General features: G+C 43.2%; 5 protein-coding genes and 2 long non-coding RNA genes across 9 annotated transcripts in view; 4 read left to right on the top strand and 3 right to left on the bottom strand.

Moving 5' to 3' along the window:
• Positions 1-3440, top strand: part of bmb (brambleberry) — a 5063-nt gene extending 1623 nt beyond the window's left edge. Inside the window, exons 5-12 of the mRNA XM_061034285.1 lie at positions 1-107; positions 208-387; positions 1171-1377; positions 1462-1612; positions 2500-2561; positions 2676-2803; positions 2890-3008; positions 3110-3440. The exon at positions 1-107 is cut by the window's left edge and continues 10 nt beyond it. Of these exons, the coding sequence (XP_060890268.1) occupies positions 1-107; positions 208-387; positions 1171-1377; positions 1462-1612; positions 2500-2561; positions 2676-2803; positions 2890-3008; positions 3110-3239 (1084 nt within the window). The 3' untranslated portion in view covers positions 3240-3440. The remainder of the gene's footprint in view (positions 108-207; positions 388-1170; positions 1378-1461; positions 1613-2499; positions 2562-2675; positions 2804-2889; positions 3009-3109) is intronic.
• A 1240-nt stretch (positions 3441-4680) lies between these two features.
• On the bottom strand, positions 4681-8700 carry LOC132968855 (GDP-L-fucose synthase-like). Its single transcript, XM_061034284.1, has 10 exons — positions 8355-8700; positions 7856-8013; positions 7574-7688; positions 7313-7441; positions 7149-7222; positions 6922-7055; positions 6044-6175; positions 5868-5947; positions 5414-5513; positions 4681-5317 (listed from the first exon to the last, which is right to left on the bottom strand). Exons 2-10 carry the CDS (start codon positions 8011-8013, stop codon positions 5262-5264), a joined length of 978 nt encoding a protein of 325 aa, XP_060890267.1. The 5' UTR covers positions 8355-8700; the 3' UTR covers positions 4681-5261.
• Positions 8701-11157: 2457 nt separating this feature from the next.
• On the bottom strand, positions 11158-17254 carry serpinb1 (serpin peptidase inhibitor, clade B (ovalbumin), member 1). Its single transcript, XM_061034282.1, has 7 exons — positions 17035-17254; positions 15774-15962; positions 14455-14592; positions 13995-14112; positions 13765-13907; positions 12383-12550; positions 11158-11632 (listed from the first exon to the last, which is right to left on the bottom strand). Exons 1-7 carry the CDS (start codon positions 17206-17208, stop codon positions 11222-11224), a joined length of 1341 nt encoding a protein of 446 aa, XP_060890265.1. The 5' UTR covers positions 17209-17254; the 3' UTR covers positions 11158-11221.
• A 10577-nt stretch (positions 17255-27831) lies between these two features.
• mylk4b (myosin light chain kinase family, member 4b) lies at positions 27832-66649 on the top strand. Of its 3 annotated transcripts, XM_061034280.1 has the most exons (14): positions 27832-28108; positions 34355-34607; positions 59981-60062; positions 60190-60589; positions 60732-60967; positions 62125-62230; positions 63196-63289; positions 63828-63937; positions 64033-64174; positions 64357-64427; positions 64541-64669; positions 64904-65135; positions 66056-66104; positions 66213-66649. In XM_061034280.1, the coding sequence occupies exons 1-14, from the start codon at positions 28044-28046 to the stop codon at positions 66221-66223; spliced, it is 1980 nt and encodes a 659-aa protein (XP_060890263.1). In that variant the 5' UTR covers positions 27832-28043; the 3' UTR covers positions 66224-66649. The 3 variants fall into 3 exon arrangements, with proteins under 3 accessions (XP_060890263.1, XP_060890264.1, XP_060890262.1); XM_061034281.1 differs by lacking the exons at positions 27832-28108; positions 34355-34607 and adding an exon at positions 39610-40062; XM_061034279.1 differs by lacking the exons at positions 27832-28108; positions 34355-34607 and adding an exon at positions 55740-56454.
• LOC132972128 (uncharacterized) lies at positions 48342-48713 on the bottom strand. Its single transcript, XR_009672876.1, has 2 exons — positions 48514-48713; positions 48342-48462 (listed from the first exon to the last, which is right to left on the bottom strand). It is a non-coding gene; the product is annotated as an uncharacterized LOC132972128 (long non-coding RNA).
• A 3072-nt stretch (positions 66650-69721) lies between the features above and the next one.
• Positions 69722-70172, top strand: LOC132972127 (uncharacterized). Its single transcript, XR_009672875.1, has 2 exons — positions 69722-69921; positions 70023-70172. It is a non-coding gene; the product is annotated as an uncharacterized LOC132972127 (long non-coding RNA).
• Positions 70173-72104: 1932 nt separating this feature from the next.
• gmds (GDP-mannose 4,6-dehydratase) lies at positions 72105-136177 on the top strand. The gene is made up of 7 exons (XM_061034276.1): positions 72105-72369; positions 82734-82778; positions 84746-84833; positions 85639-85748; positions 122169-122361; positions 123529-123633; positions 136014-136177. Exons 1-7 carry the CDS (start codon positions 72271-72273, stop codon positions 136160-136162), a joined length of 789 nt encoding a protein of 262 aa, XP_060890259.1. The 5' UTR covers positions 72105-72270; the 3' UTR covers positions 136163-136177.
• Positions 136178-143505: the final 7328 nt, after the last annotated feature.

Raw genomic sequence — 143505 nt, 5'->3', positions numbered from 1 at the left:
CGAGCATCTGCAGATCCAGGGCTCAGAGGTGCAGGACAACCACAACGCCATCGTCAAAGACCTCACAGACGTCAGACACCAAGCTCAGGACATCTACCAGAAGATTGGTAATCAAACTGAGCATCACTTTATCTAAATGAACCGCACAAACGAGTGCTGCTCTGTTTGTTTGTTTTTCTTCATTCCTGTGTATCCACGTCTGATCAGATCACAGCATGTCGGAGTTCCTGCAGTACCAGGACCAGACCTCCCAGTACTACACGGACCTGATGAACAAACTGGAGCGCATGAACAGCACACTGGGATTCCTGCTGCACTACCTGGATAACATGCAGAGCCGCATCGAGGAAAGGCTTCTCACGATCCAGGGCTACCTGGGCTGCGCAGGTGAGACACCAGACCCGTGGTGACCAGACCAAGAGATGTACAGTTATTCACAAAACACTGATCGTTTACACAAATGTTACATCACTCCATTTCCCCCTTATCATGTTCATGTAGGAACCAACCTTTCCTACAAAACAGTCCTTCAAAGTTAAATTTGAGGTAAAAAAAAAAAAAACAGGGCAAATCATTGTAATCCAAAGCAGATCTTAATTTTGATTTTATTGCAATCACCAACATTATAATTAATGGTCAGTGGACTACTGTTTTAAAGGGGACATATTATGAAAAATCCACTTTAACAGTGTACTTGAACATATATTTGGGTAACCTGAGTGTCCACCGACCCACAACATGTGAAATAAACCCATCCAGTCTTTTGTTTGTGGTCTGCATAAGTCTTACAACACTGAGAAAAATGCTCAGTTTCAAATTTGCTCTCTTTTGTGATGTCACAGTGGGATTCTCGTAAAAACAAAAATACCCTCCCCTACCTTTCTCTTCCAGGAAAACTCAGCGGGGGCTCATTGTATTTAAAGAGACACACACACCAAAACGGAGCGTTCTGAGAGAGCTGGTTTATACAGGGTCACAAACTTCCTCTGGTTCTTGATTCATGTTATATTTTGACTAAAGCACAGCACAGATGTTTCATTTAGACCACGGGACTGTTTGAAAAGCTGGAAAAGGGGGATAATATGTCCTCTTTAAATTGTATTAAGCGTTAAATACCTTCGTCCTGAAAACAGCTGATTAGAGCTTCTCTTGTTCTTCTTGATTTCACAGGTTTGAGTCTGACAGCCATGTGGACGTGTGTTGCACATACAGGATACTTTGTACTGTGCGCGGTCCTGCTTACGTTCCTGCGTTGTCCTGGTTTCTCCCGAGCCATGCTGCTGCTCACCGTTCCTTTGAACGCTGTGGCCGAGGTCAACCAGCAACCAGCGCTGGATCTGACTGGCCTCAGCCTGCTGATGCTCACGCTCTCTCTGGGTACAAACTCAAAATGCAAAAGACGATGTCTCAAATGTTTTCCTGGATTTGTCACAAAGACTTTATCCTTTTTCTTATGTTTAGGTTACTGGTTCGTGAATCGGTTGTGCGCCTGTTTCCAGTCCAAAGGGAAGCCGGCCGCTCCTCTTCCACTAGCCCCCTGTGACATCGTGAAACCAGAGAAGCAGCTTTTTTCATCCTGCCACTCATTTCCACCGTCCTCCACACCAGAGAAGTGAGCCTTACTTTTATTATTCTATAACCTGGGCATTTAAAGGTCACATATTCTCCTCCTCAGCCAGTTTAAAGAAGTCCCAGAGCTCCTCACAACATGTCTGTGAAGTTTCTTGTTCTAAATCCGCTCTGATCCTGTATGTGATCATTTCTATAAACCCCTCTTTTTCAGCCCTGCTCAGAACAGGCTGTTTCTTACCCTAGCTGTGGGAGTGTCACCCACCTGGGGGAGGGGTTACTGCCCTTTGTGATGTCATGAAGGGAAAATCTCCAAACGGCCTGTTTGAGCACACATTTATTTTATTTTACCGTTACAAAATAAAGAACCTGAAATGATTGAAATTTGGGGAAAATATTCCAAGAATTGTGACCCTTTTTTTTTCTGCTTCTTAAAATGGAAAAGTTGGCAAATAAGTGAGTGGTTGACAAAGTTTGGACGCCCCTTGGTTTACCAGACAAACAGCAAACCAACAGGTGTTGCAGCGATGGAAGTGGTTCAGGTAGAAGTGATTGTACCCGACCTAAAAAGCCTCTGCATGTTTCTAATAAGCTCCACGAGCAGAAACGTGCTCAAACTAGGATCAATATTGGAGATGCTTTTGAAAAATGGAGAGAGGTTAGAACACAGAAAGGTTTACAGACTGATGCAGAGCTGGCTAAACACTGAAGCTACAATGTCCACCATATGCCAACCTGCGTGAGCATCGACTCTGGAGAGGAGGGGGCGGAGGGAGACGGCGCTCTCTAAAGTTTTGAATTTGGACTGCAGTACCCATTTTAAACACTAGGTGTCAAGGTTACATAGTGCTCCTTTAATACAGAGAGTGACTTGTAATATCTGAGCAGTTGCCTAACTAGTTTTAACAATTGTCCTGCTGTCTCCTCTAGAGATGAGAAAGACGGCTTCATGGAACAAGACGACTTGCTGAATCAGGACAGCTTCATATCAGGTGTGAAGTCCATACTTTTAATTTTCTAACAATCAAATAATGCCCTCAGATAAAAGTGATACCATACTAGACTCAGTCTCTCATACTTGCTCTCCCTCATGTTTTTACATACAGGCGCCCTCGGCATATCAGCGGTGTCCCCTCCCCACAGGAGGCCAGTCCCAGGGTCCAGATTCACTCCGATTATTGGCACACCCAATCACTCAACTCCCCGGCTCGTCCAACAGCTGCTTATTTCAGGGGTGAGCAGAAAAATCAAACTGGGTACGAAGGATAACCTAGATAATCGTTCATATGAATTATTTAATTAGTGGGTTTATTTTTTTAGGCTCTGGTTGATAGTATCCCCCTGAGGAACCTTGACGGTTTTGATGCAGTGAACGACTCGCGTGATTTTGGGAACGACTCCCGGAGTGCGAGTCCTGCACCGTCGATGGTCAGCAACAGGTCAGGGTTTGACACTCTGAGGTCACACCTCTAACATGAAACATTTGAGTCAGTTGTTTGTAGTTAAAGTTGTGTTTTTCTCTCCGTCTTTCCTGGAGCAGCTCTCTGTCAGGCCGTCAGCTGTGCAATGGCATCACCAAAACAGGAAAAGCGTGTAAGAAGAGAGCCGTGCCGGGACTGGAGTACTGCAGAGTCCATGAAGGGGGGCTCACCTCATATGTTCAGTCCTGATATCCTCAGATATTTTTATTATTATTTTTATCTGCAAAATACGGTACCTGTACCTGTTATTGTGATTCTGCCTGTTCCCCTCTAACATTAAGTTGCTTGTAAGCACTACATTTGAAATGTTTGAATATACTTATATATTTTTATGTCATGTTTTTAACACTGTATTTTTTTTAAGTTAATAAATTATTTCTGTACCTATGATTTAAAAAAGAAAAAAGCTGTTGTTTTTTCATATACCATCCTCCTTATTATTATTATTATTATTATTATTATTATTAAAACAATCAGATTGGAGAAGGGTTGAGTTGAGAATTTTTTTTCTGTTCTGAATGAAGCATTAAACATGCTTCATTCAGAACAGAAAAAAAATTCTACATCAATTAAAAAAACAGGAAATCTTTTAATTGTTATGTAAAAGTGTCCACAGCATTCACACCTCTGTTCCAATGTTCAGGTGATGCAAACTCAAAGGCACAATCGCTGTCCTTTTAAGACTGCTGCGAGGAACAACCAGCAGACCCTGATTAAAGGACCTCAGGGTCATGCTGGTGTTATATGGCTTTAGCAGCTCAAATTTGTAAGCAGGAGGGTTAGAGTAATGACCATGCAAGGGTCTACCCAAAATAACAATCATTTTAAATTGGATTCTGAAATAGATTGAAAGCCAGTGCAGTGAGGAGCATAGTGGACTGTGTGTAGCTGGTTCAAGGATGTGATGCTCAGACATGTGAACAGGGAATCACAATAATCGAGCCTTGATGAAACAAAAGCATGGACAATCATTGTTTCATGATGGTAACAAGAGAAGAAGACCAAACTGTTTGGAGTATCCTTTACAGGATCCCTGAAATATCTGGATTCTATGATGCTATATGAAAAACTACTCTATGCTTTTTTTAAGTGCATAGGTCGCTGTGTGGTGACACGGCTTTAATTTGATGTGTGGAGGGAAATCTGTTCTCTGGAAACATGTTGGTACCTAGAAGAAAGCGGCATGTCTTCACAGATTTTTCGGTGGAGTTATTGAGGATCGGTCCACTTTTTTATGTTTTCAAAAGATGGGGGCTAATGGGAGGGCAAGGAAGAATATGATTCTGCGACCAGTTTGTAAGGGTTATATTTGATCTTCCATTGAAATACTGAAACCCAGAGGTGCCGGTGGCCGAATGGTTAGGACACACACCCTATGTATGTACGGAGGCTGTAGTCCTCCATGCAGGCGGCTAGAATCTGCCCTCTGGCTCCTTTACCCCACTTTCTCTCTCTGATTCTATCCACTGTCCTATCTCTACAATAAAGGCATAAAAAGCCCAAAAATAAATCTTGTAAAAAAAAAAAAATAAAAAAAAGTAATGTGGAAACCTACAAAATCCCCCAAAAACATATAGAATTCACCTCTTAACATGGTGGACACGTCATGGTGGAGTTAATTCATCACACATCACATGTATAAAATATTTATTAAGTTGGTGCTGTGGCAATATACTGAGTTAAAAAACAACATCCACCAGTTTAACAAAATATACCATAAATCTTTCTCTTCTTTAAATAAAGTCAATCAAGGTCATTCAAAACGTCCCAAACTTTTCCAAAATGAAAGGTTCTTCAGAAATGAAATATTGAACCGTACACTACACAGATACAGTTCTGAATGAGCAGATAGTGCCAGCACTTGATTTATAGGTTAGAGCATTCCATTCAAACTTCAAATGTGTCTCACTACTGAAAGTGGAAAGTTCTACACACAGGTAGAAAAATACAAAGCCTAGAATTACATAATTCTTCAAAATCCTTAAAAAGAAACAAGTCTTCTAAAACATCATAGTGAGTGTTGCAGATCTGACTTCAGATTGAGACGTTCAGACATGACTCCATTCAGTAACAGTCATCGCGCCTGTGCAGATGAACCTCCATGTTTTTCTTCTAACCATGTCCCACTCAGCAGCACCATCACCTTCTCTTCTTCTTTCCTCCACCAACAGAACTGCTCCCGGATCGACAGACTTTCAACCGTCAGCGGTTTCACTTCCGTGCTGAGCCATAGTTTGTGACAAACCAATCACAGGTCTCCTTTAAAGCTGCAATGAGATGTGATCAAAACACTCAATTATCATCAGGTGTTTTTAATACATGCACTGCTGACGTCAAAATAACGACCAGTGAGTCTGTCCCACCTTGCTTGAAGGGTGTGAAGGTGAAGTCTGGCCGGTAGCGGCACAGCTTTGCATTGCTCGCCGTCTTCTTGAACTGACCGTCTGCTTTACTCGTATCAAACTAGATGCTGACGGTCAAGGAAACTACATGGCACTCTCAAGATGATGAGAAATATTTGAATACCCTAACTCCCCCTTTCATAAACATTGTAAAGTGATAGCATGCAAAACGGGTGAAATCAGTGCAGCTCGAATTCTCTGCCTGGACTAACTAACAGGCGTCGCTCCATTTTATGGAAATACACTTGCAGAGAGAACGTGTTACTGACTGCAACTGTAGTCATAAATTTAAAGGACCAGTATGTAGGATTCTGTCAGTGTTCTGTCCCTGGACTTTTGTGAAAGTTCTGATTGAAGTTAAAACCCCTCTGAATATGTCAAATAAAAAAAAAAAGCACTTCATTTAAAAGGATACAACCACTTCTCCTCTGAAGTCCAGAGCTTCAACAACCGCTTCTGCCGCTTCTTTGATGGAGACTTCATCTTCCTCGCCAACTGCAAACCAGCAGACGTGACAGTGGCATCATTTTTTTTTATTTGATTCAGCTTCATTTTTTTGTTTTGTAAATTAAGCTGTGTATGAGGACTCACCTGAGAGAATGACTGGGTCCACTTCTGGATAATCTCTCAGGACCCACAGGAAGAGACGAGCCAGGTCCAAAGAGTAAATGAACTGTCTTCTGGGAGTGCCGGATCCCCAGACCACCAGGGGCTTCCCCTCCTCTAACAGTGAACAAAAATACACACAAACACAAACCATTGCTATAATCTTTAGCATCGTAAAGCACATTATAACGTGCGATTTTTAAAATTGAACCTAAGGTAGAAACATCGGCTGTTAAAGCTGAATAAATGTGGGAGAAAAATACAATTTTTCCCTCTGTGAACTATTGAAGGAGAAGACTAAAGAAGAAGAATATGAGGAAAGTAAAAGTGCCCTACATATATTCTTACGTTAATGTACAAATGCCCCTTTTTTGAGGAACTATGTGCATTTCGACCGCAGGAACCAGGCTCTAAACTATGTTCTGGGATAAAAGATTCACCCCTAAAAAACAGACCCTGCTAGTGGGGTAGTGCTTTCCAGGCCTGCACCGCCTGCAGTGCTGAACGTCTCTGATTGGTCAGGCACAGCAGAGCTTTAGATAACCCACCGTTTTTAAAGGCCTGCAGCTGTTTTTTTCCCCACCTTTATCTGGACTGTTACAATTATGAAAAGGTACAAAACACACCAGACTGAGCATGACTTAAAGAACAGAGGAGCAAATGTTACATTCCACCCCTGCATATCCATATAAAATACTGTTTCCCCTTTGATGTCCTTAAATGGTAACAACACAACACAATCATTTAAAAAAAAAACATACAGTAAATAAACCGATAAAAGAAAGTTTAAATATCTCCAGTTATATATACTTGCTTTGGCTATCCAGCGGGAAAAATTACATTTGTAAGACCATGTGACTTACTCTGGGCGATGTAAGCTTTGTGTATGAGGCCTGGCAGCACATGACCGTCCTCAATGCTGAAGTTGTCATGAGGACCAAACACATTTGTAGGAATCACAGCTGTATAGCAGCGTCCGTGCTGCTGGAAATAACCCCTGCAAAACAACATATAAAGTTTAACACACACAATCATTATTCATGGTATCGTGTCGATTCAACTAACATGTTATAACGGGTAGACTTCTCACCTGTTAGCCACATCAATCATTCTCTTTGCATAGGCATATCCAAAGTTCGAATCATGAGGTGGACCATCGTGAATCTTGAAAAAGAAGTTAAGTTAGCCACTGTTTACAAACTGCTACTTCCAAACCAACAGAAAATAAATGAGGGTCTCTCTTTTTTTTTTTACCATAGTCTCATCTATAGGGTAGGTGGTCTTATCAGGAAAGATGCAGGTGGAGAGACAAGAAACAACCTTGACAGCTCCAACTTCGTGTGCCGCCTGCAGCACGTTATCATTCATGTAGATATTGTTTCTCTGCAGGGGACAGACACATCCAAAGCAACAAAAACACAAGCGTAAAAAGTGAAGATAGAATTATAATAACATACTCAGATTAATCTTTTCAAACATATCAGCCGTGATAACAAAGGAGTAATGTCCTCCTACCCAAAAGTCAAGGTTGTATTTCATGTTCTTGAAAAGCCCCCCAACCATAGCAGCCAGGTGAATGACGTGGGTCGGCCGATGTTTTTCAAACACAGCTCGTGTTTCATCCATGTTCCTGCAGAGAGGTCACAGTAACAAAAATGAAGGCTGGAGGGCTTTTGCAGGAAAACAATCTTGACAGAACAAATTAATCATCGATAACAAAACTAAACTTTAGACATTTTGTACTTAATGTGGACAGATATAAGGGGAAAAGATGCATGCATGGGAGTATGTTCTCACATGAGGTTGGCATCTTTTGATGAGAGGAAGATCCATTCTTCGCCCTCCTTGGCTCCCCCCTCCTCTCTAACCACATGCTGTATGGCTCTGCCCACCAAGCCGGACCCTCCTGTAACCAGCACCCTCAGTGGAGCAGTGTGTTCACCCTGACCGTTCATCTGGAAGAAGCAAAACACAAAATATCCGGTGATGCATAGGCATTAAAACGATCAAAACATGATGTTAATGTTAACATATAAGACTTTAGCACATGAAGGTGTAGTTATTATGGAACTGGTTACCTAAGTGTGTCTACAGGTGGGGTGTATGCAGACGAACTTAGGTGTTTGCAGTGCTAAAGGCTCAGGTAAATGCCACGTCATACAACAGATCAGTATTACTATAAGGTGTTGAAGCTCCTGACATTTAAATACCAAGGGAAACAAATAGAGCAACTATATAGAGCCACAGTCTCATAACTATTCTATATAAATAAAAGTATCTTATTTTGCAAGCTTACCTTTATAATAGCAGTATCCCGATGCAAACCTTTTCGTTGTTACCTCCTTTCTGTCATCAGAGGTGTTAAGAAAGTTCTTGTAACCATAAAATACAGTCACGCCAGCTATCTTTATTAGCCAAAGTTGATGCTAGCTGGCCTGCACAAGCTGCAACATTCCTAATTTATGCAGCCTAATAAACTAAAACATAACTGTGTAACTAATGTCGAAAATGTGGAATATCAAAGTATTTTCTATTGCTATGACACGCTAGTGCCGTAATTCAACAGTAACTTTGTGCTACACCGATATGTAAAGTAGGTTTTTGTCGACCGTTCGTCTGCAGTTAAGCCGGGGTCAAGATAGAACGTAACATTCTTCTTCCGGTCATATACTTCAAAATAAATGTTTCTGAACAAATAGCTTGGTCGTTCATTGCTCAAAAGACACGCAATAAAGTTGAACAATTCCTAATAAAAATGCAAAAAACACGACTGTGTATTTAAATGTAAAGTTTCACAGAATAACGGTTCTGAACGAAATATTTAGATTCGATGTCGTGCTTTTATTTTTGCACATGACAGTTAGTTTGCGGTTTGGCTGTGAAGAAAATCTCAATTCATCTCTTTGACTTAACAAAAAAACACTGTTTATATCATCAGACTTTATTTCAAGTCATGTAATATTTATAGGCTTAAATGTGTAAATGACAGAAATGTAGAAAAACAACTTTGTCTTAACTTTGTTTTACATTTAAAACACAGTTTACTGCTCTGATTCTGCCACAGTAGTGCTCATAAGTATGACATCACTTCCTCTCCTCCTCCCTCTGCGATTTCGCTTTTGAACAACAGGCTATACAAATTACACAAGCAAATAGCTGTTTATTCGTTATAATTCCGTTCATCTTTTCAATTTAACAAGCTTTATTTATTGGCATGAATGTAATATACTGTATACAGTATTTTTCACACCACCAACTGAACTAATTCCAAAACTGGACAGATGCCAAGCCGGGAGAAGTCCGACTAGGGGAATACCGGAGGAGCAAAGTAAGTGAGTAGTATCAGGGCCCATATTCATCAAGTCATATTTATGGTTTAATAAATGTGGGTCCTAATCTGTGAAGGTAAATCAATCTCAAAACCCCCAGAATTAAGTTAATTTGGCCGCTTAATAATTTGTAGTCACTAAAGTTTTAATTTAAATTTATACACCAAAAACTAAAATGATTGATTCAAATTGATATAATATCATAATAAACTATAAAAATGATCCAAATCAAAAACATTGATTGACAACAGTAATAAACAATACCAGAAAATAAAAAACAACAATAAAGACATTGTTTGGAACTTGCTCTCTATTATTACTTTACAATTCTGCTTTTCATGCGTTCAATACATCCAATGAAAGTAGATCATAAATATTACTATCTAATCCAAAGCTTCTCAGGATAAAAAAAAATGAACATTTTTAAAAGTTGGAAGTGTGAAGAGGAAATGCTTCAGTCATTTAGGGTTCACTACAGCACTGAGATAGTACTGGGGGAAACACCAGCGATGTCCTCATGCTTTGGACAGAGAACTTCTATCTGTCAGATAATAGTGAAGCCTTTGAAACGATCGACCATCACATCCTGTTCCCGGGACTACAAGGATTCATCTGAACTGCTTTATCCAAAAGGCGTAAGTCTGCACAGTTTTATTACTCCTCTGGCTCTTAACTTTCACAGCAACAATAGAGAAGATTGAGTCATCTTCAGCACCAGCCCCAGTAGGGCCACAGGTCTGAGACATGACAATAGAAACACTTGGAGGGCTCACCCTCTGTTGTGATTGTTCGGAGGATGTGCCTTTATACCTGCCGCTCCATATGAAGGACTCCTGGATGCTTTTGGTGACACACGTCGCAATCCAAACGACTCCTGCAGTCTTTGCTTGTGTGGCCTACTTTCAGACAACCAAAACAAACTCCCTTTTCCAAAAAGTGGGTCTGAGGCAACTCTAACTTGCTTTTCAATGAAGCCGACTAGATCGCTCTGCGACCACTACAGTCTTGTAGATCACATGCAACATTTCTCCATCTATCCCTTAATTTGTAAGGCTGTTTTAAGATGATACTCCTCATGTTAGAAGGTAAGTCCAATTCATTCATTTGCATCATTTGCTCTGTAAGATTTCAGCATCCTTGAAGAAGCAGTGAGAATGATTGTAGTGCTTCAGTATGCTCACTTTTACCAGGTGGCTGGTTGTATAGGCAGCTGCAATTTTGTATTAATTTCCAAAATGCTCTGCTAAAAGAATTTTGGCTCTATGGTATCCCAGCTCTGAAGGCAGATGTTGACAGCTCTGAAGGCAGATGTTGACAGCTGTGCACCAAGGCTCTTGGTTGCCCCCTTAGTGTACTGTTTAAGAAAGTGCAAGCAGTCGCTCCAATAACCTGTGTGCTCCTCCACTCCATTCTCAAAAGCTCTTATGAAAGACCTGTATTAAAGAGGGTCTCCATCAAATACAGGGATGTTTCTTGATGGGAGAATAGAACTTGAGTAGTCAGAAAACTAGAAAAGAAATATACAAGCTCAAGTCCATTTACTCAAGACCATAATGATAACAGGAGTAGCCTAACACACTTGTGGGTCTTGGAAGATTTATCATCAAAACAGTAAAACCTACTTGACTTGTTGTTTACCGGTACTTGTGTTTTTCTTCATTTTTTGTAATCACAACTTTGACATATGATTTCAAACCCGACACAGTTTTTGGGTTTTCTTTACTTAGAAAACGTCAGCAAAAAAAAGAAAAGAAAAAAGAAAGCCTTCACTTCAGAGATTTTGAATATCTTTTTTATTTGAATCTGCCATAACATCTTCCTCTGCTGGGTTGGTCTACTGAGGAGACGAGAACTTGCCGAGGAAGAGGATGGACTTGGTCTTATTGTGCCTGATGAAGAAGAGGAACGGGTGGTCGGCTGTGAAGTGTTCCTGCGGCCTTAACATACAGAACGAGGCGATGCCTGCAGTGGCCGCGGCCGCCTCCGTCCCCTCCTCGTTCACCTCCACGAAGGCTTTGTGCGCCACTGTAGACAGGAAGAGTCCTCCATCGCCATTCATGCCGGACAGATCTGACTTTGCCGAGCAGAACACGTCTGCCATGCCCAGTTTGGCGAGCGGCTCGTTCAGCTCGTAGTCGTCCTCCAACATGAACTTGGGGAGGTGAACGACGACTTCAGCGTTGAGGTCCATGTTTTCCCTGTTGGTCCATTTGTCCAGCTGATTCTGTGTTAGCTTTTTCTCCAGCTGCAACAACAAACAATATGTTTGTTTTTTGATCATTTTACATCAAATTGCTCTTTCCTCTTTGTTTAACTGGGCTAATGTTTAGGCTATAATAATATTTATCAGTGGAGATTACAGAGATACATTTAGATATCTGGAGTTAGTCAGTGATGAATGTAAAGGTTTACAACTTCTAAAGCTGCTTGGATGAACATTGGTTTTGAATTGGAGAGAAATACTTGGGCATCTTGACACCTTTATAAATAAACAAAAGCTATATATTTGTCTCTTCTTATTGCTAGAGAGGGACAGACAACCCTTTCATACAGTGGGTACATTCTTTTGGTTATATTTATCCTGATTGAAATGGGATCAACTTTGCTAATTCAAAAATTTTGAATTTTTAAGTTATTCATCAGTATCCTTTATTGGATGCTTTTCCAAATTGTTCCTTAGTTTGCATTGCAGATCTCATCAGATTTATATATATTTTTTTATGAATAATTAAGAGTGCTGTGAAAACTGCGCCCAAAGCTGGCTGGATGATTTTTAACCGATTTAAAAAATGTAGGACAGCACAGACATAAGGACATTTCAAGCCGATTTTTAAACTTTTAATCGTCCGAACGCACACAGTATATGACTCGGCCAGGCATCAGGGCTGCACGGTGGTGCAGTGGGTAGCGCTGTTGGAAAAGACTCCACAAGGACCCTTCAGGAGAGGAAACAGATTGAATCGTAAAAACGGCATACTCTTTCTAGGTTGAGTACCTTCAGGAGAGGGTCGGGGCCGTCTGCAGACTCCTCAGGCAGCAGGATGAACATGCTGAGCTCCTCATCAGCGTACGGCAGCTCCAGGATCTGCAGACCGAGTTTGGGGATGTAGTTGAAGGGCAGCGTCTTCACCTGGTGCATCATCTGGACCGGCGTACTTTCATTCTGACGCACAATTAAAAAAGACATTAAGGTCAAAAGATCAAGTTAGAAAGTCTGCATTGGTAGGTTTGTACCGGTACCAGATTTTAAAAATGGATACGATTCTATTAAAAAACAAACAATTTGAATACCTGTTTCAATACCAAGGCAACAAAACATTCTTAAGCATCCAATATTGGGTAATTGGATATATTTTAAGTACCAAAAACTCCTGCAGGTCTGAATTGCACAAATATGGTAGTAACGTTTTGTGTAATTCAGACAGTGCCCCTTTTTTGCTTGCAACAGCTTTGGGAGAAAAAAATATACCTGTTTTTATTTTTTTCAGTACTATCGATTATTAAAGGTCACATATTATGCAAAATGCACTTCGCCATGTTTCTGTAACACTAATATGTGTCCCTAGTCAGTCTACAAACCCCCCAATGATAAGAATAGTCCATCCTCTCCATCTTCTGCCTGCTCCACTTTTCAGAAAATGTGTGCTCAAACAGGCCTTTTGGAGATTTTCCCTTCATGACATCACAAAGGGCAGTAACCCCTCCCCCAGGTGGGGGACACTCCCTCAGCTAGGTGTTTGTTCTGCTCTCTGAGTCTGCCTTCTCACGGTAAACAATAGGGCATGGAGCGAGAAAGCCAGAGTACACGCGAGCCCTTCCAGAGAGGGGGCGTGGTCAGACACAGCTCATTTACATATTTAAAAGGTACAGACACAGAAACAGCCTGTTCTGAGCAGGGCTGAAATAGAGGGGTTTGAAGGTATGATCAAAGACAGGATCAGAGTGGATTTAGAACAAGACACTGCACACACATGTTTTGGGGAGCTCTGAGACTTACTGAAACTGGTTGAAGTGGAGGAGAATATGTGACCTTTAAAACAACAGAGGTTCTTGTTTTGCAATATAATGGTAGACTATCAAAAAGTATCGAAGAATTTAAATATTTTGACAGCTTAAGTTTCTTGTATTATACAATTCTGCAATTCATTTAGTAGACGCTTTTATCCAAAACATCGTACATCAGAGAGTAAGACAAGCAAGCAAGGAAATAGAGAGGAGGAAACAACGTCAGTAAGTGCAAACAAAAAGGTTTAAGTCCGATCCGACACACAGGTGTTGAAAGGCAAAACACAACATTGGCAGCTGCTCTTGAGAGCTCTAATCAGCAACATTCAAGTTTACATGTCATAATCCGAAAACTTCAGCTGTAGTTTTCACCTGGTTGACTTTGAAGGGCATCTCCATGGTGTTTTCCACATTGAATGGGTTCTTCCAGCTCCCCTTGAAGTAAATGGCATTAACCAGAGCCAGTCGGGTCATTGGGTTGACTGTTCCTGGCTTCAGAAGATCTTTAATCTTATCTGAAAGGAAATAAAGAGAAATTAATCAAGGATTCGTCAAGGACACTTTGGAAAGATTGCAGCACAAATTGGTTTAAAACTCTTTACTTTCTGTCTGCTGCTCGACCCAGCTGTTGATCTCCGCCCTGCAGGCCTCTGTTGCTCCGATGAAATCCACAGATTTCAGGTCTGCCTGGTAAAACTTTTGCGTGGCTTCGAGGAATTTCTTTGTAAAGCAGAAGATAACAATCAGTGAATAACAACCTAGATCTCCTGTAGCAACTCCTCATTACCGTAATACTTTTTTTGGTCTATATTAATCACAACTTTGCAATAGACAACATCTCTTTCTGGATATTTATGCTTTGGTTACATTAAAAGTTGCTGTCTGTTATTCCCTGTGCTGTTTGTCCCTCCTACCCCTTCTGTTGTCTCCAGCTCTGCCCAGGTGAAGCTACAGAGGTGACCTAGCCTCAGAGCTTAAAAGCCCGGTGCTGGCTTCAGGAGGAGAAGGAGACTGCTGTGACGCTCAGTCAGGGATTGGCTGGTGTAAGTTGAGAAAACTCACCGGGAGGAAGTTGGCTGTGGTTTCTCCATAGAGTCGGTTAGCAAGTTTCAGGATGTAGGATGCAGACGGTGAGTTGATGTCAGCGTTCAGAGTCTGAAAGTCTGCATGCACGCCTTCACCAGCGCTGAATGAGAGCGCCTGTGTGACAGTCAGGAACAAAACATTTTATTATAGCATCAAAAAATTGTGGTACAGTTGTGTTACCCCAAACAACTTCTTTATCCTGAACTAAAACCCATAGTCTGTAAATAAACATGGACGAAGCCTCAGTGACGTCAATCATTGGTTAAAGGTTGAAGGGGGTGGTCACCATAGTGGAAATGCTTTCTCGACCGATCTTTCAGTCAACCTAAAAGCAGGCAAAGAGCTGGAGCCGAGTCAGGTATTAAGCCTCCTGACAAACAGCTTCACCACACCCGCCCATCAGTCACGTCAGCCACATGCCTTATTATCAATAACTCTTATCCTTCTTACAAATCAAAACAAATGAGTTATAAATAAAAAAAAGAACTCTGTACATGGTGTGCCAATAGAGTCATGAGTAATTCAGACAAACTTTGCTTTTTTAACCATGTTGTAAACATGTTCATTTCTGCTGTTAAAACAGGCTTTTTTGAATGGGGTGTGTATGTGACTTCCAGAGTGTCTGCACCCACCCTCAAGTGGACAATCGAAGAACTGCAGCTCTTTACACTTTGGCACTGGCTTCATTTTCAGTACAGGTGGTTGCTGCTTGACTGAAATGCAGACAGCAGCGAGCACCAACATCAGGAAAAAAAATCCCTGCAGCGAGGTTTCAAAATCAGGTGGAAAGCTTTCCCTAAAGAGTGGTGGCTCCAATAGCAGCAGATTGATACTATTTTGCACTGACATATTCAAATCATTTCATATATTGGCATAATGTTACCAAACTTTGGCCACAATTTGTATTTGTCCAGTGAGTCACTCGTTCATCCTCCTGCTGTTTTCAACACAGAAGTCATTAATCATGATAAAAGGAAGGAGACCAAAGAACAAAGCTCTGAAGATTAACTGCTCTTTAAAAAGCAAACATAGCAGAAACTGCAGCTCTGTGTGTAACAGCCAGTTTGTATAATGTCCTGTTTTATAGCGAACAATACATGACTTGTTAAAGAGGTATTTATTGAGGTCAAAGTACAGGCGTCGTTAGAGTTCACCTGCCTCAAGACACACCTTTTAGTCCGTGCTTGAATCTTTGCTAAAAGGCTGAACTCAGAATGTGAAATGGAAACAGACCAAGATGACTGCATTTTAAAACCTTCACTGCTAATTATAAAATGAGATATACAACTTCTTACCTGTGCCATCTGAGCCGCAGTGTTTCCTTTAGCTCCCAGGTAAACCATGGCCAGGGCCGAGCTGATGCTGAGCGGGGAGACGAAGATGTTCCCGGTGGGTTTCGCTTGGCTCAGCGTGCGGAGCAGGTCCAAGGCGAAAACGGTGTTCGAGCTGCTGATGGCGGCCATGACTGAAGATGTACACTTATCCTATAAATAGCAAACGGTGTTTTAAATGTGTTTATAACATGTAAGTAAGCAGAAGTGTGCTCATAGCTGAGTGTGTTCACATGAAGCAAACTCTAAGTTACAAAGAATGTAAATGCAGTGCTAGAGCTGAGGCATTTACTCATGTTTACTTCAAGCCATAGTTGTCATAGTAGAAACGATAAATATTTAAGTAGTGCTGTAATAATAAAACATTTTTCACAACTACAATCTGTGAAACCTTCATGTGGCCTACACACCTTTACAGAATAGGAACAAGGAAAACTATTCTTAACCCTTTGATTGGACCCTACGCTCATCCATAAGTGGGTCAAAAAGGAACCAACATTAGAATCGAAGAGTGTATATTTACATGCATTGTACTCAGTGGGTCAGAAAAAGTCTTAGTTTTCACTCTTTAAGTATCATTGGAAAGTAACTGTATAAAATACAAATAATGCAAGTAAACAACCGAATTTCATTTTTAACTTTTGACCCACTGATGTATCTAAGGGTTAAGATATATATAATTGATATTGGGATTTTCCCTCTTAGTTAATGAGCCAATAGAAGTAAATGTGAGATTGTGTTGTCATTTCACCCACAGCAGCTGATTGGAAAAACATTTCTGTGCACTGAAGTAATTTAATGAATGCACATGCAGCCTGAATTATCACTTCTGACATTCAGTCACAGACATCATCCAAGATGGTGTGTAACAGTATTAGACTATGGTTTAACCTCTAAGTTTAAGGTAGCCTAAGGGAAAACCTTTTAGATTGAAACGAAGCTAATTACTTTTTAATACTGTATAACCATAAGCCTTGTTATTAGGCTACTTGTTGTTTTTTTTACCACATGTCTAAGCGAAGTACGCATCAAGTGCGTTTTCTCACACTGACTGGTGCAGTTGCAGCTGTAACGATGCGTTCAAGTACCCGGAAATAAACCCCGTGCGTCCATCTTTAAACACAGAAAGCAGGTGTGAAAACGAACAGCACCATTGCGTGAGTTAAGCTACAGTGTGCGCGACTGAACTTCAGGCCTGTATACGCTGTGTAGTAGTTTATATTACCTGATGTTCGTCCCACAACGAGTGAAGCTCGCTCTTCTGTCCCGCACTGGTCGAGCGCAAAAGTGAAAGTAAAACGTAAAGTGAGGCGGTGGTCCTTAATATCCCGCCCGGAGAGAGAGAGGAAAGTCCCTGTGCAGTGGTTGTGGTTGAACCCAGCAGTTCACCTCTGCTCATTTATAAAGAGCACAGACTGCTGCTGTCACCGCAGCTCTGTGTGGGAGGGACGCGTGACTGCGCGATAAGTCACTGACTGGAGACAAAAACATCCACACCATTATACTCAGAGGACAAAAAAACGAACCGATAGAGGGATGTGAAATAAAGTTTGCACAAGCTAACACTCAATGTGAGCTTTGATTGTATATTGAAATGCATACTTATATTTATTTCTCACACATGACTGGTCAGACAGGGCAATACTCAGGACTAGAACCACACCCATCTCACAGATGGTTCTGTTAGGCCACAGACCTGACCTGCTACAATAGTTAGATCATTTAAAATATTTCAATCATGATCTGTTTATTTATGTGCTTTGAAAAATCCACTCAGCCTGGTATGTTTCTCTGGTGCGAATGCCAAGTCCCTTTATTTTATTTTCTGCCCACAACTTATTTGAACATCAGAATTAGTCTAAATTAAAATCAAAGAAGATCTTATGCGCACTATCTTTCAACATGAACTTGTCTGAAGTGAGTTAGTCACCTTTATGGCACGTGTAACCTGTGATCTCTTTCAAGTAGGCTACATGCTTTGAGGTACTTTACTGCATATTTCCAGTATAATCACTTGATACAAATACTTCAAAACCCAAATGATGAAGTTTACCCTGGTGTCGTCAGGTTTTGTTGTACATGTGTATGTCTGAGTTACAAATAAAATTACCTGGTATTTTCTCAAAATACTAAAATAACAGAAAGTGGATCCAAAGATGCTTTTATTTTTTCTAAATGAACAATGCAATACAAACACATAATCAGCAAATCATTCTCCTTTTTTTTTCTGTTTCTGTAGGTTCGTGTTTAGCAGGTGTTTCTCTCACTTTGTCCCATAAGATAAGAAAATCAGATTTAACAAACTGGATGAACTTATATTTTATTTACATGGACTAAATGTGCTAAAAATGGGGTAAATTTAACCGTCTTCGACTAAGAAAGAGCAGAGAGTCGCCCTTTTGAAACCTGTCATGTGTAGGAAGGTGTGTCACTTTGATTTACAGTGTGGAGATTATTTCTTGTCTCCACCCGTCACGGACGCTTACAGTGTAGCCATGGTAACCGCTGACGCATGATAAACATTTCTGATTCATGGCGACCTTTGGCCTCCGGACGTCTATGTTACATAACAGTCGTCATATAGACTGTCCCACTATGGAGGAACGTCATCGCTATGAGCTACTCAAAACCTCACAGTTCAAAACATTTATAATGAAGCCAAATCAAGCAGCAAAACTATACTTTAGCTTTTGTTATTTTTGCTTTAGGTTGGAGAATGACACCTTTTACCAATTACTAAAATGTTGCCAAAGCCTTTAACTTAGAACAGGAGATAAGAAATCAAAGATAAATCATTCTCAGCATGTCTTAAAACCTCAACGTAAGGCTTCAGAGCCAATGATTAGTGGTATTTAATGCAATAATAACACGGTTTTATAAATGTCTCTGTTATGATTTAACTAAAGGCTGGACCCCAGGTGCAACACAACAAACACAGGAGCTGAATTTAAGGGGGTTTACTGTCCAAAAAAAGAATCAGAATGATTGGTAATCCAGCAGGAGAGGTTGTGGCAGGCAGGTGAAAACTCTGATGGATGCAGGCTTGACTGTAGATGGGACACAGGTGTGCAACAAGGGAGGAGGAGGTGGCGAGGCTTGACCAGGTGAGGAGGAGGCAGGACTGGAGAGTGATGAGCCACACAGACAAACACAGACAGACAGTTGAGGAACAGACAGACACAAGGGAGATGGGGAAACACAAGAAACCACTGGGAAAGCTGAGGCCAATGCTGTAACAGTCCTGCCCGGCTGCACTCTTGAAAGTAACAAAACAAAGCACATTCTACATTCTACATTCTACACATTCTACATTCTACACATTCTACATTCTACACATTCTACATTCTACACATTCTACACATTCTACATTCTACATTCTACACATTCTACATGCATTTATGTGTCAACCTCGGCTGTAAGAAGAAAATAACAGAATTATTATCTTTGAAGGAAAACAAAAAATAAATAGTGTTTTATAGGCTACTTGTTTTATGCAAATTGGTCGCTCTAGAGGGCAAAAATCAGCAAGCAAAAAATAACAAACACATATTGCTCTTCATGATTTAACATCTGATCTCCACTAGAGGGAGCCAGAGGGATGGGCTGCTGAAGGCAAGCTGTATCTAGAAAATAAGCAGACCCCCAGCACCCACATGAAAAAAAGGTGATATGTTGCCGTCAAAATTTTTCATACTTTATTCATCCCTCAGGGAAAATTCTGGTTTTACACTCTGTTACTGAGAGACATACTTCTGCACATGGAGCATGCCAGAGCTGTTGGGGGTAAAGTGCCTTGCTCAAGGGCACCTCAGGAAGTGCCCTGGCATCTCTCCAGCTACCAGACCAACTTCCATATTTTGGTCCATACTGAGACATGAACCGACGACCCTCCCTTTCCCATCCCAAGTCCCTACAGGCTGAACTACTGTAATTGATAAAACTCACAAGAATAGGCCAACACATTTATTCTTACCAAAAGACTTTTGTAAAAACTGTCCAGTTAGTGTGGTATCCTGATTTTGCTTAATATGTTCAAATCTAACTTTGACAACCTCAGAGCAGACGGAAACTTGTGCCCGCCCCCTTAGATCTGAGCCCCCCCTATAAACATACAATATATTTATATAGGCTATCTTTTGGCTTAAGGCGCATTCAGTCATTTTAGTTGCAGTAATGTCATCAAAAGTCACTAGCATTTTCTTTAGCATCTTGTAATTTCTTTCTTATGTTCTGTTTAAATGTTTGAAATCGTAGTGTGTTAATGCTCGATTATTCATGACGTCATGTGATCTTATTTTCCCCTTTGCGTATATGAGCACCAAAGTTATACAATCTTATCACTTGTTGTTGTTCTTTAACAATGACATTGACAGTGAGTGGAAAACTCACATGCCAGCCTCTCTGTTCTGTTCTGTTCTGTTCCTGTGGTTGACGTTGGCATTTCCATTAGCAGCAGCAGCAGCAGCATCTTTTTGTCCTGTCATCATGCTCCGTCACCACAGGGCCACCGATCTGTTCACAGACTCATCAGACGTGTCATTCACGAGGGGGGAACAGAACATGCGGGTCGCTGGGTCAGCCTTGACAGCCAGACGGTCTCATGTGACACCTATACTTAAGTCTTTACAATGGCTCCCCGGTCAGTTTCAGAATCCTGTTTAAAGTTCTTATTTTTGTGTTTAGAGCCGTGCATGGTCAAGCTCCGTCTTAAGTCACTGAGCTGCTGAGGCCTTATAACACCAGCAGGTCCCTGAGGTCCTCTGACCAGGGTCAGCTGGCGGTTCCTGGCACGAGGCTAAAAACCAAAGGAGGCTGTGCCTTTGAGGTTGTGGCACCTATATTTTGGAACTGTCTTCCCCCAGAAGTGAGAGCCTTGACCTCTGAGGGCACTTTTAAGAAGCAGCTGAAGACCCATCTGTTCAGACGTGCCTGTGTTTGACCTGTGTGTCTTTGATTTTATGTGACTGTCTGTCTCATAAAATCTCTGTTCAATTCTTTATTGTGAAGCACTTTGTGACGTCAGCTCTTGAAAGGTGCTTTATAAATAAACTTTACTTACTTGAGGCAAAGTCAGACCTCATGTGAAAAAGTATGTGTGCTTAATAATGCAGCAGCAGAAGGAAAGCGACACAGCTAGAGTTATCTGTTGCACACCATCCTTCTGTATTTATAAATACAAACCGATACATTAATTATCTTTCTTAAATTGTCCAAATATCTGATATTTCTAATTTCAGATTTGGACTTTTACTTCTTGGTGTCTTCTATACAATCACTTGTTCTGTCTTGTGTTTTAAATTTTTACGGACTGTACCTTTAAATGAGGAGAATTATCTGGTGGCACACTTCTCTGTTCAAGATGTTGCACTTGATGTGTGCAAGAGGAGTACTTGAACTTTTAGAAAGCTCATTGTTATCTTTGTGATTTATGTACAAGTTTGAGATGAAACCAGCTCCCCACCAGCAGCAAGGGACAAAGGGTGAGGGGTGTGTGTGTGTGTGTGTGTGTGTGTGTGTGTGTGTGTGTGTGCATGAGGGGGTATTTCACATTGTTTACCTTACTGTACCTCTGTCCTTCAGCAGGCTCATGAAGGACACTCTAATGCCTGGACTCACAGATAAACAGTTATAAACTCTCAGGACCCCTGGCTCATATCGTCCCCTCCTGCAGCGTGAATTACTAAACAAATAAAGACCTGTATCCCTTAAAGCCGGCGTGCTGGGCTGCAGCAGCCGTGACACTGGAGACCTCAGCTGGGAAAACAGAAGAAGGTGGAGCTGTGGAAAAAACGAGGGTAAACACATGTTGATGTGAGGAGCCGTTTGTTCCACGACAATGTTTGTTGTTGGTGTAAAGCCAAGATCTAACGGCTTACCTGTCCTGAACCAGAATTTATGGAGCATCAAATATTACACAACCTCTCTTATCGGGCTCAGTTCTTGGAAGAAGAAGCCAGAGGCGACTGGTCACTTCCTGTTGCCTTTCTCTGACTTTAAAGCTGAACTAAAGGAGTAGTTTAACATTTTGAAAGGCCCACATTTCCTGTTGTTTTCAGAAAAATGAGATCCACAGTTTCAAAATGAAGGCAAAGGGCAAATATTTTTTAAACGTTTGCCTTTATTGATACGACAGCTGAGAAGAGACAAAACGTTTTGGGAGGAGAAGGATAGGTAGACATGGATCAAGTAGCCGAAGTCCAGAGTCTAGCAAGCAGCAAATGCATGGAGGACTCTGTGTGTGGGGCAACCATGATCGATCGACTGAGCTAAGACGGCAGCGAAAATGTGCAAACTCATTTTTCATTTGTTCTTTCAGATGCATCTGCATTTCCTTGCTTCTGATTGGTTGTAGCATCCAAACACATTTAGGTCTGTGCTCATTTAGACACCTCTTGGAATCAAAAGTGGACTGAGAAGCCGCAGAGTGTGTTGCACTGGAGAATGGCTTTGGCGGTGCCATCTTCATGCGTGGTGTGTTAGCGAGTGCACTCGTGTGTACTCTGTATCTGTATGTACAAAATGCGTGCTGGTGACTATATCTGACTGAAAACATACTGAACGCACATGGGGAATCGTTCATGACATATCGCCAGAGACCACCTTAATCTCATGTTCACAATACTGAGCTCAATTAATGCATGACTCCAGATTTAAACTCCTCTCACAGATGCAATTAAATAAGGTGTAACTTATTTGATACAGATTCTGAAGTGATGCCGCTGCCCAACTTGAACCAACCGAGCAAGAACGCTGCGTACCAACTCTTTTAGAATGTGTTCAGATTTCGTCTGCTATTTTTTTTTTAAAGCACTGACACAGCCTTTGTAATTAGATCTCCTTATATTTGGAGAATCACATCTGATGTTGCTGCTACAGAATATATACAGGGGAGCCGGTAGCCTATAGTGGTTAGTGCGTGCGCCCCATGTACAGAGGCTACAATCCTCCAAGCAGGCAACCCGGGTTCAAATCCGACCTTTGGCTCCTTTCCTGAATATCATTCCCCACTCTCTCTCTCTCTCTCTCCTGGTTTCTGACTCTATCCACTGTCCTATCTAAATAAGGCATAAAAAGCCTTAAATAAACTAATACATACCTGAGATGGCAGCTTGTTTCTTTATGGGCTGACATGCTAAAGATACAGCCCATGTAATATCTTCACACTGTACTTCTGACCCCAGCAGAGAATCTATGCAGTATTGTCAAGAGGAAGATGAGAGACACCAGACCCAACAATACAGACGAGATGAAGGCCGCTATCAAAGCAACCTGGGCGTCCATAACACTGCCTTTTCGCCTCCATGCCACGCCACATTGATGCAGTAATTCATTCAAAAGTAGCAGCGACCAAGTATTAAGTGCATATGAACATACTTTTCAGAAGGATAGACCTGACCTTTAAAATTTATTTTATGTAATATTTTAAGAGCTGAACGCCATAATCACCAGGATTAAGAAGAATAAAAACAGGCTTGAAATTTTTCACTGTATCTCTTATGTATCTAGGATATATGAATGTTTCACTTTTTCAATTAAACTTTATGAAAAAAATTAACTTTTCCACGATATTCTAATATTTTGAGCTGCACCTAAATGAATAAATAAAGGTTGATTCATTGACATCAACAGGAAAAACCAGCAACCTTTCTCTCTTTTTCTTGAGCGAGAAAGGTTGCTGGTTTACTTTCATTGACAAACTTTGGTTTTCACAGCAATACTGCACGCAATCTTAGCAAGGCAACGAGAGTGAGTGCTGTCAGACGGGACCCTCAGTGAAGTTTCTGAATCCCTCTCCTCCATTAGCTGTACAGCATATCATATTTGTCCCATGTAGGCACATACCTTATTAATATGAATATGAGTTGCATACAAATTAATTCACTGCAGCAACAGTTTTCTTTGTCCAATATAAGGGAACTATTGTCACTCCAAGTAACTCTGATCACCAACTTTAGTTTCATGGTTTATTTATTTCCCCCTCTGTCATCACTTGTCTGTAACCAGGCAGCATAACCCTAAATGAGCTGCAGACCTCTGGTCATGAGATCATGTCAGTGCACTGTAATGGTCACCGCATCCTCCATTAATGCACCTCAGATCAAGACAAACACGGGTGCCCTCGATTCAGTCTGCAGAGGAAAAGGAGCCTCTGACTACTGTGGTCAGATGGCATGCCAGCCTCATTGTGTGCCCACACAGCTGTGACCTTCTCAGGGATCATCAAGGAATCTGCCTTCCTGATTGAGATTCCAAGTAAGATTAAGTGCGGCCCCTGGAAATCTGTGTCAAGGGAAGCATACAGTGTGTCAGCCGTCGGCCCTCACACTGTCCAGATTTTGGTTTGCAGCTTGTGTGCAGTCAGCGCCACAGAGATTTACACTTCATGCGATGCCGGTTGCCTGCGCACAAAATTGGGATTTGATATCTTTAAAACTCTGCGGCAACCATACCAGACAGTCTATGCAGCATAATAGGCTGGAAATACCTCGTAGTTAACGCAGCTCTTAAAACTGACTTGACTGAATGCGACATGACATCCATTGTGTCGGCTTTATGAACTTCCTGTCTGGGAAATTGCAATTCATGAGTCTGACTAGTCATTTTGTATATTTAAATATATTTGAATGTTTTTATGAATTAAAGTTATGAAGAATTAGTAGTTGAAGTTATTAGTAAATGTACTCATTAAGTAAAAATGGATGTAAAAGGTAGATAGATCTGTTTGGTCCAGGAAGTATTTGAACACCTACATTTCTACATCAGCATCAATCACCAATCATATTCATTTCATTAGATGAAGCACTAGTTTTGTTTTTGGTATATCATGGTATTTGTATTTTGTCTAAATAGAGGCGCTGCTTGTCAACAGGTAAGGCAAGCAACTGCTTGGTGCCCCCCTGAGGCTCAACCAACTTTGACCACTGCAGTGGCTCAAAATGTGCAAATTCTGCAAAGGCAGTAGGAAACCTCCCTAAGGGGGCGTCATCTCACAGTACTCACTATTGTTGCCCAGCGTGTTGCATGTATTATCACTGAAAGTCACCAAAGAAAATGAAGAGGGATTCTTTGTCTTGGAGTGAAAATAGAAAGAGGTAGAAGAAGAGTAAACAGACATAATTGGATAGGCTGGTTGGAGGGGCCCTTTGACTTTCTGCCTGTAGGGCCCTATAACTTACAGACTCAAGAATCACCACTTTAAATAGAGCCATATGACCTGGTATTTTACAGTAGACAATATGTATAGCCTAAATAACAGATGTTTTGTTGCTGTGTGGTAAAAGCAGACTGACAAACTGGTTCTTGTAAGACCGAGTTATGATCGAAGAGAAGGCAGGTGCCAGGTCAGCCAGCTGCTTGTTAACCTATAGCCTAAGTTTCTTGCTATTGTTAATCTCATAAATAAAAGACAATGTGGTCCTTGTATCAGCATCAATATCATTAGGCTATTTCCCATTCATTATTGGAAAACCCGTTTGTAAAAATGTAGCTCAGGTAGCCTTCAATGAAGTTAATAGAAAAAACGACTGTTGATTTTTTTGCTTGTATGTAAACACTTGTTGGTAGTAGTAGGCTTTTTGTAACAAGTCTTATCGAGTCAATGAATTTCCAATAATGTGTCAGTTTAAGTGTGACACTGCAAATTAAGGCGATTGTTTGACATGCATAGTGGATGATGTCAGTGGATCAGAGACTGACTCCAGGGATGACATCGCAGAAGTTGCTAACGCGCAGGAGGACGAGAGGATGAGAAGGATACAGAAAATGTGGACTGTCTTTTAAAAGCGATATATTGGAAGCACGCATTTTAAGAAAAAAAAAAAAACACATGCAAGGTGTACAATCCTCTGAGTGGGTACGCTTCCTGTGTGTGCCAATCTCCACCATTGTCCCAAGATAATCTAATTGAGTGCGAGTTAAATATAGCTCAAGGGGCGAACAAACATTTGGCCAAGAGTGACACCATTGGCGTGATGTAAAGCGCTGTTAAACCCTGCAGCAACAGGCACCATTGTAACCAATTAACACACAGGGAGAAGGTACAGTGGAGTGGGACAGGAGGGCGACAGAGGGGTGAAGGAGGATTCAGTGCCAGGACAGAAGACTAAAGAGAGAGAGAGAGAGCTCACTAATGGGAAGGTCAGGACAACAACAGATGATAATGAGACAATCCTGTGAAAGGCAGGAGCAACTTGTGTTCCATTACCAAATGTTGTGTATTGTTTGGAAATGTTTCATAGTGATGCATTTGCAAATATAGGATCATATTTGCACAATTATAGGTTCTAAGTACGGTACTTTAGTGAGCAAATAATGACCAAAGTATAATTTTATTTTTTAGCAGAAATTGCACAAGACTTATGGATGAGTGTATTTGTGTCTGTGCACTACATTCCCTGACTCCTGTTTTCACCCTTCTCTTCCTGCAACACGTCTCCTCTCTGTAAGATTTCAAAGCAACACCTCCCCTCGAGTGAGAGCTGCTCCTCAGTCAAACACTAGAAATTCTTGTTGTGTTGTTGAAAGACATTTAGTATACAAGTCTGGGCTTTTAGAAAGGCTAAAGAGAAGGAGTTTATCTTTATACAGTTGTCTACTGTAGCAATTTAAAAACAGGCCTAAACAGCTCGCCTTTAAGGGAAGAATGTGCATCATTTTATACATAAATATAGCTGAAATCATGTTTATCGTATGTTAATGTTGCTCTGAGTCATGATGACAGTCAACAATGAGAAGTGCAAGTCCCGCTGGCAGTGTTGTTGTGAGAGCCGTGTTTACATAGACGGGACGGCCGGCTCCCTACCTTTGCTTTTAAAAGCTGTTTTAGTCGAGGACTAGAGAGAAGAAGAGTAACATACTCACTGCTTATTTGGATGTCATGTAAGCTTTTTTAGATCACGGACACAATGTGTGAATTTATGTGCAATGTGAAGCTACGAGCTGCAGGATGCAGGACACAGGTAATTGCAGCTCGAGCCAAAGACAATTTTGTTCGCCCCTTGCGCTAAACTCCTTGCATGAACCCAAGGTGTGCCGCCGGAGGAGAGCGGAGGCTTCAGTATGTGGGAGGTGTCACCAAATAGCAGTTTGATTTGGTTTCATGCTGGTGCTCAAGGGCGACATCTACTGGATCAAAAAGTCGTGCCGTCTTTCTTTGAATTGACGATTTTGATCTGTAAAAATGTACAAAAATAATAAGATTTGTAAACATTGTTTTCTGTCGTCCACTATAAAGAGTGATTAAGTTCACTATGAGTGCAAATCAGAGTAGATGCATGCTGAGACTTAGGAGACCGGGGTTAAAGTTGTTAGGAATCAAAATTTAGAGTTAACTTATTTTTTTTCAAGCATTTTATGTCTCCTAAACTAAACGTAGAAGTTTTGATACCTAAACCTAATCAAACTAGAACAATCTTCATACAAAGTTGCAATGTTGTAAAGTTCGGGTTTCACTTCTTAGTTTGGTTTTGGTGGTTTTTGGCCATTATTATAAATCAACTTTGAATTCTGATTGAACTGGGTAAAGTGCAGGGTCTTACAAATGAAGGGTTATCATCTATATTCAATATGTTTAGTGTTTAAATTAACTTTTTAACAACAAATCTGACATATGAACTTATTAGGTGATTTTGTTTTATTGTTTTACTTACAGCTTGTTTCTTCAGCTTTTAAACGTTACAACAAACAAACCAAATATTTCTCTGAAGGCCTTCTGTATTTTCTCCTTCCTTATTCCCCCTTCTGCCTCCCCCGCTCTGTATCTTCCCCGCTCTCAGTCTATCATCCGTCCCCTTGCAGAAACACATGGCACTCTGGCGTTCCTCTCATTCCACTATAACAAGCCACATTCCCTGGAACACTTCCTCCGCTCTGTCCCTGCTTGTGGTCCCTGAGTCCCAGAGCAGACCCCCCCCCCCCCCCACCTCTCCTCCCCTCCAACCTCCCACTTCTCCCACACACCCCCTCCATGTCCCTCACCCGCCCATATCTGGTGCTTATCCCCGGGCGTCTGTGGCTCCCCGTGTAGATAGCCACAAGCAGCCAGAGCTTCCCATTTAACCGTCTGTCCTGATCAGTCTGTCTTCTGTCTGTGAGTCACTGTGGATCAGATTGTTCCAGGCGCTCGGCCCATATAGAAGGAGGAAGAGAGCATCCAACACCAGGACCTTTTAAAAAACACACAAACCAGCAGAGGAAGAGGGGAGGAAACCTGGAGAGACGGTCTCCATCACACCCATGAGAGACATGGGAGGAAAGGAGAAGAAGGTGCTGGTCATTGCAAATTTGCCCAACTACAAAGGGTGAGTTTTTTTTGGACTTATTGGACATTGTCTTTCCTCTAATTGGCATGGTAAAAGAAGCATTTTGACCTGCATATACTTGAGACAGAGTGGTCTTCAACGTGCATAATGGCCGTGTTTTGCATTCTAACACCTCTTTTCCGGTGGTGTCGCTTACGCTCGGTGCAAGGTGCCACTTGTCAAGTTACACAGCACACTGATTTACTTCGCACACATTTACTCTGCGCGTCATTTGAATTAGACCTTTACTCTCAAATTTTCTAATAAAAAAAAAAAAAAAATGGATTAATTAAAGATTAAAGTTACAAACAAATCTGCAAAACTTTGTTGTTAAAATTTGACAATCTTAAAAAGTCCAGTGCTTGCCTTACCCGTTGACAATTCTCAGTGTTGTTGGAGTTGTGGGGATTCATTTGCAGACGCTCAACAAACTGGACAAACATTCATCTATTTGTCCTGTTTAAAAATAAAAGAAAGGGGGAATAATTGAATGCATTCTTTGCTTCTAACACCAAAGTTATTCATGCATAATTTAATCCCAAACAAGAATGCAACCCCATATCGCTGCGGACTAAAATAAGAGCTGTGCTTTGTTCTTAGCGAAATGGAAACGTACAGTGACTGGTGGAAGTTCTTCAGTTACACATTTATGCCGAGGTTGCGGAGCTGTTGTCAGTGTGAAGGATTGGATGTGCTTGTTTGTTAGCGTGTATATCCGTGTTTACCGTGCTGCATGTATCTGAGAAGCCGGTAGTGCGTTACTCTACCCATAAATACTCTGTGTATACTTTTATTTATGTCGGGGTTATATAGGGCACTAACAGCAGAATATCAGGGCCTCCTGAGTTCATCGAGACTTTTGGCCACGTCCTAAGAGATCATCCTTAGTTCACCTATTTGCAGTGGACCCTCCAGAGAGTGAAGGCGATGATACGTTGATCATGAGCTGGCATGGCTGGAGAGGGAATGCTGAGTTTAGTCTGAGAAAAATAAACCTGTTGATCACTTGATATTATCGTGTCAGGCAGTCAACATGCTTAATTTGATGCCTATTAATTTGAGAAGTCTCTGTGGTCGCTTGAGGATCCTCTCTAATGAAGGAATGCTTTTTTCCCCCCTCTTCTCTATGAGGTTGTGGTTTGAAATTTTAGCAAAGTCAGTTCGAGCGCCACACTTGAGACCTTTTGGAACTCTTTAACCGACCTTCGCTGCTGATATTTGAACTTTGACGTTCGCTTCCTTCGGTTAAGTGGAGGTCAAGTTTGATGTGATGGTAACGTCCTGCAGTCGTCTATTCGCTTTCATACACACGCACGCACACACTCGGAGACACATTCCTGTGGTTTATAGGCTTTGATGGATGTTTCCATGCAACTACTAAACCAGGACAACAGAGGCCCCCGAGAGAGATGGCACCCTCTGTGTCCATTTGAGACCGCCCCTCCTACTGAGGTCTCCTGGGACTAGATTCCTCTATCCTGGCCTGATACCTAAAAAAGGCCCCTAATCTGCCCTGTTGCTGTTTCTGTACCATGTCAAAAAACAAACATGCTGCATGCACACGTGTAAACGTGCATGCAGCACCCCCCCCGTGTGTCCTCCCTCACCACTTCACATTATCTCAGCCGAGAGCGTCTGCAGTAACTGTTTGCCTAGCAGCCGATACACAAATCAGACACTGAGATGATATCTTAAAGATCATTTCACAGCCAGCGACATGTCATGACGTTTGGCCGTGCTAAACTGGAGCACCCGGACGAATTGTGAAATATTCAGGCCTGGCTTGTTATTCTAAACCATGCAGCTCTGATCAAGAGCTGACATGCCCCCTTACTGTGCTATGGATAAGAATAAATCATTTACATTTTAAAGTTGGAGATTCACCATCCAGAATCCAATTCTGGAAGTACATCCTGTTGACTATATCGCTATATTTACTTGTGCTACAAGTTTCATCAAATAACTCCATGATTCCACGTTAGCTTTCGGTTCAGTTTGTCCTTCATCCTTTTTTTGGGGGGCTGTAGATGAACTAAAAGAACTGAAAGCAGAAAGGGCAAACCTGCATTGAAGTATAAGAAAAAAACTGGATCACAATTATAAAACTGGCTCAAGATGTTTACCTTTGAAGCTCGGGAGATAGTAACCAAAACAAACAAGGGGGAAATGTTTGAAGCTTGATCCAAAGGGAACTGGACTTGGATGAAGATCTTGAACCAAGTCCAGTTGCCTTTGGATCAAACTTTGAAGTCGCCGTGACCTGGATGACTGACAAGAACCAGACAAGGGTGAAAAAGTTTTTTTTGCAGAGAAAGGAAAGAGTTGCAATGAGGCGTGGTGCATGACGCTCAGAGGTTCCTCTTTCTTCTTCTTTTAGATAAACTGGCATTCACAGTTACATCAGCCACACAGTGAGCTCTGCTTTTAGCTTATCCGGAACTTTTCCACTTTATGATCCTGGTACCATTTTGGGTATGCGGGGGGGGTGGGGGGTGGGGGGGTGCAATGTCACCTGTTACCTTTGTCCTTCACAGTGTCTCTCTTTTCAACACTCTCCGTCGTTCCCAGTTTGTAGCTCGTACAATCATTTGGTATAAATGAACCCTCGGCTTTATGTGGACTTTAATACTGATTTAGGCTGTAGTCCTGAAAATGGACAAATTATTTTACCATAACAAAAGCATTCAGACGGCGTCCCCTCTGATTTGTATTATTTTATCACTTGTGCTCTGTTCTTCTCCGTCGTGCATTTAATAACCCTCATAAACCGGCAGTATATATAGATATGGGGGTATTTAATGCTTGTGGGTTGGTTTTAACAGTGATATTTCCTGTCATCACGTTGCTCCATGTGGTAGGCTACATTTGGCATTGAGGGGTGGTTGTGTGTGTGTGTGTGTGTGTGTTGTGGGGGGGGGTCCCCTCATTTTTTTGTCCTGCTCTTTACTCATCTAAACACAGACTGTTGGTCTCACTCGGTCCTCAGGGTCTCAGTGATTCATTACCACTGTGAGAGTTATGAGACACATGCAGTTCTTCCTATCAGTTACACGGAGGGATTAAGATGGAGAAGACAGATAGGAACCACCCCCCCCCCCCCTTCACGTTTTATAGAGGGGGATTACAAGAGGCCGCCAAGCAAAAGTAAACAGACACAAACTACAGTATTACTTGGACAGCGACCCGCTGGCTGGTAGCCTGCATGCACACATTAAACACAGCCACATACCGCAGAAACACCCTTATGTAACCAGTGTTTAAAACAACAATGAGTCAAAGTGACCACAACAGAAAGCTAGCTGTTCACATTTAATTCCCGTCTGCCTGGCAATGAGCATTGTGACAGCTCCTGCCTCCTAATGGTTTTTTCACTGATGGAGGTTTTCCATTTCTGGTGCCCCTTGACCCTCGCCCTGTACTACTGAACACCTTAAAATAAAGGCCCTTTAAAGTGAGTGACCCGGGGGCCAACAGGCCCCGCGGGGTGACGGCGCTCTCCGGGGCTCTCCAAGGCAGCAAGTCATGTCAGCTGCAGCCGACACCGTCAAAACAGGAGTTCTTGAAAGGCTGAGCGGCGCTCGGGTCAGACAGCTGTTGTGTTTCATAGGTATGGTAGAAGAAGAATGTAGTTCCTTTTTCTGAGGAGAAGTCTTAAAATATCAATTCATAATCATCATATTTAAGCAAATGCATTATGCTTTTCTCAGAAAACTTGACAGCCCTTAGGTACTTCAAGTAAAATCTACTTTAATACTAGTAATTGTGACTAAATGTCCCTTTAAAGAAACCTCAGAGGCTTTGGGCCATCTTCATGGCACTGGGTGGCGGGTGGGACTCCTTGTCCTCCTGACGCTGCTTGGTGCAGGTCTTCCCCCGCTCTCTCTCCCAGCATTTCCTGCGTCTCTCAAGCTGTTCTATCAAATAAAGGCAAAAAGCCCAAAACATAACCTTAAAGGTGCACTGTGGAGTTTTGATAGAGAAATGGGAAAGATGGAGAAGTGTACAGATTCTGAGGTATATGTTCATAACTCTACACACAAACTTTGAACCCTGTAACACTGTCTGAAGAGAACTTTGAAGAAGTCATGGTGGTGGGTCCGCAGCAGTGAAACAGTAACTCTCCTGGTAGCTTTTTAGCTCCAAACAGAGTTCCAGAGACCCATTTATTCCTTTGAATAACGTTTGTGTATTTAGTTCAGAAATTATAGCATAGAATTGTTTAACTTCTCCAACTTTCAAATTCCACTACCAAATCTACAAAGTGCACCTTTAAAGTCATTTTACAGGAATCCTACCAACCATAAGACAACCAAATGTCAACATGAACAATGACCTAAACGCCACGTTGGTTTGTCTAAGTGCAGCTGTATATGTATAAATTATAAAGTACGCTGATTATTAACTAATTTATTGTTTTATTACTGGAGAGGTTACACTCTGTGCATTAACTCCACTTTATTTATCAGTTGAGTACAGAGACTAGTCAATTCAGGACAAACACTTTAATCTCAACAATGAAGAAACCAATAATTAAAGGAGCTGTGTTACAATGTTTAAAGTTGTCTGCAGGCTGTTTTAAGCCTCAGTCTGTTACAACGACTTTAAACAAATATCAATGTTAGACGTCCTTTAACAATACGTATACAATCCGCCTTGACGGCTGCACCATTTTTGCAAATTGTCATAAAGATTCTGCGACTTTCCTCCCCAATTTCAAACTTTCCCCAGACATTGTTGTTGCCCTGTTTCATATTTCATTATCATTTTAATTTACTGTGATCGCAATGACAAAACTCAACCTCTACCTTCTCTTATGCATGTTGTTATCTCCAGTTTGAACCAGCCCCTTCTTAGAGAAAGAAAAGTAAATAAATGAAGATAAAAGTCAATGATATGTAAAGTTGTGATGAATCACTGTATGTAAATCCCAACTTAAGCAGCAGTGACAGGTGCATCCCCCTGTCCGCTCTTTCAGTTTTAGCACTGCAGTTGAAATCCAACCCTGAGAAAGCCCCTGATGCTGAAGAGCAGCCCAATTGCCGCTACATGCAGTCTTCATCGCATGCTCTGCGCTGAAACTACAGCCACTCTCTGACCTCAGTAATTGTCAAGCAAAGGCGCAGGACATTTACACTCTGGGGGTATAAATATCCCCCCAGTGATCTTCCATGACTCCCCCAGAGGCTCAACAGGTAGAGCGCAGCAGAAAGCCAGCTGTCACCAGCAGGCATCAGAGCAGATTCCCCCAACCCCCTCAACCCCAACCCCAACCCCATACCCACCTCCAACATCATCTGTCATCCAGTTTGGATCTGGACTCCAGGACGGCTCGATCAAAGCTCGTGGAGTGCACTCACCACACAGCTATTTGGACAGTGTACATTAAAGTTGTGTAACAGATTTCACAGGAGATTTTGCTGAACCTCTTCTATGAATACAGGGATCTCCCTTTAATTCACTGCTTTCATTAGGCAAGTGCAAAGCAATGTTGCAAAGCACCGACAAGGACTGCTGTATATCAGGGTGGATTAACAGGATTGTTGCATCAATGTGACGCAATACCTTGACATTTAAAGTAATTGATTCTCTGCGTTAGAACTTGTTAAGAGATTTATACTCACAGTTTATTTATATTCTCCTGATTCTGCCAAGAGAGCTATATATCATCAATAACACCGTTTAAAAAAATCACCCTCTGTACAGTGTGTGCCAGTGATTACAATAACTAATCAGACCTTTTTATTTTGTACCAGGCTTTAAACATGTTAATTTATGCTGTAAAAACAGCTTTTTTGAATGTGGTGTGTATGTGACTTCCTGTGTTCCTGGAGCCAGCCTCAAGTGGACACTCAAGGAACTGCAGGATTTTGCACTACCGCAACACCTTCATTTTTTAACACTGGAGGTTGCAGTTTGATACATATTAGTTTTTATAAAAGTCTCAAAACATCCTGTTACAGAACATTTTTGTAGGTCAATAGTTTTATCCAACAATATTTTACATTCACAAATTAGCAGCTATTCAAAATAATTTGGAAGATACTGAAAGCTGTGGCGGCTGTGGCTCAGTGGTAGAGTCGGTCATCTCTTGACTGAGAGGTGAGATCTGGAGCAAGAAGGTTGGGGGTTCGATCCCCAGCTCCTGCAGCTACATGTCCGATGTGTCCTTGGGCAAGACACTTAACCCCAAGTTGCTCCCGCTGCTTCTTTGCCTGTGTATGAATGTCTCTTTTGTTGTTATTTCAGGTCAGACAAGAGGACTCCGTGTAATGACTCTACTTCTGGCAAAAAGAATGGAAAACCTCCTTTGTCTGCCGTACCACCACCCATCCCCATGTCCCCCATCGTAGAAAAGATGGAGGGGCTGAAGGCGATCCGCAACCGCAGCAACAGCCTGCGTCTGGGCCGACTGGCCTTCTACCGGCACCTGGAGAAGGTGGAGACCATGCGATGCTTCTGGGAGCTCAAACACGTGGAGCTGGAGGGAGCGAACCAGCAGGTAGCATTGACACTGCGTGTATTCTTTTCACTGTCCTCACCACGCAGAGCCATGATCACACAGCAGTCATTATTCACATGTGGAGTTGTATAAAGGGAGGGAATCTGAGTTCTGTATCACATAGGGAAAGTGAATAGAAATCCTTTATTGTCATCAGACAGTTTCAAACAAATTTACATTAATGCATGAAATTTTTATGACCTGTGATTGGCTGGTGATCAGTCCAGGGTGTACCCCACCTCTCGCCCAATGACAGCTGGGATTGCTTCCCGCCCCGGACCCCGGTATAGATAATGGATGGATGACACACGATTTGATACCTTATACTTTATTGTCTCCTTGGGGAAATTTGCTTTGGACTCAAGTGCTGCAAACGTTCAGCTGCTTCCACAACGGATCAATAAATAAAAACAATCGACACAAACACAATCCACATCAACAGAAAAGCACATCGTTAGCCTCATAGCATAATTGCCTAAGTCATATTTTAAGGGTTTCAGAAAAGAAGGAAAAACACATTCCAAGTTATGTGACTGGAGTCCACACCTCTGCAGTTCATAATTCCTATGATTAACTGAAAGTACATTTACCCTATAGAAAGTTGAAGAAATACGAGCTAGCTCACCAGATCAATCAAAGAGAAGAGCTAATGCTTCACTTGTGGTCAGCTGAGCCCTGTTCTTCAAGGGGGTCGCCATCTTTGTATGTAGCGTCAAAAATGCCTCAGTCAAAGAGATGACTTAGGCGGATAGGGCTTTTAGAATAACAAGCATTCTGGTAGGCTGAGGACTTAGCCAATAATGCACGGCTGCACGGCAGTGTTAGGAGAGTAGAGTTAGGCAGATTTGGCCAAAATATGACTTTAATTATGCTATGAGGCTAACGACATACCAATGCAAAACAAAACACTGCATATACTGCACCTTACACATATTGTGCAAGATCTTCATAAAATCCACGACCACATTCACATCACAAACACATGCATTCAAGTGAATAAAAGTGTCTATTTCACAGCAGATAATATAAAGTGCGACAGATAGATTTGCTTTGTGAAAAAGTGACTCGCACTAGAAAAATGTTGCACAGGTAGAAAGTGAGTGATGGAGACCAGTGGCTGCCTGTAAGTAAAAAAACAAAAAAACAATCTCAAATGCTTTCGAAAAATAACCTTTTGCACAACAAGTATGTCAGGTATTTATTGTGCTTAAAATTGTCCCAGTCTTTGTAATGTGTGCCCCATGCTGGCATTACTGCCTGTAGTCTGTTCAGCCTGAGCCTCAGTCATCAGTCTGTGCACAGGGGATGAGGATGAAGGGGACGGAAATAACTCGCAGCAGACTCTGTCCCAGCTCTGTGCACCTGTTGGCAAACACAACATGTGCAGACAGGTGGAATACAAAAGGCTCACTAGATGGCGCTGCAGATCTGCATATGTTCATCCTTCATCTCCCCTCTATCCTTCTTTCCAAGCCCAACACGGTCACGGCTGTTCATCATGAGTCTGCTTCTGCGCGACGTTTCTAACTACATTTGTTATGAATTGTGGCTTTACAATTAAAGATTGATTGATGTTATATGCGGTCTAATTTGAGCCTTGTCAGCTATCAGAATGTCTCTCTCTCTCACACACACACACATGCATAACAAGCCATAGACTTAAATAAATGTGTTAAACAAAGTTACACAGGTGTAGTGGCCACAAGATGGAGGCACTGGGCCAGTTTGTTCCTGCAACAATCCTGCAGCTGGTGAAGTCTCCCCCCTCTTTAGAAACATTTTCTTTGATTCTTTTATCATCATTGTGATTGTGATGTTACATTTAATGCAGTTTTGTTAGGATCTAAAAGTAGCATTAACATTCAGCTTGTGTCTATTTCAGGAAGCTGAGATAACAGGAGAACATTGTACATGTACGAGTATCAGCTGTAGTTATAGTCTTAAAATGTTACACATATTACCGAATATTTAGGGCTTTCAAAACGACGTGTTCATTTTGATAAATTACAGAAAAAAAAGTTGCAATGAATGCTAATTATCTGCACTCTGACGTCACTGATCATCCAACAGTCTACAGGATAGTTAATGATCAGACTGAACATCCAAGTTTAAAAAGATGTTTTTTAAGATGAGATTTAAAGATGGAGAGACAGTCAGTATTACGGATGTCTGGTGGGAGGGAGTTCCAGAGAGAGAGGGGGAAAGGGGGGACGCCCTACTTCTGTTTTCTATTGTTTTCTACCACATGTTCATTCTCCTGTCTGATTATCACCCACCTGTAAATTACACTGTGGTGTCTGTAACATGATTCTCTAAGACATACAGTCCGATCAAATGTGTAAAACATGAATTAAAGAAAAAGACGTTTGAAGTCTGACTTCCAGAGGCGGAGGGGTAGAGCGGAGGGGTAGAGCGGCTGAAGGCTCTGGACCCCATGGTGGACAGATGGGTGTGATGATGTGAAGGAGGAGTTCAGAGAGGTACAGAGGAGTTAGGATCTCAGTGTATTTACTGTTGGCTGCAGGTGACAAACAGTTGCTGTATGTGTTTCTACATTATGTTTGATATTTGTTTTGTTTGTGTTTTGTCTCATCAAACTTATAAATCAGTGATTCTTTCCAAATTACCACCAGGCAGCGCTCAGGGAAATATTCCAGCTACATGGGGGGGGAGGGGGGAGGGTCTAGTGTGTGTAATTTAAGATCCTCAGTCTGTCACAGAGCCCGGTGCACAACTCTCTCACCTCCCGCTCTATCTCTGAACTCAGACCTCAGTTGTACCTTTACTCCCCCACCTGTCTGTCTGCCTGTCTGTCTAATCCATCTGCTTTACTTTCCCCTCTCCTCCTCACACCTCCAGTTTTACACTCCTCATAGTTAAACTTCTATAAACACGGAGGGAGGGCCTTCAGATGCTCCGGCTTCCTTAGCAAACGCCGTCGCTCAAGCCGCTCTGCTCTCTGCACAGGTTCTCCTCAGATTCCCTCTGAGGAATATTTTCCCTCCAGGGGGACCCGTGCTCTGTGGCCTCTTGAACCCTACCACCACCCAGCTGCTGCTGCTTGTAAAACCAGGCTTGCGTTGGACTCGCTGCGCTCCAAAAATTCTGCTTTGAACAATCTTGAAAATGTTAGATGCATAACACAGCAATGTTCTGACAAGCTGCAGTGGTCTATATAGATGTTAGTGTTGAAAATTTCAAAGGATGAGAATTGAACGTGATATAACCCATTTTCCCGTGGAGAGTAGTTTGAAGCCTTGTGACATTTTGGGTCTCTCCATTTTGTTTTAAGCCAGAAAAAAACATATCTGGATACTTTAACCTCTCTTATTTGATTGAAATGTTGCAGTAGAAGAAAACTTGTCACTCACATGCACACTTGTCTGTTTACTGTAAATGAGACCATAAGTTACCAAATGATCTTTCTGCTATGTGGAAGAAGGTTTGCAATGAGCGCTCAAGACCATACAAAAACTTATCAGGAAAATATTTACAGAGGTACGTCATCAGGAATTAAAAGTAGGGCTGTTTCATCCTCGATTTCTGTTATCATCCAGTGGAGTCGCCCTCTGCTGGCCATTAGAAAGAATGCAGGTTTAAGTCACTTCCTTGTAGGGCTGCACAGTTAATCACATTTTATTATTGCTATCTAAAGCGACATTAACACTCACAATAATGCAACGAATGAGAAAAGTTGTTTTGGGTATACAAGTAATGCTTTCAAACTCCGCATGTGCATTTTACCTGTTGGGTGGGGTTTAATGACCATGCTTTCACACCGTTTTGAGGCAGAGAGATGTAGCTTTGGGGTTTGGTTGCCACGGGAAAAAGGGAGCAGGGAGGGATTATGACAATTTGCAGTTATACATAAATATCATCCAGTGTTAACTGATGACAGAAATCCAGAATTTGTTTTGCCTATTAATGATATGATTGATGAATTCATAATGTTGACTCCTCAGACGTGATATATAAATGTATATCCTGCCAAAACATGAAAATCAATAAAAAAATGTATCACAAAACCAGGAACTAGAAGAGCATACCGAACAAACTCCGCTAACTACTATACACAAACAGCAATACAAATATTATCCCTCCTTTCAACCTGATAAACCCTGATGACCGTATTTCACAGAGGACTCGACACCTACTAGGAGCTAAAGATGTAAGAGTTCAGTTCACCTTATGGCTACACTGGACCTATCTCATGCTGTTCTAACACCACAAATCTCAGCAGTGTGTAAACTCACTGTCATCAGTTAGAACTAATTCTCAAATGAGGCTACGTTTGAAGTTGCTCAGAGCTGCGGCTACTCAGTGCAGAAAATAAATAATTTTGTCTACTGGTTGTGTGTTACTTACTCACATAAAAAAGGAGGAACATGAGAACTTTTGTGGTGTTTTTTTGTTTGTTTACTTTCTTACTTTTTTTTTTTTTTTTTTACTTTTGCTGTTTTTCTCTCCCCCCCTATTTGCCAGGGTCAGGGTGTAGTTAACTATTTTAACCGCTCAAATCTTTAGCTTTGTTTCTGCTTGAACTTTGTTGTTTTAGTATTCCTTTATGTCTCTCTCTCTCTCTCTCTCTCTCTCTCTCTGCTGCACATGGTGCTGCATGTGTCAAATCAAGCCAAGTGCTGAAGTAGCAACACGTGTCTAGGATCAAAGATAAACTTAGCAACATACATACACAGGTGTTTGTTTACATGCGAGCGTGTTCTTCAGCTGGATAGCAATTGTAGTCATCTGCAATGATTCACGCAGAGGACTGTCTCTGTGTCTCTGTGGGGAATAGAGACAAATCTCCTGCGGGACAGATAGGTGTGCGCATGCATGCATGAAGTGCTGTGTCTGAAGTTAAAGGATACCGCGGGGGTCTCACTAACATACCAGCAGCAGCACAAGGAATCTGATTCTGCGTACAGCATCGACACCCTGAACCCAACACCACCTGTCCCCTTTTCGTCTCAGAGACAGCATGTCCTCTCCTTTTAGGTCCCAGGGTGGGAGAGCAGGGAGGACGCCGGGTGGAGGGTGACTGGTTGGCTGGGTGGGCAGGCGGCTTCACAGCACAGATCCTGTTCTTGTCCGAGCCTGCAGTGAGCGAGAGATTAAACATTCAGTTCACAGCTTCGGAAGGCCGACTGTTTCACAATCAACACCCGCTGTCTCGCCCCATGTCAGCGACCTGTTGCCACCTGATAGTCCTTCGCTGCAGGTGGCAGAGAGGCTGAAGAGAGAGAGAGAGAGAGAGAGCGAGAGAGAGAGAGAGAGACAGCCAGCGCAGGTGGACAAGAGGGACAACAGAGACAGGAAAATGGAGAATTTCCTGAGGGATAAAGATATTTGGATAGTGGGGAGTGTGTGTCTGGTGGCCACTTTCCTATGGAGAAGGCTGTGGAAATTATTTCCCGTAAAGAAGAGAGGAAGGACCACATCCTCAGCAGACACACAGGTAACAAGCAGAGATCGGGGACAGGCGGAGTCAGTGACATGCAAGACGTTCATTCAGTCTGAAAGAACAGCAGGAATGAAGGAAATATTTGTTTATGGAACTCAGCTGCCGCGCTGTGAACTATGGCAGCAGCAGGCCCGCCTAAACCGGAAGTAATGCATGTTATCAGCTTATCACCTGCAGAATGATGTCTGAATGGCAGAGTGATGAAACAGAGGAATGACACAGGCCGCTGCCTTTGGTGTATTTTGCTCCCTTTTGACAAGTGGTTGGTGCGCGCGCCCCATGTATGGAGGCTGTTTCCTCCAAGCGGGCGGCCCAGGTTCAAATCCGACCTGTGGCTCTTGGAAGGAGAGAGATGAAGATTTGATCACGTTTTTATCAAATATAGAGATGTTGCCTTAAATAAATAGAAAAATAATGTGATATCTAAGACACAGTTAATCAGCACCCTGTTAAATCTTTGCTCTTAATGTTGTTTCCAAAGTGAAGATCAGCCTTGACATCGGATCGTCATCCTCTTATTTTGTCCTGCAATCATTTAAAAGAAGAAGATAATTCTTCTGTCAGACGGTTAAGTGTGACCTTCATGGACTTAATTAAAGGAGCCAGCTCAAAGGAGCACGTTTTGTTTAGCGGTTAGATAGTGCGCCCTAAGTGCGGGGGCTACAGTCCTCGCAGCCATCCTAAATACATGTCCGAACCTCGATGTTTTTCGTCGTTTTCCTTCGATACGCTCTCCTCCTAATATTTCTTGCATTTCTCTACTTTCCTTTCAATAACGACACAAAATGGCCCCAAAATAAATCCGCTCATGGTGTTGAGTCTTTTCAAGCTGACAGGTCACTTATACGTCTACAGATTTAAAGAAATTGTGCAGGATTCAAACTTGGGAGGTGAACAGGAAAAGGGGTATAGATAATGGGTGGATGGAAAAAGGCATCAATATTTATTTCAGTCTTTTTCATAACTAGGTAGGATATGTAGAATAAGTAGGGTATCTGAAGACAAATTAAGCTATATACAAGCACAGGAAGTTGAATATATGAACAATATTTACAAGTATACATGAGCGGTTGTTGAACTGTGTAGATATTGCACGGAGTACTGCACATAAGGTTTTATCTGTAAGGTGATGGAACTTGTCCACTGATATGTTTCAAATGTTTTTTATTCTGCACTTGGGAGGCACCTGAGCTTTTTTTTTTCAGTATTTACGGCCCTCAGCCTTCTTGATAAAGCTCTGCAGTAGATGGAGTGCAAGATGGCGTTTTGGTTTTTATACCTCCAGTTTTAGAATATCTAGCAATGCTGATGTGATCTTCAGGTGTTTCTGGTGATGTGGAAACAGGGCCTCAGCGCTGGTCTTGTCCTGGATAAAGTAGAGAATTATTGACCAATCATGTCTGTGTGTAGCTGTTTTGCAGGCCTACTCTGTACTGCCATGAGAACTTGTAATGTGAAGTATCACTTGGTGTCTGCAACATTTCTGCTGTGGGGCTGAACTGGACATGTTTCTTTGAGAAAAACAATGCATCAACAACAGTGTTTGGCAGTATGTCATTCATCTGAAGAGCGTATGTGAGCTCAGGACAGTCAGTGGAAAACATCACGTCATCTCTCTCTGCGTCACAAACTTGTCACCAGCAGTGACATCTAAATTCTGTCAGGTACCACTTGGTTCCCTCACTCCATGAAGCCCAGGCTACACATACTTCAACCAGTAAAAAACTGTTTATTATGCAAACATAATCCAGCATGAAGCCAATGTAATTGACTCCTCATAAAGCGAGAGAGAGAGCCGTGGCGCTTTCAGCAGTTACAGGCTGTCAGTGTCAGCTCAATGTTTTATTAGTCTCAGTCTTCTTGCCTCAGCTGACAGCGGGCTCATTACTGCTGAATTTATAACTCTATTTGTCATCTTCACTGCCCCGTGAACTGTTTGTTTGTCAGCGAGGGTTTGAAGGTGAATAAAATCATCAGACGGGTTTAATTCTGTTTGATTGCGATCTGTCTAAGGTGCTGAAACAGCCGTGTTCCTCAGCGGACATCCGATTAACAAACGTTACTTCACCTATCTGTTGCTCTGTCTCATTTATGTCAAAGCTAGGGGAGGCGGTGGTCAAGTGGTTAGTTTGCGTGCCCATTGTACAGAGGCTACAGTCCTTGAAGCGGTCGGCCCGGGCTTCTTTCCCCAATCTCTCTCTCTGATTTCCCACTCTATCCACTGTCCTGTCCCTCCAATAGAGGCCCAAAAAGCCCCAAAATAAATCTAAGAAAAAGTTAATGTCCCCATTTATGTGGAAGCATTTTAAGATGAACTAGAAGAATCGTCTTCTTCCACACCTGCAGCATCCTGGTAATAATGAATTTCTCTAAAAAGAGGAAAATCAGTTCATGAGCATATGACAAGATTGATCTCGCTTTTTCTCTGTCCATTAGGCAGTCACTTTAAAAGAAAAAAGCTGATCGAAGCTGACATTTAGAGAGACGTGGGGTAAAACCCCGGACAATCAAGGTGCTGACATGCAGAAACAAAAACAACCTGCACCGTCATGCAAATAACCATTTCATTAGATTTTACAGTATAAGTGAGATTGCAGGGTGTATATACTCAGAATAAAAGCTGACATTAAGCAGTCTACCCCTGCACTTCATGTCAGTGTAGAAATGAATGATTACATATCTCTGAAATAAAAGTGTCACTGCCGTCATGTAAGATATGTAAAGTGGGATTTTCCTTCACCAACTACCTGGGTGCATGAAGAGTGAAAGGCTAGAAGAGACTCTGATGAAGGCCACAAGCCGAAACGTGTCGGTCTAATTTGTTAATAAAGTTGAGCTTCATACTACAAGTGTTACTGGAACTGTTTGACCTCATGTAAGATTTATAAGTAAGCAAACACAACTTTCAATAAAAATCTGTGCTGAGTTTAGACTGAGGTGGCATTTAACTGCCTAACCACTTCATCTGATGACAACAAGATCCCAATCTGTATTTTCTCAAAGCCTTTAAAAAATGTTTTTACTGTTACGAGGGCTCCTGGTTTGTATTCCCATCGGACAGGACCTCTCTGTGTGGAGTGTTCATGTTCTCCCCGTGCAGGTGTGAATGTGAGTGTGGCTTGTTGTCTGTCTCTATATGTCAGCCCTGTGATTGACTGGTGACCAGTCCTGGGTGTCTTCCGCCTCTCGCCCAATGACAGCCTGGATTGGCACCAGCCGCCCACGACCCCAAACACGAAAAGAGGATTAGAAAATGGATGGATAGTTACTGTTAAGTTTTTTTACTTTCTTGCCCATCCAGGTCGATATAGCTGATTATCAGGAGAACAGTTTTTTTAGTCTAGATTGTCACTATTTTATTGTTGCACAGAAAGCTGAGTATTTGTAAATGTGTGTAATTTATTGGGTTAAAATTAAACATAATTAAAGTGGTGGTGCACAATAACAGAGCAGCTGCTCGGTCCGGGTAAATGTGAAATGTTCCTTTTCCTCTCAATCAAAGCATTTAACAGGACACAAATCAATCTTGTTTTTGTACCGGGCTTGCACAGAGTAAACTGTAACTCGTGCTAATGCGTGTGAGCATGACTAATGTGAGAAGGGCTTCTCCTGCCTCAGATTCTCACGCTCACATTGCTCAGACAAAATTAGCACACAGACAAAATAAATGCGGACGGGACGGAGGAGGTGAGGAGTCAGTCATGGTTTTATGTAACAGATTGAAGGACTCGTGATGACAAATATGAACTAGATGAAATGTTTGTGTGATATTCAAACTACAAGTCTTAATATGGACAAAACTACAGATTGAAGTTAGTAAGAAGAAATGATTTCACTTCACTCACACAGCCCTATTTCTAAAATCTTGCAAAAATCTTCTGGTTTGCCAAAAACGTTTCACAAGGTGTTTTCAGAGTGCCCGTTCAAAGCGTGATATTGACGCCCCTGTGACGCCTCTACTTCAATCTGAATGTCTGGGGGGCAAAATCGGGGAAGGAAGTGATCCCCCTAGTTGGTAGAGTCGGTCGTCTCTCAATCGGAAAGGTTGGGGGTTCGATCCCCAGCTCCTGCAGCAACATGTCCGATGTGTCCTTGGGCAAGACAATTAACCCCAAGTTGCTCCCGCTGCTTTGTTGGCGGTGTGTGAATGTGTATGAATGGGATTAGTGACTTCTGATGGTCACTGTACACACAGTATCAGCCTCTGCCATCAGTGTGTGAATGTGTAGGTGTGACCCGCGGTGTGAAAGTGCTTTGAGTAGTCAGAAGACTAGAAAAGCTCTAAACAAGCTCAAGTCCATTTAGGTAAGGGATAGGCTGAGACAGAGGGGAAAGAACTATAGTGTGTGTGTGTGTGTGTGTGTGTGTGTGTGTGTGTGTGTGTGTGCATTTGTGTGTGTGTGGAGCTCCAGCTGTTTGATGTAGAGACGGAGGTGCTTGGTTTCGACTAAAGACACTTTACAAAAAGCAGGTAAAAGACCTTACTCTTTGTTAAACAAAGACCCAGCTTTAATCCACCATTAGCACAGCAATTAGCAACATTTAGCAAAGTTACAGTGGCATGAAAAAACGTCCTTTTAAGAAGCTGAAACCTCAAGTAGAAGCAGACTTCTGATGAACAGCCATCTGCTGAAACCACACCAGATTGAGACCATTGATTAATCTGTTATCCTCTTTTAACACATAGCACACAGAGCTCCTGAAAATATCCAGACATTTTCCAGGTAAGCTGCAATGTGTGAAGACAAACGGACAAATTTGTCACCCCGACTTTTGTCCTGCCGGCCCCCCTGGTAAATGATCCACGTGAAGTTGGGCTGATCCAATTAGTAAATACTTATAAAAATTCATCAAGGGCGAGTGGGCGGGGGTGAAGCTGTTTATAACCTGCTTTTATTGTAAGCAGAAATTCTTTCAGTTTGGGGGATGAAACCCTTTATTTTAAAACGATACCAAATACAGTGGAACCACTAAATTAAATCCTCGAATCTTAAAGGATTCTCTTATCAGAAAAAGTACATATTTGTGTCTGGCTTTTACTCCAAAAATGTTTAACCCATCCTATGAATCTTCTTAAAATGTTGACCTGCGATTGTAGAAACCCCATTGACGGTACCTTACCCAGTTTTACACCAATCAGTTAAACTGAAAGAGAAGGAAATTCATTTCTCATAAAGACATCAAGTTTTCTTGTAAGCTGCTTTTCTCTCTTGAGTTTTAGCTCGGCGCTCTTATCTCCTGTCTCGTCCTCTGTCTGTCTCTGGTATGAGGGCACGAGGGGGAATGTGCTGTTTTCGCCTGGACTCCTCTGGCTGCTCTGTTGGTGTCCACTTTCAGCCGTTTGCATAACTCATTACTGGCGCATTGCGGATACATACTGGAGTCAGTCAGTACAGGCAGCTCGATCACCTTACCCTGTTTTACTTTGGGAGAGGAGTTCTTCAGGTGAAATGATTTTGATCATTTTTGCCACATATTTTTGGCCGAGGCATTTATTGAGCAGCAATAAAACCACGATAAACAATTAAAGAAATATATTAAAAACCTATAATGAGATGTTTCTGTTGAGCTGTAATGCACCTTTAAGAAAAGCAGTGAGCCAAGTTAAACCAAGCCAATCAATAATGTCAGCACAGGCAGAAATACTGAGTTCAGTATTTTTGTTTTTTACAGCGTTTCCCTAGACTTAAAAAACAATGGATTGGTGTTGTGCACCTCATGTATGGAGGCTGTAGTCCTCGTTGCAGCAGCTGTGAATTCAGATCCAGCCTCGGCCCTTTGCTGCATGTCATCCCTAACTCTCTCCCCCGAACACTTCCTGTCTCTCTTTGTCTTTCCCATCCAGTAGAGGCAAGACAGTCGTTCATTTACAAGCTATTTGACTTCTGTCTGATACCGCTACGTCTTTTGACCCCGTGCAGCCCTCGCTTCAACCTCTTTTCTAAAATTGAATTGATTTGAATGGAAGTTACTGGAAGTTTTTGCAAACTGTACACTGGACATTTGTTGCAGCGTGCACAGTATGGCCTGTGTGGATGTACAGTTGATACATTTAACAAATAAGACTCAGGAGGTATCATCAGAAACTAGTAATATAAGCAGAAAAGTGTGAGTTGTCATGTGTAATTTTGACCAGCTAAGGTTGTCTCATTTGCCAGGTTGTGTTCCTAAAATGGTATTAAAAGTAGTTTTAAAACAATAGAAGCCTGGCGTTTGGGTTCTTTAGAGCGCAGACGCAGTGAATGGCAGCAGGAAGAGATAAAGCTGAATAAAACTTTAGGCCAACATCAAGTGACAGCTGGCAGACGGGTTCAGATTTGGGTGCAGTTAGTGTTTATGATTTGACACCATGTACCGCAGATCAAAACACGACAATCGTTAACAAGAGGGGGGGTTTGTGTGAAAAAATGTGTGCATGTAAGTGGGGGGGGGGGGGGGGGGGGAGGGGGTTAGTGGGTCAGAGTTAAGGGAAACCAGAGAACAGCTGAGTCGGACCCTTTTCCAAATGCTCAGCTGGTCATCAGCAGGTCCAGTGGACAGAGGAAGAGTCAGGGGTCTGTGGTGCTCTCCTGCCATCTAGTGGTAATGAGACAGTAATGCAACCCCCCCCCCCTTACCATTACAGTTCCATTGCTGCTGACATTTTCCAAAAAATATATAGCACTTTTTCCGACCTCTTCTAAAATAGTCACTGGCTTAGAACAGGTCTTGCCTATAGAGAGACCTGAACGGCGTCTTCTTCTTCTTCTTCCAAGACTCTTACCATCCCGTTTCTGTGTGTGTCTATTTGTGTGAGTGTTTTTTTTTGGGGGGGGGGGGGGGTTGGTGGGATCGACGGTAATTTCAGGAGGTCAGAGATCAACATTTACCCAGAATCCTCTTTCAAACAGTGCCACGCCCAGTTGTCTCTATGTTACATAACACTGACAGCAAGCAGCAAACTCAAGATAACAGAGGGAAGCTGTTTTGTGTGCATGTATTTTTGAATCTGGGTACATACTTGTGTAGCTTATGTAACATATTTACAAGCTTGGCCTTATAGCCTGCTCCAGTGCAAACACAAACACACACACATACACACACTTTGTGTACGTCAAACAGCGCCTCTTTTCCATGAAAGGAATTTTTCGGTGTATGTCCGAGGTCATAACAGAGCGAGAGCCGAACGGACGTTATCACAGCAGCTGAACTGTGAAAGTACAGACTGTCATCAGCCGGCGGTGACACGATTAGGTTTGTCAGATAGAAAAGCAGCAGGTGGAGCTGCAGAGATAATGTGCCGCCTTGTTTCCATTTCCATGAACTCGCCAGACAGACGGGCAGAGAGAGGATGAGTGTTGACTGTATGTATGTATGACTGTTTAAGGAATGCCCACTAAGATTTAAAGGAGGAATATGTCATTCTGACACCTAGTGTTTATAACTGGGTACTTCAGTCCAAATTCAAAACATTAGATCTGCCTCCTCCCTGGAGTCAGCACTCGCCATGTCGCTTCACTGTTTCACATATCTACTCGTAGAGCTTGTGAGAAGACTTTTTAGATCGGATACAATCACTTCTATCTGAACCAATTGCATCGCTTCAACACCTGTTAGTTTGCAGTCCACCTGGCAAACAGAGGGGCGTCCAAAACGGCCGTGTGGGGGTGCCTTAAAACCGCCTACCTTCTCTGGTCCAAAAAAACAGACTGGAATCTAAAGTTAGAAGGAGGACATACTGGCTGCATCCGAATTGCCAAGTACCTACTCAATCTGTCAGTAGGTAGTAGTCAGTATCTACTATCTGTGCTGTATACTGTTAGTACCTACTATTCAGTATGCACACACAGTAGGCAAATATTTGTTCCTGCTTCGTCTAATTCATTCAATATGGAAGTGACGTCATTTACGTTACCCGAACCGGCTGCATCCACCCGTTGTTTTTTTTTTGTTTAGCTTTATTCAAGAAGAGTAATGCACATATACAGTCAGGTAAAAAAAACAATATCACAATGTAAATCAAGTAAAAGACAGATTAAATAACTAAATAACATACAGTACATAAAGGAAAGAACAAATGAAAGACAGTAATATACAGAATATAAAATAAACCAATAAAGACACATTTAAATAGTGGAATCATTATTTAAATAGAGGGGGAAAGGTTTTATAATAATGCAGATATTTGTTATATTTTCTGTTGTTAATTAAAAGTAGTGATTTCAGTCGGGACTTTAATTCAAGATTAAAAATTGGTTCAATTAATCTACGCTCGTTTGTTTTGATTTGGAGGCGGACGTGAAGTGACGATTTACGTTTAATGTCGCACAGCATTGTGGGTGGTAAAATACAATTCATTTCCTGAAAGGATGCATCCGATCCATACTGCATGAAACCCGGAAGTTAGTATCCATGCTGAAATGTTCAGTACACTGAGGTGGACCCAAAAAATGCATACTGAATGACCACGAAAGTTCAGTCTACTGAAACTCCCTACTGAAAAGTACGTACTGCCTACTGAACTGTGGCTATTCAGAAACGGCCTATGGCTGCTGCATTGTTGTCAGAGAAGCCAGCACTTCAACATAGCATGTTTCCTTAATGTCTGATCATATAGTAGTCACTTTATCATTTAACTCGGTAGATATCTTACATAATGCTCCTATAAAAACAGTACAAACAGATGTACAGGACAAGATCAGCAAAGAGGTGAAATGTAGCGCTTTGTCCACAGGGGGCGCCAAAATCAGCACAAAAAGAAAGTTCTTCACAGGAGCTTGAAAGGGAGACCGTGCGACTTTTTGATCCAGTAGATGTCACCTTTGAGCACCAGCATGAAACCAAACAACTCGAGCTGTATGTTGTGCCAGCAGGCTAATGCCAGCGCTCTTTAGTTTGCTCGTATCCTCACGCTGCATGTAAATTTACAAGAAATGACTGTGATCTTAAAACGCTTACATAACATTCAAATAAGCAGTGAGTACAGTATGTTGTTTTTCTTTTCTCTAGTTGAAAAGCTCTGCAGACTGTTATAGATGTTAAACATCATCCTAGTAATGATATAAACAAAGAAGTTTTTTTGGGGGGGGCGTGGGGAGTTGTTCACCTGTGATCTGCCAAATGGCTTGGCATTTAGAGTCTGATCTGAAAGTGATGCTAGGCACTTTGTTGGCCATTAAAATGAAAACTACCGGTGGTAAAAATGGACGGTGGGCTTTTCAAGTTGACAGGGACCCTTTGACTGCAGTAATTTCAATTATTTTGGTGTCAGTGAGGCCGACGGGGCGAGTCATGACGATGGTATGATAAGTTCTTTGTGGGCATGGAGGCTATTTAAGGGGGGAAACCCTGGATGATTCAGGGGCCCCAGAGCTGGACCAGGGCCCTGTAGCATGCCTGAGATCAGTGAGCTGTTACTGAGCTGCTATCAGTTGGCCCAAAATTGCCAGGCAACATCGTTCAGACTTCAAAGCTCCACATTAGGGCTCCAGTGGGTGACGCCCCTGAGACTACATCCATGTTTTATACAGTCTATGAGATTTACACAAATTAACTTCTTCAGACTGAATCCGGCCGACATTAATACCAGACAAAATAAGTAAAAACTGCATGTTAAAACAGAAACAACCAACTTAACAAATTAGGTTTTCAGTCCAGCACAAATCATGATGGGAAAGGCGGCATGATGAGCGGTTACTGAAATAATAATCATAACTCAATTTGTATTGCACCTTTGCGCAAAATATACAACCCAAGTGCTGGAAAACACACATAATCATATAAAATATATATTTTTTTAAAGCAATAGAAAACCAAGAGCTTACTTTAACTTAAAGGCAGGGTTGGTAATTTCCTCCAGATCCACTTTTTAAGATTTTGGTTGAAATTGTCTTTAGGTGCTGACAGAAATTAATAACTCATAACTCTGAAAAAGGAACGAAGAAAATCTGTCATCTGTAAGAGTTGTTAAGCCTGTAAAAACTTTGACCAATGTGTGCCACGAGGTACCAATCTGATGAACCAATCACACGGCTCCCTGTCTCCCTGCTCGTTCTCTACCTCTTGTGTGCACTCGCCCACACTCAAAGTGCGTCACAGATGACAGAGTTTATACTGTGAGTTTACTTACAGCTGAATGAGACATGAAACGACGTAGTTTCTACACAATGCAAGAGATGAGCAGAGGTCGGCTTCTGGAGCAACGGCGCTCGTGCATTTAAGTGAGGGCTTTTGAGGGAGCACAGAGGGGAGGGGGTCGGTCTAGACGGAGCACTGAGGGAATGCTACTTTCAAAATCATGCTAGTTTTCCAAAATGACTTAATTTACAGCACACCACAGCAGCAGGCAGCCTGACGCTCCGCTTGTTGCATGTCACACAGTCTATTATTGTTTCTGCGGGATAAAGCATTTTGCATTCATGTTGCACTGCAGTGATATAGGATTATGGGACAGTCTGCGGCACTAGAATAAACATTATGTATTGTCTGTGTCTTCCTGCTGAGTAACTCTATATGCAGTGAAAGCAGCGAGGCTGCGTCAGTGTCATTCCTAAAAAGCTCCCCTATACCACGCCGGCTCTCAGTTTACCGTGTAACCTTTTCTGAAGGGATTTCAGGGATAGTCCAGCAGGGTACAGTTAAACCACCACCAGAGCCCGGCTAATCAACCATCTCCCCGCTCCTCCCACCATCGCTCTGTGGAGCATCTGTTTGGCAGGATTGCTTTGATCAGTTTTTAACTTTATTAGACGTACATCATATGTTCAGGACACATCAGTAAGTGTTGCATGATGTTAAAAATAGTAAATGCATGATGAAATAAACTATTGGATGGTGTGGAACAGAAGAAATGTGCAGCGACATTTCCTTTCAGTCAATTGTTTTTTTATGGTGCACCTACTAGAGCACTACAACCCTCATACAGTATCCTCAAAGGGTGCACTCATGCCAGGGAAAGTTGCCCCGTACCGAGCTTAGGCACAATTCTAGATCCCCCCTCAGGATTGTTGATGGACGGCCTGCCTCAACAACCCCCCCACTGTTCCCTATCCCTCTTCCTGCATCTTATCCCATCTCCCCCTATCCCTATTTTCAAGCCCGGCGCAGCTTTGGTCGATGGCTGTTCCGTCATGAGCCTGGATTTGCAAGAGTTTCCAAGATTTCTGCATGAAGTTTTTTTCTTACCACTGTAACTTTTGCTAAATGTTGCTAAAGCGCTACGCTCATGATGGATTAAGCCGGGTCTTTGTAATATAGCAATACGTAAGGTCTTTTACCTGCTTTTTGTAATGTGTCTCGAGATAACACTTGTTATGAATTGACACTATACAAATAAAGATTGATTGATTGATTGATAGTTTTATGGTTTAAAGATTAAGTTTTCATCCGCCTGTTAAGTTTCTCTCAGTTTTATGGATTGTTTTAGACTCTTTGAGCTCATTGTTTTGGTTTTGAGTCCCACAACCTGACTGTATTGACTCAGTCAGGTTTACAGCAGTAGTAGCAGCCATTTGTCGATGGTGAACATTTGCAGCAATTAGCAGCTCAAGAGTGAAAATTTTACAGATCTATATGCACAGTGAATATTGGACCTACATACCTCCAAATGAATGCTAATGTGCATCATGTCGACTAGATGTCTAAACAAGCAACAGGATGTTTGTCATATCAGCTTCATAAGGTGATAACATGTAGTGTTTATAGCTTGTCCCAATACCTCCAAGCGGCTGGGATGTTATTAAGGCTGCTTAAGGTGTGCAGTCCTCTAACTCTTAACTTCAAAGACAAACTTAATCAGCAAGTGTTCAATTGTTATCTGCAGTTTATTCTACCTTGCTTGTCTTATTTATTTATTGTGTATTTTATTTAATGGGGACGGATACAGTTCAAAGCTTGATCCAAAGGCAACTGGACTCGTTCCTTTAGTTCCTGAAGAAGCTTTCAGAGAAGAGGTCTTCAAGATCTTCCACCAGTTCAGTTGTCTTTGGATCAAGCTTTGAATTTACCATGACCTGCATGACTGAGAACCTACACAGATGACAGATACAATGTACAAAGACAAACTTAAAACGGCAATCCAATGCAAGATTAATTTATAGCAGATGCTGATTTGCAACATTTGTACCTAGAAGGGCTTTTGTGTAGATAAAAGATTAAAACAGTTAAAATGGAAAAAGAAAGAGTAAACTGGGAATACTCAACAGATTTGCCTTCTTAAAGATCCCATATTATGCCCTTTTTGGGGTTCGCATATTTAATCTATGTACTACTTTTGTACGTTCACAATAGCTAAAGTCCAAAAAAAGTGTCTGTTTTCATGTACTGCTCCTCCTTGCTCCCTCTCCGCTCTGAGTCCGTCAGCTACACTCTGCTGAGCCCACACTGTTAGACCCCACGTGGGCCAAGTCTGCTCTGATTGGTCTGCCGATCCGCTCTGTCGTTATTGGTCAGTTGCTCAGCACGCGTCTCAGAAATTTCAACATGAGCTGCTGGGCTTGCCACAATGAGCCAATGGGCTTAGATCAGTGATCTCACACTGACAAATTTTTATCGAGGGGGCTAGAACCGAGCGTTACATGCAGCTAATGCTACAGCTAACAGGAGGACATAGGACAAGCCGCGTTTCCGCGGACTTTGAATTTTTGCACATAGATGTGCCTAAACATGCACAGGACACTTGGGAAACACACTAAAGAGCATATAAAACCAGAAAAAGCATAATATGGGACCTTTAAGTACCAATAAATACACCTTGAACCTCGACATTTCACTAAAGAAAGCCCAATAGCTTTTAAGCATGATTGAAGGATCATGCCACTGAGTTGTGCTCAGGTTGGGAGCTATCTACTGTTTTCCTTTTTTGTTTTGTTTTGTTTAGTTTCTTCCATAAAATTGAGAAGTTTTGTTGTTTTTAAGAAGAGAAAAACGTTGTTAAAAAGTTAAGTTGCAAGCTAACAAGTTCACTGTATGTACTATGTTCTTTGGTGGGAATGGTCTGTGTTGACAGTAACAGTGCTGTGAAAAAGAATTTCCCCGTGGGGACAATAAAGTCTAAAGTTTAAAAGTCAAGGTAGTTTTTAGATCCTGTTCAAAACAAGGTCCAAAAAATAAATGAGGTAACTGCAGTGTCTTGTTTGTAGAGAAATGTTAGTGCTGTTTTGTGTTCATTATGCAAGCTAATGTTGGGCGTACTGGCCCTTTAAATCCCTTTAAATAAGTTATATATTGACGTAACAGTTGCAGTATATTTCATTGTCACTTGCTTGGTATTCATAATTGATCAAAAAAATATAACCGCCAGTGAGTTGGTTTGCAGAGCTTATTAAGAAAAGCTTTTACTGCCATTTATACATCAGGATATTTTGATATTATATTCTCAGACGTCCTGAGCAGAAGCGCTGTATGTTACCATGCAAGGCAGGGCTGACAAATTTTAAACCACAGCAGTAGCTCAAAATGCGCAAATTTTGAAATGACAGTCGGAAACCCCCCAAATGGGGCCCCATCTGACAGCACTCACTCTCATGTAGCACTTAATTAGCATCTCATGTATTACTAAAAAAACAGTGAAAACAGTTTGTCAATGAAAATCTCTTGAAAAACACCAAGAAAAAAGAAAATGAAGACAAATTCTCTGTCTTGGAGTTAAAAAAAAAAGAAAGAGGAAGAGCGTCACAACACTGCTGGATATGAAAGTGATTGGAGGGGCCTCCAATTAATTTTTGCCAAGGGCCCAAACAGATTCTAGAAGCACCACTGGTCCTGAGATTTCTCCTGTTGAGAGGCTGTTTCTTTGTGTTTTGATCTACATGTTTTTATTCTGGAGAATGCTTTGATTATTTTTGCAGACGTATCCCTTCAGTGATCTCCCTCTTCCATTCAGTTCACAAACATGTATTTCCACTCAAGGTCCTGCACGCTGTCTGCACTTCCCCAGTGTCCTCTTTCATTTTCACCTTCCTGGGTAAGATGGCTCCGGGGCCACGAGTGTTAAACCTGACAGCTGACGAGCCGTTTGTACTGGGAACAGTGCGAGGGACAAACAGAGAACAGGTCAGGTTTTTCCGTTGTTGACAGATGGGTGCCAGAATATATAGTCGCCGGCGCTTTGTCACCCTGCCTACTCCAGATACCAGCGTATACCGAGACGTGGAAACGTTTCAGGTCAATGTGTACAGTCGGACACGTCTCAGTACGTGTCAACCGTTTGTGTCTGCACACGAATGTGGACGTATGTGTGGTGACCGTGTACTGTATCTGTGTCACTTTGTCCCCTTTAATTCTTTAATTCTAAGCAGCAGCACATGTGCGATAAATCCTCCTCTCCTGTGTATCAACAGTTCTAAAGGTGTCAGAGGCATCACCTGTTGGATGCTCTCTTCCGTTGTCTTGTGCCTCACGTTGCACGGACGGTGAGACTTAATTAGAAATGTTGTAACCTTTTTCCGATCACTGGATGCCAGATGTCCATATCTTCACCTTTTCTATTCTGCTTCAGATGCAGAACACTACCTCATTTTATTTTCACTAATCCTTCAAACTCCAGCCAGTTTTGGTAACAGGCCGAAAATGACTTGACAAAAAATGTAAAGACTTTGATTCTTTGTCGTTTGGTGTTGTCACACAATAAATAAAGAAACTTATATGGTAAATATTGTTGACAAGGAACAGATGTTAACAAATATGGAATCAAACAAGTGTATATTTTAATTTTACAGCAAATGTAGCAAAACTATAACTTATTTTGGGATATTTAGTTTTAGAGATAGGACAGTGAATAAAGTTGGAATTCAGGGGAGAGAGAGTGAGTGGGGAATGACATTTTTGGGGGGTCGGATTTGAGCCTTGGCCGCCCGCTTAAGGCCCTGACACACCAAGGAGATCGTCGGCCGTCGGTCTTAGTTGGACCGTTCCGTTTCACATTTTTGGGTGTGAAAATGGTCTTCGACAAATAATTGATAAGCAAAGTGGCCAAAAAGATGGTACACAAAAAAAAATCTATGAAAGACACATTTGGAGAATTCAATTTCCCAACGCTACAAACAAACCTTATGAAAACCTTAAATTAATCTCTTTTTTTCTTTTTTTGGAAAAGGCCGAATCCTGAGTATTTGTGCCATTATGCAACGTTCTGCTGACACATCCTCTCTTCAAAACAGCTCCGCAGTGAGAAACGTTAGGCATTTGTCAGGGTTCAAAAATACCCACAATGCTTGTGTCTTTAACGGGGTCTGAGTGGTTGATAAAGTTTTTTGCGGCCTTGCACACGCTTGCACCTGTCAGCCCACTTCCTGCTGTGGGACAACATAAAAAGAAAAACAAAAGAACCACTTCTGAAAATAAGAGCCCTGTTTTGCAGAATACACCATGTGTGTTCAATCCAGGATTTCTGATTAAGCTGTGTGGATTTTCTTCATGATGAGATTTGGTGTGCTTCTTTATTCGCTGCACATTTTATGTGTTTGTCTTAGTTTTTACGGCGTCATATTTCAGTCTCGGATTCTTGGGATTCTGACACCTGACTGAAGGGCTTTTGAAGTGTCTCGAATGTCACATAGCAATCCTCTCCAGCATCCCCCCCCCCACCCTAATTCGCATCAATCCCCAACTGCACACTCGAGCCCCCAGCTCTTATCACTGGCCACCCAGCCCTTGACGTCCACAGGGGGCTGCACTTTAATTTGGACCACAGCCATTTGCTATTCTTAAAACTTGACTGTGAGGAGCAGATCTCTATTCTCCCTCTGCTTCTTGTCTCCTGCCTGCAGCTCTGTCTGCTGAAATGTTTTTTGTTCTTTGTTGCATCAAGCCTTCATGTAAGTGAACAGACTACAGAGAGCGAGAAAATATTTTGCTTCTGGTGAGGAGGACTGCTGTGAATCAGTCATGAATTCCAGCCTCGTCAACTCTTTGGCCAAAGTCTACGATCCAAACCCTCTTCATGGTCAGAAGCCGGGCGGAAGGAAGCTCTCTTTTAATGGCTCGGACAAGTCCTCATCTCCTTCTTCTTCTCCATCGGCTTCCCCCTCTCATGACATCGCCCTGCGCTGCATGGAGAACCGAATGGACTCCCTGACCTCCCAGATGGAGCGCTTGCTCAACATGCAGCAGATCGTCCTGACCCGGCTGGACGGCTTGTCCCAGGACGTCAGGGGGATGGGTCGGGATCTGGCCTCCATGCGCGAAGAAGGGCGACGTGGTTCCGGGGTGGAGGCGGCGTGCAGGGAGCTGTTTGGGGCCGTGGAGAGGGTCGGCGAGCGGGTGGAGAGTCAGGGGCGCAGGCTGGATGGGGTGGAGAAGCTGGTGGAGGGCACCCAGCAGGTGATCAGCTTCATTGGGGGGGTGGTGAAGGGCTCCAGGCTGGTGGAGCTGCTGTTCAAACAGCCTGCTAACAAGGCTGGCAAGAAGGTGAGAGGCTTAACAACATTACAAGAAAGATCTTCCAACAATAACCCCAACATCCAATATTTAGCTTGATGATCTGTTCTGATCTTCAAACACTGTTTTGAAAGGCACAATATAATTAATGGCGTCTGGTTCTGTGATAGAGATTTATTATATATTGTAGGTCTTACTTCCCTTGAAATGACTAACTGTCCTGTAAAAACTTCTATAAACAGCTTCTTTTATTTACTTCAGTCTATGAAATGACCCTGCCTTTATTTGGGACGGGCGTTGATATGAGACCGGAACAGTAAAGATGGGAAAAGACATGGAAAGACATTAAAATAAATTCAGTAAATCACTGATTTGATCTTGCTCTGTAAAGCAAACCTGCTTCACTACCTGCTAGTGTTTTAGTCAAGACCTACACTAACCGAGACCAAGACATACCCGAGACCGGAGTTCTCCGAGAGGGAGACAAGACCGAGACCAAGGCAGGGCGAGACAGAGTCAAGATCAAGACCATAAATATCGATGAAAAATCATCATCTTGTGTGCAGTGGTGCGTCACTCACTTACAACGTAACACCGGGAAGATTGCGGCCGTAACCGGGGGATAAAAATCAAACTACAAATGAATTGAAGTTATCTGTTCTTTTAGAAAGAGGCGATTTCCTGAGAATAAAAGTATTGATGTGGGCAAATAGCCTGTTAGTGGTGGTCTTGATGAGTCTTGATTTAAAATCCGGAGTTCGCCCAGTCAAAAAATGCTTTTGCTTCTGAGACTTTCAAAAAGTGGTCCTGAGAACAAGACCGATTTCGCATACTACAACACTATGACCTGCATACGAGCGTTATTCCGTCTTTCTTGGACACATGTTATAGTACATCTTTATTTTTTGTGTCGTGCTGCTTTTTCACCTTATTTTGGTTCCATAAACTATTTCAAACCTAAATGCAGAGGGTCCTATAAGGCTAGATGAAGGGACACAGCCTTAATGGGCCTTTCATTTGTTTTACGGTTTGCTTGCCATTCAATGGCAAAAAAAAATGCTATTTTTATGCAATAGTTTTTGATGGAACAGGGGCGAGAAAATTGAGGTTTTGCAGCCATATTTTTCCTTAATCCCATTGAGAGACGGAGATTTGTTGAGACTTGTTTGGCTCATATCAAGACCTTCACATTTTTTGCACCATAACCTTGACTTTCAGTACATTTGTGTAGCTCTTATTTTCTCTTAGCTCATAGTTTTTTCTTCATGACTTAAATCTAATTATCAGTTGATGTTTCTGCAAAATGGTCTCTTATAATTTCATGCCGATAAAGCATCAATTCGCATTGAGAGATTGGATTGAAGTGGATTGAAGATTTGGTCATCCTCTACATAGAAAACAAACAATCAACTCCTTGTTCCGCTCTCCCTGAACAGTGGGTCTTTTAGTATATTTTGGCAACATAGCGAGAGGTCGAATTGCATTTTTAATGGATGTGGTAGAAGCATTAAAAGGTTGTGAGTATCATCATCCTGAAGGGAAGTGTGAGCAGTTTGCAGTGACACCGAGACTCCGCTCTAAAACCCAAAGATTCTGCAGATAAAATACATCCAGTTCATCTTTAACTGGCGCCGGTGCAGGTTAACAAGTCCCTCTCGGCATGTGAAGCAGCTCACATTCCTCTTGTGTCTGATACGGCTCCTCGTGAATCTTTTATTAGCTCTGCTGTGCTCCAACATGTCGCTCTCTCTCTGTTATGTTAAGTAGTTTTCCTCTTTGCTGTGATTGTCATTTTGCCTCTGAGGTGCGAATGATTCGAGTCAGGCTGGTTATCTTATCAGAACTATATCTTTATCAGCGCTGGGTTGGTCTGCAGCATGCACCGTGTCACTTTGGGGGCTCGTGTGGCCATATAGGTGACATCGCTGCATTGATGGATTAAATGGTCTGTGTGTAGAGCCTCACGTAGTCTGTGTCAGTGTGTCAGTGACATGTTTATCGTCCTGGATTCTTCAAGCAATAGGAAGAATGTACAGATGCCTGTCGTGTAACTTTTACTGCCCCGTCTTTGCAGAATATCTCTGCATGCTTGAGTGAGATTTAATGTCTCACAAAAATGAAAGGTGCCAAGTTTTTAAAAAAAATTGGTGTCCGGTTAAGAGAACAGAATTACTTCACCAGACAGCCGCTGTCAGACTTTTTTTTAAAGACAGAGAAACTAACAGGGATGCATAAACCTTTTCTCAGTGTGTCAGTGTCATAAAGCGGCCTTAAGCGGCGAGTGGAAAAATAAAAATCTGACTTATTTTCTTAACTCTTTTTTTCCTCTCCCTTGTGTTTATGACTTGAGAACAAAAAGGTCGAGAAACATTTTTTATCCATGTGTGAATATCCACAGTTGGTTGAAAAAGTGTGACTAAAGGATTATTAATCCCACAAGGGAAAACACACACATAAACTGAAACACACACACACACATACACAAACAGGATCCTGTTGACATGCGCTAATGGAGAGGTGTCAGAGGGAGTAGGCTGCACATGAAAGAGCGCCCGAGTAGTTGCAGGTTCAGTGCCTTGCCCAAGGGCCTCTAAAGGCAGTGCTCAGGAAGTGATCTGGCACCTCTCAAGCTACCAGTCCACTTTCCAGACTGGGTCCGTATCAGGACTCGATCCAGTTCGGGATACACTTCGGTGTCCAATCCTTCCAGACTGAGCTATTGCCTGTACAATCAGATAGAAATGATCTGCCTTGTTGATCAATTTAAATGCATTTAGTATCAAAGAAATACAATTTTCTTCATGTTGAAGACAAGAAAAATAAATGCAGTCCTATTAGGACCATGGAGAGCGGTGCATTCCTGCAGCTTGTGGAGGAGTCATACAGTAACTCATTATTTTTTAACCTATTTAGAGAGATTTAAAAATGTTGTGTTTTAGAAAATCAAAAGACCCAAGGGCATCTTTTTTAATGCCTGACAAAACGTTTTATCCTCACCTGTTTTACAGATTCAACAAATTGTAAACCTTTTTCTCCCCGCTTTAAAGTCGGAAAGAAAGCAATTCCATCAGAATATGTGATGCCCTGGAATTTTATTTCTCACTCGTCTTTCTTAGAGTCATGCATCAAATGTCCCTTCCATTATATTGCATGTGAAAATGTGTTCATAAAGTAGTTTTCTGTGTCTTGTGGCTTGTCGGGTGCTACTCATGAGATGTGAGATTTCTCCTGAAGGAGGCGCCGAGCCTGTAAAACATCAAACAGCACTTAAGGGTTAGGGTTAGGGGTTGCTAGGGGTTACAGAAGCAACCACAGAAACTGGAACACTTCGGCTCAATCTCTGACTATTGTGAAGATGAAAACACAAATATAATTAACTGTTCCCATCCTGAATCAGACTCCTCCATCCATAACTACGGATTACACTTGACCCCTGTGACAAAAATATTGATTTAAAGCTCATTCAGGAGTTCTGAATTTCAAACCTCATCAACGTTTGTCCTTTTCTGTCACTTTATGGATCCGATGACTTACTCTGTGTTCTTTTTTCAACAAGGCAAAGGATGAGAAGGATAAAGCCAAACTGACCCTGAAGGGCTCGAAGGCCCAGAAGAAGAGGAAACCTCTGGACACATCAGGTAGGCTCCAACATCAAAATAGTCTTTTAGTGCAGAGACGTGCATGGCGCCATGGAGCTAAACAAATGTTGGATTTTTTTTCGAGAGAGACAATCGGTTTGTACACTTTGTTTTTCCCCCACATCAGACGCGTCCTTGCTCAGTGAGCCCGAGCTGCAGGAGCAGGTGGAAAAGCTCAACAGGCAGAACACGGAGCATTCCCAATATGGAAAAACAGAGTCCGACATCCAGAGAGGAGAGGACAGAGGGAGTGGAGGGAGAGGACAGGAGCCGCTGGAGCTGATCCTGGATGGACCACAGACCTCCGCAGCCCAGGCAGAGAGGAAGACGTCCACTGAGGAGAAAGAGGGAGAGGAAGGTGATGCCTCAGAGGAAGAGGAGGGAAAGGCAAACGATTTAAGTCAGGAACAGGCTGGAAAAGTGGAAGATGGAGGAAAGGAAGGAGAAGCAGAGGGGTCGTCGAAATCAGAAACAGCCTCGAGTGTCATCTCAGATATCTGCACGACCTCTCTTCTACCACAGGACAGGTACGTCTAGCCCATCACTTTTCATCCATACTTTCTACTACTATAACTGTGTTTGTATTTTTTTTCAAGTTAATTCTTAGGAGGAAGGAGAAGAAGAACTAAATATTCAAGTTTCGTTGTCTTTTCTTGCAATAACGTGCAGCTCTGAGGAGCTCGGCGACGTGGCCACTTGCAGTAAACGTCGCGTCGCAGAGGAAGACCCGGTGAAAGACGACCTGAAGAAAAGCCGAGTGGATGACAGTGAGGTCGGAAAAGCTGACGGACAGGTGGTGGAAGGGGGCGAGCAACAGGCCTCCAAATCTGACGGAGTAACAACAGAGGAGGAGGAGGAGGAGGAGAGGAAGGAGGGAGAGTCGGAACCGAAGGAATTCACAATCGGTGAGTTACGTATTCTGACAGAACATTTACACGGGGGAAAAGTCAACGTTTTGGACGGGTTTTTGCTACTTTTTTTTATTAAAGGCACAGTATGTAAATCCTGCCACCAGGGGGCTCTCAGTCAAAACAATAACACAAGATGACGTCAGGGCTGGCGGAGAATCATGGGAGTGATTCTTTCTACTACTCCCCCCAACCCCTGATGAAAACGTTCTCGACTGTAGTCAAGACGACTGTAGTCAAGACGACCGGGTGAAACAGACCTGAGGAAAGCTGCCGTACTGTTGTTGTATGTGCTGCTGTGATAAAAACGTCAGAGCATTATGAGGAAGTAAATCAGAGGAATGCATAGAGTAGATGAAAAAGCAAATTTTGACTTCTAAATTCAAAGATATCTGAAAACAATGTTGCTTTGTCATGATGCTTTGTCATGTTGCTTTGTCAGCTCTGGCCAGCTTTATTCACTTAAATTCCCCAAGTATTTAGATATTCACCATTTTAATTACATCAGGGTTTTTTTCATTGTAGAAAATCTGTCACTAAAATCAGACATCACGGCAAAGAGAAGACAAACAGACATCTGCTGTTTCTCAACATTTTGTCCCCATTTCCTCATCTTCTTCTTCTTCTTCTTCTTCTTCTGTGACGTTGGAGCAGCAAAACAGCTGAGTTACATCGTGTACCACTTGCATTAAAACACAAGAGAAGACAAAGCGCTCAAGTCCAGAAGTGATCAAAAAGTTGATCTAAATGCCTTCAGATTATACAAAAGACATGTCCATAAAAGATGCTTGCAGGACTCAGGGTTTGTGTTTTTTCTGGTCCTGTTTTGTAAGAATCCAGTGTTGTGCCATGTTCATCTGCAGCAGGCCTTTGTAGACCCCCCTCGGTTGTTAGCTGGTGACATTTGACCTTTTCGTTCCTCAGACTTTGGATCAGATCCAGTGTCATAACACCATGCCTGTGGGAGCGTCACTAACATGTCAGCGGACACAGCTGGCAGAGGAGATACTGAGACGTTGGCATGCTGCTATTTTAAACCACTTTGTTTCTGGGGAGGGGGGGGGGGGTCTGCCTCTGTCTCTGTCTCCTTCTCTTTTTCATAAACAACAGAAAATTCTTCTGTTTATTAATTTCATCCTTGTGTTCTTCTTCAGACTCGAGCCCTCCTCCTTTAGCACCTTTCGACCACCGCATTGTGACTCCCAAACCTCATCAGATCGCCACCATTTACACCATCAACAGAGACGAGGTGCTGGGAGGGTGAGTGAAAAAAGAGACCCTGGTCCCAGGAGTTTATATTCCCCTTTCACTGTTTACTGCCACATCCCATCATCAGACCTCCATAATGAAATAACAGAGAATCTCACACCCTGCGTCGTTCTTTTTCCAAGCGCTTTTGATTGCCCCCTAAAGGGCAGGTGATTGTGAGCCTCAAGGGGGGGGGGGGGGGTGGCACTTGTGAAAGAGTAGGTCTCTCTGATGTAATAGGCGAGTGCTAAATCCTGCCGCCTAGAGTGGAGATTACCCCTCAACACGCGAGCACATTTCTCACATCTCTGACATAATAGCTCAATATATAACCCTAATTACTGTGTGACTGAGGGCGCTTATTGTTGATGTAAGATGTGCCTCCAATTAATGAACTGTTTTTATAATGAAAACATCAGTTTTAAGTTTGAAAAAGTTAAATGATGGTTTTTAAAGGAAGAAAACAGCTTTTATACACAAGGGGAGGAGCCGGCCGTCCCGTCCATGTAAACACGGCTCAGACAACAACACAGCCAGCGGGACTCGAGCTTCTCCCTCATTGTAGACAGTCATGACTCAGATCATCTAATCCCGGCCCTCCTTCCATTCCCACGCTCTAATTATAAAACTAAAGGGGATTGTGCTTTTCGCGGTCTTAGCCCCGACTCTCTGGAATCAACTCACACACTCCATCAGATCTGCAGAACATTTGGACAGTTTGCAAGAAGCATCTAAAAACTCACCTGTGCAGACGAGCCTTCGTCCAACTCTCAAACCTTTCTAGAGCTTAAGTTTGTGTTTTGTGTTTGCCTGATCTTAACTTTTCCCCGCTTGACACCGTGATTCATTTCTGTAAATATTTTCTCTCAGTATGAATTCTTTGATTGCGTTTATTTGTGAGTGTTTTAAAACGTGCTATATAAATAAAGTTGTACTTACTTTCTTATATCCTGTACTCTGCTCCTTATTTCTTTTAGGGGACGTTTTGGACAAGTCCACAAGTGCACAGAAAACTCGACTGGCATGATGTTGGCCGCCAAGATCATCAAAGCCAGGAGCCAGAAAGAGAAGGTGCGCTAACGTTGGAGCAATGGATGCTTTGAAAAACTAAACAGAATAAATAAGCAGCGACCTCACAGCGAGGCCTCTTCCTGCAGATAGGATGCTAATTGATGCTTTATTTTCTTATTGCTCAGCAGCACAATAGATGATATATTTTAAGAACAGATTCAGCTCAGCAGCCTGGAGATGGTGTGTCAGCTGCACCGCGTCTTACTCATCACATAGCGATGTTGCAGACGTCAGATGCTGGATCATTGCTCTGTGGTTACATTATCAGCTGAGGTATTCAGAAAGCTCCGAGCCAACGCCAAAGAGAAACAAACAGATTGTGTTTGACAAAGCCCGCCAGACGCACGGACAAATCCTCGCCTGGCACATGTAGCCGTCACCGATCAATGTCTGTATTTGTTGCCTGTCGAAAGCGCGAGCAGATGACAGATGATGATTGTAGAAGAACTTTGCTTTTTTGGCACCGCTGAGCTGTGTGTGTCTTTTAAACCCTTGTAGGTGTTTTAATTTGGCTTGTTTTGCTCCGTCTGTCTCTCAGGACGTTGTGAGGAATGAGATCCAGGTGATGAACCAGCTGAACCACGCCAACCTCATCCAGCTGTACGCCGCCTTTGAGTCACGCCATGACATCATCCTGGTCATGGAATAGTAAGTCCAGATACCAACATTTGAGTGGATACACTGTGTGTCTGTCTGCCAATACAGCAAAGTTAAAAAAAAAGCCCTCTGTGACTGTGTCGTAGTGTGGAGGGAGGGGAACTATTCGACCGCATCATCGATGAGAACTACAACCTGACGGAGCTGGACACGGTGCTGTTCATCCGCCAGATCTGTGAAGGGCTGCAGTACATGCACAAGATGTACATCCTCCATCTTGATCTCAAGGTAAAAAAACAACTTCCTGTCAGATCTCATACTTTAGCAGTCATAGAACCAAAAAAAAAAGATGTGAGTTCTCCTGCATGTGTTGAAGAAAAAGGGTGAAAGGGCGCCCCTTTGTGGGCAAAACCACAAAGTCTGAAAGAACCAATCCAGCTTCATGTACAGAGCACTTTATTCTCTTTCAGCCGGAGAACATTCTTTGTGTCAGCCGAGCCACAAACAAGATCAAAATCATCGACTTCGGCCTGGCCAGGAGGTAAAAACTTGATCCTCTATTTACACTTCAAAGCTTTATTGGCTCATCTTTAAAATCCGTTTTTCTTAAATCTCATTGTGTATTCTGCGTTCCTGCTCCGGTCTCTTTGACAGGTACAAACCCCGGGAAAAGCTCAGGGTCAACTTTGGAACTCCTGAATTTTTGGCCCCTGAAGTCATCAACTACGAGTTTGTGTCATTCCCCACGGACATGTGGAGCCTCGGCGTCATCACCTACATGCTGTGAGTAGTGCTAAAGTAGAGTACTCACAGGAAAACGCTGATGTACCTTTACTCTACTTGAGTATTCCTTCATTATGCTAGTATTAAGGCCTCAATAAGGGGGAAAAAATCTGAGATTACGAGATTAAAGTCGTAAATTTACTAGAATAAAGTTGTTATTTTGCGATGAACGTGGAGCATCTTGTGAAGTTATACTTCCAAAGAGGCCTGACTTTCCTGTTTCTGCCGGTCCAGGCTCAGCGGCCTCTCTCCGTTTCTTGGCGATGACGACAACGAGACGCTGAACAACATCCTGGCCTGTCAGTGGAACTTTGAGGAGGAGGAGTTCACGGACATCTCAGACGAGGCCAAAGACTTCATCACCCGGCTGCTGGTGAAGAGCAAGAGCTGGAGGATGAGTGCGGCAGAGTCCCTCAGACACCCCTGGCTGTCAGACCGGAGTCTGCACTATCGGCTAAATCAGAAGGTAAACAACACGCTTCATTAAAGGGACAAAGGGGTGATTTGGTCTGGAGATGATTTGACCAAGCCCCTCTCTAGAAGGGGCTCGGCTTTTAAAGCTACAGAAACAGAAACAGCCTGTTCTGAGCAGGGCTGAAAATGAGGGGTTGATAGGCATGATCAAATACAGGATCAGAGTTGATTTAGAACAAGAAACTTCACACATGTTTTGGGGCTCTTAGACTTATTTAAACTAATTGAAAAGGATATGTGACCTTTAAATGACAATTAAGGTTTCACTGATGTAATAATAGTGAGATATTGTGTCATTTTCTGGTAGACTTTTATACAATGTGACATCAACTGCCCCCTGCTGGTCATTAGAGGAAATGCACATTTATTGCACAAACACACATCGGCCTCACTTTTCAAAAATAGAGGCTACAACAACGTCTTCTATTTCAGTGGTTCTCAACTGGTCTAGCCTAAGGACCCACCACCAACTCCCTCATTTAAATCGCGACCTAAATTTCTGATATTTTTTTCAACCAATGACATTTATAGAATGAGAAAATGTGCAGTTTGGACCTCAGATGGTACGAAACATGTGATGGGATAAAGAGAAGGAACAAAACCAGAATGTTTAAAGAGCGCTTCATAGACTTTTGGACACTTTCTTTTTTCCAGTCACATGTTCGCGCCCCACTGAAAATGGCTCTGCGACCCCACTTTTGGGTCCCGACCCACCAGTTGAGAACCACTGTTCTATTTAATCCATGCAATAAACAGCCATAGTGTGTTGTATTAGGTTTACAGAAACGATTATATGTTATATATTATATTATATATATATAATATATATTATATTATCAACATTATGATGGACTAGTGTTCAGACTGTATCTGTCACAGTGCATTCATTCAGTGAATCTTCTCTCATTGCAGAAAAACAAGTGCCACTCCACACATGCTCCTCCTCCAGAGAGCTCAACAGGTAAGAGGAACATTTTCCCGTGAACACGTTTTAAAACCAGAAGAGATTGCTTCCTTTATTTACAAATTTCAAAACTGACATGTGCCTCTTTTCCTGCCTCCCTCCCAGAAACACTGTGAGGCCCTCAGCATGCCTTTAGACAATGTAGGGCCCTGGGGCCCGACACTGGACCAATGCTGCTGTACCCGTATGGCTACTGGAAATCAACTCTCTGCCTCGCATCCTGGTGTTAGCTTAGCTCCGCAGCTTCAGCTCTGACCGTCATCGTGTTAGGCCCGCAGAAGATAAACAGACTTAAAAAAACAAACAATCAGGCACAAGGAACCTTCCAGCGTTGTCACCGTCATGCAGAGTGAAAAAACTCCACTCTGAACCTGGAGGACTCTTCATAACTCTCAGATGGTGCCGTTAGTGAGGTCAAAGAACCCGTCGTTCTGTAATGTGGAAACCAAACTAGCAGAGACCGAAGGCCTGAACTGCTCCACAAAACTTCCACATGTATGCATAAGAAGTTAAAGTCCCCGTGAAATAAAAATAAAAAACATACTCCAGGTTAATTAATCCGCCATTATCTGCCAAATAAATTTCAATAAAGCATGATCTGATTTTTATCTAAATAACTGGATTTTCTCTTCCTGTAAAACATTTCTAATGTCTGATGACTCATCCTGCACTAAGGGGGCGTTTACTAACTTTTTCAACCAATTTAAATTTACCCCTGGCGTATTTTTCAGGGGCAGAAAAGCGCTGGCTGTGTGCTCTGGAGAACTTGCATGAAGCGTTTGTGCATTGAGAGGAAAAGCACTGAACGTCCGTCCTGTCTCTATGACAACAGCCTGTTGACAACAGCCGCTGTATGACCGACACTGCTCCGCTACTTTTTACTCTATGTTCTTTTATTTGAGATCGTTTATAAACCGATCAGACACGGAGCGAGGAGGATATTAGTACAAGACACGATCCTTTGAGGGAATATCAAACATTTGGAAAAAAAAGCCCGGTGATGTCATCAGCGCCTTTCTGAAAAGGTGAAAGATTATCGATTTGAGCGCTCGGAGCGGCCGCACTGAAAAGGTGGAGCGCTGTGGAAACAAGACCCTGGGGGCTGCGCTTGTTCTCCAAGGGGCCGCTTTCTGCCGCAAACGCTCTGATGGCGCTCAAGAGAAAGAATCGCAAAGTGGACACGGGGCCTACCAATCAAATCAAATTCATCCCAACGTTATGTCCCGCCTTCTACCTTGTGATTGGTTCTTTCTCCCTTACTTGAAAATACGTCAAACATCAGCAGTTGGACCCTGTCACCGTTCTGTTTCACGGGGACTTTAACCTTAAAATCATGTTTAGTGTCAAACAGATGGCGTTCTTCTTGTCGTCCTGGTGTTGTCCTGTTGCATGCTTTGCACTTTCTTTGGCCTATCTCTGCAAGATTTTGCAAAAACCTTCAAATATAAACTGAATGCTGTTATTTAAATAATCTATTTTTGTGAATACAGATTTTATTTCTTTTTCTTTTGATTTACAAGTCTTATAAAAAAATGCTTTTTTTCTTTCTTTCTTGAAGGTGAAATGAAATGTCCTTGTTTGGAGTCACACCACGTTAATTTATTTTGTATATAACACAGCTCCACATACTCTCATTCCCCTGAAAAGTGAGAACATCTCAGTGACTGAACGCTGTCGTGTTACAGCCCACACCTTTGGTACACTTTCACTGTTTCTATCTTCTGCATGCGTTTCATGCCACTCGCTCGCCTTGGCCTGGGGCGGTTTGAAGGAGCGCCCTCTCACCTTCCATGAAGGCACAACGAACAACAGAAAACTACCTACTAATGAGTCGTGTTTCGGACTGAAGTGCTTTCTTATGTTCTTTATTTACTGGTGGCCGTCAGACTGTACTTGAAGTGCAAAGCTTTTCTTCACCGTGGGGTGTTTCTTTCAGGGGAGGCGAACAGGATTTCTGTCAGGTGTGCACATCATGTTGTGTTGAAGCTCAGAATGATCACTCGGTTGTTGCCGGTTCCACTTGGAAAGAAAAAAGCTTTGTGACTTGGAATATTTGTTCATTTGAATGTATGATACTTTTTTCAAGTTTTCTTGTGTAATAAGTCAAATAAATGTAGAATATAAATAAAGCACACTAGAAAACTCTTGCTGTGTGTCTTTTGTATGAGTTCATATTATTACTGACAGGTTATATATACAGTAGACTTCGACTATTACAACTCTCTACTGGCAGGTCTTCCTACATGCACTATCAAACCCCTGCAAATGACACAAAGTGCAGCAGCACGTCTGGTCTTCAACCTAACCAAAAGAGCACATGTCACTCTGCTGTTCATCTTCCTCCACTGGCTCTCAGTTACTGCTCGTTCATAAAGAGCTGGGTCTTTAGCTTTTTCTTAAAGGTGCAAAGGGACTCTGCAGATCGAATGGAGTTTCAATGTTTGTTCCACCACCACTCTCTCCTAATTGTCTCTCAGCTTAACCTCCATACCTCTTCTTAAGTTGTTAGCCAGACTGTAAAGAACGTCAAGGCAATATCCAATGGGTTTCAAGTTGAAATTAGCCAAAAAGATTAACGCAATGCATGCATGAATGAATAATATTTGACCACAGAGCTGGTCTAACTTTGGTCTGCCTTATTTCTTGATAGAAGATGTCGAGTTGGTCAACCCAAGAAGTTTCTCAGGCTCTGCAAGCTGCTGTTCTGATGTGAAGGAGCCTACGTGTGTATTTTCCCAGGCGAAAGCTAAATTTTCTGATTATGCTTACACCACCTGAAGGCAGCGTTGTAAGGAAACGGTGTATAACCACGACTCAAGAGATGAACCATAAATCTTCTTCTCTCAGTTGGACTTGACCCTGCACTCTACACATGTGTGGAGGATGAAGGTTTGTTGCTCAGCGGTGGACACAGTGAGAGTCAAATACCTTGAAGCACACAGCGAGACACCTGCTGCAAAACAAGAGCAGAGACGAAGAGGAAGAAGAAGAAGAGCCTGGAGCTGAAACAGAGCCGTGTGTTGTTCTCTTTTGATCAGGCGGGGTGGATCAGCAGACCGCTGTGCTTCTCAGGACCCAAGGCCAGTTTTCCCCCTCTCTCTAATGTTGTTGACTTTAGAGCGTAATGAAATCACACCTCACCTCCCGCTGTGCACTCCGGGACGTCGAGTAGTGAGAGAGTGCTTTGACGAAGCTACTGACACACTCAGCTGGAGCAGATGTTGTCATACGTGCTCAAATGTGCAAGAATAATAAGAGATTAGGAGCTGCTCGGAGGGTTTGATCGCTCCTGTTAAGATCCAAGTGATGAGAAATAAAGTCCTCCGTCAGAGTCGATGTATCGAGTTCTGCTCCTGAAATTGTGTTTATTTTGTGATTCTGACACTGACGGGTCAATTCTGTAAGAAATGTGACCACAAAAAGCCTGATTCTCTTTAAAATGTCCCGTGGAAAAGAAAAGAAAAACATTTTCCCACACTTTAAGACAGTATCACATGTAGTATGATTAATTAATTGAGCTGAGAGACTTTTGCATGGCAGAAAATGTAAACACAACACTCTACTCATCATGTAATACACATTCTTCTGTGTAAAACGATGACATTTCTTGTGATGGTGTTAGTTTTTGATGCATTTGGAGTCACTTTGTGTTTGTTTCCCCTCCTTCTGTTTTCCCTCTTGCAGTGTGTGTGCAGTGGAGGGCGTGGCTGGCTGAGCTGGAACGAGGAGCACCTGAATCTCATCAGGTCATCACTCAGGCCTTAAAGACAGATCGGGACTCAACACCTGTGCCAGATTATTCCTTTTGCAGTCGGTGAACTGTGTCACACGTACTAGCCTTACCTTGGAGAACTTTGAACATGATTTTTTTGTTCTTGTGTCATGGACTGACCTGTTTTCTCTTTTTGTGTGCAGCCTGCCGGAGAGCCTCACCTCCTTGCTTTGGATTTCTGTTTGGCCTTGCTGCTTTTTGAGTTCTCCTGCGCCAGCCCGTCCTCTATTGCCACCAACTGCCTTAAAACTTTTATTTTGCTACAAGCTACATTAAAACGTCTTAAAGACTGACTTTTGTTTCCTTGTTCTGCATCCTGGGGTCCAAACCCTAAAACTCAAACGTAACCAATTAATGTATATTTTGCCTTTGTGACTTAGGACAATTTAAGAGAGGCTTGGAAATGTTGGGAGGAGAGAACGAGAGATGACATCCAGCAATGGCCGAGGTCGGATTCTAACACACACACCTGTATTTGGGTTCATGCGCAATATAGCTGCTAGGCTGTCCTGCACCTCGATATTATGTAGTAGGCTACTTTTCGAAACTTAACTTAAAGAATCAGCTCGTCCACTGATGATACGAACTCGCTGTTGTTAACATGGCTTGTTCCAACCAACATGTTCTGTTGTATTTTTTGTTTCTACAGTATAGCTTGGGCCTATAATTGTTCTAATCAGAACTTGTGTGTTTGTTCATTTGATGATGGGGGTTAATCCCAATAGTTGGAGTGGGGCCATAAAGACCCCATTATCCTGGCTGCAGATGTTTAGAGAGATTACTTCTCTTTGCACAGGAAAGGCCCAGCTGTGCATCCACAACATCCAGTTGAAAATAACAGTGAGAGTTGAGTCCTTAAATGCACCATAAGCTAACTAATTTAATATGTTTATCTTATTTAAAGCTGAGTGAAGTCAGCAAGGATGATACTCACATGTTTTCACATGAAAACCTCAATCGTGCCTGAGAGCTCAAACCCACATGCAAACAAAACACCTGTGGAACCTGTGACCCTCCTCACCAACAACATATTCAAAATCCTCCTCATATATTAACACACTCTCTAAAACCAACCGTTGTCCTGTGTGCAATAATAGATGTACAAACTTCTGAGAACAAGAACATTTTTTTATTAAAGGTTTATTTTGTTCCCTTATTTAAAGATAGGAGGAGAGAGAGGGGTAAGACATACTGGAAAGGAGCCACAGGTCAGATTTAAACCCGGGCCACTCCCCGCTTGGAGGACCAGTTATTTCTAACAGATCACAGTCTACCTGGACCTGAAGTGGACCTCTTACATACATAGACAGCGACAGGTAAAAAACCCACCAGAGGATATACTTCCTATGTCAGCTCAGGAAGTTCAACCTGCCTCAGGAGATGCTGATCATGTTCTACACCGCCATAATTAGTGGGAATTTACACTATTGTTATCCAAATCTTTATTATTATTATTATTATTAGTGGGAATGCTGTAATACATTGTTGTAATACTTTTTCTTCATCTTTTACTAATCCTTCAGCAGTTTCTGCTGATTCTTCTTCATTCAGCAGTGTTTTGCAAAACATTTCAGCATGTCAGCATTCCCACACATTTTCCGCAGGTAAATGCAAATTGTCTAGTTCAGTCTGTTCTCTGCACCGCCATCACTTGTCTGGTTTGGATCTGCACAACAAACAGGACAGACACGGACTGCAACAGACAATCGGGACTGCAGAGAAAACCATCAGTGCCCACCTTACCGGACTTATACCGGTCCAGAGTCGGGAAACAGGCAGGTAACATCACTGCAGACCCCTTCAGAACCCCGGACACAAACTGCTTTAAGTCCTCCCCTGAGGTACAGAGCGCTGTAGTCTTTGCTCAAGCTGTTACTGTGATGAAATGTGTTGAAATAATGATACTGTATATCCAAAGGCCTGTATATAGGGGTACAGTTGTTTTTTTTATTTTTCTTTAAGTTTTAGGACAATGTGTCTCTGCCAGCTTGTCTAACTTTTCCTTGTTTTTAAGTGCTTGGCCAATAAATCTGATCCTGGGTGGGAGGGTTTCCGAGAAAGGCAGCTGCAGCTCACCCTCCATCCTTTTGGTGGCGCTGTGATTAACGACCGGACTCTCTCTCTCTCTCTCTCTCCCTCTTTTTACTAACCTCTCCTCCGCTGCTGCTCCCACATGCTCTCTTCTGATTGGCTGATCTGTCTGCCGCTTCCTGCTGACGTATCGCACTGTTTTGCAGCAGCAGTGTTTGGTTTGGTTTATTGATGCTGAGGAGGCTCGTCTGCTGCTCAGACACACACACTCACACACACACACACACACACACACACACTTTTTTTTTTTTTTTGACTCGTCTTTTTGTTCGCTGAAACTAAACACCAAGCCGGTCAGAGATGGCACAGTGCTCCGAGTCTGCTGGCGTTTCCTCCGCGGTGAACGGAGAGCCGAAGAAGGAGAGGAAAGTGGCTGTGATCACCGGCATCACCGGACAGGTAACATTTAATCACTCACTCATGCCCTGGGTTTTGTTCACACTGTTTGAATGAATGCACGACACGGTGATATATCTCTACAGAGACACAAACACACTTTGACGTCTCTTTAGTTGTGATTTGTGTTGAAATGAGATGTGCAAGGTGGAAACACACCTGTCTGACCCTGTTAAATCTGCTGTATGCCCTCCCTGTGTTTACCCTGATGTTTGGTCAGTTCATCTCAAAGATAGTAAAGATTAGTTTACCTGGCTTGTTTCCCCCTTTAATCTAAATTATTCCCATGTCTCATCAGATAAATGTCTAATGTATTAAATGTATTGTTCACCTTTAGGTAGTGATGAAGAGGTGAGTTTTGAGGGATTTCTTGAAGGAGGTGAGTGTGGGGGAGTCTCTGATGGTTTTTTGGGGGAGTGAGTTCTAGAGGGTGGGAGCAGCAACAGAGAAAGCCCTGTCCCCCCAGGACAAACCTTCGGTCCTGCAGGGGGGGGGGGGGGGGGGAGTGTGTCAGTGTGGAGGAGGTGAGACAGGTAGGGGGGTGAGCCAGGTTGTGGAGGGCTTTGTAGGTGATGATGAGGAGCTTGAAGTTGATACGCTGGCGGGATGGGGAGCCAGTGGAGGTCATGAAGGACGGGGGGCGGTGATGTGGTCTCTGGTGCGGGAGTGTGTGAGGAGACGGGCTGTGGAGTTCTGAATGTATTGGAGTTGAGGGTGTCCCACACAAAAAAACACACAACAGTACAGTGTGATGAGATGAGATTCAGCTTTATTGTCATTACACATATAGAAGTTTAGAGGAACGAAATGAGGTTTGGCATCTCACCAGAAGTGCAAGAATCTGTGCTATGTACAAGTAATTACAGAATTTACAGATATAGACTAAAAATACAAGTATATTCAGATTATAATGTACAGATTAAGGTGCAGTGAGCATGTTATACTAGATTACAGATAATATACAGACATATTGTACAGGTCGATAACTTATTGAGGTGATATGAATGAACTATAATACAGGTGGATGAGAGATGTGTGTGTATGACCAGGAGGAGTGGTGGGGGGGATGTGATGGGTGTGAGGTGATGTGCAGGGGAAGGGGGGGTCAGCAGCGGGGGGCGGAGTTCAGTAGAGAGACAGCTCTGGGGAAAAAGCTGTTCCTCAGTCTGCTGGTTCTGGTCCGGAGGCTTCTGAAGCGCCTACCGGAGGGCAGGAGGGCAAACAGTCTGTGGGCAGGGTGGGAGGAGTCTTGACGTCCTCAATGGCAGGAAGTGGACACCTTGTGGTGCGCTGGGCGTCTTCTAACCACCCGCTGTAGCGCCTCACGGCCTGTGGCGGAGCAGTTCCCGTACCAGACTGTGACACTGCCGGTCAGGATGCTCTCGATCGCACAGCGGTAGAAGTTCATCAGTACAGCTGAAGACAGGTGGTGTCTCTTCAGTGTCCTCAGGAAAAAGAGGCGTTGATGAGCCTTCTTAACCAGACTGGAGGTGTTGGTGGACCAGGAGAGGTCCTCTGTGATGCGGGTCCCCAGGAACTTGAAGCTGGAGACACGTTCAACAGCCGTCCCGTTGACGTGAATGGGGTTGTGCGTGCTTCCGCTTTCTCTCCTGAAGTCCACGATGAGCTCCTTGGTCTTGCTGGTGTTGAGGAGCAGGTTGTTGTCAGCACACTCAGGCGGCCAGACGCTGTACCCCCTCCCTGTAGGCTGTGTCATCGCTGTTGCTGATGAGGCCAATCACCGCCGCATCGTCCGCAAACTTGATGATGGTGTCGGATCCAGGTGCAGGTCTGCAGTCGTGGGTGAAGAGGGAGTAGAGGAATGGGCTCAGCACACAGCCCTGTGGTACGCCTGTGTTGAGTGTGATGGTGGTGGAGCAGGCGTGTCCTGACCTAACACACTGGGGTCTGTTGGGCAGAAAGACGATTATCCAGTGACGGAGGGAGGTGTTGAAGCCCAGGTCTCCGAGTGTAGTGTTTAACTTGGAGGGGATGACAGTGTTGAATGCTGAGCTAAAGTCAACAAAGAGCATTCGTGCGTATGTGTTGTTATTGTCCAGATGTGTGAGCACAGAGTGCAGCGCAGTGGAAACTACATCCTCTGTACTCCTATTTTTTTTTTTCCTATTAGTTTTTCAGGTGATACAGACACATTCACACACAACACACATAAAGGCTCTCACACACCCGTCCGCTAAGCCACAGCACCCACACCACCCACACAAAACCATTAGAAGTAAATACACATAAGGCATAAATACACAAAAACGATATTAAATGGGCAAGAGGAGATCATCATCAGAACAGTTTTTCTACAGTGTTTACATTTGACTTCTTTTTGTTCGATGTCGTCTTCCCTAAAGTGAAAATGTGTGAGAAGTAGAATCATTTACTCGTAGACTTCTGTACAATCACACAAGTGAATTGAATTCTGCATGGGCGAGAGGAAACGACCACGTCTCTCGTGGATCACTTTGGATGCTTGCCCGCTGTTTGTTAGGGAACAGACGCACTTCATATTCATGTCTTTTTTTTTTTTTTTTGTACAAGGTTGCATCTTTAATCGCCTATGTCTGAATGGCATCGCTTATGATAACTGAGTAACACTCGGCTTTGACACACCAGAAAAGAAAGCAGGTCCAACAAGTTCGCAGTATCAATAATAATATGTCCACAATAAGTAGAAGGGAGCGGGGGCTGGACATACTGGAAATTCTGCTTCAGGTGAAAAGCTTGGACGAGTCTGAGGTAAAACGACACTGCTTGAGCAAAGACGGTGTCAAAGATGTTTTCTTTTCTGTCACTCTTTTGTATTTTTCTTTGTGGGGATTTTTTTGTCTGCAAGTCAAAGAGCTGTGACATCATCATAAAAATACAAAAGGACCCATACATCTCTGTCATGAAAGAACCAGGCCATGTTTATTTATGGGGGTTAAAAAAAAAGACAAACACATCCATTACAGGGTTCAATGTTTGCAGATTTGCAAAACGTTTGGTTCATTATAGTTGGGTTATTTTGCATGTTCCAGCCTTTTTGATGAATGCATTATTATAAGAAAACTTCCTGAATTTGGGGTTTCATCTTTGAACTCAAACAGACAACTTTTTCCACCCAGACTTAACCAGGATTTTTTTTTCCTGCCAGCTCCCTGATAAAGAACTGTGTGTGATGTTGGGGTTAGCGGATGTGTGAGCGCAGCAGGACAATTCACAGAGCGAGCGAGCGAGTGAGTGGTGCTGATGTCGTTGACCTGCTAGCGACTGGTGCGATCATCCTGCATGTAACGAAGCTGCTTCATCCTGGTTTCTGCTCCCCAGTGTGTAACTGTGAACACAACTGTCCAATTACAAGTAGATTTAATAACTTATAATTACTTACTTATAACTAATTATAGGGTGTCTGACTCTGTTGCTCCAACCCCCTAGTTCCCTGTTGTGCTTTTTTACATCATGCCCTGCATCCTGAGACCCCCCCCCCCCCTCCCCCTCCCTCCTGTCCGACAGGGAACCTCCTCCAGGAAGATTTCAGGTTCAGCCCGCCTCAAATGTTCTGTACATTTTTTTTTTAGGAGGGCACGAGTGAAAAGGCTCGAGTTAGATTCTTACATCAAGTGGCAGCAACATCTGAGACATTTGGGTCAGTGATTCTGTGTTTGCATGGGAATATATAGAGGCATTGTTTCTTTGGGGGGGGGGGGGTGCCATCTCCACAAAGGGTTAATATCCACAGGCGAAGGTGGATGTTGAGGAACATTTCACGGTATGAGGGGAAAGTTATCAGTTGTCCGTTCCCTGACTGCCACACCGGAAAGACCACTATCAGGTCTTGGAAAGTCATTTTCATCCTCTCGCATTCCCCGTGTCGAGCGGCACGTTCTCCCCTCGTCCTCTTTAACAGGAAACGAAGAATAACAGCGTTAATTCATTTTTATTCTGCTGTCATGGCGATCCTGTCGAGCACTGTTAGACGGCCCGTGCAGGAGGCAGACAGGCAGACAGGCATCTGGATAGGCCATCTCAGAAGTCCCTCACAGGTCTGCAGGGTCACAGGGACGCCGTAAATCGCCTGGATAACTACTGTTCATAAATTAACGGGCAGCGTGCTGCTCCGTCTGAATATCTTTGACCGCTGTCTCAGTGTGAAGTATCAGAGTGAGAAGGTGTGAGTTATGGGAGACCACCTGAGTGCCAAGGCAGCGCTGCAGAGGCCGATGGTTGCTGTTTTTACGATCCGGGGTTATGAAGAGGACAGGTTCGGCTTCAGTGTTTCCACAGTAAAACTTTATTTTGGCTTTGAGGTTCGATCGTCATGTTGGGAAAACAACGCTGCGCTGCGAAATGTTCCCTGGAGCTGTTTGACGCTCATCCTGCTAACCTTTTTCTTTCCCTTTTTCTTTGTTGGCGTTTGGTTCACTTCTTGCCTCGTCTCGTTTCACGCCTCCAGCGTCAGACGTACAGGATGAAATCTGAGCGAGTGCCAGTAATAATAATAATCCTAAAGCTTAGAATCCGCTCACACGTCTCCTCTCTCGCTCTCCTGACTTGTAGTTAGGCAGAAACACATGTGAGCTTACCAAAGTGTGGTCGAAAACTAGATTCATTTATTGCTCCGCTTGCCAAGGGTGCAAACTTTTCAGCACTGGACACAGGCATAAACACAAACTCTGTTTTAGTTTCACATTTGGAGCAAACAAACAAATGAACGTGTCAAACAAGAAAGCCGTGCCGGTGCCACATACCGTCAACTCATCTTTACTTCTCGGCCATTGTTTTAGCTCTTAGTGGTGGTAATATGAGAGAGCCTCATTTGAGTCCCCCTTTCACCTTTAGTTAAAGGGATACTTCACCCATTGAAACATGAATCTGTATTGACATTGGGTCATATATGTAGTAGAAATGTGAAATACATTTTGAAGTTGGTGCCTTCTTGGCCGTGAAAAGGCAGAAAGTGTCTTTTTGGCTCATGTGGATGAGAGACAACAAATCCCAGAATGCACAGCACCGCAGGCCACTCCCACTAAGGTCCTCTATTTCAGAATCAGAATCAGAAATACATTGTTAATCCCAGAGGGAAATTCGATCGATACAGTTTCTCCAAAATATACAGCATAGCAGTAGAAATATAGTAATAAAAACATTACTGCGGCCGCAGCAGCCAAAACACAAGCCCGGCCTGTCGGCAGCAGCCGTCTCGCCACTATATTTACATTTATTCGCCATTATCAGCTTTCTCCATAGAGCCTGTTAGCATAGCTTCCAAGCAATATGGCGGACGTTAAGTTTCGATTCTGGGAGTGAGTTCCCACCTACTGATCTGTGATTGGTCTGTAGCTTCAGTGGTCGAAAATATGAGGAACTAGCGTTGTAGTTTCACCCCGCTAACCGCAACAGCTTCCAGTGGCGCGAAAATCGTCATTTTGCGTCACTGGAAGCTCCTTTTCAGACTTCCAAATACAAAGATTTCCCATCTCAGGGGAAAATGAGGGCGGGATGCACGACCATTCAAAAATACTACCAGGTTTCTAGTGATACAAAGCTTAATGCAAATGGGTGAAGTATCCCTTTAACTCTTCTCTAAGTACACTAAAAGTCCCGTAATACTTTCTGTGTGTGTGTTTATGTGAGTACATGTTTGTGTGTGTTTGCACTTTCTTGTGGTCTGTGATTACGGCTTCATTAAACGATATCAGGCCTGAACGCAGACCCGTGGTGTGCTTGGCAGCTTCTCCATGCGGTCTAAAGTAAGCACATTAAAGTGATTCATCTGCAGCTCATACAGGATGACAAATAAACACATGCATGGCCCTGATCTCTGAGCACAAACACAATCTGGATTTATGCAAACTCAGAGACGGAGCTTCATTTTCATTTGATACGTTTCAGGTGATCTTCCCCCCCGTAATGAGGCATCAGAGTCTCCTGTTATTCTCTGTGCCGCCAGCAGAGGGCGCCAAACTCACAGTGCTTTGATTGTTGTTGTTTTTTTGAAAGACATCAGATACTCTTCTGTTCTTTAACTTCGTTCTCTTCGGCTCACAAGAACAGAAGAGCAGTGACTGTGTAGATAAATCTTACTCATTCAAATTAAATATCTTTTGTATTTTTATCATCATATCTTCACATCTTGTCTGAATATCTTACAGACTATTTATAGCCTTGAAATCTTCAGTTCTGAGAAGACTGCATGAGAGGTTTTTACTTTTATTTGACAAACTGCTGAGGTCAAAAAATAACCTGCATAAAAAATAAAAATCATAATTGTGTTCAGCCCTAAACGCACATGCTCAAACATGACCTGTGGAGAGATGTCAGAGTGAGGGGGTGCACATGAAGGAGCGCCTGAGCAGTTGGGGGTTCGGTGCCTTGCTCAAGGGCACCTCGGCAGTACTCGAGACGTGACCTGGCACCTCTCCAGCTACCAGACCAACTTCATGACTTTGGTCAAACCGGCGACCGTCCAATTCCCAACCCAAGTCCCTACAGACTGAGCTACTGTCGCTAATATTAAAAACTATTATTACAATAATAATGATACATTTTTTATTTCTGTGCTGACAAAGTTCTCGTACACCTGGTCTAATTTTATCATATTGGAAACAGGTTTTGTTGGTAGACATGTTCACATATCATAGAAGTTGTCAGATTGTTTTTAGAAGCGCACTGAAGCTTTGGTGTTGAAATCATAAAAATATCAAATCACAGATTGAGAAGATCAAGATGCAGCACATCAGTGGGAAAAATGTTGTGAACTGTATGTTTGCATGAGAAACAGGCGTACATGAAATACCACCTTCTGATTGTGATTCATATCCATCCTCGTCATGAAACCAGCCCGTGATGATGTGATAATGATGATAATGATGATGATGATGATGATGGGAATGTTGATTGGAGCTAATGTTCACACTCCCGGGTGGAGGGGCGGCTCTCAAGGACTAACATTGTTGACATTTTTCTGACACATGGACTGGTTTAGTCCAACATCAGCATCAGAGTTAGTTTTCCCCTCTTACTCTTTGTTTTCTGATCGTTTTCTCTGTGAAACTTGTTTTTTTTATCTGACTTTCTAAAATCTGTAATAGTTTTTCCTCCTGAGCTCTTTGTCATGTTGGTTAGATGGTTTAGGGTTAGTTTTTTTAGAGAGGTCAAAATGCTCCAGCAACACTTGTAGTGTTTTTTATTAACAATTTAGACCGACGCGTTTCGGCTTCTGACCTTCATCAGGGTGACCATTAAGAAACGGATTGCAAACATAGTTTAAACAGGGTAGGTACAAAATAGAGAAAACGTAAAAAAATGTGTGTTTTTTAATTTTTTTTGAAGAAAACCAATCAAATTCATCCACATATGTATCTCAGCCAATAAGGCACATGCAAAGGTGGCAGGTTAGTTTTGTTGGCCTGACCAGTGAGCACAGACATGGAGGTGAGGGGCGTGGCCAACAAAGGTAAGGGTGACACCACAGATGTGATTAAAGCAAAATAAGAAAATCAGGATTTTAAGCATTTTATTTTCTCTTGTACGTTTCTTCCAGTCCTTAAAATGTCTTAGGATATTGTCTTAAAAATAAATAACTACACTGTCTCCTGACATATCTTTTATTTTTTAAGCATGACCGCATAGTGCGTCCATTGTTTTCATTATAAAGGTAAAGTTTGTTGAACATGAAACTCTTTTTAGCACTGGTGAAAGGTTTGTCACCTTTACCTGTTTGGTTTAGGCTCTTGTGCTGATCTTTGCTTCTGCAGACATCGTCTACATTAAGAGGTTAACTCTATTGTAACACCAACAAGAGTGGGCGTGTCTTACCCCCTGCCCCCCCCCCCTCCAAGCCATTTTCAATAAATAAGAAGAATAAATTAACATATATTGGGTACTTAGGACTTTAAGTTTTGTTCCTGTGTTGCTGAAATTGAAAGATGTTTTAATTAAATCATATAAAAGTTTATAATTCTGGTTTGGTAACAACCCTGGAGATCACATAGTCACCAAAAACTCAAACGAGTCTTTGAGGTGTAAGTGGTGCTTCATTGATCTGGCAGGTGAGCGCGTAGTTGTGTGCGTGTTTGCGCGTGTGTCCACCCCCCTGTCCCCCCCCCCCCTGTCCCCGCTAAGCGCCTGACTCCCCATAACAGGAAACGGCGAGGTGAGGCCAGGGTTTACGGGCTAATACGGCCTCAAAGGAGCCTCTTGTTTTCACACAGAGCTGCAGCTCTTCAGGCTTCTTTTCCATATTGGTCTGGCGTGGAACACTTTGACCCTGGCACAGGGGCAGGAAAACATGACACCGGCCGGCCCAGAGCTTTGAACGCTGTGGGGACAGACCAGGCGAGGGGGCTGCCAGTGTACCCTGTGCCCACCTCCCACCTCCCACCTCCCACCTCCCACCCCCTTGTGGGTGAGGAAGAAACAGGTTGGGCATCAGTGCCTACTATCTGCACAGCTCAACCTGGGAGAGTATTTCAGATTGCACCTTCTTCAGAACTAAGAAGTTTAAATCTGTAGTTAATTAATCAAACAATGAATTGATTGGACCTCATTCCTTAGACAGTCTGTCATTATGCCATTCAAAAGCATGCATTTGACTCTTAAAGTAGTTTGGCAAAATATCCCCTCTCCTATTGATTTCTGCTTCTACATGTCAACAAATACATCAGGGCAGGTGTATGTCAGCCTGTTTTCTTCTGCCCTCTAGTGGCAGCAAATGGGCTGACACTGCTTTAAAGTCAGCTTACCCGTTTGCTAAATTGTCTCTGGTGTCTTCCTAGAAGTGTAAAGGTTTTGCTCCACCTGCGCGTCGGCCGCTTCAGAAGAAGGCCCTGATGTAGCCTCAAACGTGACCTCCCTCTCCTCTCCAGCAATGAGTGTCGCTGCACTTCTAAAGCCGCCTCCACCCTCCACCTTCCCTCCTCTGGTCTCTGCCCTCCACCTCCACTGTTACCCCCAGACCTGGAGAGGAAGCATAGGGGTTGGCACACCGGCTGTGTGTGTGTGTGTGCGCACATGTGTGAGGGGGATATTGAGGGATGAATGCCATGACTAGTTCGGAATGTTCCAGAGTTCCAGAATGTGCGGTCGGAAAGTCTGAGCAGGGAAAAAAAGACGAGGAGTAACATGGGTGAGGGGAACAAGACCTTATTGACAGGGCACGCACACACACTCTCTCTCTCACACACACACTCTCTCTCTCTCACACACACACACACACACACACACACACACACACACACACACACACACACACACACACACACACACACACACACACACATTGGCCCTGTGTCTACCCAAAAGCTCATGATTCATGTGGATATTACACCTAATGATCCCAGGATTCAGGGAGTTTGCTTTTTTCCCGCTCATGACGATTTTAACGTGTCACAGAGTTAACAATATGCAGGTTTACGTTCCAACAATGTGCTCCACTCTTTACCAACAGGATGTTTTTTTTTTTTTTTTTTACGATGTTCAATGACGATGACGATCAGTGACCAACTCGTGGCCCTGCGATGGTGTTCATCTGACAACATGCCATGCACTGACATTTAATGTGTCCCCTGAATATAAAAAATCTGAAAAAAAGTTATTAAAACTACTTATAGGATTGAAGTGTGTCAGCGTAAAACATTTTAACATCCCAACTGAAAGCTTATCATTTAAATATCTTTAATTACAGACCGAAAAAATGACTAATACGATGGCTTTAGACCAAAATGCGTCCTACATAATCCAGTCATACTACTAATAATACACACATTTCTCTCTAAGTTTGGGTTTAAAGGTCGTGTTGTGGATCTTCTACTTTTTAAAACCAGTTTCCCCATTGTTCTTATATTATTCACTGTAATAATTTCATTAAAACAGTGCTAGACAGCATACAATACTCCTCTCCAAATGGTCAGAGATGTAGAACCTGTGATGGGGACTTATGCTCTTGAATTGTCTTTTTCACAAAGAATTTTGGATTTACAAAAACAATGATCCAAATCTGACCCGACTTTTGGGAGATATACAAGGTCTCAATATGAGTCTCACTAAAAGTGTATTCTACAGAATTGGAAATCAGAGCTTCCTCTATCGCAGATGCAGTGGCTAAATGAGTTAACATCCTATAGCACACCTGAAAAAAAAAAAATCTTATTTAGTGTGTTGAGGAATCCAAAATGCCAAAAAAAAAAACAAAGCTTGTTTCTAAAAGAGTGTGTGAGATTAACGTTGTTCAAAAATACGGAGTGAATGTTTGGTCGTGTTTTGGTTGTGTTGCTGTGATTCAGTCAGCACAAGAGACTCTGACTGATGTTCAAACAACAGAGAGTCATGTATTTCCTGTGCAGGTTTTAAGAAGTCTTTCCTTTTTGTCTTTTCAGGATGGTTCCTACCTGGCCGAGTTCCTGCTCGCTAAAGGCTACAAGGTGAGAAAAAAAAAAAGCTCAATCTGTAAACTGTTTTGGTACCAAGAATCTGTTAAAGCTCATAGAACTCCTCACACACACTGAAGTGAAAGCAGACCGTCTTGAGTGCCAGCAAACACAGACACACACAGGGAGCGACATTCCCCTCGATAAGCTGAATCCAGCCTCAGCAGTGCGCCGTGGCTCCTGAGGGATCATGATGTAATGTGACGGTGAACATTGTGCACGTACTGACTCCCACGTCACCCCGATAAGACCCTTAGTGTCACTTTGAGTCTGTTCACCCCTCACCTTCTACCCCTCCCCCCGGGTCAGACCGTTAACAGGGAAGCGGTTGTTGTTATACAGCTGTACGAGTGAGGTCACACACTTTCACCTGCGGCACGACGTGTTTTCAGGAGCGCACAAAGTCAACAGCCTGTGGATGGACGCATGCAGAGGTTAATGAGCTGTTTCTGACTCACTGGCGCTACGGAGGGGGTTCAGCGCTGGTTTCACAGTCGTAAAAAAAAGGGACTTTAAGGCGGATACCACGCGTTTAAAAACCATGCAATCTCCCAATGATCGTTATCTACACTGTCTAGTTAGCAGCTTTTTACGGCTCCCTATTACGATCACATTCACACACTGCCAACAAGAGAGAGGAGAGAGGATGGAGGAAATGGAGGGTCGAGGAAATTTGGCTTCAAGGTCAAAAACACACTGATCGTTGGCTGGGGAAAACAGTTATGAGGCATACCTGCAAGACAATGAAAATATGCAAAATGACTTTGAACTAAGGAGAACGGGAGGCAAAGCTGTTGAGCTCCATGTGAAATCAGAAATGCACCTACCTCGGGCAAAAATGTATTCATTTTTTATTGTTTGGGTCTTAAAAAGTCTTAAATATTTGATTTGAGCAGAAACCCGTTTCTAGATGACCTCAAGATCTTTGGTCATATTTGAACCCAAATCTGCCTCAAGTGAAAAAGTGAGGGAAGGCAGTGGCTGTCCATTAAAGTGTACAGATCAGCGAATTCTGATGTTTCTGAGGTCCCTTTGGCAACTCACAAAGATTCAAAAGTTTTGTCTCTTGCAAACGGAGACCAGAGGAGGGGACAGTGTCTGTTCTGCACAACAAGACTGGCAACTTCTCAGTACGTTTTTTGTGCGACATGGACAGTGTGCTTGCAATTTTTCGATTAAGGATTTTTTGTTGCCGTGGTATCAACACAGGTATCGATAATGTTGAGTTTTACTTGCATCGTGTAGAAGTTAAATAATTTGGTCTCGTTTCAGCCCCGCTACACACACAACATTCATTTTGCAGCCGAGCTTATTGTGTTTCCTCTGCAGTAGCTGCATGACTTCATTTCCCCTCATATGTGGAGCAGCAGCAACACACAAAAACACACACCTCCATCCGAGCCTGCCTGGCCAGCTTCACTCCTCTCGCCTGCCGCTTGCATCCGAGGCAGCGGAGAGGAAGTGGACTGGTATGTGTGTGTGTGTGGGGGTCTGGATTAGGGCTGGGGAGGGTGGTCGGCATTAAAGAGGAGAGCTAAGGCAGGCAGGAAGCGCACAGTGAATAAAGGAAGTGAGGTCAGGGCACAGCGTCGTCCCACTAATGGACTCCCCTCGGAGCAGGTTGTGTTATCTTTCCCGAGCAGAGCTTCCTCACACGTCCCCCCCAGAACACGGAGTACAGATCACAGATCACAGGCAGCATTAAAAACACACAATCACTTTGCATCATCAACCTTTTGCACATAAAAAAGTTCTGAGTACGAGATTTCACCATCAAACGGACGATACAGAGTCAAACATTCAAACTGAACTGCACTAATAACAGTTTGTGCCGACCTCGTCTTTCAGCGTGCGCAAAATGTTCAAAACATCAAAACATTATGTGAAAAACAACAACTTCTATAAAATCTGACCTGATTAAATCATTGTCTGTCCTTATCTGGTGTCTTCTTTTCTCTCAGGTTCATGGGATTCTGCGTCGCTCCAGCTCCTTCAACACGGGTCGCATCGAGCATCTTTACCAGAATCCACAGACGCACACTGAAGGCAGTGAGTGTCCGGTCCTCTCCGACAATGTCAAGTGTTGTTGCTCTGATTGGTTGTGTTGTGTAGCATTAATCTGTGGCGATTAATAACGCAACGTAGAAATTAAAAATGAACTAATAGGTACCAGACGTATGTGTTTTTGCAAAGTGGTCCGGTGCTGCAAGGCCAGTGAGGTCCTATTTCATGAACATGCACAGACTAGAAATAAAAAGTTAAAATATTTCACATTCAAAATAACAGCATGCTAACTAGGGGAACTATACTGCTTCAAGGAAAGGACAGTTACACCAGAGCTTGTGTCGTTAACTTATCACCAGAATCCGCTGGCTGTAAGCCTACTTTTTAATGGGACACCGTCTTAAAGGTCACATGTTTCTGTAACACTAATATGTGTCTCTAGTCTGTCTACAAACCCCCCAATGATGAGAAAAGTCCACCCTCTCCGTCTTTTGCCTGCTCCACTTTTCAGAAAATGTGTGCTCAAACAGGCCGTTTGGAGAGTTTCCCTTCATGACATCACAAAGGGCAGTAGCCCCTCCCCCAGGTGGGTGACACTCCCACAGCTAGGTGTTTGTTCTGCCCTGTGAGTCTGCCTCCTCACCGTAAACAATAGGACATGGAGTGAGAAAGCCAGAGACACCCAAACCCTTCCAGAGAGGGGGCGTGGTCAGACACAGCTCATTTACATTTAAAGGTACAGACACAGAAACAGCCTGTTCTGAGCAGGGCTGAAATAGAGGGGTTTATAGGCCTGTGAGTCTTGTTTTGCATGTAATTGTAACGGTATACTCGTCTTCCTCTCTGTCAGACATGAAGCTGCACTATGGAGATCTGACGGACAGCACTTGTCTGGTGAAGATCATCAACGAGGTGAAGCCCACAGAGATCTACAACCTGGGCGCTCAGAGCCACGTCAAGGTACGGTCATAAACACATCCTAGTCCAAGCAATGCAACGTTTTCACCCCAATGAATGACCATGACATTTTAAAGTCGCCGCCCTTTCTTTGGAATCGATGCAAACTGTTTTGGAGAAAAGGAAACGAGCTGTTATCAGTGTGAAAACACCGGCATGCCTTCAAATAACAGACTGTTACTATAGTGAATAAGACTCCATGAGGTTGGACTAGATGAGTAATTCTGCGTAACTTTCGAGGTATTACTGGTTTCCGTTTTGGGCCGTGAAGCACTTTCAGTTTTGTTGTACTATATTAGTTTTTTTTGTCCAAATCCAACATGACGACTCGCAGGATTTGAGTCATCAGCTCGTCGGTACAAAGCACCACACCTCTGTTTGTCCACCTTCACTACACAGAGCAGAGAATGAAATATTGGACGCATGCGGTGTGGACAGTTAGCATGTTATCGTGTGCGCGATATCCAACGCTCGCATGCTGTTAGGACACGGTGATACTGCCTTTGTTTTTGCATTGTTGAGTGTGTAATCAGATTTTTGAACATGCCATTTTCATTAAATCAGGTTTTCCCATCGTTTTCTAGGTTTGTTATTCCAATTTTACGCTGTAAATGAGAAACTCACTCCTGCCTGACTCCACAGCCAAAGACTTTTGCCTATTTTTAGTCTTTCATGTGTTAACGTAAACGTCTCTCTAAGCAGGATGAGTTTGTATGTCAAGTAGTTTGCTGTCTAGTTGAAGCTGAAAACTTAAAGGAAAGCAAACTTTTCCAGAACTTAGATCGATGGTTTGTAAGATTTGTAACTAAAGGCTTGAAATCTTGAAATAGCACTTTCAACACCATCTCACCGACACCTACTTTGAAACGACCGAATGGTTCTTTTAAATTGAAGCTGATGGTAAAGTGAAAAGGTGAAGTGTGTTTGAGTCAAAATGGTCCGAGACTGCTGCTGTTAACGTTTAAAAAAAAAAAAAAAAAGAAGAAAGAAGAAGGGGATTTTACTTCTGAGAAGTGAGCAGTTCACATTGTTGGAGGATGCTGGAGCTGATGGGACAGGAAGTCATGTTTTCTTGGATGGGTCGGTCTGTGCCACAATGTCCCTTTTGTCTCGGAGCTCTGTGGTGATCCCAGGAGATCCCTCGGCGCCGCCGCCTCCTCCTCCTCCACCTCCTGCTCCTCCACGCTGGGATCTGACACACAGTCTCCAGGCAGCGCTGATCCTCCGTCACCGAGGGTGGTTTTTGGGTCGGATATGGAGCCAAGAGCTTAGTCAGATCATAGTCAATAAGGCCATGTGTAATGTGAACATGACATGCTGATTTTTAATAGTTTCTTCATCGCACGGAGCCACATTTATTGTTCATTTAAGCTCCGTTTGTTTCAGGTCTTTGAATCCTGGAAGTACCAGGTCATTGCTGCATCTCTTGAGTGTAGGATGAACTTTGTTGTTTTGGTAAATAAATTAATGAACTGATAAGAAAATCAACAGAAAATGTTTAAAAATCCAGAATATTTCAGCAGGAAGGCGATTAAAAATGCTTCACGGAAGACATTAAAGAATCATGACACAGAGTAAGAGAGCGTTTAGAGGTGATAGAAACAAGCTGTGTTTCAGAAGCTGAAAGTAACATGTGGACTACAGGAGCTGGGGATTAAACGGTCAATCTTTTTTTTTTGTGTGTGTGGCATGTTTGCCTTTATTGGATAGGACGGCTGTAGAGAGACAGGAAATGCTTTGAGGAGACAGTGGGGGGACGACATGCAGCAAAGGGAACCCACGGCCGATGTGATGAGGACTGTAGCCTCTGTACGTGGGGTGTGAGACATAACCGCTAGGCTGTCAGCTCCCCCAGAACGGTCAACCTTTTGATTAAGAGATGAACCCTTCAACTTTTGAGCCACAGTCGTCCATATCTAGAGGATTTATGGTTTGTGCCACTACAGCAAGTGTGGGAGCCTTATTGCTCATCATGTTATATGTATGGATGCATGTAATCATTTTTGTTCATTGGATCTGGAAGGGGGAGGGGCTTGTGAACGTAGTTGGGTTTAGTTGAGACTAGTAGAGAGTGGAGCCACACAGTCTTTTGAAGTGTGTTTAGTTTACAAGACAGGTTAAAAAAAAATTCAATTTGCTGCTTTGGGTAGAAATGGACGGATTCATTTTCTACGTTTTCAAGCACAAATGTGAAGAAATCTCTCTAACTTCTCCAATCGAGGGATTGCTGCTTTTCCACTTTATTGCATAATGAACTATAAGCATTCCTTGGTTGGTTGGACAAAGACTACGTCACCACTGACTCAGGAATTTTGGGGTCTAAGAATGAAAAAGTGACAAAAAAGGAAATGAAGGAAGTCAGACAGACAGACGGAGAAAGGAAAAGAGTGGGAGGCTTGGTCAGATAGGAGACCGATGATTTCTCTCTCCACATCCTTTGTGTTCAGAGGCCATGACTCTGCTCCCACCTCCCACACGGATGATCATTCTTAGGCCACACACACACTGAGTGACAGAAAGTCCCTGTACCTGAACATGAATGTTTATTTGTTTCCACACCTATAAACCTCGCTCTGGTTGCTCCACACCACATGCCGCCCGCTCTGAGCAGCTGAGCTCGCTGGATTACTGGCAGCAGCGGCGTGGAGACATTTCCAGTCTGTCCCACCTCAGAGGAAAAGATCAGTCACACCGGCTACTCAGCATCTCTCTCTTCCTCCCCTTCAGCCCTCTCACTTTTACAGGGAATCCCTTCTGAGGCCAGCTCGTTCATCAGACTCTCCCAGGGAGATGGAGTAGTAGGATCAGTTAGAGATGGGGTGACTGTGTGTGTGTGTGTGTGTGTGTGTGTGGGTGCTAGTTTCCGCTGCTCCGAGAACACAGTGAATGTTATTTTCTGATGCTGCAGGGGCGGAGGTGGACGGGGAATAGTCGACGCGGGACTCTGAAAAAGGCCTGAAAGGCAGCCAGCTGCGTTATCAAAAGAGCACCAAACAGAAGGGATATTATGTCTTTTTCATTTGACCGTAAAACAGCAGAAGATTTGATCAGTTTGATCTCCGTGCTCAGGCGTCTTTCCCTGGAGCCATTTTCCAAAAAAAAAACGTTTAATAACCCACAGGAAAGGTGTCCAAAAGGCCGAGATAAAAACAGCAATTTCCTCCTGAGTTTCTGCTGGAAGGTTTAGTTAGTGCTCTAACTCATCTAGTGTAAGCTTTGGGGATGGATAGGAGGCGATTATCGTCATCTGAAAAAAAGATTGTGTCTGAATTTAGAATCGTAAAAACAGGTCAGCTGGCTGCACAGTATTTAAGAGGGTAAATCCCACATTAGGAGTTTCAGGAGAAGAGTTTGATTCATGACCTTACAATTAGTAAAAGTAGCATGCATGGTTTCTGCAATCATTTCAGCACAAAACAATCCACTTCACCTTTATGAGTGAATGAATTTAATTCAAACCAAAAATTTAAACAAGGTAATAAAAAACAAACAAAACAAACAAAAGTGTCCGAAAAGAAGTATATCCCTACCTCTTTCTTACTTTTCCTCTATTAGTTAATTTATTATTCCAACAAATGTTCACATGTATTTACAGCTTATATACAAAAAATAGCCCCGGTTTATTTGCCACTTAAAAGTTTGCAACTTCTGTTTAAAATATGACAGACGATGGGAAGTGTTTTTTTAAAGCTGGGGTTAAATTTCGATACGATCCATCCCTTGGGGCGGCTGTGGCTCAGTGGTAGAGTCTGCTGTCTCTCTCAACCGGAAGTCGAGGGTTTGATCCCCAGTTCCTGCAGCCACATGTTCAATGTGTTCTTGAGCAAGACACTTAACCCCAAGTTGTTCCTGCTGCTTTGAGCGGCTTGTGAATGTGTATGAATGGATGAGTTAGTAGTGATGGACACTTTAGCAACCTCTACCATCAGTGTGCGAAAGTGCTTTGAGTAGTCAGAAGACTAGAAAAGAACTTTACAAGCTCAAGTCCATTTACCATTAACTCAAATAAAAGAGATTGCATCATTTTTTAAACCGTCCTATTTAAAAAGTATCAAGGTATCAAAAATGTTGACGACCTCACTCTAGTCTATTCTGCTTTTTTTTTTTACGATCACCCCATACAGTATAGCTTTTTCTTTAAGGAGTGGAACAAGCTCCCTGCAGAATTTAAAATCTGCACAAAAGTTGAAATATTTTCCCTTGAAGTGAGTGTGTGTGTGTGTGTGTGTGTGTGTGTGTGTGAATATGCTAAATGTGGGTGTGGAGGGAGGTTTGGGAAGGTCATAGGTTTTTAGTTTGGGGAAAGTGGCCATGATTGAATCAGGTTTTATTAGCTCATCATCATACTTTGTAATAATTCATTGTGTTTTGTCTTGTCTGTATGTTTACCTGCTCAGGGACTGCATTTGGAGCTAATCAGCTTAACATGGGGCAATTCATCTCCTCTCATTAACTGAGATGACTGTATAGAAAGTGCATGGTCCCCCGACAATCTAATTATAAACTAATCTAATCATTGCTAAGATTTCAGGTTACATAAGAGAAACAGCAAAGTTTGTCATCCTCAGTTTGTTCTGATCTTCATCCACAACTTCAGTTCAGTTTCATGAATTATTAAACTCTCTGACGATATTAAGAGCACATTTTTTGAAACTGCACTAGTGAAATATTATGCCTGAACGACGGAGCAGAACGGGGGAGTCCTTGCAGGGTGCTCACAGTGATCTGTTCTACATCTGAGGGTTCAACACCACCCGTATTGTGTTTTCCCACTGAAGCGCTTCACAGGAAAGCCGTGAACAAAAAACCCTTGACGTCCCCTCTTCTCTCTGTGCGAGTTCTCCCACCTGCAGCCGTCACACACACACACACACACACACACACACACACACACACACACACACACACACACACACACACACACACACACTGACGGGCTGCGTTATTAACACACCTCGCTCATGACGGAGTGAAGAGAAGCAGGGATGATGAGGCAGCACTTTTCCCACTTCATTGTTTCTGACAGATTTTCAGATGTACTTCTGTCTTCCTCCTCAGAAACACTTCTTATCATTCTTTTATCTCTTACTTCTCTCTCTCTCTCTCTCTCTCTCTTTCTACTACTCTTTGGTCTCTCCCTCATCCGGGCTCCCACTCCAGAGACACACACAGGATTTAACACGCCTGTTTCCCCACAAAGCTCTGCACTGTTTGCTCGTTGTGTTGATGCATTTATAGGCCTTGAGTGGCTATTGTGCAGCCTGCCAGCAGTTTACTTTCACACACACACACACACACACACACACACACACACACACACACGGGCTGTACCGCTGTATGTTATGCAATCCTTTTCGCTTGTTGAGTGTGTGATGTGTGTGTGGAGAGGATATATTGTTGGGTGTTTGGAGCCACAGTTTCCTGCCTTATTTGCTCTGAAAACAGCACAACTCTGCTTTCCAGGAAAATAAAAAAACAAGCCTTCTCCAAATTTGGTGATTTATGCAGTCAGATAAGTGTAGGCCTGAAATGCTACTTAATGACTTGAAATGATCCATGCGAGCCTCATAAAAACTTTATCTGCAAGTCGTTTGGATTATGTCCTGAAAACATGCTATAAGGAGGCTGAAAATAATAAGAATTTACAACCTATATACGGTTGGTATTTCAAAATAAACACGATGTTCACTGAACAGATATTACAGATCCAGGAGTTTTGTTCTTTCAGTCCATTATAACTCATGAAAACTATCTTTATTATGATGAATGCTGTAGCAGAAAGCCATTTCTTCAACTACATGAACACTTGACTTCATTTTTAAGTTGTTCAAACTCCTGCTTAGAAGTAGGGTCGACCGATATGGGATTTTTGAGGCCGATGTCAATATTTGGGAAATAATAATTCAGATACCGATATGTCAGCGGATGTCTTTCTGAGATTGAACTTTGAGAGATATTCACATTTATTTTGTTGATCCCTCAAATTAAGTTCTCAAACACTGGTGGACAGTATTTATAAAGAAGACAAGATGGTCACTCAACTGGAAAGTTACTGCACATCACCGCCTGACACTCGCTTCATGCTTGTTGTAATCCATATAGCGCCCTCTGCTGGTGACAGAAAACTGCTAGTGTGATACATTAAAACTCAATTTAAATGCTATGTGACTGGTGAATAAATCGAATAATATCGGCACATATCTGAGATAAAAGGAGCCGATACCTATAGTCTCTGAGTAAGCTAATATCGGCTGATGTTATCGGTGGATTAATAAATCGGTCTGGCTCTACAAAACGGTTGTAGATCAGAGAGAACAGTGAGTGTAATGTGTGTGTGAACAAGGAGGGAAAGGCTTAAAGGTGCAGTGAGGTACACAAGTAAGACCTAAACGACCTCTAATGTTGTCCAAAACGACCTGCTGCTTCAAAAAAAGACTTTGTTAAGGGACAGAAATGCTGTGATCACAAACTTTGGAAACTCGAATCAGCACTTCTTTCAGATTAGCGTCGAAAGCTGAAGTTTTTGACGGTTCATCAAACATCGAGTTTTACAGTCTTCCCTTAAATGTTCTTCAGGTTTGCTTCAGATACGAAATAGATGTTTCCTTGTTTTATATCGAGGGTTTTTGAGAGCATAAAAAACATTTCATAATACCCCTCTTTAGGTGAATGATGAGCGGTGAGGTCTCGGTAACAGCCCATTGGCTGGGTTTACTCACCCTCTGATTGGTGTTTACATTAACCCAGTTCAATCAGTGCTCAGTGGCACGCTTGTAGCTTAGCTTAGCTGAGTGTGTGTGTGTGTGTGTGTGTGTGTGTGTGTGTATAAATTAGCACATTCCCTCCTGAAGCATGTGCGGTGTGTCTTTTGACTCATTAGCTGCATGTGTGCGGTTTGTGTGTTTTTAAGGTGCCATGCTTTCCATTGTTTGAAAAATTCCCCTTCGGAATCAGAATCTGGCGGTTTCAGCCTAAAATGGAGATACGGCGGTAATCTCGGTGCCCACATTTTATCAAGCGTGCCGTCTGTTGAATGAGCAGAAACAGGACCGTTGGTGGCCTGGTGAGAATAGCTCCCTGAGCCTGCAGATCCCATGTTTGGAAAGGTTAGAGGCAGCCAGCCTAGCAGCCCGGGTCCAAAGTGAACTTTAGCTTAAGAATAGACGCTCCGGTGCCAAGAGAAACAAGTCTGCACTTTCCTCGAACACAGTCAGGGAATGTTCTGTGGTCGTGCTTTGTGGGTCAGATTAGTTACTCCGCTCATGAGTCAGTCCTTTTTTTTTCTGTTTTCCAGCAAGGTTGTAACACATGGAAACATGCAGTTTGCTGAAAAAGAGGGGGAAGTAAGGGGGGTAAGGGGGGGCGGCTTTTTGAGGTTTGTTAAGTAAACACACTGAGTCAATAAATAGTATCAGAAAGCTAAATATGATTAGTATCTAAGCTGTATCTTAAATCAAACCCTAAATGCTCCACATCAACTTGTCTTTTTAAACAGTGCAGGTGTAGTTCCACATGTGACTCATAGATGGCAGCAGTGAGCCGCTGTGGACGCCTCCCTTGATCCTTTACAGGCAGGAGGGACAGAGAGCAGGTCCCAGTCAGGAATCACATGCACCCAGAGTCATCAAAATACATGAATTCACACGCAGTAACCCTCGTTTGTTTTAAATTGAGTAATTTTAACACGAGAAATATGAGTTTGAGACGCGTGTGAAACATGAAGATGTCGCTTTTATTTCTGGCCTGTACTCCGTTTCTTAAAAGTGTATTATCTGTCTTGTAATCAATACAAAAAAAATCGATAAAAGGAGTCAAACACTGTACAATAAAATAAAAAAATATGTAAAATACATGATAATATTTACAGAATTCAGTTATTTTTAAAGGGTTATGCTGTTTGAAAAGAAACGTTATGTTGTCTTTTAACGTGCCTGTGATTGTGATTGGATGCTTTAAATGTTAATGAGACTTCCTGGATGAATAAAGGTTAAATATATAGAAATGCAAAAAGCAATAAATGTGAGCACGAGTTACTAGGATGTAGTTTCATGCTTTTGATTTGACCTGATAATCAATTAAAAAGCTTCTTTTCTGTGGTCTGGGGGCTCGTGAGGAACGTTAAATAGTTTTTTGACAATTTATATTTCATTCATTTAATTTATCAGGGGACAGCGTGCAGTGAAAAATGAAAAGGTGGCTGCTCCAGATGTAGCAAGTCGCTAATGATCATCCGTAGTCGTCACATAAAAACGTCGTTAGAGAGGAAATGCCTCGTTGATGAATCCAGAGCGAGAGAACATGAATCTACAAACATCCTTCAGGTGGAGGTTATTTGTCTTTATTGATTCATATTCAGACAGTAAAGCTCAAGTTCTCTGTTTTTGTCTCTTTGTATTCTTGTGTTTTTGAGTGATTGATCTTTATTTAGAACATGTAGAAAATGAAGAAGAAGCATTTCAAAAGCAAACAGTACATGTTTGAAAAGGAGAAGTATGAAGTTACAGGTATGTTGTCCTACCCCTTTATCTACTTTTTAACAGCTATGACACAAATATTTACAAAGTGTCAATACAAGAGAAAAATCAGTGCATCTAAGCGGTCATCACAGTCGCTCCTCTTCATATGAGTGTGTGAAGGTAAACTGGATATTTTTAGTTTTTTTATGATTTTGAAGTCGCTGCTTGGTTCTGGAAAATGTAATTGAGCACTTTTCCATCATTCTTGGGCAATAGTTTCCCTTTCTTCTTCATCAAAATAATCAAAAGATAATGGCAGTGATAATATCAGTCTAATCGTCTTAAAGTTGCAAATCAAGCCCAAACTAATGTGAAGTTTTTAACTCTATCATTTAGTTTTCTGCAGTGGTTTCGCTCGGTGTTTCTGAAGTTCCATCTTTGAATTTAAGACAGAACCTTTTTTTTTTTTTTAAAGATCCCAGGGAAGCGGCAACCTCCGGGGTTGAAAAATGAAGCCTGTGTGGAAGTGCAAAATCCTGCAGGTCGTCGAGTGTCCACTTGAGGCTGGCTGCAGGAACGCAGGAAGTCACATACACATCACAGGCAGAAAAGTCGTTTTTACAGCAAAAAATATCATGTTTACAGCCTGGTACAAAAAAACAAATAGGTCTGAATAGTTATTGTCATCACTGGCACAAACTGTACGGGGAAGGTGATTTTTTTTTAAACGGCTCCGTTTTGATGTTTGATGTTATGTTATCCATAGTTAGGCGCGTAGCTGACATGATTGACAGGTGGGCGTGATGTAACGGTTCATCAGATGGCTTAAAACCCGCCTCAGCTTCGGCTCTCAGCCTGTCGTTAGGTTGACTGAAAGTTACGCTGAGACAGGATTTCCAACATGGCGGCGTCTGCCGATTAGCCGCCTCCAGAGCCCCCTGCAGGAACAGATGGCTGACATCACTCAGGCTTTGCCCATTAATATTTACAGTCCAAGATCCCAGGTCATGACGAGGCCCCCCTGCAGGTGTTTCTACAACGATACAGCTCCTCTACGGGGATGAGAATGAGCTCTTTGGTCAGCGTTTACTTCAGAATAAAAGGAAACACAAGGAGGTAAAGATTTCAAATACAGACAAGAAATAGATCAAAACCATCACGTGTCCTCTTAATCGTCTTCCTCTCTCCAACTCTGTCATTTATTCCTTTTCCCCCCTCAGCGCTGAGTGATTGACTGTAGCCCGTAGCCTGTTTGTGGGTGCAATGAGTACCACAATAAACACACAAAGCTTGGCTCATGTGCTCTTAATTAGTTTGGTGTGATTAGTGAGAGAGAGAGAGACGAGAGCTGAGGTGAGAGAACGGTAACCAGGGATTACGTTAAATATTTATCAAAGTCATCAATCTTCCTGTTGCTATGTCCTCCAGGGAGATATTAGGCAATCACAATCAGCCTCGCAAGTGATTTGATGTAATGATTTATCCGCAGCTCGTGGCTGAAGAGATGACTCCAAACTTAAAGTGCTGCGTGAAAAGATTTGTTTTTCTTAATAATTAGACCTCATTTTAAGATGTATTTTTATAGTAATTATAAACTATAAATATCTCAAACTTTGTCTAAATAAATACACATGGAGATTGCCCACGTGTGAGGGTTTGAATCTGCAAATCGAAGCAGCGTCTTAATATGTAATAACGGCAGGACTTGCACTGTAAAACCCGTGCAGTTAAGTCAACGTTTGATCGGGTAAAAAAAACAAATGTGTGCGGACTTTACATTTCTATTGTATTCAATATTAAAACGAGCACTTCTGTCATAATACCAGATTGTTTACGGTCATATTTGAGTTTCTTTCTACAGTCGAGTCGAGCTGACATTTTTCTGCACGGTCTAAAAGAGTCGCTCACTGTGAGGTTTGGTTTTGGTCTATTGACATTGTGGCTTCTCGTACACTACAGCTGCAGCTTTAATGTTGAGGCAACTGCACCCAAAAGCAACATATCTCCACTTTTCTATTTCATACAAGCTTTGCATGCCGTTTGAAAAAATAGCATCGGTTATCCATTAGCATCACATGTGGTGCTTCCAGTAAAGGGAGGGTGTATTAGAGTTGTGTGAGTTCAGTTTACACAGTGGACATAGAGACACGGCAAGGTTGACAGAGATTTGTTAGTGTTGCTATTGTGTCTAAGAAGTGGTATTTAAATAGATGTAATGTGTTCAAAGAGATCTCTGTGAACAGCATAGCGGACTAAATGAAATACCTACACGCGAAGTGATGGTGCATGAAAAGATTGGTGCTCTTATTTGAGCTGTTTTGACTTGTTTGGCCGTCAAATTCCACCAAGATTTTTATGTGTAATGGAACAAAATTATGTAAGATGAAGAACAGCCATCGTCCCTCTTCGTCTTCTCTCTAGTTCAGCTGCTTAAAAACAACACACACTCTCTGTGTCACACAGTGAAAAGGTGACATTTCCGGCCTCTGCCCTTTGCTGCATGTCATCTCCCTACTCTCTCCTCCCAACATTTCCTGTCCTTCTTCAGCTGTCCTATCTCATAAAGGCATAAAGTTCTTACAATATTACACACACAGCAACAATCCCCCTGCTGCTAAGTCGTGTTTGTGTAATTCAGCAGTTCTGTTCGAGTCTGCCCGCAGTGGTTTGGGGTCGCACATTGCGCCCAAATCAAAATAGGTGATTTTAATCTCCTGTTAGGGATGAAAGGCTCTGAAAAGGAAAAAAAGGTTATTGCTATTTCACAATCTGTAAATTCCCTTTTAAGAGCGCCACAGTCTTTAATTGTTCCAGAGACACAGTTCCCTTTGTTGTTTTTGTTTTTTTCTGGTTAAGTGTGTGTGTGTGTGTGTGTGTGTGTGTGTGTGATGTGTCTTCATGTTTGAGGATTGCAGCGTGCTGTAATGAGGGATGACCTCACTTGTTTGGATCCCAGCGTGGAATGATGATCGTGGGGAACAAAAAGAGGAGAGTCAGAAGAAGTCTGCGATGTGGATGAGTTACGACATTAGATGCCTATCTTGATCGGTGTAATAGTTTTAGGGCTTCGTTGGCTTAATGAAGGTGTCATTGCACGCCGTGGTTTTATCTGAAGTTGCTTTGTGTGTGTGTGTGTGTGTGTGTGTGTGTGCAGGCTGCTGCCCTTGCCTGTGTGTTTTTTAATTGAAGCCTTAAATCAGGCTGTCATATCTGTATGGAGGGTTGGGCTCTCTCACCTTGCCTCCTGTCAGCCGAACAAACAGGCCTTTATTCTCACAGGGAGCTGCAGTGTCAGAGGCGATAAACAGCGAGGGCAGCTGCTCCGTGAGCAATCCCGTAACAGCGAGACATTTAAGATATGTTCTCTATTTGCGCTGCTTTTGTGATATATTTGAAGATAGTTATCTCTTTTTTGAATCTCCGCCAGAGTCCCACAGTAGACTTCAGCCAAGAATATCGCACAGCTGAATGTCAACTTGCACAGAATATTCAGGTTCTGGCCCGAGTTAACCTTCTTTGTTTTGCTATTTTTTGCAACCTCACAAATGATATCCATAGCAGCAGGCTGTCCCCACCAACGATCCCGAGGAACCTACAACACCTAGGAGCTCCTGAGCTCTCAGGTCTTGTAGGTTCCTCGGTTAAAGATTTGCAGATAGTGACATGCAGCAATATGATGTGAATTCACAGAGAGAGATAGGAGCTCAAGGTGCCAGATCCCCCTGTAGTCTAGGCCTTTGGCAGCATAGGAGCTGGAAAAAAACGGCCTGTACTGTCATTACCGAGGGAAGTGGAGGTTAACTTTCGTAACCTAGCAACAATGAGTGCTAGTTAGAAGCGCTCTGAAATGGTGGTCGCGGGGGCTGTCGGAGCAAAAAAAAAAAAAAGGCACTAGTGGACGCAGGCCCTGATTCTGCAAAGTGGAGGATGGGGTCGATTGCAGCTTTTACGTTCAGGTCATTCAAGTTTTTCTAAAAACATTTCTTCATGTATATTTCTTTGAGCACTGTGGTGTTTGAATGTTTGAAAAAAGGAAGGCAAGGTTGGACGCAAAGCATTTTCTCAACCAACAGGTTTCAGACTGTAAAAAAAAAAGGCTGCAAAGCAAAGATACACAAGATACATCCTGTTTGTCATTTGGTGCCTAAATGTCACAGGTAGAAAAATTGAATGAAACATTGTATTAAACATGTAAAATGAGACACTGTGTTCATCTTTTATAGGAGTGTTTTTGACCCTATAGTGTCACACACATGGCCAGCTTCTCCTGTCCAGCTATTTGGTGCTTCCAGATGTTTGAGTGACAAACAGAAAAATGATCATTAATCAAACTATCAGCACTTGTTCTTTGTTTCTCTCTCTGTCTTCTTGCCTGAGCCGTTTCTTTCCCCTCTCACTTTTTTCCATCTTCGCTGCAGTGGAAAAGTTTGATGGGAAAGTTCCTGTTTCCCTGTGTCTCTCTCAGGATCCTGCAAAAAGGTCTAAAAAAGCATCTCTGAGAGTGTCACTCCTCCTCGCCCTCAGGCTTACAGGATTGTAGTTAAGATGATGATTACTCTTCTTGAGTATCATCATTAGCACAGGTATCAACGGCGGTGAGGAGAAACGTCTCCACCTGTGTGAGAAACTGGTAGCAAAGTGTGATAAATGGTCCCCGGCGCATGTTATTCTGAACGTTGATTCTGTCACAGAGAAGAATGGTTTCCAGTTTTCCACTGCACCATCAATCAGCACGACGGCGTTTGGTCGGGCAGGTTAGGCAGACGGACAGACAGACAGACAGACAGACAGACGGGGAGAGGCTGACGAACTCGCGAGGAAGACGAGCTCTAAACTGTCGAGAGGGCGCCAACTTCCAAGTGTTGACTTAAAGCTTGTTACCTCTCGGCCTCCCTGAGCTCATCCTGCAGACAGATTCCTCGTTTTGTTTGTGTTTGAATACGACCGGGTTCCATTATCATTATCACATAAATCAGCCAACGGTGGTGTAATCGTTAAACGTAAAGAGAAACTAACCCAAGTTCATGTGCAGGGCTGCAGCTAACGATTATTCATCTCATTCGTCATCAAACTATATCTACAAGGGTGGGATAGGTGCACGACCGAAACTGGACTTGTTTGAGACACAAACCAGTGTTAATGAAATCAGGAAAAAAATTAAACAAAGGACTTTTTTCAAGACATTTTTTGGGCTGTTTTTGCCTTTTTTCGAGAGGATAGCTTGACGAGAGAGACGGGAGGTGTCGGTAGGAGAGAGAGGGGGATGACGTGCAGCAGAGGTCAGATTTGAACCAACGGCCACTGCGTCGTGGAGTATAGCCTCCTGTATGGGGCGTGTGTCATAGCTGCTAGGCTATCCGGCGCCCTAAGACAAACTTTTTTTTCTTCATTATTTGAGTACTTAAGTGTCTAAATGACTAAATTACAAAAAAAAATAAAATAGGAATTGGCCCAGAAGATGATTCTTGATCCAGCAGAAACATTAAGAGCTTGCACTAAATCTTGCCTGATCAGGGCGCTGCATTAAAGAAAACCAAGAAGAAGAAGAAGAAGAAGTAGAGTATATCCTTTACTGATCCCTTGGGAGGGGAAATGCACTTTCCCTTGAAGGCACCTTTGCATTGCTCAGGAAGTGAACTGACCTCTCAGGCTAAAAGACCAATTTCCAGACTTGGTCAGTACCGGGACTTGAACTGACGATCCTCCATCATAGTTTAGCCGATTTATGTTTTTAGAGGCTGTAGTCCTGGTCGCAGCAGTTGTGGGTTCGAAACCCGGCCTCTGCCCTTTTACTCCCACTAAAAGTACTTATTTTGTTACTGACTAGCAAAGAATTTCAGATCAGATACAATTGCTGATTGGAACCCTTTAGAGACCGACCTTTTTATCAATGTTTGATGTTTTTTTTAAATCAGAAACTGCGTAATATTTCTCTCTTCAAAGCGGCCAGACTCCACTGACAAAATAATTATTTTTACTCTGCGAACCAGAGAGGACATGTTCTACTGCTGCTTTAAAATTGAGTCTGATTGTTTTTGTTATTTTGTGTCCAATGATTCCACCTGGAAAAAAAAAAATCCATCTTCCTCTTTTATTACTAATCTCTTAAAATGTAAGTGACTCCGTGAAATGAAAAGATCCTCTGGAAACCCTGATGTCTGAGAGGCTGCAAACAAGTATTGGCATTTTCACTCGAATGTCTCTTTCTTGATGTATAATTGAATACATTTTTGTCCGTGAATTTTCTCTTTCTTGTCTGTCTCGATCAATCCAATCCAACCAGCCATGTATCTCACTTCAGTTTTGTAGTATGAACTGTGATGCAGCGTCAGGGATGAGCAGTCCAAATCCTCTCTGTGTTGTTTTCTTAACGATGAAGCCGTGACAGCCCCCCCCCCCCTCAGGCACCCTGTAAATCACTTTTCAAAATGTCCTCTTAGCACATTGTACCTTTCAGACACGCTTAAGCTGCAGCCAGTGACCCCGAGATATGAGTGATATTTGTGCCTGAGTGTGTGTTTTGTGCGCGACCTGAGCTTGTCTTTGCATCCATACGGACATCCATGAGTGGTGGAGGTGATGATGAAGACGTCAGGGAGGACGAGGAAGAGGAGGAGGATGGTGTGGTTGATTCGGGGGGGGGGGGGGGGGGGGGGGATTTTACAGAGAACAGAACACGATTAGTCAGGAGATAATCTCTTCTCTCCTCCGTCTGTGTGTTCACTGCGGGCAACCTCCAAAGAAAACACTCAGCTGTTTTCTTTTCTCTGCTTTCCACACACACACACACACACACACACACACACACACACACACACACACACACCGTTCTAACACACATGCACAAAATGATTAGGGAGAATTTAGCAAGAAATGACACAGGATAGAGTGGGTGTTGCATGCACCACGTGTGTGTGTGTGTGCTTTTCTGTACCCTGGTTGGTGTCTTTTTCTCTGCTGTAGGTGAAGTCATCACGAGCGGGGGTGTCGGGGGTGTAGCGGCAGACTTAGAGGGTCCCCTGGTGCCCTTAACGGTTCCCCCAAGCATTCCTTCCCCCAATTATAGACATAATGACGGGAAAAGAATGACAGGAAAAAAAGCGATAGACACATAAACACTGGCCGGAGCAGCTTTCACACTTTCCTCTGAGTGGCCAGTCAGTTTGACAGTGACGACCATTAACACACACACACACACACACACACACACACACAGACAGAAATCCACCTGGGATTTTGATCTTCCCGTGCTCAATCTTTCCTCGCTCTCGGTGCCACTGCTACATGTGAATATGTGCCCTGGCTGTGTAATCTAAGCTCTGTGTGTTTACACATGTGTGGCCGGCGCAGGCCACCGCCGCAGCTAAACGTTTACAATAATAGTCTCCAAGTGATGCCCGTTGTAATAAAAGTCAAGCGTCCCGCCCGGCGCGGTGAAACCAATCTGTCGTGCTGATCTTATTATAGTCAAATTAAACTGTCGTGCCTCGGGCGGCGAGGCTGTAAACTGTGGAACTTCAACAGAAACACACTCGCAGCGCGCCAGAACCTCCGCCGCCATGATACACAGGTGTGATTCTGTCTGTGCGCGTGGAAAACACTGCCAGTTCAGCATGTGGAGACACAGTGGTGGGAATACACCGGAGTAGATGCAAACTCCTCATAACTCCTCTTGTGTGAAGCGGCTGTGCGGCTTCTTTATCGTAATGAGCCTGAACTGAACTTGAAACTTCTCTTTTGATTCTTCAAACTCGAGGAGCGCCCTCCAGAAAACTAGGATTTACATTTCTAGCCATGCATAATTTTGTTAGAGTTTTCTATTGTTTGATTAAGTGTGTGTGTTATTGTTTTTCAATGATCTTATAATCTCTGAGGAAACCTAAAGTAATTTCTAGAATAAGTAAAGGTTAGGAACTAATGAATAGTTTGGAGCTGGTTCTGATGTTTTATTCTGATGCAGATAAAAAACACAAACACTGGTGATGACGTCGTCCAAAAACAGGTATGTGTATTATAGATGTGCTTAAATTTTAATTCTGGGACTAAGAATTCAAACAATTCATTCATTCATTTATTTCAAAATAAAATATACATGCAAACTACAAAGATGGCAGACTTTGTGTTGTGGGTCAATTTTCATTCTTTGAACTCGAAGTTTAAAAAAACCTATCCAGTCCTTCCCCTTTTATAAAACCCCACACTGGAAATAGATGATTAATTAATTTGGACACTTTATGGCTTTGAAGTAAAACGTCTGAAGAGTCAAAAAGCTCCAGGAGAGCTTTTGTCTTTTGTTTCATTTTTCTTTTTTCATTTTTTAACCTTTTTTCTTTGATTTAAATTCCTAATTTTTTTATTTCTCTTTGTTTCTTAAATGTTTCCTTTGTCTTTTATTTATTTTATTTGTATTTATTTACGTAAGAGCTTTTTCTCAGTTTTTACTGATTTTATCTCTTTTTCTTTTTATTCTACTTGTTTGACTGCTTTTATGTTTTAAAAGTTTTTAATGCTTTTTATTAATGTTTCTCATTCATTTAATGCTGTAGCTGTTTTCATCATTTATCTCCTCTCTTAGCTTCTACTGTTTTTATTTCCTCTTTTTTCTAACTCTTTTATTCTTCGTCCCACTTGAATTATTTTGATTTCTTCTGATTGTTTTTGTCTCTTTTTAGTTTCTTATTTATCTTCCTACATCTTTGGTCCCCTTGCTCTCAGTTTATATTATATATTCCTGATGTTGATGACATATCCTGAACGCTAACTTGAGCAGTTAAACTTACATATAAAAGGGATGAAAAGAGCTTCAGAATATCCTCAAATGAAAAACTTCACAGCTCTTGTAGTTTCATTAAATTATACAGATGTTTTTTTGTTTTTTTTTGATGGCTTTACATCGTTGCAAACGGCAATTTAATAAAGTTTAAACATTTTTTTTTAATTGTAAGAAGCAAGACATCTTGTTAGATTCTGATTTCTAAAAAGCAAGTTAGGAAATGTAAATGCACACCTGAGAACGTGTTTAGGCTGTGCACCGGGTTACCCTGTTGGCCTTTAGATTCATAAATGTTTGTTTGGCTAATTGTGAGCGTCTGCAGCTGCTGCAGAAGTGCTTAGCAGCGGCTTTTGTTGCTCTGGATTGTGTCTTAACTTGCATCACTGTGGTCGGCCAAGAACTCGGAGTGAACGTCTCCGAGCCAGGCGTTGCTCCCTTTCTTCTCTTGGTAATATATATGTGTGTGTGTGTGTGTGTGTGTGTGTGTGTGTGTGTGTGTGTGTGTGCGCGCACTCAGGTTTAAGACGCACAGAGGTTTTACCCGAGTGTCAGTCAGCACCTCTCTGCCCTGAGCAGGATGACACAGACAGAGAGAGAGAGAGAGTTAGACATGAGTAACTGTATTGTTGCACGCCTTGCAAGCCGTCTGCTTACTTTTCTTCTTCTATCATTTATTGACTTGGACTTGTGGTTCGGGAAATACAATCTAGTCCATCATAACCACACGTGAAGCCTCGATGCTACTGTTCCTCGTTTCTGCATATTTACTGATCACGCCATTTCAGTATGGATTTAACGCGTGCTCTGTGTTAACGCCTTGTTACTCTCAAATCAATTAGCATCACACTAACTCTGTGATCAGGCTTTGTTTGGACACATTAAGAAACCTCTCTGATGAGAACAAGAAGTCAGGGGAACTCTTGAAACTGCAGGCGATGTGAATAAACCTCAGCTGACCGCTCACCCACAGGACATCAGTGAAACTCAAAACAATGGGTTTGGAAGGAAGCTGTGTTTTTGTGTGTGTAAATGTTACCAGAGGCTGAGCTTTCTGGGAAGGGTATTAGTGTTATTATTACTTTCAGTCTCACCATGGAACGATAACCATGTTAAAAGTGACCAAATATTCACAGAGTTTGACTTTAACTATGACAGGATGAATCTGAAAACGTAGTGACGGTCAGTTACATCTTAACTTAAAGGTTTTAAATCAGAAATCCATACATTATCTATAACACTTTTCCCGTTCGGGGTTGCAAGGGGCTGGAGCCGATCCCACCTGTCGTTGGGCGAGAGGCGGGGTTACACCCTGGACTGTAAACCAGTCAATCACAGGGCTGACATACAGAGACAGACAAGCAACGACACCTCACATTCACACCTGCGGACAATTTTAGAGTCACCAGTTAACCTAACCAGCGTGAGTTTGGACTGTGGGAGGAAGCCGGAGTACCCGGAGAGAACACACACATGCACGGGGGAGAACATGCAAACTCCACACACAGAGGATCCTGTCAGACGGGGATTTGAATCAGGAACCTCCTGAGGCGACAGCACCAACCAAAGCACCACCATGCAGCCATTAAAATAGAAAATATGACTTTATAATGTTTCTAGAAATGAAGACTTCCTGTCTATTTTTTATGTAAAGGGCAGGTTTTCTTTCCTAAAAAAAAAATTGTGCACAATTTATTGAAGTTGAAGGAAAGAATATATCTTGTGCACTCATTGAAGCGATAACCTGTGGTATCGTTTCGGGCGAGGTTCACATCATCTGTGGGGTAGCATCAGCAGTACTTGCACCGCCAGCCTTCAGTTCTCCCTGCAGGCCGACGTACATGTCTGTGCTGCATGTAGTTACACAATGATTCAGTCAATATGCCGGTTTTACCTGACACGACATACATTCAACCTTATCTTCATTTTCGAGATGAAAAACTGTCAATCCGCTCTGCTCCTACGAGATATCATCCGTCCACTGTGCTGGTTTACATCCAGGCAGTAGAGTAGAGCGAGCAGAGGCCCTTTAGCCTGAGCTACATCCCCGGCTGGTGGCTGCACAGCTTAGACAAAACATTTCACCAGCATGGTGGGCCTACATATACAAATATTCAGTGTTTGATTTAACCGACTACTTCTGGTGCAGACTTGCAAGGGTGCTGATGTTAAACTGTTCAGTCGACTGATGACGCACATCACGAGTTAAAATGGTTTGAAAAGGAACTTTCCAGTCCTTTGCTTTTCTTAACTAGTCCACTGCTCTTCTGTCAATGTAGGGAAGCAGAGTGACTTTGCATTTTGCATCCCATGAGAAACATCGTTCACCTGTGCGACACTTCCTTCCTAAGTAGTCATTAATAAATCTGCTTAGACATTCAAAGAATCCAGAGCGCTGTCATACCTCTTGACAGTGAACCCCATGGGAAAGATCAGAACTCAAAGAGTTGACGGTCCATGTCAGCCGCTCTGCTCGCCGGAATGCTGCGAATTAAAGCATCGATCTGTATTCCAACTATTGGAGACATTTTTCCACACACAGCTGCGGAAAAACTCTACACAAAAAAAAAAAAAAAAAAAAGGAGACTCATCGACTTCAATGAGACGATGATTAGCAGAGAGCAGCAGCTGCCAGGGCTGACTTGGCGGAGCACCAGGAGTGTCATTGTGGTATGTTGTTGTTTGCTTACAAGTGTAACCGCACTGGGAGATTGTCACACAATGGCAGCTCTCATTTTTCTGCGTGTTGCATCTGTTGACACTTGCTGTCGGATCGGGAGATGATCCGTGACAGCTACGTGATGGGCAGGTCTCTGCAGAATTCCTCACAACGGCAGTTATGGATCATTTCTTCTTCATGCCTACCACAACTAATGCTCACCTGGGACGAAGAGACATGTATTATCTGGCTTGATACCTTGCTTAGAATTGTCATCCTAATTAGTTTGATTAGAGGTCCTGTCATAATTATCCAAAATATTTTGACATCTTCCGAGATATTAAAGTCTTATCCCTGATGCCTGCCTAGTCAGAGGAGGTTTTTTTTGTAAACGGAGTCTTGGTTGGTTTCCAAAATCTGCTGACAAAAACCCTTCAGAAAAGGAATAAAAACACGACTATCCTGTCTGTGCCCAGTTTCCCCTCTATCTCGCACAGACAGGATGTGAACACGGGGTTCTGAATATGTGAATATGCAGATGAAGTGTAAGGTATCACTGCAGAGGAAGAGATTTCCTATGCGAGGCTTTGAATGGGTCTCTGTGAGTCCGCGTCGGTATCCGCTCCCACGCCGTAAACGGGTAAAGCGACCCAGGCTGGACGGGTTGTGGTCGGGCCTCACTGGGAGCGGCGGAGGTCTGATGGGGAGACGGGGGAGACGGGGGGGGGGGGGGGGGGGAGCTCTGTTACTCCGGCTGCTGTGGTCGCGATGTGAGGACGGAGACGTCTGGGAAAACATAGAGAAGGGTGGCATCAGATATGAGTGCGGCCTCATTTCTGCACGACTTGAAAGTAACCATTAAGGAGGTTACCACACATGAATCTGTGACATTTGTTTTTCATGCATTATGGAGACTCCTCTGATGATGATGATGATGTTGGCTCTAGTGGAAGATCTTCATCCTGCCAACAGAGTGGGAGAATTAGCTTTTTTACTTAATGCTCCTGAAAAACTCCTGATGTTTTTGGGGTGATCTGCATGTGTGAACTTAAACAGCAAACAGAATTCTTCACTCTGACTTCATCTGGAGTTTCTTCTGCCAGCCTTTTTTTGCAGAACGTCTGAGCGGGCTAACAGGGAACGGAGCAGGATACAATCAGGAGAATTCAGCCAGAGTGAAGGGAAAGGGGGTGGTGACATTTATTCCCTGCGATCAGTGCACGACCAAAGACTGTCTGCAAGCGACCAGAAGGATCTCTGTGCACGTTCTTACTGCTGCAAAAAAGTTTTCTGATCACCAGCTTGTTCTTCTCTTTTGTTGATTCAGTGGAACTACGCGTAGCATGTGTTCCCAAATATTCTCATGACGTTCATGTAGAGGGTTTTGTTGCTTGTTCATTCGTCGTTCTTTTTACATCATGTCTCGCCTCAGGAGACCCCCCCCTCCCATCCTTCCCCGTCCCGTTTGATGGGGACAGTCTCCCGCTGTGAGGTGCATGTGTCAAGAACCAGATCAGGAGGATTTCAGCAGCAGTCCACCTGAAATTCTCTGGACAATGTTCAGGAGTGCATTCGTGCAAACGGCTTTATTGATGGATGTTGCTTTGCATTTTTATCAGGAAATGTTGACTACACACGCAGCTTGTAATACCAGAGAATATGCATATGCAAGGCTTTCTTTGGTAGTTTAATGAAATCAGCTGCACATATTTCCTAAACAGACATTTACTCAACTGAAATTCAAATTTCTCAGACCCACATGCGTGCACAAAAAACAACTGAGCTACTGCTGACCTTAAAAGTCAAACAGCCGAATAAAGCGTCACCTTGACTGACAGTCCAACCTGAGCTGTTTACGTTGGCCCTATTTTTATTATCCTATAAATCAGCTGATGTCCTCGTGCAGTCGAAATAATGAATCAGTCACATTATTATTTATACCTACCACTATCCTGTAGGTGGCATAAATTCCCAGCCTCTCTGCTGTGGTGACGTGTGGTGGACTGAATGCATCATGATACGTTCAGGTTCTTGAAAACAGCTTCACAGTGTTGACAGATCTTTGCACGTCTGCCATTGTTTTTAAAGTGTGCATGGAATTGTTGCCTGATTTGACTTCAGTTTAAAAAGTTTGATGCACCAACTCGGAAGCACAAAAGCTGAAAACACTCATTATGCACAAAACATGACCTGCATGCCAAATTCAGCTTTATTTACAACCTATATTTTCAACTCTTTTTAAAAAGGCCTGTTTCAAGAATGGTGGCTCTTAAATGTTCTGTATGTATCTCTATCTTGAGAGTAAGTTTCAAACTCTGCTAGCGTGTGTGTGTGTGTGTGTGTGTGTGTGTGTGTGTTTGTGAGGATGTGTCTCAGTGAGTGTGTGTGAATGTAATGATATTTTCGGGAGCAAACAGCTGGATAGCCCGAGGTTGAGCTTGTGGTTTAGCCAGGTTGCTGTTGGATCGTGGGATAGTCGAGGTCAGCAGATTTTCTTCTTGCATGCTCTCCTGTGGTCCGATCGCCCTCTCTGCACCAGCCGCTGACTTAACGTAGATACACACATTTCAGTTACATCACGTCTTAGTTTATATCACATTCAGCAAGTGTCCTCTCTTGGGTAGCGGTATTTCTGTCTCTTCCTGGAAACATTCCCGCTCTATGTTTCTCTTTTCGTTGTCTTTCCGCTTGAGAAGCAGCAGCAGCAGATAAAGGGAAGTCTTTCCATTAGCATCCAGCAGAGACACTTCCCCTTCCCGAAAAAACCCTTCCCTGACACAGACCCTCCTTTAAAGACCGGCCACTCTGCAACAGTTCGACCCGGCATGCCGACCCCTTCTCCGCCCTGTTGAGAGAGGCGGGCGGGTGGAGCCGGTCTGACTCTGGACTTGAACTCAAGCGATTGTTTTCTGCTAACCTTTCTGTGTGTGTGTGTGTGTGTGTGTGTGTGTGTGTGTGTGTGTGTGTGCGCTGTGTTTGTGTTTGTGTGTATCCATGTGGGTTATTGAACTCGTGACTCATGAGTATCTGATGTCTCTGGTGTTAAAGGTCAGTGATGATCTAAACACGACGCTACCGGAGGGACGAGTGAAGATGAGGATCATTTCAGGCCGAGGCTCAGCTGAGTGTTTGGCTAAGAAAAAGGGCAAAATGGCTTCCACTGTTTCGCATTATTTTGGTCATACTTCATGTTATTTGTCATCGTTGGATTACATTGGAAGCTGTTGCTGAAAGCTGATCTCTTAAAAATTCCTGTAGGAACTTTCTTAGTATTCAAACTCAATGCAACAGTTCACCCACCGTTCATTTGGGGGTGACGGGCCGCCACACTGCCGCCACCTCCTGCAACTCCAAAGGAAAGGCACGAAATAGTTTATTTTTGTAATTTATGGTTTCATTTCAGCAGACCATGAATGTATTTCAAGCATTTCACTGTCCTGTTCAGCCGATTAAGAAATGCATTTCCAGAATGCTGGTATGGTTTTCCAACTCGTGATTGGGTTGGCGGCCTGCATCCAGCACGCGCCCCATTGGTTGACGTTGTTTTTCAGACGCAGACCCACTATAGTGTTTTCTGTGTTTTGTTTGGTTGATAGGAATTGCCAATACTAATGGTTTAGAAATGTTGTCCAATAAGCTCTGCGGCGTTTGGAATTCGCTGCGGCTTATCTTCGGCCGACCGCTGTCAAAGCTATCGGCTGTGTGGAGTCATTTTAATGGAGATGGATGACGGAGATTGAATTCCCATCACAGCCCAGGCTCTGCCACACATGCCCCCATTAAGCACGCTGTGATATCGCTTCCCAATAAGGACAGCTTTTACATGCCGGCATAACCAGATTGATGACTTGTATTACTGGTGATTACCGGCTGTATGTGTGTTTGTTTGTGTGTGTAAGGTTAATTTTAGCGCCTGTTCGAGCGCTCCTGTAATATCTGTAAGCCTGTTGCTCATTCCACTGGAGACGCACACAAACACGGCTTGATTTAGGTATTACAGTGGGGGTCCGTTGTGATTATAATGCTCATTGTGTGCATGTGTACTGTACGTGCAAACATCGTGTCATGTTTGTGATTTATGAAGTCATCTTCCCTTCTCTAAGCTGCACACTGTGTGTGTTTAAAAAGAGCTGAGTGGGATATGAAAGCCTGAGCGTGTGTGTTCGTTTATGTACTTGAATTAACAACTATGTGGTCCTCATTCAACAGTACAGATATAGATATAGATCACATTTGATCAAGGTTGTCAACCCCTTTACACACTTCAAATACACGTCTTCCCATGCATCTTTTGGGGTTTTTGAGAATGCATGGATACTGAGATTGGGAAATAAAGGTGTGGGGGGGGGGTTCTGTGGGGGTGTCAGAGACAGGAAAAGCGGGGGAGATGTTGAAAGACGTGGAGGAAGGTGTAGAGATAAGAAAGTGCTAATGTCTCTAATCCGCTCCAGATGAAAGCTTTTTGGTGTGACGGGGATGGAGAATGATGGGAAGGGTTTGCAACTCGTCTACAATCACACCATATTTAATGACTCGGCCTCCTCGTGCTGACAGACCCACTAGCACTGTAGTAATGGATGCTGCAAAACACACACACACACACACACACACACACACACACACACACACACACACACACACACACACACACACACACGCACACACACGTGGTCACAAACATTTCACCCTTCATATAAGGGCCGCCCAATTTATGACGATAATGTACTGATACCTCTTACTCACTCTTTGTTTCAAACCCTCCTGTAGTCGTTCTCCAGCTCTGCCATGTCATGTTGTTCATTTTCAGATCAGGGTTGTTTTTCTCTTTTTTTTTCTCTCTGAGCCATAAGAAGCCAAGTCGCTCGCTTGCCACCAAGACAACACGGCCCATAAACATCTCTAAAGAGACACTTTCAGTGACTCTGCAGAGCCAGCGAGGAGGTATTTATAACTAAACGGGCACCCTGTAACTGACGGACCGTAACCTGGATCCTGCTCGTTCTCTTGTTTTTCTAAGGCTCTCACACTCTCACACACATAAATTCACACACACACACACACTATTGCAGCTGTTGTGCTGCTGCGCCTGCACAGGGGGTCCTGGGTGGGCCTGGGAGGACTGACTGGGGTTTGTGGTGGGGTGGGACTGCAGAGAGAGAGAGAGAGGAGGTTGTGTAAACTGTGCATAAGGTTGGATCAGAATCTGAGCTCCGTTTTGGTCCCGTGGCTCTGTGACAGCTAGCAGGGCAGCCGAGTGTGTGATGGTATGCGTTATTGTGGCCGACTGTGGTCTGCGTGTGTATTTATGGGAGTGTGTTCTTGTGGGAGTGAGTGTGCAAGCTAGTCCATATGCATGCGTGTGTGTGTAACCAAAGAGAGGTAGCACCTGCAGGGGCGGTGGTCTCTAAACTTCACTTCTATTTAGGGATCATTGAAATGTGTGTGTGAGTGTGTGTGGTGTGTTGGTGGCTTCCTCTGCTCACAAGGACAGCATTCATCTTTGAGTGGTGCAGGCTGGGTGGGGCGGGTGGAGGGGGGGGGGGGGGTCCACAGGGGTGCAGCCAGATTTAAGTGGGGGTCTGTGAGAGGGCAGAGGAGCAGTGAAGAGAGGGTGGATGGGTGGAGAGGAATGTGCCAATTTGTCAAGTCTTTACCTCCCCCCCCCCTCCCCCCCTTCCTTTCTCTAATCAGAGATGATGCAGGGTCGGTGCTGATTACAGCCAAATGGAGCAGGAGCAGCAGCTGGAGTTGGGGGGATGATGATGGAGGTGTAAAGGGGGTGGGGCTTGGTCCTGGCAGGGGGGCTCAGATGTGGGAGGTCCGTCCTCACCTTCTCCTCTCAGCGCTCCCTTTGAAGTCATCTGATCCTGTTCTGGTCAGTTGATAAAACCCGTAAGGAGACGCTTTATCTCCGCTTTAGGATGCCGTTTACACGTCTTCCTGTGTGCTGTGGAGATGGCAGTGTGATGTTCAGTTTTAATGATGGGAACAAGGTCCAGGTCCTTTCTATAAGGACAACAGATCCATGGTACATGTGTAAAAATGCAACTTCCACATCCGTTCTTTTTAAAGATTTATTTTTGGGCTTTCGTTGCCTTTATTGTAGAGATAGGACAGTGGATAGAGTCTGAAATCAGGGAGAGAGAGAGAGGGGAAAGGAGCCACGAGTTGGATTTGAACCTTGGTCGCCCGCTTGAAGGACTAAAGCCTCTGGACGTGGGGTGGACGCATAACCACTACGCTACCGGCGCCCCTACAGTACATCCGTTCTTAAACAGCAAACAAACTTATGTCAGATTTCTTACAATCTGTTCAATTTTATCATGAAAAAAATACAGTGGTTATTTAATAAAACAATTGCCTGCCTGATGACATACTAACAAACAAAGTGTCAAGTGTTTTATTTGTATTTTTGGTTTTTCAGACCAAATCAAACCAATGAAATTTAAACGGTACAAACATGTAAAAATCAACATTTGAATCCATTCCTTTTGCTATATTGATTTTTTTTAATACACATATCTCAATTTTTTTTGTAACTAAAATCATTCTAAATTGTCTCTGTGACATTTATTCACATTCATTCATGGATGTTGATGTCTTTGGCCATGTCATACAAAAAAAAAAAACCCACAAGCTTACAGCCATTCAACATGCTCAGTTGTTTGAGTCACATGGTTGCTGACAGCACATCTGGCTGATGTTAGATCGCTGCTTTGATTTATTGGGGTGCTTGTAGTCGGGGGAACATCTTTACACTTCCTGTTGTTGGTTATACTCCTGGAAAGAAACTCACTGCTGATGAAACTCTCTGTCTGTGTCTTCGTTCGAGCACCGACCAATAAATCATTCAGTCGATAATATCGGCCGATATTAGCATATCCAGTGTCTATCAGTATCGGCTAATTTTATCACAGATATACGTCGATATTACTAGAATTATTCACAGGTCAAATATAGTTTAATTTCACTGTATTACACTAGCAGTTCACCAGCAGAGGGCGCTATATGGATTACAACAAACATCATCATTCTCCAGAGTGTCAGCAGTGATGCACGTACATGCGTAGTTACGTTCCCGTTGAGTGACCGTCTTGTCTTCATTATATACCTTTTCCACCAGTGTTTGATAAATGCATTTGAGTGATCAAAGTCCTAAATGTGTATATCTATATCTCTCTAAATCTACAGATCTTACATAGATCCAAGAAAGATATCGGCCGATACATCGGCATTGGATTATTTTCCTTCCAAATATCGATATCGGCCCCTAAAATCCACACCAGTGGGGCCGTAGTCTTCATGCATGTCAGTGTTGAAACGTGTGATTCCTCCTCACCGCCCCCGGCGGCCCCCACCACAGCCCTCTGCAACAGAGAGCTGTTGCTATGTTTACAAGCGTGTGTGTATATTTGTGGGTTAGGAGTGATTGAGTGGTGGTAAATGTCTGCAGGGTAGATCAGTCGATCAGGGGAAGGCAGGAACGAAGGCCTTCGTCTTCGTCTCTCCATTGACTTTTCCAGGGAGTTCCCATCCCAGGTGTTGTTACCTGCAGCTCCTCTGTCTGCTCTCCTCCTAATAAATACTTTTAAAAAAAAGTATCTCTTTGAGCATCACCTCTGAAAATTCAACATTGTTTTATAATGTCATGCATTGTTTTGAGAGATATCTGCTGTTACTTCTTTAAGACATTTAAACAGAAAGTATGTAAACTCCGCCTCCAGGGGGCTCTCAATCAAGTAGCAGCTCAGGCTACCTTATGGAGCAGGATCTGATGTAACATCTGGTGTTTCCACGGCAACAATAAACATGTCATTTTGTCATGGTGACCAGACGCATCCCATTCCAACTGTAGAATTAAGGATCTATTTTAAGGAAACTGAAAACAACTGATTTTGGGACAAAAATAGACATTTAAAAAAAAAAATTCAGATTGCAATGAAGCTTTGAAGTACTTTTGCTTGTTTAGTATTTTGCTAATGGCTTACAGTCAGGTTAGTATGCAGTATATGTATTTTGATTATGTAGTAGGCAGTATGTATGTGGTGAAGACACAGCTACGCTTTATATTTGGGTCCATCAAACAGATTGTGTTGACTCATGCAGCCTTCAGATTTTTCTGCACTTTTGCGCCCTGAGTGATGGAGCAGGAGACGGCAGAGAGACACTGGCCATCACCTGTTCATCTGAACTCCATGAATAGATGCCCAGGAAAAAAAAAAAAAAGAGAGAGAGTGAGAGAGAGGTATAGTGGAGCGCCTGGAGGCTCACAGGGACTTTCCAGACTCGTCTGCATAAATCCAGAGTTTGACAGCTCCTCTGCAGCTCTCGGTCCTACCTGTCCTGACACACGCTCTCACAGCACGTACTTCTCCACGCTCGCACCGAGCTCCCTCCCTCTCCCTCCATCTGTCTCCCTCACATCCACCTGATCTGTTTGACTTGTATTTGTGCATTGCCATAGCTGCACACTCACACCGAGCAGAACACGCCTCTTAATTAGACACAAAAACGCAGAGAGATTGTGATGATGAGTGAGCATCGGCGGAGGGGGATTAGTGGCTGTTTGCATGTCATGCCATGTACAGAAACCAGATTTGGAAAATAAACGTTGTTGACCTTGACTATGCCTTTTATATTTCGATGTGCTTAGGTTTATTTTCATAATCCTATATTTGAAGCTCTCTTTAACTAGATCAACATGTCAGTGCTCAGCCTCTCGGTCTCTGTTCTCGTCAACAGACACAATCAAAGAAACAGCTGAGTGAATGAGGGAGAACGTCTGTTTTGAAAAGCATTCTGGGTCATTTCATCCTTTTTTATGAAAGTCGGCTGTCAAAGCCAAAGAGGACAGAAGCACTTAGGTGATAATTCTCCTTTTGTTGTGAAGTGTAGATTTAACAGGACTGAGTTGAGTGCGCAAAAGATTTTTTTTTTTTTGAGCAGAAGAGGAGAATGACTTTTGTGGCAAGTCTTTAAGTTTGTTTTCTCTGCAGGAACTTTTCCAGCAGCATTTAAGAATTTGGGAACTTAACCTGAGCTTTTCAAAACCAGGGACGGATTTCCATGTTCCGGCTCTAAAACACATCTCTTTAAATCTCCAATGACTCCCATACACCAACAAGGCAGAGTAGTCTAGTGCTTGATTTCATTCACTGGTCACTCAAAGCTTTTGACTGCTCCAACTTGTGTTGTTTCAATCCTTTTAAATGTGGTCTTTCCTCACGAGTTGTCTCGGGCACCTGAGGTTCAGTTTTTGAGCTGCTGAGTCAAAAAGTTCAAACGTTTCTCCCTTACTTCTGTGTATACTGTATTTTAACATTAAAACTAAATGAAAGTAAACTAACAAACCAGCATTCAAAATGTATTCAAACTAAACTGGAATTGAAAACAAAAAGTCAAAATGAAACAACAATAGAACGAATGAAAAATCCTAAATATTTATAGTGTTGCTTGTTTTAATGGATGAGGAACAAAACTTCAGAAATGTTTGAAAAAAGACACTCAGAAAAAAAACGCTAGGTGGACACGGGGGCGTAAGTCTGATTTTATCACAATATATATATCTATATATATATATATATACTTGTTTTCTCACTCAGCATGTGCACCTCATACCTGTCGGATGGATGCCTGGGCCGTTTTTTCACAACATTTGGATGCAGTCGAGAGAACCTAAGCGAGCTATCAGCTACTCTTTATTGAAATTATGCACATTTCATTTTAGAAAAAAAAACCAACAGTTTTTTGGGTTCATGTAGGATTGAGAAGGGACATGTTGTAAAAAAAACAGCTGTTCTGTAAAACATAAAGAACAGCAAACAGTTGGAGCCCCCTGTACGGAGGTTATAGTCCTCAAAGTGGGCAACCTGGGTTCAAATCTGACCTGTGGCTCCTTTTCCTGCATGTCATTCCCCACTCTCTCTCTCTCTCTCTCTCTCTCTCTCTCTCTCTCTCTCCCTGATCTCTGACTCTACTGTCCTATCTCTACAATAAAGTCACAAAAAGCCCCAAAAATCAATAAAAAAACCCCGAAAAGAACAGCAAACTGACAGAAACTGTGAGTTATATCTAATATGCACTCTCTATTTTTGTTTATTTATCGCACTTCATCTGGTTATTGCAATATTAAATAAATGTTACCGCACATTTTTCCTCATATCCTCTAGGCCTGTTGAACAATGAGAACCATGTCAACCTGTCGTGCTCTACAGGCAGCTCATGCTAAACACTCTATTAATAAACTCACTATTTAAGTTTCTTTGAGGTGCGTTCCATAATTCAAGCTCTTTAGAGGCTTGTGTATCGTTTCCTCTTGTCACTAACAGAACCTATAATTTAACCTTCAGCATTCAGATGTCATTCAGTGTGTGTGTGTGCATTGTTGGAGAATTTCAGACATGCTGGCAATGTTTTGAATCCCTTCTTTCACAAATGGAAGCTTCTCATGTGAGGCGGTCATCATTCCAGTAACGTGATCTGGTGTTGCGTCGGCCCGGGGAGTGTTCTTGTTTACGGAAAACCAATTTTAGGAACACTTGGTTCCCATCGAAAAAGACACTAAAACACTTATCATAAAGAGCCAACACACGTTCCAGCCGGATGATGTAATGTCCCTCATCCACGCCTCCGTCTCGCTCTCCCCGTCACTCACTGTTTAAACACTCCCTCTCCTCATTGTACTGTGTTGTGTCTGCGTCTGAGGGAAAGGCTAACTGGCACACAGTGAGGAAAAAAAAAAAAAAAGTCCTTGTTTTTCTAACAGGTGTGTGCGTTTATGCATTGAAGAGCTTGAGTGACACAATATTAACAAGACAGAACTGGAGGCCGAGAGATGCTCGCCCTCAAGTTTCATCACGACATGATAAAGATGATGATGGAGGTGTGCAGCTATGTTTGGAGAGTGAGCTGTTAGCGTGGGCCTGCATACAGCAACTGTAACTTAGGTTACAGCAGAGAGCTTTTTGAAAACATGCAAAGCTGTGGAATAATTCAATATCGAGCTGAGACAATGACGCAGCATGAATCATAAATTACAAATCAAGTATTGATCCCTCAAACACTGCTGACTTTGAACCATCATAAGGTTCATTTCTCTTTCTCTCTGAGGCCGTCTAATGTTTTCAACAACTGACTTTACCCTCTCTGGATAAAAAAAAGACGAGTTAATGACTTTGTGACAAATTCTTTATTTTTCTCCCTTACTTCTGTGTATACTGTATTTTAACATTAAAATATAACAGGGAGTTATATAATAAGCGTAAAAGTTTCAGTGCAGAGTTAAAGTTTAAAATCTTATTAAAGCTGTTTAATGAAAGGCAGCTGTAAACAGGTGAGTCTTCAACCTCCATTTAAAGGAGCTGAGAGTTTCAGCAGACCTGCAGTTTTCTGGGAGTTTGTTCCAGATATAAGGAGCATAGAAACTGAACGCTGCTTCTCCGTGTTTGGTTCTGACTCTGGGGACAGAGAGCAGACCTGTCCCAGACGACCTGAGCGGTCTGGATGGTTCGTAATTAATCAGGAGGTCACTGATGTATTTTGGCCCTAAACCATTCAGGGCTTTATAAACAGCAGGATTTTAAAATCTTTTCTCTGACAGGCTGGGAGCCACTGTACAGACCTCAGAACTGGACTGATGTGCTTATGAACCTTTTTAGTCCTGACAGAAAAACATTTTTCTTCCGGTGTTGTTGACACAAGTCAAAGCCCAACATTTTAATCACAGATGTGGATAGAATTAATGCACCACTGTCTCCACTTTGTCAAAAAAGCTAAAAAAAAAAGCTGTTGAGTGAGAAAAGCGAGTGTTGGTGCCTTGTAGAGCCCCTTCCTTCATATTATATGGCAATAAGAACGCAGCTTATATGAAACTTTTGAGACATATTGAGGATAGATAGGATTTCATAAGTCCCATTGTTCTCCCATCAAACAGTCACGTCGGCTTCTTTCAACAATCATTTCCGAGCTAAGCAGTTGCATCAACTAAGCAACCAAATGTTTCTTTAAGTGGAAAATCTGAAAACCAACATTCATGAACACTGGGATATTACGCTGTAACATCCAGACTGAGGCGACAGGTACCATCTTTAGATACTCCACTGTGCAGTCAGGGAACATATACAGGTGCATCTCAATAAATTAGAATATGGTGGAAAAGTTCATTTGTTTTCAGTAATTATTTTTTTTCAGACTGAGAGACTATTTAAAGGTGTTTTGAGTTAGTTAGCTGATTAGAGTGTGACACCTTGAGTCTACAATATTGAACTTTTTCACAATATTCTAATTTTCTGAGATATTGATTTTGGGGTTTTCATGAGCTGTAAGCCATAATCATCTAGATTTAAACAAATAAAAGGCTTGAAATATTTCACTTTGTGTGCAATTATTCCACTATATATATATGAGTTTCACTTTCAAATTGAAATACTGAAATAAATGCACTTTTCCACAATATTCTAATTTATTGAGATGCACCTGTATGAGTGAGTGATCTTACAGACTGCTCCTTTAATCTACTCTCAGATCCAAAGGCACCTGCTTCGTCTTAAGGAAAGCTTCTCCTCTTCTACTACTGCTCTATTAAAACACAAATTACACCCTTACACTTCCCCCCGCCTTAAGTCACACTTATTACTGATTACTGACATCATTCTGCAAACTCTGAGAGGATCAGCGCTGCATGAAGTCTTCATTTTTGCACGGGGAAAGTGGGGTCTGTATCAAGGCTTGATAATGCACATGAGCGACACCGTCGTTGACCTGACGACAGCCGTGTAAATGATCCGTCTGGCAGTGCGTGGGTTGCCGGGTCGGGTCGAAACCTCTCTCTCCTGGAGGGAATTCCGCCTGTTTGTCTTTGCCCTGTTAACACACGACTGCTCTAATTTCAGCTGGCTTGTAATGTGATGAGTAAAGGTGTAATTGACTGTGGTTTCTCTCCACTGAAACCCCCACCCATGCTCATGTACACACATGCACACATGCACACACACACACACACACACTTTCTCGGTCTGTCTCCACCTCCGGGGCGTCTTGGTGATTTTCTCTATTTGGGTGTTTGTGGTCTGCAGGAATGTGCCAGAGTTTCAGTGCTTTGGTCGTAGTTCACAACAAAGGGAAAGTGATGCTCATAGAAAGGCGCTCCAGCTGCTTTCATGTACACCTTCCTCGGTAATTTGTGTGGAATCTGAGGTATGATTGACGGTTCACCGCAAAGGTTATTAATCTGCCACTTTAAAGTCTTATTTTAGTGATTCCTCTGAACAAATAGGAACAGAGCAGGGACATGTTTTTTGGGGCTTTTTGTTTAAAGACAAATCAACAAAAATATTTAAGAATGAAACAAAAATTTAGAGGATTGTTACCTTTTGCCATTCCATCAGGTAAATGTTAAATGGACTTGAGCTTGTATATTTCTTTTCTAGTCTTCTGACTACGCAAAGCACTTTTACATCGAATGTCACACCTTCACATTCACACACTCTACCAACTGAGCTACTCTGAGGAAGACGTGTTCCTCAACTGGTCCAGCCTCAGAATCCACCACCAACTCCTGCAGGATGAATCACCACCATAATGTCTGACATTTTTCAACTAATCAGATTCCAATCAATTTAAGGATTAATTATGCACTCTGGATCCCAGTCGGTACAAAACATGTGACAGAATAAAGAAACAACATGGTTAAAAAGTCATTTCATAGACTTCTTCAGAGACATTATTTCGCAACCCAACTCAAAACGGCTCCATGGCCTAAATTTGGGTCCTGACCCACCAGTTGAGAACCACTGAGGTAAAGAGCAGACAGAAATTCAGACAGTGCCAGGAGGGCACTTTTAATTTATTTAATTCTGGCAATATTTCTGTATATACAGCTCAATGTCTCCATACTATCCTGTGTGGAGAGCCATGCAGGTATGCAGAGGGAGGCCATGGCTGAATAAATGTAGTTCATATTTATACATCTGTCAAGACGCACACACACACACACACACATGTGCAGAGTCACATTCCCCAGTTTCAGGCATGCATTTCAGCAGACCTTGTGTGAGCAGGAAAGAAATGAAACCACTAAATGCAGCACCTATATCCTGTACATTTAGAACGTTTTAAACGGATCCCTTTTTCTTTTTTTTAAATGTCGGCGGCGGACCCCCAATGCTGACAGAGCCTGGCTGACTTCCCAGAACAGAACAATATCTGCCGGTCGACCGAGGGGCCCTGCAGCCTCCCCCCCCCCCCCCCCCCCCCCCCCCCCAGACACAGATACACACACACACACACACAAAGCCGTGCACACAAGCGTCTGGCCTTTAAAACGTCAGCGCTCAGGCCCTGCCTTACATAATGACAGAGAATGGAGGCATTAAGGCAATTTGTTTGATTTAAGTTGTCAAGGCGTCGTGGACCCTGCCCCTCTCAGCTGGTTTTGATACCTGGCGTCTGGTGTGTGTGTGTGTGTGTGTGTGTGTGTGTGTGTGTGTGTGTGTGTGTGTGTGTTACACAAAACAAGAGGAAATGGAGGGACTCACACACACAGACAGCAGGACAGAGAGGGGGGTCTTGGTGAGGGGGAGGCTCTGTAGTAGCATAAATTAAGGTTTATGCGGTCCAGGAAGAGAAAGAGGAGACGAAGCAGGAGGAGAAATGTGCGAGGAAGGAAGAGGTGGAGGAAGGAGGAGCTCCGCAGTGACGGAGGAAGAGCTGAAGTGGGACGGGAGAGACCTTGAACTAAGTGATGTCGGTTGTCTGAGAGAGAAAAACAGTCTTGTGTATGACTGCTGACTATTCTTACCTGATCATGAAGGCAGGTATTGTCTGTTAAGGATTCATTCCAAATATTCTTAAGAGTTTAAGAAATATTTCAGAGACTCCTTCTCTCAAAGAGGATCCAAAGAAAGTACTGGAGCACAAGAATCACTTAGGGCAAATTTATTAAGGTGCAAAGGACTAACGTTTCGACAGAAGAGTCAAACCTATTGAGCTGTCATTGTGGGAAAACTATTTGAAAATCCACAAATGCAAAATGACGGCCAATGGAGAGTGGGCATATGAGGACAGCCAGACCAGGAGAGCAGTCCTCCTTAAATTACCTAGATATTTTCTTGATATTTTCAGGGTGCACGTGTGAAAACGGCCGTTATAAGATGCAACTGAATCCCTTTTACCCGGTGAGGCTGCTGGGCTGACAGTGAGCCAACCTCTGCTCTGACGTCTTGATGAACGTCGCACAAAACTTTGTAACACATGATATTCAGAGTCAGAGACAGAGGGGCTTTATTCCACATGTTATAAAGAGGCTTCAGGTTGTTGTGACTTTGTGTTTGCCGTATGATTAGCGTGACGTACAGTTCAGTACATTAACACTGAGGTTTTAACGTCCGCTCACCTTCTCTTGTAAACGATGTAAATATAAATGAAAATGCCAGCATGCAAAGTCAAAGCGTGAGTGGAGCGTCACAGTTAATTACACCGAGCTGTGGAGCGTAATTGAACCTGATCAAACCTGCTCATTATGTGTGTGTGTGTGTGTGTGTGTGTGTGTGTGTGTGTGTATGTGTGTACGGACTGTGAGTGGAATAGAGGCCCAGTGTTCTTTGGTCCCGGCTCTCAATAAGGGCTCTTTATCTGCCCGTGTGCACAGCGCTGGTGTGGAAGCACTAAAGGGCCGGAGCGTTTCCTCCGCTACAGACGAGGCTCACGCCGCTCGCTCCAGGTGTGGTGACCACGAACCAGAACAGCTTTTAACCGTCACGCCTGATTAGGAGCGTGAGGGCCGACCTGGCAGTCACACAGGCAACACACAGTCTGAGTACACACCATCCAGAAGTCATGAACGCACACATCCATTTCTAATTTAGACTTAACCCCCCCCCCCCTCCAAGTCTTCATTAAATTCCCTCCCCTCTTTTGGATTAAGCAACAGGAATTCTGGGAGTTGGAGTCTTCAGTATTGTGGGTGACGTACTCATCAGGTGTGATGGACTCCTTTGACAACATATTTCAACATATTTTTTTTTCTAACCGCTGCCTCTGGACTATGAAGTGATCCATAATTTAAGATGCTGTAACTCGGACATTTGCTGCCTTGTTACACACTTTGCAATAAGGTGTAAATATAAGAACTACTTATATTTACTTACTTTTTTTTTTTACTATTTACTTCAGAATTCCATGTTTTTGCAATTGAATTTTGCGACTCAAGAAATGTCAAAAGTCAAGTCTTACTGGGGCGCTGGTGGTATGGAGGCCATGGTCCTCCAAGTGGGCGGCCCAGGTTCAAATCCAGCCTGTGGCGAATGTCATACCCTACTCTCTCTCCCTGATTTCCAACACTGTCCTATCTCTTCCTTAAAGGCACAAAAGCCCCAAAAAAGTGAAGTCTTACATCAAGTATTTCCTCGTTAAAGAGAATGTTTCAAGCTGTATAAATCCACTGTAGAATTTAAGCGAAAAGAAGTTTCCACATCTCTAATAATATCCCGCTCTCTTCTTCTCTCTCTCTCTCTCTCTCTCTCTCTCCCCGGCTCTCTCAGATCTCCTTCGAGTTGGCCGAGTACACCGCTAACGTGGACGGCGTTGGCACGCTGCGTCTCCTGGATGCCATAAAGACATGTGGTCTGACCAACAGCGTGAAATTCTACCAGGCCTCCACCAGCGAGCTGTACGGCAAAGTCCAGGAGATTCCTCAGAAGGAAACCACGCCCTTCTACCCTCGCTCACCTTACGGTAAAAACACGCACGCATGTGGAAACACACACGCGCACACACACGCGCGTGCGCACACACAGATTACCTAACATTTTCTACCTTGCACCACCACTTGACAAATGATTGCGTTTGACCATGTAAGGAAATGCAAACATGGATTTCTTGATGCCTCTGCAGCACTTTTTCCTTGTGAATAAGTGTGTGTGTGCGTGTGTGTGTGTGTGCCTGCGTGCGTGCGTGCGTGCGTGTGTGTGTGTACACAGAGGGGGGCTTCAGTGCTCAGGCAGCGTTTGAGCTCTCCACACACCCCGAGGCCAAACGTCTGACTGAAGGCTGGAGTGGCTCTCACTTTAACAAAGACACCTTTATATCCACAGCACTCAGCACTCACTTTCAACACACACACACACACACACACACACACACTGATACACACACACATGCAAGCTGCACACGTGTGCGAGCGATCAGGTTTCAGGTTCTGTGTTGTCTAAATGCTCTTCTCCTCATCGACACTTTCCCCATCTGTCAGCGCTCAATGAGGCTGCATGGGAGGCGCATACCATCCTGAGGAGGGCTGCTCCTCTCTATTAATTAGGCAAGGGAGGCGAGGGTTGTCATGGCGACCTCCCTTCACCTCCAGTGCACATCCTGACCTATGCCTTAATCAACGGGCGCCTCCCTTTTACTGGCTCTGGTATTCCCCTCCTCACAGCTGAAGGGAGGAGGAGGAGGAGGAGGAGGAGGAGGAGAAGGAGGAGGACGGTGAGAGGGAAAGAGCAGAGAACTTTTTGTACGTGCCTGCTTTCGGTCAATCAGCAGGAGTCTGCGGTTCACGTTCCTGATGGTGAAATATGATCTGCTGTACCGCTGTGTTCAACTGTGACATGTAGTGCAGTTACAGCAGCAAAGTTCTGCAGCTAGAAAAAAAAAGAGAGGATCAGTGTTTCTCTCCGTGCTTTGATTGTCATCCTAGAAGCCTGCACTGTAATAAAAGCTGCCTGAAAAGTTTTATTCGATGATTGAGTGAATTAAAACATAATGAGAGGCTTCAGGAATCTCCTGGATCTACTTTTTGTTCTGCTTTAAAAGACTGTTGGGCTGTTGCATGAGCTGATACCTGTGAAGATATGTGAACTGTGCTTCTGTCTCTCCGTGTCTGTCCATCCCCGCCTCACCTCTCAGGTGCTGCCAAGCTCTACGCCTACTGGATCGTGGTGAACTTTCGAGAGGCCTACAACATGTTTGCCACCAACGGGATCCTCTTTAATCACGAGAGCCCGAGGAGAGGTGAGCACTCTGCACAGCGCACACTCTGCTGTTCAACGTCAGCACAAAGTCCTGCTCTTTGCACATGTGTTTTTTTTAAGGTTTATTTTTTAGGCTTTTTATACTTTTCTTTAGAGACAGCACAGCAGATAGAATCACAAATCAGGGAGAGGGATAGAGAAGAATAGAATAAGTCTTTATTGTCCTCCAGAGGTGGAAATGTGCCTTACATACAGTATTAAAAAACCTTCAAGCCAACAATAACACAGACAACATAGCAGCTAGGTTTACACATTCAAAACAGTTCATTGTTCAGATCTCGTCAGTCATTTTGTCAAATTAAGGATGTTTACTGCACTTGGAATAAATGACTTCTTAAAGACATTTTTGGTTGCCAGAGGGACTCTGTAGCGCCTCCCAGAGCTCAGTGGCTCAAACTGGTAGAAGAGATGATGGGAGTTATCTGCCAGGATACTCCCCGCTTTCGTCCTCGTCCTGTCAGTAAATAATTGAGACGGAGGTTTTTGTGGTTTGCCTGCTGTTGATACAATCCTAGAGAGTTTCTTCTGTAATGAACAACTAGCGGGAAAGGAGCCACAGGTCAGAATTGAACCCAGGCCGCCCGCCTAGAGGACCACCGCCTCTGTATATAGGGTTTGCACACTAACCGCTAGGCTACCGGCACCCCCCTGTGAGCTGCACAGCCAGGTGAGGAGAACATCCGGAGCTCACTTTAAAGCTACCACTCTCCGTTGACATAATATGACTGAACTTGTAGAACACATCAGTGGCTGGCTGCCTCCATTTGACCAATGCAAACTTTACTACCGCCATCTTGCTGCTGCGGGATGAAGCCTAAACAAAAACACATTTTGTAGCATGTGACCCCCTCGGTCGACCTGCAGTAGCACATTTAGTTTTTTTATTATGATCATTTAGACAGCGAAAAATTGAATATAAAACACTTTCATGAAACTTTCAGCCTCTTGTGACGGTGATCATTTTTATCTTGTAACTTCATATCAAAGAAAAACATTCCTAACATGGTGTTGTTTTTACAAGACGACCTGTTAATGAACTATTCTGCTAGTTAGGAGAAGACACCATCACATCGTACGTCTCATTTTTAAATTAAGTTACGATGTGAGAAATGATTTCCAAAGCCTCAACAAAGCAGTCAAAACAGTTTTGTGTAAAAGTAGTCAATTACACGCTCGATATAAAGTCATAACACTCACCGGTGCAGCCAGGTTTCTCATGACTGTTTGACTCACACACACATTCTTACACATATTGAATGGGTTGTGGTCACATTTTTTAATATGTGCTCTGAGCCCCGAGGGTCGCAGGCGCTGGTTTAACCCGATTTACACGCCACCGCGACCCAAAATGAATACCACATGGACGCAGCCCCAGCTCTGTGCCCAGGTCAGCCGCTCAGGTGTTTATGATTTATCCCCTAATGAAGGCCCCGGCCACGACCCCGGCCAAGTCAGGGGGTCAGCCAGTAAACCCTAATGGGTTAGCACAGATAGATAGGTGTGGGAACTGCTTGCGGTTTACAGCCAGTCGGCGTGGTCGACTTGGAGGTCTTGTAACAGAGAATTAGGTGACACAGTCGGTCTGGGAATGATGTTAAAGTGGAGACAGCGAGCTGGGTGACAGACGGTTTACACAAGTATACATCGTCCCCAGAGTTTTCTAGATTTACTCCGTCACAACCTTGAATACAAAAACATGTGTTTGAGATATCCACATGTTGATTGTGTTGGGGAAAAAGAACCCGCCATTTGTTGGATTCAATAATATTAACCAAAGGCCATTGGTTCACCTGATCTCATTCAGAGCTTTACAACATTTCACTTTTTTAAATTAAAAATGTTTTAAGTAATTTGTCTAATCCACTTCAGGATTATGGACAATTTTTGCGTTTTACAATTTACAATTTACACTCTGTTAAATTGCTCATTCATGAAACAATGTGTTTCTTTAAAATGTTAGGCAATTTATAACGCCCAGTGGGAGGGGCTTCTTGTGTTTAAAAGAGAGCTGCTTGCTGCTTACAAGCAGTCTAGGATGGTTACAGTGAAGGTAACATGTTACAGCAGAGAGTTTATTTTTTTGAAGTACAGTTTGTTTGCTGAGTTATGTGGATTTTGTTTTTGGACGACTTTTGTTTTGTAAATAGTGTAAATAGTCTAAACACCATTTTTTCCTGTTTTTGCATTTTTGCATTTTTGTAAATATCTATCACTGCACTTTGGGAGGCCGGCAAAAATCAAAACACTTCACTTACAGTCTGCGACTACGCCTGTTTTTAAGTTTTGGGTGGATTGAAAGAGGACCCCGTCAGAATCCATCATAAAACAAATAAAGAAACGTGTAGTTGAAAGTTGAATTGGGTAAATGATAAAGTAAGGCCTTGTTGTGAGACTGAAACAATTCTTATTCTTATTAATTCTAATTATGTTATTAATTAACAACAGTAAATTATTAAAAACAATCAGAATAAATGGTGACTCTGTGTCACATTCATGAAGCAAAGTTAGCAAACATGTTTGAGTTTCAGCCTCCGTTGTTTAAAGATTTCCTGCCTTTTGTTTACATTCAGTTTTGCACACTTAAAATAAGACTAATTGATCTTGAAATGATCACCGTGCAGATATTTTGCAGCTGGAGTTCAGATGCTTGTAGTCCTCATGTTCACTTGACGACCTTATAAGGGCAAAGCTCGTTACCCGCTGCTCGCTCGATAGCACGTCCTCAGCCTTTCGGTCCTTGGTCAGCTCTTTTTCATCCCCCTGCTTCTATCCTTCCATTCTTACCACACACAGTCTTTTCCTCTTTCTGCCTCCGTCTCTTCTTCTCATGTCCCACTTCCTCTTTCTCCACACTCAGCACTTTTCCTCCGTCAGGCCATCGGGTTCTCTCCTGCCGCTTCTATTCTCAGAGTTACGGCTGTTGTTGCTCATAAAGCAGGAACGCTGCGAGCGCTGTGATGTGGCCAGATGTCCCACGGCCGCCTTGCACAACCCAGTGTGGTGCTTGTGTTGGCTGGACTGGTCAGTGTTTACCTAGGCCCCTGGGGCCCCGCCGCGACCCTGCCGCTGCTGCGCTGAGGGGGCATTTGGCCGTGCACTCCGTCACCCACCACTTTGAGAGGGGAGGAGTGGGTGCTTTGAGCCGCAAAAACAAACCCAAGGCACCTTTTTTTTTTTATTGTTTAAGTGTAAGGTTGTGCTGTAAAGTTCATGGTGTGAGAAAATCTGCTGCAACTTCAATCGTGAATATTTGTGAACTTCACATATCTTCTAATGTTGGTCTCAAGAAGTAGATCCATTTCTTTTATAGCAACTTAGAAAATGTTACAATTAACATATTTTTGTTCACAAGAGAACCATGTTTAACCAAACTAATGTCTCTTATTAAAACACAAGAACAATTATAAATCCATTAAGGTCACATTTTGAAATAGATATAAGAAAACACAGTTATGACATTGAAAAACTACAAAAATGGGTTCCCTTGGTAAAATTAAATACCTGGGGGTGTGAGGAAGGCTGTGGATCAGTGGGAAATTCGGTCGTGGTCTCTCGGGGGGGATCGGTGTCAGTCCCAGACACCCGCTGTATGAATGTGTATAGATGGGATTAGTTATTACTGATGGACACTTTAAATAGCAGCCTCTCCCATCAGTGTGGCAATGTAGTGTGAATGTGACAAACGAGTATAAAAAAAAAAGCTCAAGTCCATTTCCCCTTTCCTAAAACCTGCCCCAACAGAAGTTCAAACCTTGGCAGCGGTGACGACCGAAACAGAAAAAAATACATCTGAATCTATAACGATACAATCATACGACTGCCAACACCTTGATTTACAAGTTGCTCGTCAAAACACCGAAACAGCAACATCACCCAGCAAACAATGACTTAAGATCATTGGAACAATGGAAGGCAGAGGATTCTCATCGCTCCTCTGCCTTCGGTCACACCCTGAACATCTCTGAACGCCGTCCCTGTGTGTGTTTTGGCAGAGACACAAATAAAGGTAAATCATCACCTGTGTGCTGCCCCTCCTGTCCTGTACGGGCCTCTTGTTTTTCTGGACCATTAAACACTAATGAGGGTAGAAGTCCATGACGTCAGTCTCTGTGGCCACCACCTGAAATCCTCCCCCCCAGTCCCTCGTCCCACATGCAGGAAAAGCTGTGATGTCACTGTGTTAGGATGCCAGCTTCTATGAGTTTCTGTTTGAGTAACAAATAGATGTTTGGCTTCATGGGGGAGTTTTCCCCTTTCAAAAGAAACTCACTGAGACTTCCTCTAATGTTGTCTGCCAAAGAGACCCACGAGCCCACCAATCAAATCCTCTGGAGCCGTGTGGCGTGGCGTTATGTGTCACCTAAGGATGGGTCTTGTGGCTTCTGGGAAAGGAAAGGAAAAGCTAAACGCTGTTAAACCGACTGCCCCTCTTTTGGGGATCCAACAAGGAGCTCTGTCTCTTAAAGCGCCCAGGATGACTTAATCCTAGCAGGAATGCACTCCTGGATTCTCTTACAGTTCTCGTAAACACCGTCCGACTCGGCCAATAAACATTCGCTCTCCATTGTTCTGCAGCGAAAAAGGTCAGAGTCGGACAAGACCGGCACGGAAAATATCCCGATGGAGATCCAGCGTGAAGCAAAGCAAACAGAAGCCTGCATCTGCCGGCCGGTTCACAGCGCGGCTACCTCCGTACTGGATGGCTTAGCTGTTAGCCATAACAAACAGCCCTCACACTGACTCTGAAGAGGGGGATTAGCATTAGCATGGGTGCTAAATAGACTCCATATTGCTTGGACATATGAGACAGTGCAGAAGTGAAACCTGTGCAAATAACCAGCTCATGTATTTATTTGGTCATCATTTTCAACAAACACACAGCACCTCAAAGTACCCCAAAAAGTCATTTAGAAAATACAAGACAAAACCCAAGTTTAATTTATAGTTATTAGCTGCGTGTTGATCTAAGGCTCTGCAGTAAATCAGAGCTGAAGTATGTTCAGTGTGTGTATTCACCGTAGCCACCACTGACCAGCTCCAGTTGTAGGCTAATCCTCTGGTTTATTTGGGGAAGTCCCATCCATCTCTCCACCCTGAGAGCTCTGTGGTTCACGCTTGGCAGTATAGAATAATATACTGTTATGTTAGGAGAGACCAGCTAGCATTGGGGAAGTTAGAACAGCAGTGCCAAAGTCAATGCTGCCCCCTCAAACACTCACACATTCAGCTGCTGAGCTTCGACATGCCTTGGCTTCATCTTTCTGCTTTCGTTGAGGTTGAGCCCAAAAGGTCAGATTGCATGATAGATTTGTAAGAGGATATGTTTTCCATTTATCTGAGAGGTTATTTTCAAAGAAAATTCTCAGATAGGGATGACTCGGTCAGTGGGGGGGGGGGGGGGGTCAAGGGGATTTAGCAGTATTTCGTAAGATGTTTCTACATTGAGTGGGCGCTTTTCTTGTTTTTAGTCCTTTCCTTACGTCGGGTATTATTGATGAGAGAAGGCTGAGCGAGAGCAGTCTAAACATCAGCTGAACTGTGGCCAGGTAAAGAGCAGAGTCTGCCGCCTCAAAGCAGAGCCGACGACAGAGTCCTCTCTTCCCTTGGTACCTTCCACCATCCTGAACCACAAGGCCTATGAAGGTGATTCCCCCTGCCCTCCCCGCCCTTCCCCGCCTCAGCCTACCGTTGCTTTAGACTCGTGTTGTGACGTTGAGGTTTCTGCAATAACTTCACTCATTCCTACCACCGCCCGCAAATATGTGTTTGTTATCCCAGATCTCCATGGTATCCAAGAATCTCGTTGACAGAGCGCTCACTTTGAGTGGCGGTAATAGAAGGCGCCTTTTCTCAACCTCTGCTGTATCCTCTCAAAGTGCTGCGTGAGGACAGTCAAACTCCCCAAATTTGATTTAGTCAAACTACTAAATTCTGCTCCAATACAATTCAGTCTGTTTCGATTCTTGGATTTAACCATTGTCTCATTTCAATCTCAGTTCTGCCTTGTGGAGGTGGTGCTGTCAAACTCCGAGCTCAAGAAAAACATGCATCATCTACTCCTCTCTCTTTCTCCACACCCTCCCTATCTTTCCCCACACCTTTGCACACCCCGTGTTTTCCATCCAACTCGTTGCATCACACCCAATTTAAAAAAGGGAAAAAAAAAAAAAAAAAAAAAAAGTGACTTTCGAGGTCTTTGTCTTCACAACCTTTCAGCCCCATTCCAACCCCACTCGCATCACATTTCTCTCTCTCTCTGCACCCTCCCTGTTTGTTGAGTCAGCCCCGAACGAGGGCAGCAGTCTGTCAGGTGTGAATAGAAACTGTGTTGGGGGAGATGAGCGCATGACCTCTTTTGGATGTAACGCAAATATTCTCCCTTCCATCGGGGCTCCAGACATCAGTCAGAATGTGAATTGTGCAATAACGGCGATGGCAGACACTGACAGGTCTTTGGCCAACCCTCGATGCAGAGAAGAGTCCTCCTGGAGAATCAGTCAGAGCTTCTTCAAGTCAAGTATATTGTTCATAAATCAGCGCAGATAAAGACGACGGGATTGCAATGATTACGCATTCATTTTTGATCTGAACAAGGCCACAGGGTCTACCTTAATCCCGAAATGTGTGGGCGTAGAGATAAAAATTAAGGGTTGCATTTTTCACTACTAATCTACCACAAAGCCGTTCACTCCCCTATGCCATTGCTCAAAGACAGAGCGGGATTATGGGATTTGCAGTTCTGGTTGTATTCCAAAACAGGTGTGCAAACCTTTGGTCGAGGCAGCCGAAGAGTTTCTGTTAAAATCCTGGCACTCAAAATTAAGTCTTTTTTTTTTTTCTTTTCTTTTACCAGTTTGAGAGTTTGGCCAGTTCAGACAAGCTCAAAACAGAAATTACTCAACCGTCAAATGTCTAGAAAATACGTGGAATGAGAGTTTGTATTCAGCTTGTGCTGTTTTATTTTTGGACTGTGGCTCAGTAAAGCAGCCTGGGTTACAAAGTAATTGTACTTTTTCTGCTAAAAGGAGGAAGAACTTGGTAACATCCTGCTCATGTATTTGGAACAGATTAAACATGGTGATGAAAAACACACTCCAGGTCGAAAGTTGTAAGAGGAAACTTGGCCTCGGTAGGACGTAGATTTTCTAACTTTGCAGATGTATCATTAAAGACCAACTTGATAGATGTTTGACTCGATTCAAGACCTGAATTTACTCTCGCTTTTCAGATTTTCCCTGAGCTAATTCGTGATTTCGCTGAGCCACGACCACACATTGTGACTGCAGAAAAAAAAGCTTTACAGAAGAGGCATTTACATAAATCACACTGCGGTTAAATCTCAGATATTAAACACACATAAATATGCTCACAGGCGGCAACGCAAAGGAGTGTTTGTCAGACATGTGAGGTCGGATTGTGAAAGGGCAGGGCCGTCGCCCAGTATGAAAATAAAAGTCATAAGTCACCTTTCTTTAGTAGCATGGTTTTTACTTCAGAACCTGTTGAGTAACCAGGGCGAGTAAAGCCAAAACCCCCTGAAACCCACAGTCCCCTCCTTGACTCCCCCTCACTCCGAGCCCCCAGCTGACAGGTCCCATCCCCATCCTGTCTGGGCCCACATGGCCTGGCTCTGGGTGGGAGATATCTCCACACATTTCTCCTCCTCCTCCTCCTCCTCCTCCTCCTCCTCCTCCTCCTCCGTTTTTCTTCCCATACTTGAGCACAGCTGTGCCAACGAAGCCCGAGTGTTACGTCTTTCCTGTTGCTTCTCTGGCCAGAAAATGAAAAAAGGAATGACGGAAAAAAAAAAGGAAAAGAAACGGTTGAGTGAGAATGAAGAGAGAGAGAAAGAGATTGAGTGTCCATTTCTGGCCCGGGTTTTGCTGTCTGCTCAGTTTTCACGGCCCATGGTTTTATTAGACTTACTGCCGGGCAGCGGGTGAGGTTAAACGGCCACCGCTGCCCTGTTTTGGGCTCTAAAACTCCTGTTAGTCTCCCCCCCCCCCGGCTCCCCTCGCCTGCCTCCAACCCCTCCTTCTGGCTGTCCTGCGGTGCCGCTGCCAGTAAAGGAAACACATTAACACCCGGGCCAGTAACAGAGCAGGCTTTGTGCACAGGCAGGCAGGCCGCTCCATCAGGCCCACGCTCTGGTCCACACCGCACCAATTAGAGTGGGCAGGGAGCATTGCAACTCCAAATAGAGGTGTGAGCTTTACAAGGAGGCTACAGGTGTGCTCTGGGGAACATAATGGACTTTATTACTGATTGGGTGTACTGTTCTACACTGTATCCCTCTGCCACCTTTTTTATGAGCCAACACGCGCTCTGCAGAGCTTTGTCAACCTGTATTTAACCTGCAAACTTTCTCTTGGATATGAGATCATGTCAAACCCCTGCCTTTACCGTATAACCAATCTGGACTTTTCTTACATCGAAACCCTCACAGGGTCCAAAAATACATAGAGAGCTGCATTTAAATAACTTTTACTTTGAACGTAATCTGTCATTTCTAATTTGAATGAAAGAGGGGGCAGATGGCCTAGCTGTATGCTGAGGCTGTAGTCCTCAAGGTGGGCTGCCCGGGTTCAGGTCCAGGTCTGACCCCTCTCCCCTTTCCCACATGTAGTTCCCCTCTCTCTCTCTCTCCCTGATTGTCTGCTTTGTCCACTGTCCTATCAAATCAAATCAGGTCATTAAAGACCAAAAACATAATTTAAAATAAAAAAAGGACTTACTTTTTCATGATCAAATATTTGATAAAACCGCATTGGGAAATCAATTAAATAGCGATAGCAACGGCCGATAATGTGCACAACCTTGCATAAGTGGTGCACACAATGCAGCCTCACAGATGCTTTCAGGACACTCTGAACAGCCATCACTAATGATGCAATGCCCCAAACTCTGTGATTTCGAACTTTCAAGAGAGCTAAAACCTCAATTAATTATGTAAGATAACTCCAATAATTACATTTTGCTTGTTCACACAGCTTTGATTAAAACAAGCAAAAAAAAAAATATAAGCAGCAGAGGCTTTGATATTCTGACCATGAGCCCTTAGCTTGGATCACTGTTCCCAAAAAGCTTTCTAGACATTGTGTCTTTCACCAAAGTAAAACAAAAAAAAATGCAACAATTTCAGTGAAAGCCCTTTTCTCCTGCAGCTCTCCCGTTCCCTACATTTTCAGACACTTGCTAAAAAAAAATGTGCATACGGATCACTACAGATACTGAGTGAATCTTGAACTGAACCAATAAGAATGGCACATTTAGGTGTAATAGGAAAATGAGATAAGCTGTTATGATGCCTTATAGAAAAAGATCGACCTTTCAATCCAGCTGGAGGCTCTTTCTCTCCGTCTTTAAAAACACTTCTATTGTTTTGTCAATGCCGTTCTCGCTCTTTCTGCAGGATTTTTCCACTATGTTTTTCCTGCATTTGCAAAACCCAGCTTGAAGGCTCACACACTTTTAAACACGACTTTTAGACACATGATTCTTCTGGATTTTCTAAAGCCAGAAACTCCAATACCAAGTCTATTATTATACTTTTATTCTGTTACGATATGTTGAAAGTCATATGAAAATCGTACCAAATGATGCCAAAGAAAGTCGAAACCAAGCATGAAAAACTCACGGCCAAAAAAATGGGCGCCATACGATGGGGTTGTTTTTCTCTTTAAAAGCTCTCTGAAAACGTTGTGAAGAGTTTCTGCCTGAGTAGTTTCCCTCTTTGCTTGTTACCCGGCAGTCATGTGTAAAATCTGTGGAGTTTCCCTTATTTAAAAAAAAAAAGTTGTCGATTAGGTTTCTGTCCATTGACTTATTGCTAAATGGCTCGAGCATTTGATATTTGACATGAGCGAGTCGAGTGTTCATGTGCTTGCTGCAGGGTCGAGTATCGCTCATCCAGGTGATATGGATGAGAGCACAGCTGTCACTCATGGATGTGTCAGACGCAGATGAGTAATTGATGGTTAACATTTCGCTACAGTCAGCAGAGAGAGAGGCGGTACCTGCCAGAACAGACGACCTGCCAGGTTGGAGAACAAAACCCCGGGGGCAAAATGAGACTATCATGCAAAGTCAGGACAGATATCTGACATCGGAGGGGGTTTCCGTCGACCATTTATCCACGCTCTGTAGACACGTGCTATTTCCTAATAAACGTGTGAATAATAGCTGGATTCAGAGATCGGACCTTGTGGATTTTTTTGTACAAGCAATTGCAAGTATTGCCTTCAGCGGGATCCCTTGACAGCCTGCAGAAAACTCCAGCCCAACATGGCAACAAAGCAGCGTTGACGCAGCGTTGGTTATGTGACCTGCTACCAACACACAACACGCTGTATTCTCTCAAATAAGCGTGTCTAACCTCCCCCTGGTCTGTTTTCGCTCAGCCTGCCCAGGGGCTGTCGCTCGTCTATGAAATAATTACTACAAATTTCGGGTGCTTTCACATGATTGGGTTCATGGGATTTTCCTGTGTCTAAATGACGGCTCTGCTCCATGTCAGGGGCCGCGGCGATACAGTGCCGAGACAGACAGAGCCGAGCTGAAAGGCAACATTCATTTTCGGTTTTCAAAAAAAGAGTTCTGAAAGAGGTTCATGTGAGGCTGTGGGAGATTCGTGTTGAGATGCTGCGTGGGCTAAAAATAGCCAACTCTTTGATGAAAACTTCAAGCTCTCCTCCCAAACTGTATTTTTGATTACAGCAAAAGGCAGAAGCGCCTGACCAGATTCAAACCTCTCGAGTTATTTCAGCTAAGATGATGGCATCATTAGCCATGACACCCTGATATTTAGCGTTCATTTCCATCACTTTAAAGCCGTGTGGGTTGGATGTCGAGGATCTGCGCGGTATCTTTCCAATCGCGGCAGGAACAAAGAACCTGACACCAGCAGTCAGTGTCCCGCCAAAAAACACCCCAAAACTCCTCAGAAACCGTCATTAGGAGCTCATTTGTTCTCCCGCGGGTTTATAATCGCCACGTGTGACGACCACAGTGGTCTGGCGGATGATTCGGCTGTCGATGTGGTGATTCTGGACTGGACGCCGTAGAGCCGGGGTGGTCCCGTTCGGTCGTCCTGTGTCCGCGGTGGAACCTCCCTGTTGCTTTTTTATTTTTATTTTTTTTGGTGTTGACAGGCCGATGCGCTCAGGTTTGCCTTGGCGTCCAGACCGGGTTTGACACTGAAACTGTGAATTAGAGGAGAAAATGAGGGAGAAGAATTCTGAAGGGCTCTCGTTGGTGTAATAAGAGGTGGTAATGAAGCGGTTTGACTCGGGGTGGCTTTTCGTTTGGGCTTACAGGTTTGGAGAGCTGAGGGGTGTCATGTTGAAGTTTAAGCTGTTTCCATAAAAAAAAACTACCCGGGACGACAAGTATCAAGAGCTTCTTTGTAAAGGAAGCAAAAAGTTCTCGCTCCTTGTTGTTGTCTAATTCGGTCTTATATCGGTATCTGGTCAGACATTGACGCAATTTAAGTGTCGGATATTGGACTGCCGGCGCCAAACGTCACTGATCAAGAAAGATCTTTGGGCACTTAAATATTCTCATACTCTCCCTCTCTCGCTTTAAAGACCCTCAGACTGAACTGTTAGTGTCCACAAATCGTCTCATCAAGGAGTTCAGACAAGAAGAACAGCTCCTTCTACGTGGTTGAAAATTACAATTCTTGCACTTCATTTTAAAATATATAAAATATGTTCTTATGATTTAATGGTTAAATGCTTCATAAAATCAGTCCCGGGCCGACTGAAATTAAACACCAGATTTTTTTTGATCAGGTTAACTTTGAAGGTGTTTTGATGCGAGGCGTTTTGAATAAAATAAGTTTTAAATATGTGAAGAACTCCAAGATACTTCTCTAATATCAGCTGCAGTTATAAGTTATAGTTTCTGTCCAAACTTCATGGTAATTTAATAAATATTGAGTCAGAAGAAAATATATTTGTGGAAATTCTCCTCATTGTTTTTCAGATTTACAAAAACAACCACTTTAAATGCATTTGGTTCACAACTATTTTCAGAAACCCGAGGCCCAACCCCAAAGTCCCTGTAGTTTCAGAGAGTATCATCTCCAGAGCAGGGGGTTATTAAAGGATAAATTAAAACAAGGCTCTTATTTAAAATCCTGAAGAGTACCTCTGAAAGTCCAGTGTACCGGGGCAAAGTGTCTGCAGCTTCAGTTTGCATCATTCAACTCAAACGATAAGTTCTTGATCTCACTTACCTGCACTTGGTTTGTACACGCTGGAAAAGTCTGAACCTCTGTAACGTTTATATCCTGTGTGGACCGTAATTGAATTCAGTGAATGCCATGCCAGCGGTGAATTTTTAACGTTTGTGTTTTAGGTTCGAACTTTGTGACGCGTAAGATCAGCCGGTCTGTGGCAAAGATTCACCTCGGCCAACTGGAGAGCTTTAGCCTGGGCAACCTGGACTCCAAGAGGGACTGGGGCCACGCCAAGGACTATGTGGAGGTAAAACACACACGACCATAACCACACACACACACACACACACACACTCTGTGTGCGCTCTGCTGTGGAGTTGAACAGGGTTCAGATGTGCACACAGCTTTAACGGGGCATGTTTTCCCAGATCATTTGAGGCCGCAATATGCGATCTGCATGAAGCCTCCTATGATTCTCTGCCAAAAGAGAAACGGAGATAGAGAAGGAGAGGGAGGAGGGGGGGGGGGGAGGGCAGGAGGAGAGGGAGAGGGCCGCATGCTGTGAGGCCACAGACTGCACTCTGGTTTCCCACAATTCACCCATGTCCCAGATCCCTTCAGGCCCCCATTGCCATTCCCCCGAACGCCCGCAGAAGAAAGACAGAGATACTGAGGAAACGCTGGGTCCCGGGGACGATGACAGAAATATGGTGTTTGTGTTAACGTGATGGTGCCAGCAGCAAGCAGAGAAAGGAGCGGAGGAGATGAAACGAACAGTGGGGTCGCAGCGCCCGGGAGCAGACAGAGCTCAGTGTTTCTGAACACTGTGTTCGTGTGTGTGTGTGTGTGTGTGTGTGTGTGTGTGTGTGTGTGTGTGTGTGTGTGTGTGTGTGTGTGTGTGTGTGTGTGTGTGTGTGTGTGTGTGTGTGTGTGTGTGTGTGTGTGTGTGTGTGTGTGTGTGTGTGTGTGTGTGTGTGTGTGTGTGTGTGTGTGTGTGTGTGTGTGTGTGTGTGTGTGTGTGTGTGTGTAAGCGCACATGCCTAGGTTAAGGTTGGAACGTGTGTGTGTGTGGCTGTTGAGATGAAAGACTCGACGGGTTTCCATGTCTGACAGCAGACCCCTCGCTGCGTACCGTGTTGTTATTAGGAGGTGATGGTGGCGGAGGTGGGGGTGGGGGCGCTCTTTGAGATGGGAGTGGGGGTGACGAGGTTACGGAGGGGGAACCTGAGTTTGACTGCAGAGCTCAGCGTGGGGTCACTGCGTCAGAGCATCGCGGTGGTGAAACAGCCGATCACGCTGTTACTGTAAGGCGGGGCTGGTGGCGCAAACGTGGATGGCGTCAGGGAAGCATCAGTCACTGCCTGATATGGGAAAAAGTTCTGATCAGTCATAACCACACTGAATAATGTTTGTCTTTTGCAGCAGGAGGTCGGACTTGATTTGGGATTCATAAAATGGAAAAGTACAGTTTTTTTTTTTAAAGAAATCTGACGATGGGATGAGTTTTGGATTTAAAAAAAAAAAAAGTTAATATAACCTTGATATTGTGAGTTGACGGCAAGAAGTGGTACTAAATGAGAAGCTTATTTTAACGTTGGAAGAATACAAACAGTCAATGGAAAAACCCCAAAATGTCCGACTCTAATTCCCTCAGAGGAGAAGCCCATGTGAGTCTAACGGTCCAAAAACATCAAGATGAAGATTAAAAAGCAGCTGGAAGATAAAAGAAACAAAAGTTTGGTCAAATAAAACTTTTTGGTCAAAAGTCCATCAAACAATAAAGTTCAGTAATACTTAATACTTTGTTTCAGACCCATCGGTGCATTTCATACGGTGGCTGGCAAGCGCTCAACAAAATTACAAAATGTGAAACATTTTTACAATCGCTGAGACAAATGTACAAGTGGCAGAACACTTCTACTGGTGCCCTAGCACATTTACAAACAACAGATTCCTTTCGGCCAGGGAATGTGCCAAATGCAGGAAGTGACCGAGTGAGGGGGTCATTTTGTTTGTTTTGACAGAAAGACTTGGCAAACATTGATGAGGAGTGATACAGAGCTTGTGGTGACAGAAAAGATGTTTTGCCCGTTTTTGTGCAACTCATTTGAGACGGATTACTCAGTTTTGCTTTTTGTGTGGACGGTCCCTCGAACACCAGTGAGACGGAAAGACCATTATGCACTTCGGGGGCCGCTTCCTGCATTTGGCACATTCCCTTTCCGTCAAGATTCTGCCACTTGTAAATTTGTTTTGTCCTTAGAAAAAGTGCTTTGGGTTTTGTCATTTTGTTTCATAAAATGTCAAAATGTTTTTCAAAATGTAAATTTTTCTCAAGCTTTGCAAAAGTGTTTCACACTCTGTAATCTTGTTTTGCACTTCCCAGCCACCGTAATACGATTATTACAAAAGCACAAGAAATAAAAATACAGGACATGAACATTGATTTAGTTAGGTGACTTTAGTGCTGCTTTTTGAAGTTACATGAGGTTTTTAAATGTACTGTAAGAAATGTGAGTCAGAACAAAAAATCTGATTCTTGTACGGGTGAAAGTCTGGTCGTTGGGATTTTTGTTTGTTTGTCTGACTGACCACTGTCTCTTATTTAGTGTACGGATAAAGCTATTTTTTTCTGGATTCGTGTGTGACTGTGTGTGTGTGTGTGTGATCTCTGTGCCTGTCCGAGGCTCCCTGGCTTGAGACGCTCCAGGTTTCCTGTGGGAATGGCCGACATTCCAGGTCTGGTGAATCAGGCACCTCCTCGCTGTGCGTCTCCAGTTTCGGAAAGGCAGATTTTCGGGGAAGCCAAACAGAAGCCCGAGGTGCTGAGGGGAACTGATGTGATGGAGGAGGAGAAGGAGGAGGAGGTGGAGGAGGAGGAGGAGGAGGAGGAGGGAGAAGATGAAGGCAGGAGGGAAACAGACGCGTGTTTGTTGAACGTTTGTACATTATGCATAAATGAACCATCTCCTGCTGAAAGTTCGTCTCGCCCTGCACACCATCAAAGACTGCGACTGTCACCACGACCCCCCCCCCCCCCCCTCCCCCGTCTTACCCGCCCAGCGTCAGCGCTGCGTTACCATGGCGAAGCCAAACAACTGGCAACCTGTAAACAGAACCATGTGTGTCTGCTTTAGGCTGACAACTGCTTTTCCTCCCTCTCTGTCTCGCGCTCCTCACCCCACCCAGGACAGGGAAATTGCTTGTAATTGGCTGTGGATGGATTGCGGGTGGCAGGAGGGGCGTGCTGTGTGTCTGCTCTAACGACGTCTGAAGGCGTGCGGCTGGCTGGGCATCGTCTCAGACGGGTATCGGGTGTCTGTTAGAGGCAGGCAGGCAGACGTGGAGCTGCCTTGTTACTCTCAATGGAGTCCTTTATGGTCATTATGGTGTTATGGAATTGCTGAACAATTTAGTGTAAAATCAGATAAAACAATTTGAATCCTCCTGATCTCATTTTCCTGTAAGAGGGTTGAAGCTCGAGACCTGTTCAGGTTGTGACGGGGTTTTGAAAAAGTCGGCTGCGGTTTCCTGGGAAACGTCGATAAAGAACACATTTTAGAATATGAGCCACGCCAAGGGGAGGCATAAAGCCCAGTCTTTCAGAGAAGATAAAGATGTAGGTGTCAGCCATCTTTACCAAGCACTGCCCTCCTCCCTAATACTTCCTCTGAGCTGGCTCATGGTGGGTACAGCTGTTTGAAGCCCCCCCCCCCCCCCCCCCCCCCCTCCTGGCTGCAGAGAGCCATTTCCTGTGCAGAGAAGAGGGCCCGGCTGGGAGGGAGCGGGAGCAGAAGGTGATTTTGGCCTTTTCTCTGCCCTCAGGCTCCATCCTGCCTCACTTTCTCTCTGTCTTTTTGTCTGTTTCCTCCCCACCTTCTCTGTCATGTCCCTCCTGCCTCTTAACGTTTTTTTTTCTTTGCTCTTTTGTTGCGTCACTGGACCAGTGCTCCACCAAACTGACGCTCCCTCTTGTCCTGCTCTCTTTTGGTGAGCGGTTACCACCCTGTTCCCAGTTATTATTTCCCTCTGACAGTTAATAAGCGGCTCTTACTTTTCCCCTGAACTGCGCTGGCGTTGCTGTTCTCGCAGAAACTGTTACCAGATGAGATGCCGCTGACCCGCTGTCACACAGTTAACTCCCTCTCCTCCCTGCTCTTGTCTTGTTCGCATATTTATTTTAAAATATAACGACCTGTGAAACTTCGGTCTTTGAAAGGGTTTTCCTGCCGTCTTCAGGTGTGTGTGTGTGTGTGTGTGTGTGTGTGTGTGTGTGTGTGTGTGTGTGTGTGTGGTTGCCCCTGTGTAGCAGTAGCTGTCTGATTCCTGGCATTGTGTTGAAGCAGTGAGGTGACAGGACAGCCCTGATGGTGTCATTTTTCACCTCCTTTATTTTTCTTCTTATCCATTTTTTTCCCCCCATACCGCTGCAGCTGCCTCTCTGCGCGGTAATGGTTACAGATGAGGCTAATTAGCCAATCACAGCGCAGATCAGGGCCAATCACAGATGATTGATGAGAGCACCGGGCCATTCATCACGTGTTTTTGGCCTGGGAGGTGACAGCGAGGGCAGGCTCAGGGAGCGGGGGTACAGTAAGCCAGACGAGTTATGTCTGTATTTTGAACTTTCTTGCTGAGGAGCCGTTCCAAAACCGACCCGGCACAGAAAAGTCTCATGCTCTCTCCAAAGGCTCAAGATCAGACTTTGGCTGCAAAATACTTCACAACTTCTTCATTATTGCATTTAGAAAAAGTCTGAATTCATCTCAATAAGTGAGGAAAATAATTGAATGTAAACATGCATTACCGTCTCACGCAGCATGTGGACAGTTGACCTTTCAGTCGGAGCACTGGGTATAAAGTTGACACTGAAACTAGCTATAAGACAACCTCGGATCAATCAGGGTAATTAGCAATTAACAATACCGGCCCCAAAAATCCCATATCGGTCTGGCCCTACTTTTTGGATTTATTTTGGATTCAACAGGGACATGTAGCAAACAGCAGCTGCGTGAAACACAAAGAACAGCAAACAAAGATATAGAAACTGTGAGTCCTGGCTTTCATGCACTCCTTAACATTGCTCTTTGTACTGTTGTTATTGTTGTAATATTGAACAATGTAATCGTGCCTCACGTAATTTTCTCATGTCATGCGAGCCTTGATCAGACATCAGGTTTGTGTTTGAGTTTGAAATCATGATCATTTGTACATGGCTTTCTGTTTGGTTTCAACTTCCAACCAGGGCGGCAACGAGCTGTGATTTCTGTTATCAATTTAGCTGATGAATTTGATTGGTTTCTTTATGAACTCGTTACTCTTTAGTTTCATTAAATGCCAGAAATCTGCCCGATAAAAGAAACGTTTTCGACATCCAGTGTGAAAACTCCTGTGAAGTCTTGTGATTTTTGAGACTAAACTTCTTTGTAGTGTCATAGAGGGCGCTGTCCCCTTGCTGTACTGTATTTTTTACTGTACTGCAACCAATAACTGTGTGTGTGTGTGTGTGTGTGTGTGTGTGTGTGTGTGTGTGTGTGTGTGTGTGTGTGTGTGTGTGTGTGTGTGTGTGTGTGTGTGTGTGTGTGTGTGTGTGTGTGTGTGTGTGTGTGTGTGTGTGTGTGTGTGTGTGTGTGTGTGTGTGTGTGTGTGTGTGTGTGTGTGTGTGTGTGTGTGTGTGTGTGTGTGTGTGTGTGTGTGTGTGTGTGTGTGTGTGTGTGTGTGTGTGTGTGTGTGTGTGTGTGTGTGTGTGTGTGTGTGTGTGTGTGCGCCAGGATCTTTACAGGAGTGATTCAGGGAGCTGATAAATACCTTGGTCTGCTCTGTAAGGTTTTTATAAACACAGCTGGAGATGTAAAGAGCTAAAATTGGAGCTCATAACAGAGAGGAGAAAGCGTTCGGTTTCATCACCAGGACCTCCCTATTACAATTCCTGCCGGCCCAACGCACCCACCCGGACATAGCCATATAATGTCAGCTCTGTGTTCTCTCTGCATAATTAACTGTGTGTGTGTGTGTGTGTGTGTGTGTGTGTGTGTGCTCTGCAGGGTGTTACACTGGGTGTAGATCATTCAGTGAGAGAGACAGTGACAGAAGCTGCTGTCATGTTGACTGTCATCCCACACAAGCAGGGAGAGTAAACGACAGCAGCTGTGTGTGTGTGCGTGTGTGTGTGTGTGTAGGTTTAAGTAGCGTTAATTGCAGGTGAAACTCAACCCATGGCCTCAGCAGCAGCTCAATAAACTGGGGTTTGCTTCCCTGTAGTTCAGAGCAATAAAACCTCAGGGACCTCCAGACACACACACACACACACACACACACACACACACACACATTATCAGAGCTTGATCGAGGCTGATCTAAGATATTTTCTACCGGGTTTGAAGAGTTTCATTTGTTGAACTACTTGAATGCTGTCAACCTTTTGTGTTCAACTTTCCTCTTCCTGTAAGTAGAGCATAAAGTTATTCCCCCATCTTTGTGATTAAAGTTCTGAATGACGAAATGAATACGAGTCAGACCGAGGTTTAGTGTTGAAATGCAGCCGGGCACTCAGGTAATCAAGAGGAGTGTTTCTCATCACAAGGAAGGGGCAGAGGAGGTGAACTGTGAAGATAAGAAAGATGAATTGGGTGAGAGGCTTAAAATAGATCTCCAGGGAGGCAGTGTTGCTCCATCATCCGAGTCCAAATCAATCATCAGACATGGGGTGAGTATTTACCGTGGCATCGGACCAGAGGAGACGGAGAGACAAGAAGGTCAGGGGGAGTTTTGGTGATACTGAGGATTTGAACAGTCCTGATAATTAAAGAGCTGGGGGAAGATAAATGGAACAATGATTGTATAATAGACCTCCTCTTGCTGCTGTCACAAAGGGAGAAGAAAAAAAAAAGACAGCCCTAAGACTCTAGATTGTAGCCTTTCTGCTCTTATTGTGAAAGAGCCATGCAAGAGTATGTGGGAATAATGTGATTCTGCGAGATTGCAGAACGCAGCGGCTTTTTTTTTTCCAGTTGAACAATCAGAATGTTGACCCAAGAAGTTTTTCAGGGGACGTTGTGTTTTCTTCTTTTTCTGTCCGTCTGTCCCTGTTCTGTTCTGTTCTTTTCTCTCCCTTTAGTCGGAGTCAGCATTTGGCAGCTCCGTGTGATTGGCTGAAAGATTTGGATTGAAGCTCTAACTGGCTGGAGTGCAGCAGCTGAAGGGAATGACAGAAGGGTTAGTGGAGGCTGGAGGTCTCAGGGAGTTCTCTGCAATCAAACTTTATATTGAAGTTGTCCCTGCTGTCAGTATGAGAGACGTGCAACTCCCTAACTTGATGCATTAGACATTGATTGATCTAAGTCTTGTTCAGCCTTTTATTTTGTGCTTTTTTTGCTGCAACAAACATTATGTTTTTGCTTTCAATATGTAGGTATAGCCTGATGTTTCCTTTGTGCACCATCCTTGTACCATACAGTTTAAGATTACAACACCAATGATTTATGTTTGGGCCCAAATGGTGCTCGTAACCAAATGTATTTTCATCGTTCATTTATTGATTTGTTTTTGGTTCATTCCTCTCTGACAGTTTGCTTTACCAAATCACACCTTGCAAAACTCCTTCCTTTAGTTTGAGGTACATGATAAATACAATAAGTACATTAAGTCATGATTCAAGGAGATTGTGTTGAT

Source organism: Labrus mixtus, chromosome 3, assembly GCF_963584025.1.
Source record: "Labrus mixtus chromosome 3, fLabMix1.1, whole genome shotgun sequence".
Lineage (NCBI taxonomy): Eukaryota > Metazoa > Chordata > Actinopteri > Labriformes > Labridae > Labrus > Labrus mixtus.
This window is presented reverse-complemented; position numbering and strand designations above follow the sequence as displayed.

Coding starts and splice junctions, on each gene's coding strand:
- serpinb1 (XM_061034282.1), bottom strand. CDS start 17,208: ATGAGCAGAGGTGAACTGCTGGGTTCAACCACAACCACTGCACAGGGA. Junction 13,908..13,994: donor GGTCGAGCAGCAGACAGAAA/GTAAAGAGTTTT, acceptor ATTTCCTTTCAG/ATAAGATTAAAGATCTTCTG. Junction 12,551..13,764: donor TGCCCTTCAAAGTCAACCAG/GTGAAAACTACA, acceptor ATTGTGCGTCAG/AATGAAAGTACGCCGGTCCA.
- gmds (XM_061034276.1), top strand. CDS start 72,271: ATGGCACAGTGCTCCGAGTCTGCTGGCGTTTCCTCCGCGGTGAACGGA. Junction 72,370..82,733: donor TCACCGGCATCACCGGACAG/GTAACATTTAAT, acceptor TTGTCTTTTCAG/GATGGTTCCTACCTGGCCGA. Junction 122,362..123,528: donor CTACCCTCGCTCACCTTACG/GTAAAAACACGC, acceptor CTCACCTCTCAG/GTGCTGCCAAGCTCTACGCC.
- LOC132968855 (XM_061034284.1), bottom strand. CDS start 8,013: ATGAACGGTCAGGGTGAACACACTGCTCCACTGAGGGTGCTGGTTACA. Junction 7,442..7,573: donor AATACAACCTTGACTTTTGG/GTAGGAGGACAT, acceptor TGTCCCCTGCAG/AGAAACAATATCTACATGAA. Junction 5,318..5,413: donor CTTCACACCCTTCAAGCAAG/GTGGGACAGACT, acceptor ATCTCATTGCAG/CTTTAAAGGAGACCTGTGAT.
- mylk4b (XM_061034279.1), top strand. CDS start 55,933: ATGAATTCCAGCCTCGTCAACTCTTTGGCCAAAGTCTACGATCCAAAC. Junction 60,968..62,124: donor ACCGAAGGAATTCACAATCG/GTGAGTTACGTA, acceptor GTTCTTCTTCAG/ACTCGAGCCCTCCTCCTTTA. Junction 63,290..63,827: donor CCAGGAGCCAGAAAGAGAAG/GTGCGCTAACGT, acceptor TCTGTCTCTCAG/GACGTTGTGAGGAATGAGAT.